Source organism: Lagenorhynchus albirostris, chromosome X, assembly GCF_949774975.1.
Source record: "Lagenorhynchus albirostris chromosome X, mLagAlb1.1, whole genome shotgun sequence".
Classification (NCBI taxonomy): Eukaryota; Metazoa; Chordata; class Mammalia; order Artiodactyla; family Delphinidae; genus Lagenorhynchus; species Lagenorhynchus albirostris.
In genome coordinates, this window is record NC_083116.1 from 17,201,358 (window position 1) to 17,345,536 (window position 144,179).

At 43.4% G+C, this 144,179-nt stretch overlaps 1 protein-coding gene and 1 non-coding gene across 2 annotated transcripts; both read left to right on the forward strand.

The window, feature by feature from the left end:
• Positions 1 to 551: 551 nt before the first annotated feature.
• GPC4 (glypican 4) lies at positions 552 to 109,540 on the forward strand. Its single transcript, XM_060136993.1, has 9 exons — positions 552 to 1,045; positions 72,465 to 72,623; positions 86,864 to 87,255; positions 99,723 to 99,888; positions 105,054 to 105,184; positions 105,278 to 105,424; positions 106,015 to 106,151; positions 106,813 to 106,988; positions 107,091 to 109,540. Exons 1-9 carry the CDS (start codon positions 886 to 888, stop codon positions 107,291 to 107,293), a joined length of 1,671 nt encoding a protein of 556 aa, XP_059992976.1. The 5' UTR covers positions 552 to 885; the 3' UTR covers positions 107,294 to 109,540.
• A 15,434-nt stretch (positions 109,541 to 124,974) lies between these two features.
• LOC132514213 (U6 spliceosomal RNA) lies at positions 124,975 to 125,077 on the forward strand. The gene has a single exon (XR_009538699.1). It is a non-coding gene; the product is annotated as a U6 spliceosomal RNA (small nuclear RNA).
• The last annotated feature ends 19,102 nt before the right edge of the window (positions 125,078 to 144,179 follow it).

Sequence of the window (144,179 nt, forward strand, 5' to 3'; positions counted from 1 at the left end):
TCGGACGTGGGTTTCAAGTCCCCAGCCTCTCGGTCCCCTGGGACTTGGGCCCTTCACCCCGGAGAAGTCAGCCTGTCCTCCCCGGGTTGGGGGCGGCGGGCAGGCTCCCCGCCTCCCAGGAGGAGGGAAGGAGGGAGGAGTCCCGCGGGGCGTGTCGCGCGAGGGCGTGTCGCGCGAGGGCGCGTTGCGCGCCCGGTGCGGGCCCCCTAGGAAGTGGATTTGGACGCTCCGGATCCAACCCCGCTTCCAGGTTTTCTCCCGTCCCGGCCCTGCTTGCTCCCGCCCGTCTCCGGCCCCCCCGCCGCCCGCCCCCTCCCCCTGAGTGCCGCCCGCTGGGCCAAGTTTGTCGAGCGTCGCCGCGCACGCCGGCCAGTCAATCAGCGGCAGAGCTGAAGAGGGCACAGCCGTGCGGCCGAGGGCAGAGCGAGCCGAGCCGAGCCGAGCTAACAGGGCGGACCAGCGCCGGGCAGCCCGAGCCGCGCGCCGCGAGCGCCCGCCGCCGCCCCTCACGCCCTCCTCGGCCCCCGCGGCGCCTGCCACCTTCCCCTCCTTCCCCGCGCCCCTGTCCCGCCTCCGGCCAGCCCGCCCCGATCGCTGCCCCCGCGGAGCCGGGAGGTCACCGGCCCGCGCCTCCGCTCCCCTGGGCCGCGCACCGCCTCCACGCCCTCCTCCTCCTCCCCGGGCTGGGCGCCTGGCACCGGGGACCGTTGCCTGACGCGCGAGGCCCAGCTCCACTTTTCGCCCCGCGTCTCCTCCTCCTGCTCTCCTCCTCCTCCTCCAACTCCCCTCGCCCTCAGACTCCGCTCGCGAGCCCCCGACTCCGCGCCCGCCCGCCACTTTCCGTCCCGCCCCGAAGGTGGGAGCGCGTCCGCCCCGGCCGGCACCATGGCACGGTTCGTCTTGCCCGCGCTGCTCTGCACCCTGGCCGCGCTCAGCGCCGCGCTGCTGGCTGCCGAGCTCAAATCGAAAAGTTGCTCGGAAGTGCGACGTCTCTACGTGTCCAAAGGCTTCGACAAGAACGATGCCCCCACGCACGAGATCAACGGTAGGTGGGAGCCCCCGGGAGGCGAGAGCAGAGACGGGAGAAGGGGCCGCAGAAGCCCCCTCGCCCCGCCGCCCCTCGCGCCGGACGCAGGTAGCCGAGACGGAGAAATGGGCAGGCGCGCCGGAGCGAGCCCCGACGCAGAGCGTTCGCTGCGGACGCCGGGGCCCCGGGTGCGCAGCAGGCGGAGGGGCGCCGCCGAGTTACCCGGCGGCACTCCCGCGCTCAGCTTGCTTCCCCCACCCCCCCCTGCCGCGGTCTCCCTGGTCCCAGGAAGCCCCAGAGGACTCTGGCCCGCAAAGTGCGTGTCACCGGCTCCCTCGCCTTTTCCGGGTTGAACTCCTTACTGGGCTCCCCGCTTTGTTGTGTGGGTGACGAGAGGTCGGGTAGGGTGGAGGTTGCCAGGTTCCGGGGGGCGCAAAACGTGGAACTTGATGTTTCATTGATGTTCTTTAAAAACCCACTCCCCGCCTCTCTTCCACCGCTGACACGGATTAGGAGTTTCAGTAGCTACAGCGGCTTTAAAAGTGGCCTTTAAAAAGCAAACGACTCTCCACTCCTCCAAACCCTGACTTTTGGGGACTCTCCTGCTTTCCGGAACGTGTTGGACGAGAAGGGTATTTCCCCCCCTTTTCTTTATTTCTCACCTCATTTTAAGGGTTAATTGCACTTTAAATTACAAATCTTTGAAAGGACTGATTACTGGAAGCCTGAATCTCAGTTGGGAGATGGTTATGCAAATAGAGACCGCTTAGCCTGTGAAAAAGTTCACCGGGTTTCGGCGCTGGGGGTGCGTGGGGTGTTTGTGAAAGCCCTTCTTGCAGCGCTGGGGAGGCAGCTTTGCGGCGGGTGCCCTTCGCCCCTCCTCGCCAGGCTGGCGGCGGTGGCCGGGCCGATCCCCTCTGGGTGGCACTCATTCGCAGAGGCCAACTGTTGCGCGCAGTCCCGCGGGCCGCGCTGGGGCCAGCGGCCGCGCAGGTAGCCTCTTCGCCCCGAGGGTTCGGAAAGAGCCACGAATCTAGCTGGCTGATGGCCAGCTTAACCTAACGGAGAAGTGAGCGATTCGAGCCCCGGGGGCCAAGCCTCCATTCCAAACCTTTCATGGAAGTGAGCAGAGCGCGCCTTTGCCTCGCGGTGTTGGTTACCCGGGTGGGGCGGGCAGGGGGCCGGCAGCCAGCAAAGGAAATACTGTAATTTCAACCAGGCGCTTCCAAAGGCTTAGGAAGACTTGGGGGTCATTTTTTGGGAAGGGCTATTAATAACCTTGGAGATTAAGTGCAGTCATCAATTACATAAAAATTACAAAGGAAGTTGAGGGAAGTTGCTGGGCACTTTTCTTGTGTGACCGGCATCTATCTAGAACTAGAACCTAAGAAATGGTTGGAGCAGCCTAGGACCCCACGCACCTTGGGAGTTATCAAGTACCTCGCACGTTACTGATGAGAGACTGTTTGCCCTTGAGCTGCTTGTTTTTTGGGGGGATCACGTCTGTCTTCACAGCGGTACGATTTTATTGGTTGTAGAGCCCTAAGAAGCCCTCTTTCTTTCCCCTCTCCCTTCCGCCCCGCTCGAAAAAGTAAAGTTGAGCCAGTAGCCACTGAAGCTTGGGGGCTCCACAGGTCAGACCTGGGGTCTTTGTGCCCTGCACGGTTTGGGCCCGGGGCCCAGTGGAGATGATTGGCGTGAAGGTTACAGTTGTCATTCCCACATTTTGAAGGGATAGATGCAGCGATGCACTTAATGGGAACGTGACAAGTTTTCATCTTCTGCTCATGCACAACAATATGTGCCTTTGAGGTGGACTGGAGGCGTTCGGGGAGTGGGCTGTGAAATTGTCCTCCCCACTTTCTCCAACTGTGTTCTGTGCAGGCTTGCAAGGGCAGGACATCTTCCCCCGCCAGCATCTCAGGAAAAATGAAGTTTGAAGGGTGCCCAAGGACAGTGCTAGGTGTTCCCTTTGATTGTCATGGTCCCCAGAAAACACCTGAGGAATGTTTTTGCATAAATATTTCTCTGAACATATTCCCCCTAAAGATAAGAGCGTTATTAGTGACCAGCAGCAGGAAATGGAAGCTAATGTGCTCACACCCAAAACATTTTATTCTTTTTGTCTTGTCCTTCATCTCCCTCCCAGGGCTGCTGCTTTTATTTCCCCTTTTGAATGACCTACTGGACTGCATTCTCCCAAGGAACAAAGGAAGTGCCTTTTTAGCTGGAATCCTTGGAAGACCACCAAGGACTTTAGCTCATGCAGTGCAATTTCGCACCACTTTCAACAATAACAAAAATGCATGACTGAATGGCTCAGAAATGTGGAGTGTTAGAGGCATTCATTTGAGTCTAGGACACTGTCACAACACAGACAGACCCAAGTAAATACCTTTAGACGGCCAGTATAGAAACGGGGTAATCTTTACCATCACCCTGGCCTCTCCAGCTGCATACATTGTCGTTGTCTTCCCTGGGCTCCACTCAGATAATTTTGGTCATTTGGGAGAGCATAGTCAACGTAGCGACTTGAATGAATTAGTTGCCAGGCACTTTCTTTGGTTGGGGGTGTGTGCGTATGTTTTCTTAAGTGCAAAAAGTCCAGGATTGTTTTCCAGGCAAAGGGTCACAGTGTCTGGGTGCCTAGCCCCAAGTTTAAGGTTTGATTCTTGATGGCCTTGCACTTGCCTTCTAGAGGTTTGAAGAGGTTTTGAGAATACTCTACATTCTTAAGGAACGTTTCAGTCTTTTTAGATTATAATTAAGATAATTTGATGTGCTCACAAGGGTGTCGGGGAGTACAGCATGCTGACAGGGCTCCGACCTAGGTCCTGCATTGCCTATCCACTTGACCCCTGAACTTAACCAAATAATGTGTAGCCCAGATGCCATGATCAAAAGGGATCTTTAACACAAAGGATGGGTTTTTGTTCAGCTTCAATGGGCATATCTTTTGGAGCACCTACTGTGTGCGATATTCTGTGCTTAGCATCATGGGGGCAGCAAGAAGGACGGGAGGGCCTCTGCCACCAGGACCTTCCCAGGTAATAGGGAGATAAGCCTTGCACACACACGATTGGAATACAACATGGTGTGCGATAAGGACCATATGAGTGGTACAGATGAGGAGAAAGGAGTACCCGGAGAGTTCAAGGGAGAAGGGATTTGGGACTAGGATATTAACTTACTAATGGTAGTTCAATAGTAAAAAAAAAAAAAATAGTATTTATAACAAGGAATTGTAAAATCTTACCATTCTCATTGCACCTCCTTCCATAAGAACAGGATAAAGGATATGCAACAATTGGCATTAATTACTAATCTAATCTTTGCTTGTAATTGTCTTGAAGAGTGAGGCAGTTGGTTAGAAACCTACTTCACCTTGCCAAAGGTCCCTTCCACAGTGACATCGAATGATACCAAGGAGAACTTTGCATCACAGGTGTGATTTGGGAGTTTTTATTTTCCTGTTCCCATTTACGCTCATGACCAGTGCACCTGTGAGTGTGCACGCATGCTCACATGTGTACCTCTGAGGGAATCACATAAGCTATGTTAGGATTACATGGGAAAACATGTGCTGGAGAAGTAGGAATACTTTCTCTTTTTTTTTCTTTTTCTTCTTCTTCTTTTTTTTTTTTGCGGGGCCTCTCACTGCTGTGGCCTCTCTCGTTGCGGAGCACAGGCTCCGGACGCGCAGGCTCAGCGGCCATGGCTCACGGGCCCAGCCACTCCGCGGCATGCGGGATCCTCCCGGACCGGGGCACGAACCCGCGTCCCCTGCATCGGCAGGTGGACTCTCAACCACTGCGCCACCAGGGAAGCCCCAGGAATACTTTCTGATACTGCGTTGATTATTCCATGTAAGACACACAGCATATGTCTTCAAGAATTGTATTCCCTCTTACCTACTTTAAGTAGATGAGTTGGATTTTGCAGAGAACTTGTGATTTTTCTCACCTGTCAGTACAGAAATTGTCCCAAGTAGTACAGGGACTATCTCCTGGACATGCTCAAAAAACAACTTGGTAAAAGTTCTGGCTTATGCAGCTCAATCTCTAGTTAGAACATACAAATATAAAATGTTTGATTCAGCATAATTACTATTTTCCTTTTTTGTTTGACTCACGTTGGGTTGCACGCAATTTCAGGATTAGCTGGAGAGTAGACCGAGGAATGAAAAAGGAAGGTTTTTTGTTGTCTCAGCAAGGGAAACATCAGTGATTATCTAAGTCAGTTGGGAAGGGGTCTGTGGCTCCCCAATAACATCTGTTTTAGCCCTGAGGTGGTTGCCATATATGTTCACCAAAAATGCATTTTGGCTTCAATGAAAAGATGAAAAGAGCTGGTGGCTATTAAGTGCTTTCCCTGGGCCTGGTCCTAAACAAGATTGTCTCATTTAAAGTCCACAGCAACCATATAAAATCAGAATGATGATTATATTCATCATCCCCATTTTACAGACAGACAGATTCAGAGGGATTTAGAAATCTATTCGCAGTCTTACAGCTAGTTAATGTTGGAGGTGGGATTTGAACCCTAGGTCTTATCTGACCCAAAGTATAGTCTATGCTGTGTTGTACAGATAATAAGAAAGTACCTTCCCAACTCCCATAGGGGGCTAGTCTTAGAAACATAAGCTATGAGAGGACCAGCAACTAACTGGTAAAAGACCATCATCACAGCACTATGCTGATGCTCTAGTAGAGAGATCCAGTCGTGTCCTTTGCAGGCAAAGTGTTGTACCCAGACAGAGACAATCTAATGTTAACAGTAGAAGGACTGTAAATTGTATTTCCTGGGTCATGGGGAGCCCACGATAGCTTCTGAGGAGGGGAATTTCGTTAGTCAGGCTGTTTCAGGAAGATAACTAGTGGCACTGCAGAGTTCAGGGTTGGGGAGGCAAGGGGAAGGCAGGGAGAGCTGTTGGGAGGCTGTTTTAAATAGTTCTTAACTGCCTCTTGTCTGTTACATCGGATCCGTGGTCTTTGCACACAGCTGTCTCGCTTCCTAGTTCATCGTCTTTGCAGGCACACGTGTGTCTTCTTGCCTCAACTGTAAGTAACCTGAGGACAGATGGCAGCTCCTGGCATTTTGTGTGCCCAATGGTACCAGGTGCGCGAGTGCGGTGCAGTATTTGTTAAACAGGTAGGGGGATGACAGATGATTGTATCGCCTTGTCTGGCAGGACACCGGTGCTATCATGGGATTATACTGCCTTGATGATAGATCATCATCCCATGGTCTCTTGCTCTCCTGGGAAGCTTTTGGGTCTAAACATTCTGAAGTGAAATAAATTTAGAGTAAGTCTCCTAGAAATGTTGTTATAACTTGGAGAATGTTTTTATTCTTTTGGGAGTGTACTCATCTTCACCACTTCATTAATAACCGAGTGTCATAGGCATTTTTCAGAAGCATTCGGAATTCTGTTTTTCTTTCCGCCTTGAGATATACTTCTTTTAAGAAACAAACAGTTGAGACTTGTGATGAGGCAATTTAGAACAAATGGAGAAGAGTAATTTAACACCTTAGATCCAGCATATAGAGCTGTCTGATGCACGTCAATTACCTTTAAAAAAATAAAATCTTAAATTTGTTGTTTTTACCAAGGTGAAGAACACAGGCTTAAGGAGATCAATAGTTTATATAAGCGGGGAATTCCCTGGCGGTCCAGTAGTTAGGGCTCCGCGCTTTCACCTCCTACGCCCTGGTCGGGGAACTAAGAACCCACAAGCCGTGTGGTGTGGCCAAAAAAAAAAAAAAAAGCAGACACTAAAATACGAACAGGTAAAAACTAGCATTTTCAATTCCACTTGGCTAAACATCTGTTGCTTACTATAGAGAACATGAAAGTGCAGAAAATTCATGAAGCAATTCCATCTTGGAGGTAATTTGAAATATATTTAAGTTCTGATGCATTTAATTCAGCAATCTGGTGGGAGAGAAAAATCAAAGCGCTCCATCAACCAGGTATTCAACCTTTGAAAAAGAAACTCTAACAAATGTTAGAAATTAGGAAAAACATTGAATGGAAGAGTTAAAAAAAAAGTCAATAACCTCCAGGAAGCCTGGAAACTGTGTAAAAACATCTTATTGGAAAAGCCCAGATAAATGTGTGCCAGACATCAAAAAGACCAGCTGCTTGGGGGAAGAAAAAAAGAACCCGGCATGACTAACTGGCAGAGTGAAAGAGGTGCTTCAGGGAAAAAGGCATCTTTCACAAAATGGAAAGTTTAAGCCAGCAGAAGAGGGAAGTCCACGAGGTATGGCAGGGCAGGTACAAACTAGAAATTAAGTGAGCTGAAAGAATCAGAGGTGAGCCTTGCCAGGGGTTTGAAAAAGGGCCCATGTGATGATAATGGTGAAAAGGGTGGGCTGAGTCCAGCCTCTTAGAGGAAAAGCAATATGGCTTCTTTAAGGGGCAGCCATGCCTGATTAACCTCCCAGAGATCTTTGAAAGAAGCAAGTGGGTGGATACAGGGAAACAGACCTAGTTTAGCTTGTCAAGAATTATGCAATGGGATTCCAAGACGGAGTATATTCAGAAAATGCATTTACTTTGGGATAGGTGAGGACATTGGGTTATTGAAAAGAGGAAATAATGGAGGAAGGGCGGGGGAAGAGGGAAGAAACCCCACTGTCCTAGGTGGAGTAGTTTACATGGAAAGGCCATGGTTTCTTGAAAAGAGCAGTTCTAGCCTAGCTCTGTGACAAATCAGTTGTCTGATACCTTTGGTGAGGTTCTTTCTCCTCGATTTGAAAAATGGGAGTGGGGTTGTTAGAATACTGGATTACATCAGTGATTCTCAACCCTGGCAACGCTTTAAAGCACCTGGAGAGCTTTTTTTTTAAAAAAAATAAATTTATTTATTTATTTATTTTTGGCTGTGTTGGGCCTTCGTTGCTGTGTGCGGGCTTAGTTGAGATGAGCCGGTGCTATTCTTCATTGCGGTGCACGGGCTTCTCATTGCGGTGGCTTCTCTTGTTGCGGAGCACGGGCTCTAGGCACATGGGCTTCAGTAGTTGTGGCGCATGGGCTTAGTTGCTCTGTGGCACGTGGGATCTTCCCGGACCAGGGATCGAACCCATGTCCCCTGCATTGGCAGGTGGATTCTTAACCACTGCGCCACCAGGGAAGCCCTTGGAGAGCTTTTAAAATCCACTAGTGCCTGGGCATCACCCCAGACCAATTAAATCATACTTTCTGGCAGTGGGGCTAGGTCTTGGTAACTTTTTAAAAGCTCCTCAGTGGCTCTAATGAGCGGCCATGGTTGAGAACCAGTGCCCTAGATGATCTGTGAGTTCCCTTCCATCTCTGAGATTCTGTGATTCTGAATTTTCCAATGAAATTCATCACAAAGTGTTATCTCAGAAGAGAGCTTTGATTTAGACCCAGTGCATGCTTGTTTCAATTTTGGCTAACTTGGATTTAAGAGGAATGTCTGGTTTATTTATTTAAAAATTTATTTGTTTTATTTATTTTTGGCTATGTTAGGTCTTCGTTGCTGCACGCGGGCTTTCTCTAGTTGCGGCGAGCGGAGACTACTCTTCAGTTGCGGGGCACGGTCTTCTCATTGCAGTGGCTTCTCGTTGCAGAGCACGGTCTCTAGGCACGCGGGCTTCAGTAGTTGTGGCTCGTGGGCTCTAGAGCACAGGCTCAGTAGTTGTGGCGTGGCGTGTGGGCTTAGTTGGTCCGCAGCATGTGGGATCTTCCCGGACCAGGGCTCAAACCTGTGTCCCCTGCATTGATTGGCAGGAGGATTCTTAACCACTGCGCCACCAGGGAAGTCCAGGAACATCTGTTAAACTTGGGAAAAATATTTTTTAATCAAGACGCAAGTATATGCCATAACCAGTGATGCTTTGCTGAGGGTGGAGAAATAAGACTAGGACATTGAGAGTACTTTGGAGAGAATTAGACAGGAATCCAGCCTTGCTGTTGTTTATTGATTGTCAGTGTGCTAGGTGATACTTCTTCCCCTCTCTTTATTGGTAAAATAAAAGAAATCTCTTTATCCCTTACTTTAATGTCCTCTTTGCCATGTGTTTATTCTCTTCAAGTATCTTATCAAGAAATAGAAGTACAGTAAATCCCTAGGCTTCTGGTCGGCACAACCATCCAGAACACAGCTGGGAATGTGGAAGTAAGCAGAAAAGCTAAATGATGGAAACAGCTGTCATAAAGCCCATGCATTCTACTTGGAGAAAAGGCCTTCAGAAATTTGTCATCCGCAATCATTGATTTTTTTTTTTTTCCGGTACGCGGGCCTCTCACTGTTGTGGCCTCTCCCGTTGCGGAGCACAGGCTCCGGACGCGCAGGCTCAGCGGCCATGGCTCACGGGCCCAGCCGCTCCGCGGCATGTGGGATCCTCCCGGACCGGGGCACGAACCCGTGTCCCCTGCATCGGCAGGCGGACCCCCAACCACTGCGCCACCAGGGAAGCCCCGCGATCATTGATTGAATAGCTCTTCTATCAAGAGCAGAGTGCTAGGTGCTGGGGATTCAAAGAGTTCCTTTAAAACCAGAATCAAGCTTTTTTGAGGCACTTACATTCGAATTAGGTAGATAGGGTTTAAATGTGGGAAGATAGAAAGTTTAGGTTACCTGGCTTCCCAGCACTACTTGCTACTCCTTACCTGATTAGGAGTAGCACGTAGTGCTGGTTGGGTTGTGGACCCATCAGAGGAAGGGATGGGTTTGGAGGCAGGCAACCACTGGACCGCCAGGGAAGTCCCTCAGGGCAGTATTAAATAATTGTATATTCTGATTTAAAAGTTCCGAAGGTTTTTTTTTTTCTTTTTCTGCACCATGTAGCTTGTGGGATCTTAGTTCCCCCACCAGGGATTGAACCTGGGCCCTCAACAGTGAAAGCGCAGAGTCTTAACCACTGGACCGCCAGGGAATTCCCAGAAAGTATATTTTAGAAAGAGTGGACATCTTCTAAATACAAAAAATTGCTCTTGAAAGCACATTACCTTTTTAGAGCACCTAGTTTCCCAACAGTGCTGGGTCAATAAGGAGTAAATTCTGTGTCACTTTGTCCTTTTCTGGAAAAAAAAGTATTTTAATATTAATACCACTGAGTATTACTAATTCAGTGGTTTACTCACTTCAGAGCTTTTGGTTGGTGATTTTGTTCCTCTGCACCTTGTCTTCTAATCCCCTTAGAATGTCAGATACTGCTGTTACCACCTGCTGTGCTCAGCTTGGGAAACTGACATGCTGACCTGAAGCCACTAAAGGCAAGAGTTGGTTTTGAGTTAGAGGTGACAGGTTTAAATATGTGAATATTGGTTTCCCTTTTATACATTTACCAAACTAAGTAAATGGATAATCATATTTAAAGAAACACTAGAAGTTAAGGACGGGAGTACTGTATTAAGAATGAGGACACATTTGAGGGTCCTTGTCTCTGATGAGGTGGCTGTTGGAACCTTTAAAGGAAAAGAAGCTGTTGCTGCCCGGTCACGGCCATGTAACTCCAGCTTTTATCACACTGCCCGGCACATGGTAGGTGTTAGAGAAATGTTTGTGGTTCACAAAGAAGTTCAAGCATGATTTGTGACTTTTGTATTCATTCTGGGAATGAATATTTCTATTCATCCATCCCTTTTAATTCAATTAACTTATTTTAAGCTATTTATTTGAAAATTTCTAATACGTTTAGTCCTAGATGCCTAAGTGAGAAAGAGAATCTTTTTTTTTTTTTTTTTTTACTTAGAATGTAGTGTTATTTCTCAGCTTGCTCAGAGGTGGGAGCTAAGTATTTCATGTGGTTTGTTTTAATCCTGGTAGACAAATGGTTGCTGCTTCTTACATTGTCTGTTCCAGACATTAATAGGAACTCTGCTGTACCTGCAGAGGTACTTCTAGAAAAAATAGCCTTTGCTCCTGTTCCTTTCTTTAGACTCTCAGCCAGGTGTTCGCGTCCCTCCCCTTCCCCAGGCAGTTCAGGTTGGGCCCCAGACAGGGTTGCCCTCTTTGTCTAGTCTAGCTCAAGGTCACCTGGTCCCCACTTCATCCCAGCCATCTTTTCACGCCAGTCCTTTCTCCTCCCAGCTACTTTGTCCGTTGGCTTTCGCAAGCCTCTTTAAGCCTGGCTTCTTTCTTGATGTTGGGCTTCTGTCTACAGGAGCAGACTGGGAAGTGGTTTCTTTTGGACTGCAGAGGTTTCCTTAGTTCTCCAAACCCTTGACGTCGGCATCCCAGCAAGCATCAAGCCGCAGAAAAAAATTTTCCCTTCGGTTATTGTTTCTATTCCACCAGCCGGGTTTGTCTCCGTTGAGTTTTCAGTCTGGTGTTTGGTTAGAGATGAAAACAAAGAACTGTGTCCTTGCAAACTGCAGTGTGAAGCATGTGGTTAACAGTTACTACTTGCAATGGTCCAGCCTGAGTGGGAGTATCATTTTTCTTGGCAGTCACTTCACAGAAAGTCCTGCTTCTTTGGTGCCAGAATAAGCAGTCATTGCATTCCTTACAATTTATAGTCAAATTATTATCTACTATTGTTAAAGTTGCCTTAATTATGGAATATTTCCCCATGCTAAGATTTTAAAAAGCAACGCAAGACAACTTTTCACTGGCGTACTTCAGAAATAGTCCTTAAAAATCACTCTCTGACTAGGATGTCAGAGGCTATGATGAGGAATAGTTTTTTGTTTTTATGGGGAGAATTTTTTTGTTTAAGGGGAGGAGTGCAGTGGGTTCACTTTAAACCGAATCCTAACTAACTGCCCCCAGCTGGCTGGTTGGTTAATATTCTGCCTTGTTTATTCCCAGTTTGGAAGTAACTTTCTTTTTCCCCTGCCTCTTCAGATCCCACAAGCCTGGATTCATTCTGGGAAGAAGGCTTTACTGGTGGGAGGTGGGTTGATCATTAAGCAGTGTGGCGATGGGAGAAGATGGTCTTGTGTCTTTCAGGTTGGAGGGCAAATGAAGAAATCAGAACCTTCCAAGATAAGAGACTGTTCGTTTTCTTGGGATCAGAACCAAGGTTTAGGTGACTGGGTGGGCAATGTTTCTGTTTAGATGCTCTCTCAGAATCTCTGCCTTTGAGCTCTGCTTTCAATATGGATCCAAGAATCTGTCCTCTTCTCTACCACCTCGGTAACTACTGTCCTGATCTCATCTCCCATCACCTCTTCCCTGGATGATCACAGCTGCCTCTGACGAGTCTCTCCGCTCTGGCTCTTGCTCCAGCCTCTTCCCCACCAGTGTGTTCCCAGCACATTAGCCAGTGTGATCCTATTCTGTTAAACCTCACTCTGACCTTATCACTTGTGCTCAAAGTGCTCCAGTGACTCCCATTGCCACCCAGACCGAAAGCCAGAAGCTTAGGAGGCCTTACAGGGTCTGCCTCTGGCCCCCTCCCATGCCAGCCTGCGCTTTTTATAATTTTCCCCCATATACTGGTCTGTCTTCCTCAGCAGGGCTGGCTCCCTCACAGGGTTCTGGGCTTTGCTTACCTCTCCCCTTCATGGAGGAGCCTTTCCTGACCTCCGTGTAAGCTAGAATGCCTCCCACAGACACTTTGTCCCTCTCCCCCACTGCTTTGTTCAGTTCTCACAATCTGACCTAAGGGCAGGGACTTTGCCTCTTTTACTCACTGCCCTACACCTAGTGTCTAGTGTGTTGCTTGCGCTCGGATGTTTCTTGAATGAATGCATGAGCGATTCCTCCTGGCAAGTAGCGTGCTCTTAACCGTCCGAAAGCTTTTTCCTGACTAAGAGCATCCTACTTGTGAGTGAGGCTACACATCTGACCCTCCATCTGCAGAAGGAGGGTGCCTAGGCCGAAGGTTCATTCAGCAACTGCTTTCGAGTACCTCTGAATTGATGGGGCATGTTGCTGGGCACTGAGGGTGAGGCAGCGACCAAGGAGGACACAGGCTTCGCATGCATGGCGTCACGGTCTAAACGGCGAGACACATATTGACTTGGTAATTCTCCAAATCGGTATTTAGTGACAGTTCTGATAACTACTCTGAAGGAGAAATAGTCTTGAGTGCATACTGCACATGACTGGAGTGGAGCACAGTGTGCTGGAACTTTCGACCCCCCATTTAGGCCCGTGGGGCTTTCCTCACTTCCTAGGAGATGTGCGTTTTACACCATCACAACCACCGCCCCTGCAACTTGAATGGCAGGGTCTGTTACTGCCAGTGGGTCCTGAGGCGAAGGCCGGAGTACTTGGAACAGCACAGGGGAGGTGGGCCTAAGTTAGCGAGGCTTACACGGAGCACTCTTCTCTGGTTTTATCTCTTGGCCGTCATTTTAGAGATGGGGCTTACGTGGGCACCAGAAAGTGCACGGTGAACTCTTGTGTCACCTTTGCACGGTTGTCTTCTGTTCTCGGGGTGCTCCGTGGAGGAACCACCAGGTACCATGAGTACTGAAGCCTCCAGGTTTCTGTGAAAGGTCAGCGTCCACTCTTAGCCCCACAGAGACCACAGAAATGCTAGTTTTTAGAAAATATTTTATTGAAGTATAGTTGATTTACAATGTTGTGTTTAATTTCTACTTTGCAGCAAAGTGATTCAGTTATACATATATATTCTTTTTCATATTCTTTTCCATTATGGTTTATCACAGGATACTGAATATAGTGCCCTGTGCTGTACAGTAGGACCTTGTTGTTTATCCTGTATATAATAGTTTGCATCTGCTAATCCCAAACTCCCAATCCTTCCCTCCCCCACCCCTCCCCCTTGGCAACCACAAGTCTGTTCTCTATATCTGTGAGACTGTTTTTGATTCGTAGGTATGTTCATTTGTGTCATATTTTAGATTCCACATGTAAGTGATATCATGTGGTATTTGTCTCTCTCTGTCTACTTACTTCACTTAGTATGATAATCTCTAGGTCCACCCATGTTTGCTGCAAATGGCATTATTTCCTTCTTTTTAATGGTTGACTAATATTCTGTGTATATAAATATGTATATGTATATATACATATGTGTATTATATATACACATGTGTATGTGTATATGTACATATATGTATGTATGTACACCACATCTTCTTTATCCATTCATTTGTCGAGGGACATTTAGGTTGTTTCCATGTCTTGGCTATTGTAAATGGTGCTGCTATGAACATTTAGACAGCGTGTATCTTTTCAAATTATACTTTTGTCTGTGTATATGCCCAGGAGTGGGATTGCAGGATCATATGGCAACTCTGTTTTTAGTTTAAGGAACCTCCGTACTGTTTTCCTTAGTGGCTGCACTAATTTACATTCCCACCAACAGTGCAGGAGGGTTCCCTTTTCTCTACATCCTCTCCCGCATTTATTATTTGTAGACTTTTAAATGATGGCCATTCTGACTGGTGTGCAGTGGTACCTCGTTGTTTTTGATTTGCATTTCTCTAGTAATTGAAATGCTAGTTTTTTTGACCAGTGAGTGGCTCAGCATGAAGCCCTCCGGCCCCTCAGTGACTATTCCAGTAGAATTCTGGGTCAGCAGAAATGGGCCAGATGCTCTTGCCAGTTGGTAGCAGGATTCCTTCCCTCTCCAAGCCTTTATGAATGGCAACCAAGTGTGCAGGTCTCCAAGACAGGGGGACCCTGGCTGTGCGGATGAGTGCAGAGGCTGGCCAGGGAGATAGGATTGTAAGGAAATGCAGCCCAAGTGATAAGTGTTCTAGCAGTTATCATCGGAACAGGATGGGAAGGAGCATTCCCTGCCGTACATTGAGCCCCTCAGAACAGGGTTGTCCCCATTTCAAGAAGGAGTGTATTTCAGAATTTTATTATATATATATTTTTAAATTGAAATAGGATTGATGGTTTTCAGAATTTTAGATGAGTACTCTGGATAAAAGTAGGGCCTTATTTTTGTTAGTATGTTCGGAAATTCCAAGCTCTAATGAGGAACCCTGAGGCTGAATTATGTATAGGCACCACCTTGCGTGCTTGACAGTTTTACCTACCAGTGCACAAATAGTCATGAGATCCCAGTATTCCCAGTGTTTCCCGGTTACAAACCAGTGGTTTTCACCATCTTCTAATCCAGACCCCCTCCTTTTACAGCAAGGACAGTCTGTATTGCAGTGATGAAGGCTGAAGCCCCAAGCTCTTGATTTAACGTAGTGAACTGGCTGTATCTGTAGTGAATGGGTGCGTATGTTTGTATGCAAGGGCCAAGTCTTGCGTAGATATGCAGATTAAGGTGTTCCCTATTTTATATATGGATTTAAATATGAAGATTTTGGCATATGCCCTACTTTAAATACAATAGGCTGGCACTATCAATATATAAAGATAAGTTGCCTGATTAAAAATAGAAATAAGCATTTTGTTTCTTGTTGTCCAGTCAAGCAAATGGTCCATATGCTATGAAGTACTCATGGTTTGGACTAAGATGTGTGGGTTCATGCTGGGGCAAACCAGTCCTTAGCTATCTAAACATAGCTTTAAGTTTAGGGAGAAGTGATTAATTGTCTCTGGTTTTATTTTTAAAACAGACACAGCATGGAGCATTTTTTCCAATAACCTCTTAGTGTTTCTCTTAGAGCCCAGAGATTTTCTTCGTTGCTCCGAAGCTCGAGAATGAAGTAAAATACAGTGAGATTCTGGGATAATGGAGGCTGAGGCTAAGCTTGTTTATCTCTGCTGGATCTGTAATAAAAGGGTTTCCTAGGCAAATGAATGGTGTAAATAAGATCTTAGGAGATGTTTGACACCTGCATAGGGGAAGCCAGGATCTCCGAACACCTCAGGAACAGCCATTTTAATTGAAACCATTGTGTTAATTACAAGTATCTCTCTGTTTATTGAAGTAGGGTCTCTAAGTTACTATGGTGGGAGAGTGGGAAGTCACTTTGGGTTTAAAAGTGATAAATCTGTGTTTCTTTAAAATATTGTATAATTCAACTCATATTCCCTCCAATTAGTCAAATTTATAGAAGGCATTTCTGTAATTGACCATAGCAACATGAGCAACTAGTGGCAGTTCTGCTGTTAGGGCAGGATATGTTTTCCTTCTTGAAGTCCCAGCAGCTGTTGTATCCTCAGAGTTTTCAGAAGGGAAAAACAACCCGAAAAATTGAGATGTGTTTTTCATGTGAGAGGAATGCAAGCTGATCACTAAGAATAAAGGGAAATGACTGCATTGGCGCAGTTATTAATTTCAGAAATGTCTTTGAATCTGTGCTATATGCCGGAGTGTTATGCCAATGCTTTGTGGCTTCCTGGGGTGACACTTAAGAAATGTAAGATTTAGATCCTGTATTTTGCCAAATACGAATTGCCTCAGTATTAAGTGTTTTTCTTAAAAATTGGTTGTAAAGGAATTTTTCACCATTTTCAAGTTACTTGATGTGTGATCAAACCTTAAATTTTCATAATAGTGTATATTTAGTAGTGTACGCTCTTGTGGAAGAAAGCAGAACCCCAACTGCAGACAGCTTCCAAGGGACCATTAAAATGTCCTTAAAGTATTTCACTTGTATAGTCATTCTTGGAAATGAAGGACAATTTTGATCCTTAATTTAAAAAAGGAAGAATAGGGCTTCCCTGGTGGCGCAGTGGTTGAGAATCCGCTGCTAATGCAGGGGACACGGGTTTGATCCCTGGTCCGGGAAGATCCCACATGCTGCGGAGCAGCTAAGCCCGTGCACCACAACTACTGAGCCCGCGTGCCACAACTACTGAAGCCTGCGCGCCTAGAGCCTGTGCTTTGCAACAAGCCCGCGCGCCTAGCGCCCGTATGTTGCCACCGCAATGAGTAGCCCCCGCTTACCACAACTAGAGAAAGCCCACACACAGCAACGAAGACCCAGTGCAGCCAAAAATGAATGAATGAATGAACTTATGTTAAAAAAAGGAGTTACTCCCTCTTAATTGGAGGGAATATTAAAAAGAAAAAAAAGGAAGAATAGGTACTTCCTTGGCCATCCAGTGGTTAGGACTCCAAGCTTCCACTGCAGGGGGCACGGGTTCGATTCCTGGTGGGGGAACAGATCCCACATGCTGTGTGGCACAGCCAAAATAACAAAACAAAACAAAACCCCAGGAAGAATAGCAGGACATTTTACTCCAGCTAAATGTAAAATATTGGAGATTTCTTCAAATACCACATCACTTCAGTACGTTTCTTGGTTGTATTGAATTCTGTCCACTGAAGTAGTTGACTTTTGTGCTTTTGTTCTTTTCTAAACAATTTATTGTAACCTTGACCAGGCCTTTCTCATCTCCTTTCTCTTCTCTTCCTTTCCTAATATTTGTTTTGTTTAATCAGTCAATATTGATACATTTTTTCCATTTTAAAAAAACAACCAAGAGGGACTTCCCTGGTGGTCCAGTGGCTGGGCCTTCAGCGCTCCCAATGCAGGGGGCCCAGGTCCAATACATGGTGGGGGAACTAGTTCCCGCATGCCATAACCAAAGATCCTGCATGCCGAAACCAAGACTCAGCGCAGCCATATAAATAAATATTTAAAAAAAAAACAAGAAGAAGAGGCTAACGTGATTTCATTAGCCCTCTAATTGCTTTATTAATGGAAACCTGTTGGTCCGTTCAAGAGCGAGGGTGCTGGTGACCGGTTCTTCAACCATATGTCTTTAATTTTTAAAAATCTGGCAGGGCCTGAAACTTTGAGAAGTCATGTCATTTTCTTCCAAGGTTTTAAAAATTTAACTGTAATATAAACCCTACCTACTTAAGATTATTTAATCCATATTCAGTAAGATTCCTACAATCATAGTGATCATCATTATTTTAGTTACAATAGATAGTATGTACTGAGCACTCATTATGGGTCTTTTTGGAAAGCATTATGTAGAGTAACCCATTTTATATAAACAAAATAAAAAGACACGATGGAAGGAGAAGGGAATGAGGAATTCTAAAAGCAAGGCTTATGCCAGTGAATGGGCTATGCCAGTAGGCTTTCCAGGTAGCATTTATCTGAGAAAAAGAAACCTGACAGTTCTTCAGGCAGGACACTTTCTTGTTGTTACTAAACCTGGAACGAATTTATTATATAGGTTTTTACGTAAAAGACATCAAACAGTGTAATAATCAGTGTCATCAATATGATGTCATTTATTGTACTGATCTCCCATAAAAACCCCAAGAAACAACATTTGAGAAATTCAGTCTGGCTTTCAGATCCATGGTATTATCTTCAGTCGAAAGAATTCACCTCTTCTACCTTTCTGGGTAACTGCTTCCTTTTTGTGTATGAATTCATATCTCTTGGTCTCTGAGTCAGAGCTCTCCTGTAACAACCCCATGATATCAGCAAGTACAGCCACCTGCAATGTCCAGAAAACCAGAAAGAGTTACATACCAGGGGACGTGAGAGCCTGTGGGCTGAAGCCACTTTAGATCTAGGGATTGAAACCATTTTGGGGAGCTGGACAGCATCTTTGATTCTTCAGCCATTTTTCTTCTCCCTGTCCTAACTCTGCTCTCAGGACTTTGTACCTGGCACTCAGAATTGTTAGAGTGTCATTTGGCCTCCAGAGATTGCTGTTTATGGTAGGTTACATATTTTCCAATTGAAAAGGTGATATAACAGTAATAATAATGAGTAACTTTTATATCCTTTGCACATCACAGCCCAATCCCTATTCACATGTACACGTTTCTGTGTGGCTTAAATTATAGTACTTGGTGTATCTGCTATTTTTCCAGTTTGATTGAGATATAGTTGGCATACAGCATAATGATGTGATTTACATATACCATGAAGTGATTATCACAAGTTTAGTTGAACATTCATCGTCTTGTATAGATAGAAAATTAAAAAAATAGAAAAAAATTTTTTTCTTGTGATGAGAACTCTTAGGATTTCCTCTTTTAACAACTTTCATATATAACATACAGCAGTGTTAATTCTATTGATCATGCTGTACATTACATCCCTAGTACTTATTTATCTTATAACTGGACATTTGTACCTTTTGACCACCTTCATCCAATTTCTCCTGTATCTGCTATTTTTAACATAACATGAAAAATGCTTCTGTAGTTCTGTCGAATTCAAATTTTCTAATAACTGTATGGTAGTCCCGGAAGTTGATGTACCAGAATCTATTGTACGTACCCCATACGGCTGTTTAGTTATTTCTGGTGGTTTGTAGACGTGTGTGTTGGGTTTTACATTGAGCACAACGATGATCATCTTCATCCCTATGTGTTTGGCTTCTGTTGAAGAACTTCCTTAAGTTAAATTTTATGTAAATCTGGTTTTTTTTTAATTTCAGAAAGCTTAAAAAAAAAAAGGAAACGTTCCCCTGGTGTCTCAAGCGTGCTGGCGGCACACTCCAGCCTCCTCTGTTCAGGTGTGCAGGGAAGAGAGAGGAGAGGAAATCTGAGGTTTAACCCAGGGACCTGGTCAGCTCTAAGAGTTCAGTTGTTTTTTCCAGCATTTCCCAGATGCACCCTCTCTCAGTTCTTGCCAGGAACCTACATGTACTTTGGTCCCTAAAAACCTAGTTCAGCAATAATCCCAGAAACAGCTCAAATGTTGGTTGGTGGGAGGGGGGATTAGACCTGAAGGCGAGTATGAATTAGCTGCTTGCAGGGCAATGCCTTTTTCTCTGGTTCTTCTGCCCTTTGATTGGAGGAGGGTTTCCCACATGTCTGTGTGTCCCACTTAAAACAAAACAAAGGGGAAAACCCCAAACAAAACCCTTCCTAAAAACATTTGTCATCTAAACAGAACTTCCTAGAAAGCAGTGTCATTTTTTCTCAAAGGAGGGGCTTGTAATAACCCTCCTTCTCACTCCTCTCCCAGTTTTTGACAATGAGAAGATTTTATGACTATTAGCAGTGAAATGGCTTAATTCAGCTTCTTATTCTCTATGGAAAATAACTTTGCTATGCCTAGTGTCTGTCTCTGGTCAAAGGGCGTTTCCTCTGTCATTGACTTCCACGGTTTGTCTGCTTTCAGCTTTGTGGACGGGAGGGTACAGTCTCGCCTTTTAAATTGTCCGCTTCATCTTTTATCTTTCAACAGGTCCTGGAAAGAAATCGTCCAACGGCTTCTTTCCAGTGTCAGTTTTTGAAAGATCCGTGGCTTGCTTTATTTTGACAGGTGGCTGGTGAAAGAGGTGCTTACAGGGTGGGGTAAAGGAGGAGGGGCATCTCAGTGCAGAGAGAGGAGAGAGGTTAGCTGCTGCTTCTGGGGCTTTCTGACACAGGGCGAGTGATTATTGTGCTCTTTCTCCTCAACGGGGCCTTGAGAGAGGAGTTGCCGACAAGGCCTCCAGTTGGAAGACAGCTGTACCCTTTTTAGGACCGTTTCGGGGTCTTTGCCTTTTACTGGGAGCAGAATTAGAATCTGGAGAGGATGCAACTGTGTAGATTAATTTCTGGTGATGGTGAACAGTAGTGATAAGTCATTCAAAAGCTAGGTGTCTTTATTTGGGGGAGCTGTAGCTTTGGATCAGCCCCAGAGGCCAGGCCAGCGTGCTATCTCCTTTGGTCTCAGCGACCCTGGTGTTCAGGGATATCTTCCAATAGTCCTGAGTTGCTTTTAGCCATGCTTGCGTTAGTTTATACTACTCCTGGGGATGGCAAATTGACTGTCGACTGCCTGCTGGATAAGTTAGTGCTTCTTTGTTATAACTGAAGCAACTCCCCAGGTCTTTTAACCTTTGGTTATTGGTAGCTTCCTGAGATTGTCACTTCTAGGGTTAATGGGCCTTTATGATGTCCTAAGAGTTAGAATACATATGTATCCCTTTACATCTTCTCTCCGGTACCAGACTGCCCTCTCTCCCCATCCCATTCTACCGCTGACTTTTCATCATTCCAGTTTCTATCTCCTGAGCCTTCAATTCAGGTTACGGCTTGTTTCATTTGCACAGCCCAGCATTATACAAGAATATTCCAGGTGGTTGGAAGAGAGGTAGGAGAGTGTTTTCTGATTCCCATCCCCCCCTAGGTTCGGGGACAGTTTTTTTTGGTGTTGTCGACTACAGTACATTTAACAGATTAAGCCCTGTTAATAATTAAGAACAAGATGTAAGGTTTAAACGGGTCCTAAGAATTAACCAGTAGAACAAGTGAAGCTAAGACAATACATAACTGAAAGGATTGGGGATCCAGGAGGCTCTTTTCCAGACCCTCTTTTCTTGCTCAAGCCCAATCCTGGCTTCCAAGTGGCCTCTTGGGGAGGAAACTGAGTGATCAGTAACGGTGAAAGCAGGGAGCAGAAATCGGTCCACATTGTCTTTTGTACTAGAACACTGTGGTAACAAAGGCCTCTTGGAAAGAGGGCCATCTGCTGAGGCAGGGAAAGCTTTCTGTCTGCCATGAAGGGGGATGCTTCTTGCATGGGGTTTTAGGAAATTCACTGTAAATTAGAGAGCCTTGATATTAAAGAAAGTGGCTCAGTGTCCTAAGTGAAGGCAGATGCTAGCAGTAACAGCAAATAATAATTAAAGTTTTTTTTAGGGAGGGGTTTCGAGAAACTTGACAATATGCATAGCTCTTAATTCCTTTTGCTGACCTTTTCAGAAGTTCTAAGCTACTTCACTATGCCGTTTGATTAGAATATTTACATTCGACTTTAAGCTGATTTGTTTGGTTTGGTTCGGTTTGGTTTTTCCCGTAAGCAGACACAAGCTGTAACATAAGCACGGAAACATATCACTGGCAGGCAGGAGAGAGCCTTCCTTGGATGGCCTGTGAGTCAGGAAGCCTGGGTTCTGCTCCCTGCTCGGCCCCTGACCAGCGGGCGTGATGGGCATTCAGTAAGTCATCATATCAGGGCCTGGTTCCTGGTGTTCATTAAAGGAGGGCGTTGCACTAGATTATCACTAAGATCCTTTCCAGCTCTGATATTCTGTATTTCACTGCAAATGTGTTGAGAGCTGATGAGATGATCTGGAAAGATGAGAGGAATAGAAGGAAAGCCCTTTCCTCATTGCATATGTATTCTCGAATACAATAAAACCTTGAAATGAGCAGTTCTGGGTAACTGAGCTTTCTGAATGGTTTTTGTCTCCTTCCTCGCTGTCAGCTGTCATTCTGTATCGCTGTCAGCATGCCGGCTTTTAGCAACTCCTGTCCCCCCTTCTTGGCTGCTTCCCTTGTGTTCTTAGAAACCGTAGCATTAGGCTTACCAGAACTCTGTGCCAAGTAAGTGGAGAGAAGCTGCTGGGAGGGCCTCGCCTATGACCCCAGCCCGTGGACTTCGGTTGATCAGAGCTTTTTGGGGCTTATTTTTAGTTTCCAGATAGGCCATGTGTCACTCTATCCCTGTTTGTCTCAGGCTAGACATTAGTGTAGTTAATAAGCACATTTCTTTTCTAAGCTAATTAGTCACAGTAGGTGGATGAGAGGAGGTGCGGAGGCACTGAGACCGGGAAGGGGCCGGGGACTCAGTGTGTATCCCAAGGTGTAGCCAGATGGCTAGACATGCATCAGAAGATGCCTCCTTTTGTAAAGGATCAGAAAAGTGGTTGGGAGTGAAGAGCTAGGCTAAGGAGCCGTGGCTTGGATTCTAAAGAGAAACCCGGCCCAGGCGGGCCTCTCTGCTTGAAGTAGGGTGCTGCCCGGGCCAGTGTGTGTATGTTTAGGATTCGCTTGTCTGCCTGGTGCCCGGAATGTTGCACTCGAGCTTCTGAAAAGCTACAGACACGCTGCTTGCTCCCTGTGACTCAGGACGTAGTCCCAGAGTGGGAACTTCAATCAAGCCAACCCTCCAGAAAGTTCCTCGGCAAGGCATTAACATCCCAATAGGCTTCCTTTTTCTGAATTTTCTTTCAGTGGTTCCTGCATGAGACAGCAGAAGTGAAATGATTCATCATTACGTTCAGAATAGTCTCTCTGGCCATGAGGCCAATAGCAGTACATAGCCCACAATCCAGGCGGATAAACCTTGCCAAGTAAAAGAAGCCAGACTACTCATTCGCCAAGAACAGCAGGACTGTCAGGTCCCCTCCCCACCAGCCGTGGCACACGTGTTCTTCCTTCTGCCTAAACTTGCCCCTGCCTACTTCTGCCCATTGAATATTCTGCGTCTCTCACAAACCTTTGCATTCATTTTCTCTGATACCCATGGTTGAACATCTCCCCTTCTTGCCCCTAGCATTTTGCTAGGAAGGAATAGATGGACGAATGAATGGACATTAGAATTAGAATGAACTATTCATTCACTTATTCTGTAAGCATTTATACAACATCTTCTATGTGCCCAACTAAGTGGCAGTTACTAGGGATATAAAAAGACAGATCGTGTCTCAGTCCTCAAGGAAATAATCCTCATCTCCTATTAAAATTGGCTATTGGTTTTATTACCTCTCCAGGTTTGGAAGCTCCTTGAAGTCAGGCATCCTGATGTCTTGCTCAGCTCTATAATCCCCCATCATGCCTCGCAACACAGTACAGGAGCTCCATAAGTGTTTATTAGCTTGATTTGAAAAACACTCAACTTTTGCCCATGAAAAAAAAAAGGGCATACATTCCCAAAAGCCCTTTCCAAAGTGTCGTCGTTGGCGTGGTGCTTTGATCTAACAACAGCAGGCGTGTTAGTCTTTGAAGCACACACTTCCCTCAGCATCAAGTGGACTAAAAACACAGTGGGTTAAGACCAGTCGCTGCCAGCCAGGTACAGGAAGGGTCTTCTTTTTACTGTGAAGCCTCCAAAATAAGGACTTCTGCCCACTTGTACTTCTGGATAAGTGCACGTTCCAGCCTGCCACCTATCTTGTTATGCCCAGAGTTGATAGAGTGCTTTTAGCTACAAATATGTGCATCTATTGAAAAGATTCGATGCCGTCTACTCAGCTGTAGAAAAGCCTAGCAGAAGAATTGTTTCAGGAAGAATAAGGCTTTTAGACCACACAGTGGTTGGAGTGTTGGAGAAAACAACTTCTAATTATCTAGTTCTCGAGTCTAGTGTGAAAATAATATAGCTAGGGATAATTTATTATGCTGAGTGTAAATGGGTGTTCAGAGTTAGAAATTGAAGAACTTACTGGGGGAATTCAAGTATTTAAGCCCTTTGATTCAACCATCAGCACTGCACTGAGAGTTAGGAAAATGAAGGGCTGCAACCTCACAGGTCCTACATATCATGTGATTAATTATCAACAAACCTTTCGAAGTATGATGATAAAATTAAATCCAGCTCTCATCTACAGGAAACCCTGCCTCTAGTACAAATTATAGACTTACTAGGTTTATCTAGCAAGGCCTGTCCTTTAAGTGCTATATAATTATTCCTAAACCTTTCAGGAAAGAATTTGAGAAATAATATTTTAAACCCATAAGATATAGTTCACTAACAAGTTGGAAATCTCATTTAGTCTTCTGTGCTTGCTGGCTGGCTTATTTACTTATTTATTTAAAATGTTCAAAAATTAACCTTTACTCCCCAGAAATGCTTCCAATTCTCTGCTGTTTCTACTCTGGCAGACAACTATAAATAACAAGGAATTAATATCACTACAAAATGCTTCAGGACAGTTATTCGCAGCATGTAATTGAAACCCACTGCTGTTTTCATGCCGCATGACTACAATAACAGAAAATACTGGGAGACCAAAGGAGAGACTCTCGGCTCACCCCAAGGATAACCGGACGCCTTCTCCCATAAAGCCACTTTGCCCTTGTGAACTGAGGCCGGTGTGTTATGGCCAAGTAAGATTTAGTGGACATCTGTGAAAACAGGCTCCTGTCAGGACACAGCTGATCAGCAGTCACAGTGAGGATTTGAACGGCCCATTGGCCCATAGCACAGGTATCCTTCTTCATGGGCTGCAGATCCCAACATCTGCTACCTCCAATGGGCTGGGTTGCGTGGTGGACCCCTCAGAGGGAGGGACTGAAGGCTTCTGGCTGCTGTCCCCCTCAAGTCTTCCCACAGAATCTGGTCTCTAATGGCCATAATTAGCTTGGGGTCCAGAAGCACTGGGTGTGAGTTTTTTTCTAAAATCAAATTCTAAAATCGAATTCTGCATAAAAGGAGCTCTCATCTCAAAAACATAAACTAAACGGACTAGAAACTGGAGGCGGGGGGTGGGGGGGAGTCCTTTGTACTCAGAGAATAGGTACTTTTACTTTAAGTGTGCCCGAGTGAATTAGGACTATTAATGCTTTCACAACTCTGCTAGTTATTGAGCCGGTCCTTAAAACAAGGGAGGCAAGGGGGGATCTGAATAGACAGATCTCTGACTTAACAGCCACTTCTCAGGTTGTTCTTTAGGCTCTGAGCATGTGCACCTGCCTCTCATTTCCATTCACGTCATTAAGAGCCGCATATCATGTGTAATACAGGACCATCAGCGTTCTTTATTGCTGTTCTTTGAAAGGGAATAAAATCATGTCCCTTTCATTCTCTCTGAAACACGACGTGTTAGAATTAAGGGCCCTGGTGCTTTGCCCAATTACTTTTCCAGATAAAGTTTCTTGATTAATGTGCCTAGAAGTAATTTTCATTTAAACAAGCAAATATGTATTCTTTGTTTAAACGTTTTCCAATTCCATTTGTGTCCCTGGTAGAGTCTTCTGAAGGAACTGCTTAGATTTAAAAACAAAACTAAACCAAACCAAACCAAAAAAACCCAAAGAACAAAAAATACCTCCCCAAACCAAATAAAATGGACGCCGGTGCCCTTAATGCTATTTCACAGCCACAAGGCCCCTGTATCAAAAAGCTGCTGCATAAAGAACCGGCATCAGTACCCTCAGCAAAGCTGAAACCCCAGTCCTATCCCTCTGCCAAACTACTATTATCAGTAGTTTAGGAATGTCCCTTAATTTTAGCGTTAGCTTAATAGCACATACACATAGATAAGCCATCCACAAATCAAACATGAATTTTGGCTCCCTTGCTTTTTGGGATGTAGGTGGGAACAGCAAAAGGAGCTCAGCAGTTAGATGACCTGTATTGTAACTAGTACAGAGGGCGTATTCTGGGATAAGCTTCAAGGAATCTTATCGATATATCAACTTCACAAGCATCTTGGAAGAGGATTTTATTTCTTCATTTTTCTGATCAGAAACCGAGCCTCAGTTTTTCTGACTGTAAAACAGGATACTACCTTTGACAAAAGAAAGTAATATATGGGAAGATGCTTCAAGAGCCGTATGAACCACGTGAGGCGGCATTATTAAGACAGCTACTTCTGTTCTGGTTATACATAGGTACTTTCAAGTAAAAATCAAAACCAAAGAGCCCAATCTTTTGACTGTTCCTGATGTTTAACAACAGAATTTTTTAGTGTTTCTGACGTTTCTTCGAAGACCACCTCGATTACAAACGTTTTTAGACTCCTTTTCCCCAACCTGCCACCCCATAAAAATTGATTTGTAAATGCCACTGCAGGTCACCCTGTTTGCGAGCAACACCGCATCCTTGAACGAAATGATCTACTACAAAGTCAAAAAGGACACGTTCCTGTGAGGCAGAGGCTGTGTTGCCCCTAAATACATTTTCTTTATTTACTCACAAGTTGGAAAGGTGCAGGGACTTGGTAAGGAAGTAGTACTAGGCTCTTGGAGTCATCAGTTACCTGTACTGAGATACATTTTGATATTTTTATGCCAACAGATGTGCATTCATTATGAGTCCTGGCTTAGGGTTCTCTGGCCCTGATCTGAGTCCCCTCTTGAGTTCAAAAGGGCTGCTGAGGGGATCCTGAAGGGCAGTGCCTCCCAGCAGGGCGTTACAGACTAGAGAGGGCAGGCCTTAGTTTTCAAGCTGGGTCCAGATACTCTTCCTGTTCTGTGGGGAGTGGGCGGCAGGTCAGAAAAGGGAATGCTGGCTAGTAAGAGATTTGCTGGGCGGGGGGGTGTCAGGGCTGTATGCATGTGCCTGAGATGTGACATCTGTGCTGGTAGCTTCTTAGGGTTCCTGGTTACTCTGAAGGTCTTTGCTGACACCCTTGGGGAGTGGTGTCTGACCTGGGACCTTTCGAGGTTCCTGCTTGTACACGTAGCCCAACGTCTGAAGCCTTCTGAAGCCTTCCGGAAACGCTTTACATGTGCCAAAGACAAGGCCCCCGAGTCTGCTTTTGGCCTGGGCTCTCCCTCCTACTCAGGTAATTGTGCATCCTTATGTAACCTTTCAAACTGAAGACTGAGACATTTATAGCAACCCTAAAGTTCCTCTCATCTCTTCTCACTTTCCCCTTTCAAAGTTTGAGCTTTGAGGTCCGGGGTGTGTGTGTGTGTGGGTTTTTAAGAAATGAGTTTAATTCACTGCAGATTTAACAACATCGTATGTATGGCCCTGCTCCCAGCTTCAGCTGAAGGACGTGGCTTTGTTTGACAGAGATCCTTGAGACTTATTAACTTTTAAAGAACAGATAGCACGATTCCTTCCAGGAAAAAAGAAAAAGATTGTATGGCTTCTTTTCATAAAGGAGTCAAAGTTGTCACAATTAGTTAGGGCTTTTTTATTTTGTGCATGGCCATTTGCTCTGGGTAGTGGGTTCCTATGGACACATTAAAGTGCAATTCTTTGTGCAATTTTAGTTCTCTGAAGAAACTTTTCACGTTGCATTATCACAATAATAAGCATAAATGTTTTTGAAAGGGCTTTTTAACTTTAAGAGCAACTCTTAATATTTTTTAATGGACTTTATTTTTTAGAGCACTTTTAGGTTCACAGCAAATTTGAGCAGAAAGTACAAAGAGTTCCCATGTACCCTGCGCCTCCCCACATGCACAGCCTCCCCTGCTATAAACATCCTGCACCAGAGTGGTGCATCTGTTACAGTCTGAGCCTACAGAGTTACATCAGTGACCCTACGTTATCACCCAGAGTCCACCCTTTACATTAGGATTCTCTCTTAGTGTGACACATTCTGTGGGTTTTTGACAAATGTATAATGACATGTATGCACCATTACAGTATCACACAGAATAGTGTCACTGCCCGAAAAATCCTCTGTGCTCTGCCTATTCATCCTTCCCTCTCTCCCTGCCCCCAACCCCTGGCCACCACTGATCTTTCTACTGTTTCCGTAGTTTTGCCTTTTCCAGAATGTCCTATAGTTGGCATCAGACAGTATGTAGTCTTTTCAGATTGGCTTCTTTCAGTTAGTAACATGCATTTAAGTTTCCTTCATGTCTGTTCATGGCTTGATAGCTCATTTCTTTTTAGCACTGAGTAATATTTCATTGTCTGGATGTACCACAGTTTATTTATCCATTCACCTACTGAAGGATATATTGGCTGCTTCCAGATTTTGGTAATTATGAATAAATCTATAAACATCTGTGTGCAGGTTTTTGAGTGGATATACTTTTCAGCTCCTTTGGATAAATGAGTATGTTTAGTTTTGTAAGGAACTTCCAAACTGCCTTCCAGAGTGGCTGTACCATTTTGCATTCCCCCCAGCAGTGAATGAGAGTTCCTGTTGTTCCACAGCCTCACCAGCATTTGGCGTTGTCAGTGTTTGGGATTTTAGCCATTCTAATAGGTGTGTAGTGGTATCTCATTATTGTTTTAATTTGCGATTCTCTAGTGATGATGTGGAACATTTTTTCAAATGCTTTTTTTTGCCATCTGCGTATCTTTGGTGAGATGCCTACTCAGGTCTTTGCCTCATGTTTTTAATCAGGTTGTTCATTTTCTTATTAATATTTTTTCATCCTATGACAGATGTTCATTTGTTCTCTTCTAACTGGCAGCTAGACAGTTTAATTTTGGTTACATATCTCACCTAAGATATGTAGGGTTTAAGGCAGATCATGCTTGGTATACGTTCCCCCGGGCTTGCTGAAGGATTCACTTTTATGAACATGACTCTGGTGAAAGGGCAGGTAAAATTAGTGATCAATTAAGTGTGCAGCTGCCAATTAACCTATTGAATGTATAAACCATGTCAGAAAATCCAGTTAGTTCTGCTATAACACAACGTATTCATTCCTAAAAGTCACTCTGCTATGTAAAATCATGCAGTGAAACCACAGGGCTTATTGGGAATATTGGGGTTAGGGTCCAACAATTAAAAAAAAAACAAACTTCACCAGTGGCACATTTTAAAAGCAGGAAACCTAAGAAAAACAATAGCCTACTTTTGCACATGCTAAAATGGTTAAGAAGTATATAAAAACTACAATAAATACGACACTTTACCTTAAAGAACACCTGAAGTTTGCTTGTGGTCATGGGGGTGGGGGGTGGTCAGAAGGGTTGCAGACTGTGAGTCCTGGAAGTGGTAGAAGGATGTTATCTGAAGTCAGATGGGAAGTTAATAAATGTGAATGGGTGTGACTCAACAGGTGAACTGGCAGAGCTGGTGGATGTTTGTGTGTTTATGTGTAGATTCCTACTTGGTTTGTTTCAGCTGGTTGGAGTCCTCTGCTTTTACCTAGTGTTTCTTGAAGATGAAGTCACCAGTGAGGGAACCACAAGTGAGCTGTGAAATTCACAATTATGCCCAAATTGCTTCCTGATTTATCAATGGCATTGGAAGAAATTTACATTTTCAAAATAAGCATTGTAGCCAAGTGGACTATAGTTAATATCCTTTGTTGATTTCTTGAGTGGCCGTGGGTAGTAGCTGCTCACATGTGACCTCCTTTGTCTGTGCTGCCCAGAAGTGCTCCTCTTGAGGGTCCACTGACCAGGGCTCTCATCACCAGTCAGCCCCTCCACAAGGGGCCTCTTGTGCTGCCTGGGAGGGCCGGTTAGCATGCGAAGAGTGACTTCTGGTTTTATATTGATGGGAGAATGCTGTGTTGAGACCTCTGGCTTACTCATAATTGCTGGTGTGGATGAGGCATTGGCCAGCAATGAGTGGCAAGAAGGCTTCCCTGGAGCTGGTCTAACTAAGGCTGGCTGTATATTTGAGCCCTCAAATGGACTGTCGTCCTAGAGTAATTAAAAGCATATTAGACTCTGGTCTTCTTTCCAGTCTCTGGCATGGATCTTAAGAGGACTGGATTCAGTTGTGTCTCTTTTCTGTGCACTTTTCCCCTGATGGATTAAAGAAACCATCTTTTACTAGGGAAACTTTCAATCATGTCAAAACCTCGTTTTCAAAGGGAAAACACCACCTTAGAGAGGAACTTATTTTCAAATATAGACATTCACATTGCATATAAGTATATAGACAAGTGCTCTAACAACAGCAGCAAGATGCTGCCCTTCTGTTCTGGAGAACAAATACATTATTTTCACTTTGGAGGGAGGGATTCTCCACAAAATACAGATGCTCTGCTCTGTGTGTATTATTTCCTATAATTCCCCTCACTAAGCATGCTTTGGCTCTATTATTCTTGGGAACCTTTGGGTTTTTCTGTAGATTGGCTGAGACAGATAGATCCTTAGCCTTAAAACTTCTTGCTATCTGGGAGCTACATCAAATTTATGGGGCTGCTGTGCTTGATTGGGAATGGGTCCTTGGAATTAGGAGCTGACATTGTAAAAAGGTTAAGGTTTTGTGAAGAAAACTCGGAACTGTCCCATCTCCGGGTCAAAGCCATCTAGTTTTCCTGGAGCCCCATATTTCTCTGTTACTGTTTCCTATTTAGGACCACTCTCTTATCTATGGAAACTCCACTGTTTCAGCACTGAGTTTCGTGTGTCACCTCCTTTCATTCTTGCAAAACATTGTAAAATTACTCCCCCTCCCCCATTTTCCACTTAAGGGAACTGAGACTTATCTAAGTCTCTTGCACAGGATCAAGCAGCATGCAATTTGAACCCAAGACTTTCTTTTTTTAACTCTTATTTTTTTTCATTGTGGTAGATTTCACATAGAAAATCTACCACTTTAACCCTTTTCTTTATTTTTTTTGGCTGTACCGCATGGCTTGTGGGATCTTAGTTCGCCAAGCACGGATCAAACCCGTGCCCTCAGCAGTGAAAGCGCGGAGTTCTAACCACTGGACCACCAGGGAATTCCCTATTTTAACCATTTTAAAGTGTACAGTTCAGTGGCATTTAGTACATTCCATAATATTGTTTAACAGCACTCTAATTCTAGAATATTTTCATGTCAAAAGTAAAATCCTGTACCTGTTAAGCCACCATTCTTCATCTGCTGCGCCCCCCCCCCCTCCCCGGCAATCATTAATCTGCTTTCTGTCTATAAGCATCTTGCCTATTCTGGTATTTCATATAGATGGAATCATACAGTATTGGACCTATTGTGCCTGGCTTCTTTTACTTAGCACGGTTTATCCCCATGGTTGCATCTATTGGCATTTTATTCTTTTTATGGCCGAATAATAGTCCATTGTATGGACATACCACGTTTTTAGTCCATTCCTCATTTGATGGATAGCCTGTGGGTTGTTTCTACCTTTTGGCTATTTCAGTAGTGCTACTATGAACATTCATGTACACGTTTTTGCCTGCAACACCTGTTTCAGTTTTCTTGAGTATATGCCTAGGAGTGGAGTTGCCGGGACATATGGTAATTCTGTGTTTCTTTTTTTTTTTTTTTGGCGGTACGTGGGCCTCTCACTGTTGTGGCCTCTCCCGTTGCGGAGCACAGGCTCCGGACACACAGGCTCACGGGCCCAGCCGCTCCGCGGCATGTGGGATCTTCCCGGACCACGGCACGAACCCGTGTCCCCTGCATCGGCAGGGGGACTCTCAACCACTGCGCCACCAGGGAAGCCCTGTGTTTCGTCTTTTGAGGAGGTGCCAAACTGTCTTCCACGGTGGCTGCACTATTTCACACCGCCATCAGCAGGTGTGAGGCGAACGCAGGTCTTTCTGACACCAGAGGCTGTGCTCATTTTCTTAGGCCATACCGTCTCCTAATAACTCCGCAAAGGCTCCAGCAGCCCCCTGCCAAGCCTCTCCTCCAGCCAACAACAGAAGCACGTTTCAGCATGTCTCGTGTTTCGAGGGGAAGTTGGTGGTAATACGACTTCGGCTTGGGGGAAAGAACAGGTGTTTGCAATTTGTCAGTGGCCATCTCCTCTTCCTCAGCGTCAGGTAGTGAAGAGGGTAGGCTCTAGAAGCAAATACTGTATGATTCCAATTCTAAGAAATAGCCAGAATAGGCAAATCCGTAGATAGTCGGGTCAGTGACTGCCTAGGACTTAGGCAGTGATAACTATGGTATGGAGTTTCTTTTTAGGGGTCATGAAAATGTTCTAACATTGGCTGTGGTGATGGTGCACTAAATATACTAAAAACTATCGTGTGGTATACAGTTCTTTTTTTTTTTTTTCTTTTTGGCCACACCGCGCGGCTTGTAGGATCTTAGTTCCCCAACCAGGGATTGAACCCAGGCCCCTGGCAGTGAGAGTGCAGAGTCCTAACCACTGGACCGCCGGGGAAGTCCCTGTGTGGTGTACTTTAAATGGGTGAATATTGTATGTCACTAAAGCGTTAAAAATCAATGTCGGCTCTAGAGTCTTACTGCTGCTTATTAGCTCTGACCTTGGACAAGTTCCTTAGTGACTTCTGCTCCAGGGTTCATATGTGTAAAAGATGGTAAAATAATAGGTTATACCTACCTCATAGAGTTGTGAAGATCAAAGGGGCTAATATAGATAATATAGTGCTTGGCATGGTGTCTGACACATGCTGGTAACTATTAATATTAGCATCATAAAATAGTTTTTGAAGATCCAACTGATAGATGGTGTTCATGATGGGACAGTGAAGACAGGAGTAGGTGGAATTCCTCTTACAATTTGAATTCTTAGTTCAACCCTGCTGCCGAGGGCAGTGAGTGATACAGGACAGCATAATGAGGCAATAATTCGGATAGTAATGGGAGATGAGGTCATGTGGCAGGGGGCGTTGGGTAGAGACCTAAGGGCTAGAAAAAGAATATTGGTGCTGATGTGGGAGAGGAAATTGTATTAAAAAGGCTGCTCTGCCCTTCACTGACAACAGATGTTGGGAGGTCTTGGGCTCTGGGCTCCAGGGTCTCTGACCCCCTTGAAATTCTCTCCGGTTTCTTTGGAGGTCATGATCCCACAGTTGGAGGAGTCCTGGTGTAGATTAGCTCCCTTGGATATGTTTTCCTCTCTCTTTGCCTAATGCCTCCCATACCCAGGAACTTGGAGGTAGGTGCTCATGCTAGCAAAGGAACCAGCAGCTTTTCTAGAGCAACGGAGGAAAAAGCTGGGATGGGATGGAAGGCAGGAGCCTAAAAGACAGGGATCTGTGAGTGAAAAGAAAGCAGAACAAAACGCCGAGCTGCTGCGCTGGTCCAGTTGCTCTCAGGCTGAAGGCCCTCCAGAGAGTCAAGCCCTTGTCTGTGTTCCAACTTGCAGCCTCCAGGCATGGGACGATGTCCCACTTGAGGGGCACACAAGAGCAAAGACAGCCTCCCTCCCCCCAGTATTTGAGGAGACAGACTCAAAGCAAACACATAAAGGGACTGAGGATCATGTCCAGAGAACATGCTCTCGAGTCCAATGGGCAGGCTGTAAACCGAGTGTGTAAAGTGCCTAGCGAGGCAATATGGTTAAAGGTTTAGGTTCACAGAGTGCTTTCCTGCCGTCTCTGCACTTCCTTTCCATAAGCCGGTGTCCTGCGTGGACTGATCGTGTTTTACGGCCGGGAACACCCTGGGCTATCGACCCGCTGAGTGATTTGTCACTGAGAGACTGTTCAGCGCTGGTGTCTGCTTCTGTGAGGGTATCTGTGCTGGATTCCATCATGGGGGTAGGGATGCCTCTGCCAGCCGAAGCCGCACACGCACACTCTGTGGCCTAGCGCATGCCTGGGCCATCGTGGCAGATATGGGGATATCCTTGCCAGGAGGCTGGCAAGTGTGAAATGCCATTGGCAAGGACCGGGGCCTGGAACGTGCAGCCCTGTTGCCCGGGGCAGGGGAGGGGGTGGTCGTGGGCAGCAGGAAGGGGCCTGGGCTCTGATGTGCAGCTTCTCCCTGCCTGCTCGCCCACCCCTCTTCAGCCTGCTGTCTGCCCATCAGCTGTGGGACTGCCAGCCTGAGCACGTGGGCTGCTCCTTGGCTTCGAGCCAGTGGCGAGCTGGGAACCTGTGACTTTGAGACTTGGCCCTTTTCAGTTCTCTTTGTTCAGAAAAAAGTTTCATCCTGGCTCTCTTCAGTGGCTGCCGAGGATTAGGAGAACCCCGGGGAGACTTGGCTATAGGACAGCTCTCAAAGCTGTGCTGGGAAATTTGAAGAGGGGCCATTTCTCTCTGTCTTATTTCAAGTGACATTCTTCTCTCCTTTCCTAAACGGGTTTTTACTGTTGCAAACCCTACAGCATAATCCCCTCGTGTACTTTTGTGATTCCGCAGCCATGGAGGGGATTAGACCAGTATCTGGACCAATAAAATATGGTAAGGACCGTTGAAATGGACAATAAGAAGGAAAGTTCAAATCTATGCGCTTGTTTTTAATGGTTGGACCAGTTAGAGCCTGTGCTTGTTTTCCTGGGTTAGCATTTCTCATTCTTTAAAAAAAAAAAAAAAAAGTCTGCTTTTCACTGCCTTGGAGGGAAAAAGAAAGAAGGGAGGCTTTGCTCCCCTGAACAGAACTTGAGAACCGGACAGCTAAACGGCCAAAGGCTATGGTATTCCCAAGTACAAGTGGGCCATTTTCCAGAATGTGTAACTGCTTGTACTTTCCCCAGTTTAATATTGTTAAGAAATGGAAATTGCCTCGGTTGTAAAGTGGTTTCGTATTAAACTTTCTTTTATTAGTGTCAATGGCTTTTAGCTTTTAAAAAATGCTATTTATTCCATGACTATGAATAAATTGTTTTTTGAGAATCTGATTATTAAAAGAGACAGATTTTTTCCATTTTCTGTACACTGCCCTTTGGTATATACGATAAGTGCCTCTATCCGTCTTGTTACCATGTTTCTTTTGGTATCTTGGGGAGGACTTAACTGTGAGCTGCTTCCATTAGAATTATTTCCTGGAGGACACATTAACAAATCAAAAAGCTGTAGATGACTACATATACACATACCCGGGTGCTTGGTTCGGTTTCTGTAATCCCACAATATACAAATGTTGGCAGAATTTCCATGATTGTATTAATCCTGTGAGCTACTTTGTCATGCATGCTAGCTGATATTTACAAATGGAGGTCTGAAATGGTCCGAAACTTTGAAGTTGCTTTATTGTGCAGTATGTGAAAGTGGAAGTGTTTATATTTCTTGTTTTAGACTATACTGGCCAACTGGGCAGCAAAAAAATACACAGTCTCCTAATAGGCTGCAACAATCTCGTAACAAACCTGAAGGTTCCTGGGGAGTTTTCACAGCCTAAACCAACAAGGTTTTGTCAAAGGTTTTGCCAAGGTCTTAAACCCTATGGATGGGTTTTCAATATCTGCTGTGAAATGTTGGTCCATTTCTATGTCATCCACATACCTGCTGAATGACTTTCTTAGTCAGTTTCTGTATTGTGAGCTCAGATGGAATACTGATAGCCCTGCTACAAGGAGCTCCTGGTTCTTTAAGGGCTCTGCTTGATTAATGGGAGAGGATTTGAGCATAATTAGGAATCACATTGCGTTTGAAGACTGGAAGTGGAAGCCCAAGAAGGGTCACTGATTTGTTCTCAAGGTCATAGAGTCAGACGGAGTCAGCCTGGCTTCCTCTCAACATGTGTAACAGACTGGATATAGGTTGCTTTTGCCCTTTCCCCCACTCTCCCTATTGGATACATTTTAAAGGTTTCTATAATCAAAGAAGGTCTCGGCTCACCCTGGCCATGCTCTTTGTGACTTTGCACATCTCTCTTTTCTTTCCTCCACCCACCTTCCACTGGTTGTCTGTTTCTTCCACTGGCCTTCTCCCTTCCTGTCCCTTTCATTTTATTGTTATTGTTGCCCTTCTGCAGAAAGTCTCTTGGTAGTGTTCATGTGTTTTAGAATAGCAGACGATATTCCAGGCACAAGTGAGTTACCCTTTGGTTTGTATAAAGAGTAGGCCTTCCTTTTTCCTTTGGTTGCTGCGGGGGGAGTGTTGGTTTTGGTCTCTCATGGACTGGAGTATTTCCCCCCTCCCCCAGCTCTATAAGGCATGCTATGAAACTTACCGTGTTAAGGTGTACAATTCAGTGGTTTGTAATATAGTCACAGAGTTGTGCAACCATCACTTAACAGTCTATTTTAGAACATTTTTGTCTCCCTCCCACAAAGAAACCCCTCTAGCAGTCAGTCTCCCCTTATCCCCCCCCACCCCGCCTCAGTCCTAGGCAACCACAAATCTGTTTTCTGTGTACAGAGTGGCATCCTGAGGGCCCAGTGTATGGTCCCTTCCCTGTGATAAGAGGAGCCGTGTGGCTGCTCGCTTCCCCACCTTGACAGTGGCCTTCCTGAGTTTTGCCCATTTTTCCTCACTAGCTTGACATATCACTAACTTCTTTAGTCCAGTAAGCTTGGAGATGAGTGTGCCCTGCACTCCAATTCCTATTCTACAGGTTCCGGGATAGGACCTTGGAGAGCCTCTGTGTTGAACTCCCTTTCTGATGTCTGACTTCCTGCAGCCTCGTTGTTTGTCAGATGCCCCTTGAACCCTGGTGATAGAAAAGCCCAAGACTGGAAGCCTGCTCAAGGCAGGGACTGTGAAACTCCAGCTCTGAGCCCAGTGCCTGCCTGTGGCATAGGAGATGCTCAGTATTCACTGAATGAGTGAGCTTACGCACTGATATTAATGAAGATTAAATTACGCTAGCATTTTGAGACATACCTGTCACTGTTAACTGAGTTCATTTATGCTGTTGTGTACGTGTGTGTTCTCTTTAAATAACCCAACTATGGAATCATTTTAAAAATAGCATGTAAAGCTGTTGTCAGAACAAATTCGGGATGTATCTCATTTTGTGTATTAATGAGACATATGCTTTCCTCTCAACCTTTTGTTTCTTGTGAGTTGGGTCCCTATCGAGGAGAAAACAACATGATGCTCTGTTTATTTTCAGGGGAAAAAAGGAGACGGTTTAGAGGACGTAGTAGGACTAATGCTATAGACATGAGTACTCCAGGTAGCTGCTTTGGTTCTTTTTAGCGTTTTTCTCATTTATATGAGGATGAGCATCTGGTAAGGAATGCTTTTACTTGCCATTGAGGACATGCCTGTCGTGCAGTCAGAAAACAAGTGGGAGTGAGACATTCTATCTGAGATATCTCTGATTGCCGGAACAGCGGGCTTGGTGTCAAAGTTGAGAAAGTGTCAATAAAACGTTAATGGGGAGACTCCAGGAGTTCAGGGCATTTTGAAGCTCAGCACGTATTCACATCCCTCTGGTATCAGTGAAGATTCCAAAGTGAAACCTGTAGGGTCATTTGGTTTTAATGTTGTCCCGCAATAGGATATTAAAAGCCACACACTAAGGAGCGCAATATTGAAAATTGCTTTGAACTTGCAAAGCTTGCTATCTCAACTGTCCCAGCAACTTTCAAAATGTGATAAGCAGGAATGCAGCAGTTCCAAAGACATGTGCTTGCTCTTAAGCAAACGCCTCAAATGCTCTTAATTTGTACCAGAGACCTTATCAAAGGCCTTGGCAAAACTTCCCGTTTGGCAGTTACGAGAATTAGTTGAGCTTAACCTCTGAGGCGTGGGGTAGGGGTTGGGGAATGAGCATTTCATGCTACTTTCTCGTTGTCAAGGCAGGTGGACCATGGACGAGTGGAAAAGGAATTGGGAAGCAAAGGGGAGGGAATTTGAGAGGATCCTCTTTTCCGAGCTGCCACAACTTTCCCTCCAAGACCACTGTCCCCACCGGGCACAGTAACCTATTAGTAATAACGTTAACCCCATCAGTGAAAACTTGGCTTTGTGTTAAGCTTTGGATGTTGGCGCTCCCACCCTCAGGCCCCATTTAGCCATGATACTGCTAGGAATAAAGCCTTTTTAAAGAAATTGTTTGTTCATTCTTACTAAGGACTTTTTAACAGTCCAGAAGACAAATTCCGCGTTAGGAAAATAAGTGATGCCTATCTGGCTGTCTGTGACCTTGAAGTAATGACTGGCTTTCCTAGAATTAGGATCTGTATTGCTTGAGAAGCTTTTATTATTTTATTTTTAATAGATCTTTATTGGAGTATAATTGCTTTACAATGGTGTGTTAGTTTCTGCTTTATAACAAAGTGAATCAGTTATACATATACATATGTCCCCATATCTCCTCCCTCTTGCGTCTCCCTCCCACCCTCCCTATCCCTCCCCTCTAGGTGGCCACAAAGCACTGAGCTGATCTCCCTGTGCTATGCAGCTGCTTCCCACTAGCTATCTGTTTTACATTTGGTAGCGTATATATGTCCATGCCACTCTCTCACATCGTCCCAGCTTACCCTTCCCCCTCCCCGTGTCCTCAAGTCAATTGTGAAGCTTCTAAGTAGATGGTAGAAGAGTGGGTCAGAAGAATATTTTCAGAGATGCAAAGTATCTACAACTTTGTAGATACAATCGTCAGCAACCAGAATTTTGAAATAATTCCATCTTCCTCAGGAAAGATGAAGGGATAGTGTTTATCAGTAAATGGAGACCACAGCTGTTTTTCTCTAACATATGGCAGGGGGATAAAAATCTTTTACTATATTTTGGCATTTAGGAAAATGTTATAATTTGGTTTTTTTGGAGTGGTGTGTGTGTGTGTGTGTGTGTGTGTGTGTGTGAGTTAGCGAGCGTGTGTGTGTGACACATTCCCCTTTATACCATGTGTCTCGATTTTTAATCATTTCCAGAAAATGTAAGAAACGGAAAGAATTCTGAAGGAACTAGTAAGTAGGTGTTCATATTGAACCAGAAACTGCATTTAATGGTGTTTTCTCCGTGAACATCTAAGAGTAGTTGTCAGTAGTCCTGAAGCTGACTGGCTGGGGGTATCTTTACACGTAGGGTTAGATGACTCTGGAGAGAGGGGTCCCGAGGGTTAAGCTTGGGAGCGGGTCAGGAGATTTCATTCTAGAAAATGAACACCCGCATGTTATGATTACCCTTAATTTATACCCTTGGGGCCTCCTTACAAAACAAAAAAACATTCTGGAGTTGAAAAGCAAAATTTGGGCTTCATGGAGCCTCCTTCGAGCTGTTGAGCCAGGGTCTGGGTGGAGCCGCTTGGTGTTGGGATAGGGGGCCACACTCATTGCTATGAAATTACCTGTAGCCCTTTGGGCTCAATTTTAGAATGACTTTTAGAATGTCCTGGAAAGTAAAGTACTTACCTTGGGGCCTCGGTTTCTGTGAATTGCCTCTCTCTGTGAGAAACCTTGTAACTCATATACTGGCCTAAGGTTTGTTAGATTTATATTGATCAGTTTGGAAAAAGAGAAATCAACTCAAGCATTTTTTTTTTTTCTGTGAAAGAAATCCTATGTCCATTAAGGACAAGCTTCGTGTATAAAGATAGCTTTATTTATATTTAGAAATGATAGCTGCAGGCTTTTTAAAACATTAATTAATTAATTTGTTTTTATTTTTGACTGTGTTGGGTCTTCGTTCCTGTGCGCAGGCTTTCTCTAGTTGCGGCGAGCGGGGGCTACTCTTCGTTTCAGTGCGCGGGCTTCTCATTGTCGTGGCTTCACTTGTTGCGGAGCACGGGCTCTAGGCGCGAGGGCTTCAGTAGTTGTGGCTCACGGGCTCTAGAGTGCAGGCTCAGTAGTTGTGGCACACAGGCTTAATTGTTCAGCGGCACGTGGGATCTTCCTGGACCAGGGCTCGAACCCCTGTCCCCTGCATTGGCAGGCGGATTCTCAACCACTGCACCACCAGGGAAGCCCTAGCTGCAGGCTTTTCTTTGATGAGTTTGTTTAGATTCCAAAACCTGAGCATGTTTCAGCATTGGGGAAGGGAGGCTACTGACACTTCCCCCAAAAGACAAAGTGATTTGAGTAAAGCAAAAGAGTTGGTAGTAATATGTACACACATATTGTGTGTATGTGAGTTTTTAGTCCTGAAACTAAAAGTAATTTAAAATAACGAACACTGTGTTTCAACGGACTGTGTATTTGCCTTAAAAATATCACTATCACTGAGTATGAGTTGCTTCTTAGTGATTTGTAGTTCTGCCCTGTCTCATTTAGGCCTAGAAGTCAAGAAAAAAGTAGACTTTTAATTAATAGTTTTAAAATTTGCCGTAGTTTCCAATTATGTTTATATTTGAACAGGAAGAAGGCTTAGGACTTTAAGAAAAGTGATGCTCATAAAACACACTGAAGGGGAACTTACTTGAAGACTGGTTTCATATATGTGTACACACACACACACACACACACATACACAGAGCAGTAAATTGGGAAGCCACAACAGCTTGATGAATTTTTCAAATATTTTAGGAAAGGTTTCAGAGCACTCATGAAACAAAAGCATTAAGGACTGCTTGTCATAGCTAATAAAGTTTCCTTGGATCTCACTTGATTTTTCTGCTTCACTTCACAAGGTAATTGAAACTTCCTTTTTACTTTGAGCTCCCCCCTCCCCCCAAGAGCTACAGTCTTAAAAGAACATCTCTTTTGGTTAGCAATTCTATGGAATTTTTCTGAATGTAGGACTAGGTCTTAAATAGTTACAGAGCTAGTGGTCTTTCAGTCCTTGGCAGGGAAATTAGTAAAATCTCTAAGTGGCTTCTGGCGGCTGAATAACATCCAAAGAGGAAAAAATGGCTTATTACAGCTGGAGCATTTAAAGCATCTCTTGGGTAAGACTGGAAATTTGATCCAGGTCGAAAAGTAGAGATGATGGAACTGTCCCCCTGGAACAACGAAGGTATGAAAATAGGAATCTCCAATCGTCAAAAATCCCCGAAGAACTTAGGTATAGGAACTATGAATTGATGCAGATGAGTCCAAATGATGAGGTTTCCCAGTGATCCACGTCTGCTTGTTTGCTTCTTTATGTCAAGTGGTTCTCTAGAAAAATGCTTTTCTCCATCAAATAAACCAACCTGGAACTCTTAACCAGCTCTTGCAAAATAGCTTCTTCCTCCCTCCCTTCCACCCATGGTTGGTTTTGGGTTGACAGTAAAAGACAAAACAGATTGTTGACTTTACCAGAAAATTTGGGGGACAGATTTTGCTGCTGTGGCTGCCGCTGAGGTGAACAAAAACCTCAGATTGCATGTCCCGTATTCTCAGGGCAAAAGCACTTATTTTGGGAGCGATGTGGGTGGGTTTTGAGGCGCTCTTCTGTTTTTGTTTTAAAGCGTTTGGTAAGAAGACACTTAACTTTGAAATTTTATTTTCATATGTACTGGCTTGAGAGCCCTGACCTCCCACCTCCGCTCAATCCACCTTGTCAGCTTTCATTTTTAACTAAGTAATCAACTAGTTGACATAACTTGCTTATTTTAAAAGCAATCATATGGGAGTAATTTGGCCTCTTTTTTTTTTATCAAGTCGAGTGTTAATTATTTTGATCTGCCTCTTGAATGGTGGGTTGTTAATAGTAATATTAGTCACAGCTGGGCTGTGAGTGCTTGAGTCCAGATTCTTGGTTGACTGTTTCATAGGTCACTAAACAATTTTCTGATGAAAATGATTTATTTAAAGCCTAATTCTTGACCTCTGTCTTCCCCCAGTGCCTTAGGATAATTAAATGCTCAGTACTGTACCTCTAACTAGTTACTTGCCATTCGAGAATTCCTCATTTCAATGTTCATATCATATTCAGAAAGAATTATGTGTCCTGGAAGGAAAGCTTTGTAAATACTGGGGTGTTTAATTCAATTTAAATTCATTTTGAAGAGACTAGTACCATGGGTTGAGTGACTGCATTATAACTCACTGTGCAAACGAAGGATTTGAAAAATATTTTGACGTTCTTGACTAGGTTTCATGTCATTCTTTATCAAGTGCATCATAATATATTAGGTTTATTTGCTTAGCTCACACTGTCTAATGTGTACAAGTTTAATATCATTTAAGACAGACTCTGGTTATCTCATATAAGTGACAATGGTTCTGTGAGAACTATAGCTTCACAGAAATATAAGAAAAACAGGAACTAGGGTCAGAGGCCCGCCAGGGTATGAAAGGATCATAACCTTTCTCAGAGAAGGCAAACTTGACTGATATGCTAGTTTTTATAGAGCACTTTATTACATGAAGGAATGTAGTAACAGGACTGAAAGCAAACATATAGCAGTAATAAAGATTAAATCCATTGTATGTCCTGCTTTGGGGGGAGATAAAAGGATGTGGTTTTATATAAAATTACTTAATTATAAGTAGGATAAAAATGTCCTGGTTTTGCATATCAAAAAGGTACAGCTCTTCCTCAACTTACAATAAGTCAAAAATGCATTTAATGCACCTAACCTACAGAGCATCATAGCTTAGCCTAGCCTACCATAAACTTGCTCCGAACACTTACATTAGCTTACAGCTGGGCAAAGTCATCTAACACAAAGCCTATCTTATGATAAAGTGTTAAAAATCTCATGTAATTTATTTATTTATTTTGCGGTACGCGGGCCTCTCACTGTTGTGGCCTCTCCCGCTGCGGAGCACAGGCTCCGGACGCGCAGGCTCAGCGGCCATGGCTCACGGGCCCAGCCGCTCCGCGGCATGTGGGATCTTCCCGGACCGGGGCACGAACCCGTGTCCCCTGCATCTGCAGGCGGACTCTCAACCACTGCGCCACCAGGGAAGCCCTCATGTAATTTATTGAATACTGTCCTGAAGGTGGAAAACAGAATGGTCGTTTGGGTACAGAATGGTTGTAAATTTATCGATGATTTTTCCTCGTGAATGCGTGGCTGTCGCTGCCCCAGCATCACCAGAGTCTCCTACCACATACCCCTATAGCCCAGGAAAAGATTGACATTCAAAATTCGAAGTGCGGTTTCTATTGATTGTGAATCACTTTCGCACTTTCCTAAAGTCGAAAAATCATAAGTTGAACCTTTGTTAAGTCAGGGACCGTCTGTACTGTATTTTATGACGTGTTGCATGTATACGTTTATGTATAAGTAGGATTTACACTTGGATATATGAACAAAATCAAGAAGCCAGGTCAAAGTCTAAAGATGTGTCATCCTTGTATCCCTTTATATTGAAGTAATGTCAGTATTTTCTTAGATGATAAAATTACCATGCTCTTAAAAATATTGAGCGTGAAGCTCTAAGTGAATCCACAGTCTTTTAGATGGTAAGTCATGAGAGTACAAAAGACGTCGAAAGGTGATTAATTTTATTAACAGAGCTTTTGTGAAATGAAAACATCCCCTTAGACCTTGGTGTGGAGGAGGGAAAGAAGGCGGTGTTTTCAGCTTGGACATTGGGAGTTCTGTAAAATATGCTCCCTCGCCGGCCCCGGGGTGTCTTGTTCAGGGAGGCCTGCATCGTTATCGAAGGGCCTCGATTGGCCATGCAGATAATTGGGATTAAATTAAGACTTCATACGCTGCCAGGAAAAATAATAGCATATCCATTTCATCTCCAGTACGGTTTCAAGATGATTCACAGTTGGAAGATAGATGGCATGGACTTGAACCACTATGCATTTTATTTTACCCTTTTATTTGAAAATCTCAGCAAATAGATACTTTACTTGAAATATTATAGGTGAGGGAGGGGCTCATTGTTCCAGTTCGCCCAGCACAGTCCAGGTTCTCAACCTGTCGTCCCAGCATAATTGTTAATACCGCCTCCTTTCACTCTCAAACGTGTCCTGGGGTGGACTGTAATTTACGGTCACCCTAAGGACAGGAATCGGTACATTCACAAAAAGAACTCGATAATTAAATATGATTTAAAAGAGTCTTGCTCCAAAAAAATGGGTACGTGAACTTGCAAATATTTGCTAGATGTGAGTTAGCCTGAGTTAGCAGCAGGTTGATGTCCTGGAGGAGCAGGTTCTGTGTATGTTGGAAGAGCACTTTTCAAAGACGCAAGAAAGCCATCTAGACGGTGTCTAAAAAGAATCACTTAGAATAGAATTGAGGCCTATTCCGATGGCACTCCAGGGCCCCCATTATGAACAGCCCCTCTCCTGACCCTGGCTGCGCACGCAGGCACAGTAAGAGTGGGGGCTCAGGACTCGCACGCGCTGGGAGGAGTTTTGTGGGCTCTCAAGTATCTGCTTCCCTCCACAGGCTTCTGCCTGAGAGTTGGATGCAGTATATGCACCTGCCTTCCTCCAGGGCCTGCCAGTGTTTTTGTTTTTGAAATCACCGATAAAGACAATCTTTTCTTTTGTGAACCTCTTTCCAGGGAACAACAAAGAGCAGCCAAGAAGCGAGCTTTACTGTTTTATTTGTGCATTTTTTTAAACTGCTTACAGTGCTATAGGGCGAAACTATGAATTATGGTTTTGTGCCTGGTGATCAAATCTCCCCAGCCTAGGGAACACCATAATACCCAAGTTGGATAGAAATGTCCAAATAGTGCAGAAGAGGTGTTTTCGAATCAGATTTATGTGTTTATTATTATGACGTGGTTTAGTGAACTTGGAGCAGGGTGATTGATTCCCAGGCTATATGGGATGACCTTGGATAAGTCACTTAATCCCTCTGTGCTTTAGGTCCCTTTTCTACTTTTCCAGGCTTAACAAAGCTACGGAAATACTCTTCTGGGGTTAAAGGAGTGAATTGCTTGCTTACAGGAGACACATTCACTCACCCACCCTTGTGTCTCGCTTGCTAAAACAGGAGAGGTCACGGAGGGCTTGACAAGCGCCTTCAGCTCTAACCCTTGCCCCGAGCAGGATGAGATTCAGAATGCATAGAGTTCCCGGACAGGAATGTGCAACCTAAGTGTAGCAGGAGGTAAGAAGGCCTGGAACTGGCCCGCCCACAGGCCTGCAGGACTATTTTTAGTTCTGGGGCACTAGGGTGGGTCAACTCCTTTTCCAGGGCAGTGTTTTAAACTGGAGCCATGAGTGGCAGGCCCCTCTGGGGAAGCTTTAAATTGGGCCAGGATCGGGTCCCAGTCCATCCCTGGCTGATGATAAGAAAACTGAGTTATTTGGGCAACAGTGGATAGGGCAGTTACATGTTACTTACCAGGAGAATATCTCAGTTGAGAAAACTGGATTACCTTGGAGCAGTTGGGAAGTGCTTCTTTTCGCCATCTGGTTCAGAGAGACCATGACAGAGGGAATAGGGCAAAGTAGCAAGGATAGAACACGTGGCTCCCCATGTTTTGAAAGTACCTTAGCTCATAAGGCCAGACTCGGACCACCTCCGCCTGCTTTCCATGGAGCCCTGTGCCCTTGGAGTTCATTGTCAGAGAGCTTCACGTGTGCACCTTTATGGTCATGGGAACAAGTTATGTTAATCTTGCTGACTTTCAGTTTCAGTGGTGATTAGAACACTTATTTCTTAGGATTTTCTTACCTTAATCAATTGCAAGTGATTTTTCTTGGATTCTTTTAAATGAAAAATTAAATAGAGAAAGACCATAGTACATTAGACTTGGGGCTAGCGTACAGGGGAAACTGAGACCCCCAAAGGTTAAGTACTTTGCTTGGATACAATTTATGAAGTTGGTCCTAGGGACTTACCTCTGTCGTGCTAGGCTGGCACTGGGAGTAGGTTAGGCTGGCAGTGGCCATGGGAAGAATGTTTTGCTTTAGTTTATTACCGTTTAATTCATTGCTGCTTTTCAGTCCTTTACCCTTTGATAGAATCAGAATCATATTCTGTTTGTCGGTGGTATAAGTTTAAAATTGATTTCCAAAGGATAAGTCTGCAAAGTCCGTTTATTTCTGTAGAAATGTCCCCCCATTAGCCTTGGCAGGCCTCCAGCCTTGCAGACGTAATGGACCGAAAACTCTGCTGGTTGCCAGCTTTTGGCATTCATACACTGGAACGTACCAACTGGACCATCCCACAGAGGTAGACGTAACTGTAGTCTCATAACTTACAAAAATACAGCTACTCTATTTGGCCTGCTACTAAATGTAGAATGTAGAAGTTGCTGTTGAACACAGAGAGGCAGGGTTGGGGAAGAGAAAGTACACTGCAGAAGGAATCCGAAATGATCCGATCTTCCTAAGAACGTCTAAGGACCTCCGTTGACTAAGAAATGAGAGGTTTGGTCTGAAGGCCCTTTCCAGCCTTCCTATTCATCCAAGTATTTACTGAGAACAACTCAACCAGGTACTGCAGCTCTGAGGACGCTCAGGTGAATAAAAGAAACCATTGGCTGCTAGAGGAGCACCCAGTCTAGGAGCTCATTCGGGGGGCCAGTGCTCCTTAGCTCTGCCCTCCACAGGAGGTCCCTGGGTGCCCCTGAGGAACAGAATCATGGGAGCATAGTAAGATCTTAGAGCTCCTATGAATGTTGGAGCTAGAGCGGGGGTCAGAAGTCATTTAACAGATGAGGTCACTGACACCCAGAGAGGTGTCACATCACCTGTCATACTTGACCCACATCACCAAGCTGGCTTGTGGCAGAGTCAGTTTGAGGACCAAGGCTTCTTATCTTCTTCATCATTGCTCTTTTAAAAAATCAATCAACCTATCTATCTATCTATCTATCTATCTATCTATCTATCCATCTATCTATCTATGGCTGCATTGGGTCTTCGTTGCTGCACCCAGCCTTCCTCTAGTTGCAGCGAGCAGGGGCTACTCTTCGTTGCAGTGTGTGGGCTTCTCATTGCGTGGCTTCTCTTGTTGTGGAGCACGGGCTCTAGGTGCGCGGGCGTTAGTAGTTGTGGCACTTGGGCTCAGTAGTTGTGGCTCGCGGGCTCTAGAGCACAGGTTCAGTAGTTGTGGCACATGGGTTTAGTTGCTCCGTGGCATGTGGGATCTTCCTGGACCAGGGCTCAAACCCATGTCCCCTGCATTGGCAGGCGGGTTCTTAACCACCGCGCCACCAGGGAAATCCTTCATCATTGCTCTTTAAATGATACTGTGGTACTCTTTCTCTCTCTCTCTCTTTGGGCTTAACAGAATATTGGTTTGGTGTCATCCATGGTGACCATTTTTTGCTGAGTACAGAGTGAGAATGGTTCACCATCCTTTCCTAAATCATTTTGATCATTTGTCTCTGGTGCACCAGCTCACTGGCTGCGTTCTCTGAGGGACGCGCAGTAGTGCTAAGGGTAGGCTGCAGTGGATCCCAACCTTTTGTAGTCTGAGAAAACCATAGTGCGTTCTGTAAGTGGGGCAGTATTCAGTGTGCAGAAAGTACTTGGCAGACCTGTAAATCCATAGATGTTTGGCAATATCGCTAAGACCCACAGGTTGAGAACCACTGAACTGAACCATTGAAAACACGTGTGTGCGCCTTCATGTAATGATAACATTTGGAGCTTTGGTCTTGGAACTTGATGTTATGATCTGAAATGCTTTTAAACTTGAGTCATCTCAGTGCATACGTGATCTATGCCTTCATTACATTCTTTTGACCTGAAATGCATGAAGCTGATAAGGACTTGAGAAGGCCGTTCTGATGGCATGTAAACACTTGGACTGATAAATGTCCTGCTATAGTATTATATCCTCGCTGTCCAGCTCTTGAGGGATTGCTTATTAACATTTTATCAGCCAATCATTTGCCATTTCTGATCTTACTGTCTAAAACGTGTGCCCTCTAACCTAACATCTAGTACAGGATGTTGCTCCGTCTTTTTGCAGAGAAAAGCATGTGAAACAGCTGCAAGTATTTAGGAAAGATGAGTAATGCAGAAAATAGTGCATGTTTGCAGGTTTTAACAGGGTTGTTTCCTTTTCTAACAAAAAATAAATGAGAAAAATCACAGCCTGTAGGTTTGGAAGACCTCAGACAATAAAATCATTCTGACTTTCGTTTATGAAATGGGGCTGGAAATTCTTCAGACTTTCTTGTTCTTGAAGAGATTTCCCTGTCAATGTTGGTATTCAGCATCAGAATAAAAATGGAATAATTTGAGTATGGTAGAGCAGTAAGTCAGAGGGTCTTCTGGGAACAGATCTCAAATCCAGCAGGCTCTCAAATAGATGGTTTGACATGGAAGCTTGGTAGGATGTTGTCATAACTGGGATGGAATGGAAATGGGTAGGGGTGGGTTGGTGGAATAATGCATACTAGACCCCGAGCTCCTTTAGGGCAGAGAGTGTGATCATTTTTTATCCTCATCACCTGGCACAATACTTGAGTGACTAGAGACAGAAAACTGGTGGAGATATAGGTAGAGCAAGCGTGGTAGTGGTGAAAGACTAACGAAATTGGGATTAAAAAGCACAAGTTTTAAAAATTAGGTGGAAACCACAGGGTGTGTCTACAGGCAGCCACCAAAACTATAGTTGAAATAGAATGAAACATTAAAACCAAATTGGGGGAGGTTGTAAAAAATTACTTACTTGGCTTTGGGGCTAAAATTCTGCAGCTGTCATCAGGGAGAATGCTCTGCCCGGCAGCCTGAGTAATGAATAAAAAGAATTTTCAGAAGAAAATAAATCAACAAGCTCTGTGACTGGCCAATTGCGGCCTCCCACCATCTTTGACAAGAATGACATTTTACCCACCCAAGCCGTTCTCCTAAAACGAATTGATAACGTTTGCATTAGTAGGATCTCTTGTTAGAGAATGAGACTGTCTTAAATTTCTTACTGAGTTTTCAGCTGTGTTAGAAACAGTGGCTATTCTTAGATTTTCAACAGCATTCATATCTGGATATCTTTGGGATAGTTTGTTGTGTTCTGACCTGGAAAGTTGATTATGTTTTCCTTTTACTATTTCTGAAAGATGTAATTCACCTGAGAGTTATTAAAGTTATCTGATTCTTATTTACTATTTCATTCCAGTTTTACAGTTGTGTGTGTGTATTTGAAGTTCTGAATGCCCTGGCTAAATTTTAGGATGAAAACAGGAAGTAGTGACTATATTTAAGTGTTTTCTTAGTTGAGGGATTAAAACCCATGTTTTCGAGTTTGTTTTGTTTTGGCCATCACTCCCAATTTAAATGGCGTTGTTGTTTTCTGGTGGCCAGGGGAGCTTGTGGAGACCAATAACTTGTGTTAAGCTTGTATGCGAGGTCATTTCAGATGAGATTCTTAACTGTAAAACGTCTATGGATGGCATTCAACATACTTTTTGGCCTGACTGAGTAATTCCACTCCTAGGTACATACCTAAGAGAATTGAAACCCTTTGGGCAGAAAAAAGAAAAACAAAACTGTAAATTTGGGGATTACTGAGATTTTAGTGCTGTAAAACTGGTTTCCTATTAATGTTTGTATCCAGTATCAAAATAAAAATCTGATACTATAATAAATAATGTAAGTATGTTTGTCACAACATTATCCACAGTTGTCACAAGGTGGAAACAACCTAAGTGTCCATCAACAGATGAATGGATGAACAGAGTACAGGCCTACATCGTTTTATTGTGCTTCACTTTATCGCACTTCACAGATATTGCCTGGTTTTGTTTTGTTTTATTAAACAAATTGAAGGTTTGTGGCAATCCTGCATGTTCATGTCTCTGTCAAATTTTGGTAATTCTCACTATATTTCAGACTTTCATTATATTTGTTATGGTGGTCTGTGATCAGTGGTCTTTGGCGTTACTATCGTAATTGTTTTGGCATTTTTAATAATAAAGCATTTTAAAATTAAGGTCCGTACTAAAGAAGGCATGTAAAATTAAGGCATAGTATAGTGTAAACATAACATTTGTATGCACCAGGAAAGCAGAAAATTCACGTGACTTGCTTTGTTGTGATATTCACTTCATTGTGGTGGTCTGGAACCAGACCTGCAATATTTCTGAGGTATACCCCTAAGGTATAGCCATACAATGAAATATTATACAGCCACAAAGAAGAATGAAGCAGTGGTACATGCTACAACACAGATGAACCTTGAAAACGTTATGGTTTGTGAGAAGAGCCAGTACAGAGAGACTATATATTGTATGATTCCTTTTATATGAAATGTCCAGAAGAGACAAATCCATAGAACCAGACAGTAGATTACTGGTTGCCTTGGGCTGATGTGTGTGTGCAGTTGGAGGGGAGAGAATGATGGTGACTACTAATATGTATGAAATTGCTTTTGGGGGTGAGGAAAATGTTTTGGAATTAGATAGTGGCGATGGTTGCAAAACTCTAAACATACGAAAACCCACTGTATTGTACACTTTAAGTGGGCAAAGTGTATGGTATGTGAATTATATTAGGATTTTTAGAAGTTGCAGGGTGGGAGTGGAAAGCAGCATGTTAGCATCGTTTCCGATGTCCAGTTCTCAAATGGCTAATGTCGGGGCTCACCTGACTGATGGGATGGAAGAATTACAAGCTGGACCACAGGAGACCCGGGTTCTAGCCCTAACCAGATAAGCTGATACTGTCCCACCTTGGACAAGTTCATCCACATTTGCAGGGGACTTCATTTCCCATTCTGTAGACTGAGGAAATGTGATCTCAAGATCATAAGTCCCTTCCAGTTCTTAGTTGTTGGAAACTTTGATGGCATTTACTTACGTGCAACCTTATTTCACTGTTCTCCATCCCCAGAGAATGAAGGGTCATGTTGGGAGTTGAGCCGTGGGAAAAATAGCGTATCCTTTTCATAATAAAAGGATTGAGGGTATCTGGGGAAGGGGGGAAGAAAAGGAGCTTGCTTAGTCACTTTGGGCTGCTATAACAAAAATATCATAGATTGGGTGACTTAACAGCGATGTATCTCTCACAGCTCTGGAGGCTGTGGAGTCCAAGATCAAGGTGTCAGCAGAGTCAGTGTCTGGTGGGAGCCTCTGGGGTCTCTTTTGTAAGGTCCCTAATCCCATTCACGAGGGCTCCACCCTCGGGACCAAAGGCTCCACCTCCGGATACCGTGACAATGGGGATTAGGTTTCAACATATGAGTTTGGGGGGTGGAGGTATACAAACATTCAGTCTATAGCAGAGCTATATGTTTAAAAAACAAATCTGATTTCTCAGACTATTGGGTGAGGGAATGCATGTGGGGTTAATTCCTATTACTGATCCAGGCCGGGCCTTGACAATGATTTACCCAGGCACCCTTTGGCCTCTCTGCCATGGAAATCCCAGCTCTCCTCATGCCTCAGCTTTCTGTCAGAACCGAAATCCATCACCACCATTTGTTTTACCAAAAGTAACATCGTCTCTGCCCTGCCCTCCCCTTCTGCCCATAGCCTGGCTCGCCTGACCTGACTTACCTGTTCTTTGTGGTGGGAGACAGCTCTGCAATGGGTGGGAGGTGGAGGGGGTCCAGATCCACCGCAGCACCCATTCATCATCGCTCTGAGAGGAAGCAAGGAGTTTACAAGCTTTTAGTGAAAAGTCATCGTTGTGTAGGTTTTCCGGAAATATTGTGTGAGCCATCACAGAGGGCTGTTTTCAGGACATCCCTCACAGAGGATGTTTGTTCGTTCCCCCCAGAAATGCTGGCAGTGTGTAAGCTTTTCATCCCTTATTGGCAAGGCATCAGTCTGGTGCTTTTAGTGTCTGATCCTGCTAAAGAAGTAGGAAATGTTAAGAGGGCCTTGTTCTAAAGAAGTGATCTCTGAATATCAGTGCTAAGCACCATCTATGAGCACACACATGTCCATTTATGAAATGCCCTATGACACTGGGAGCCATGATGGTTTTATATCAAAGTTCAGTCTCCAAATCGGGTCCATTTAAAATTGTAAACCCGTTCTAACTCGTATTGTGTTTATGTTACACATAGGGTGCAGATGTGGCATTTGGTACACTGGCACTTTTAGAATGAGAAGTAGTGAGCTACTGTTTTCTCCTGCTTCTTTCTTCCCTTCTCTGTCCTTTTCCTTCAAGGTTTTTGTTTCCATTATCATGTGTAATTTGTTTGGGGGGGTCTTTTCCTTACTGAGCGTCCTGCCTTGTCACTTGTTCTCTTTTGTGAGAGATGAGCAATTTTTGCATTGGGGTACTCTAAAATGAATGAATGATAGAATTCATGCAATTTGGTGTTCCAGAAACTTTGGTTATTTTGGCCTTTGATATTACCCAGGCTTTCTAACAGTTTATTTCCCCGGAGCACTTCAGACAGCTATGGTGTTCTTCTGGCGTGCGCAGTGGCTTATTCTAAGGCATATGGTTTGAGGAATGGCTCTCCTTAAGCATCTTATTTTTGCTTTCTTCTTGGATGTTCCAGATCTGTTTCCTTCACTAAGACCTAGTTGTCTTGAGAGAAATTAAGAATGGTCTGAAGTGCAGACAGCAGAGTCTCTCTTCCCAAGTAGGAAAATATGTGTTTGTAGAAATAAACAAGCCCATTCTGAGAAATAAATTTATTTTCATGTTTACTTAACTTTTTTCTTTTAAATCTTTTAGGATTAACATTTTTGGTAATATGAATCAGCTGTTTGAAGCCCTTTGAAAGAAAAAACAGCATCATGACCTGGGTCAGCTCTCTGGTCAGTTGTGTCTCTGGCAAGGACACCACACTCAGGTGGAAGGACAAAGAATGTTCTTTTTTGGAACAAAATCTAAGGATCTAAATGTATACAAAACAGACCAGTTTTCGTTAATAAATCACTCCATTGATCTCTCTCTGAATACATCTAGAACTTTCGTGAAGCTCTTGAGTTGTAACCTCGGACCACTGTTGACCTTACACTTGTGGCAGTCAAATATTATGTGTTAGTTGTCTTGCTTCATCTGAAAAGGAAATATTTGGAGTAACAGATTTTTCTAGATAACTGTTCTTTTACACATCAAACAAACTTTTAAAGATGTTCTAAACATCTCAGTGAAAATATTTCTGAAATATTTATTCTCCTGCCTAATTACACAGAACGATAAAACCATAACTAATTAAAGAAGACCCAGGGTCAGCAGGGAAATCATATAATAAATGATACTCTAACTCAGTAATGTCCTTAGGGGTTTTTGAAGTATGAGGAGCTATTTGCCCCTAAGCTAAATGGCCCTAGAAGGTTCTGCCTGTGTTGCTTCTGCCTCCGTTTTCAGCTGTCACTTGAGCTGTCCTTGATTTGGGTTCACTCTTCGTCGTTTTTCACCCAGGGCAGAACTGAAGGTCTAGAAATCAGACAACAGAGTTGGTCAAATATGCAACTGGAATATTTGTGTGCAAAATAAAGGCGGCGTCCCAGAGGGTGGCTCCAATATTCTGCAGTAAATTTCACAGACTTTGACTGTTTCTGTTTTCCTCTTTTTGTTGTTGTTAAACCTCAACTTCCCTTGCTCATTGGGTTGTCTCAGAGGTTGAGGCAATGTGTGAGCGATTGCTATGCTTCTAGGGTTGTTTACTGAATGAGTGTACTATATCGGTAGTCCATAAAAAATACTTTTAAAACCTCTCCATACGTGTAATTAAAAAAAGTAATATTGCCATCTTTCCACCCCAAACCTTAATTTATTTTCCTTCGTCTCCTCCAGCTCCCTGAACTTCTTTTTATCTAACTCGGAATTTTACTTATCTCCTTCGTATCTTTTAAGGTTCAGCGCCAGCACCCAGGAGCACAGGTGCATGGTAATGCTTTCTGTTATGTTTTTAGCACCCTCCGTAACTTGTATATTCAGGGTCCCCTTTATTCAAATGCATATTCTCCTTGCCTCACCAACCCCACAAGCTCTAGTTTATTAGATGAACGGGATTTTTCTCCTTTGCCAAAATATTTGGTGTTCTGTCTCCTCCCAGGCTTTATTTTTGTAAATATGCACTGATTTCACCTTTATTGTAAAGTCGGCCGGCCTACTTGATATGGAGATGAGTCTTACCGGTTTCTACTTCCCAGGGTCCCCTCTGGAACCCTTCTTATGAATAGGAATCGCGTTGACAAGCACCAACCTCTTGGGCACAGTGGCTGTTTGTAATGACGGCCGACACATGTTGGCCAAAACAATTTCACCCTTGAGTGACTTCAAAACTGGCTGGTGGATACCATCTGGTCCCAGTGATTTATCTACTCCTGGTTTGTGATTAGATGCAGAGCATCGTGTTTACCGCTATTTGATCTAGTACCTCTGACCTGCTGAGTTCAGTGTTCTGGTTTGGGAATGCGAATCTCTTTCCAAGACAAAGAGTTCATTCAGTCTCTTGAGCATCTCCTTTTTAGCCTGTGACTGTGATTAAGTGGGTCCTCGGATGCTCTAACTGGCTTCCTCTCTTACTCTGTTGGCTTTGCGATCTCTTGCAAGTGGCTCCTGCCTAATTTTTATTTTGTGTCTAACCTTCTATGCCTTTGGGGCTTTTCTCCGTACCCAGTCTGGGACTAGCTTTTTATTTCATCGATGATACCTTTACTTCTTTTTACTCTGGCCTTTGAGCCATGATGAAGGTTCTCTTCTCTCTCTCTCCAGCCCTCTCCTCAAAATCTAAGTGCTTGGGAGCACTTACTCTGAAGTAACAATAAGGAAAGGTCCCCCCTCCCAACCCCGTATTTTCAAGCCAGTCTCCAGGCATCTCTCTTGTTGTTTACTTTTTGAACCCTTTTTTTCTCTCCCTCAGTAATGCCTGGTTTTGTCATAGCTTCTTACTTTAAAATGGGCCATGTAATTCTGAACTTTTCTTTTCCTCTCCCATGGCGTTGTTGAATTTCATAGTGCTGGGATCCCCACTACACACTGTTTATCCAGTTCCTCGGTGCCTAACTAACTTCTATATACTACTCAGGACCAAGGCCAGGGTATCTCAGGCCCCCGTCCTCCCCTCCCTCCCTGCACACCCCCACCCTATGGAAACATTTGTTCAGGAAGCACTTTTCATCTTTCCAAACCCTGCCTTCACATCCTGGCAGGTGAGTATTATGTTGATGAGTTTTCCTTTTCTCACTCATGTCTGTAAATTATATGCACAATTGTGAAGGGGAAATGCAGGGAAATGTATGGCCCCAGTCTAAAACCTAGTAGAGAAAGACCTATTTGACAGAAATATTAAAGAAATAAAGAGAATAAAAGGAGGTGATCAGATGATAAACTGACAGATGCTCTGAGGTCGATATACTCTCATCAGCAACATCAAAAAATCAGCACTTAAATGCATCACAATTGTGCAGGGCAGCTGTCATTTCCATCTTTGTTCTCCCTTTCTTTGATGTGATAGGGAACAAACTCCCTTCATCTGGGGGTCAGTGTTTTTGTTTGTTTTTATTTGATACACATTTATCCTTAGATACTCTAAATTTCTGAATCATCCACCTTTACTTTATAGAGCAGAGTGGTCTTTCAACAAAGTGATTGGCTATTAAGAACTGATCATTTGTCAGGATAGTGCAGTTAACATAGTATGTACTCTAGGCACATGTATTTTTTTAAAAAGTAAGTTGCATATTTAAGTAAGTAAATAGGAGTGTCTTATTTCAGTCTTTTGTATTCATGAGTGCAGGAGTTCTAGAATGCAAATGATTCATAGTTTATTTGTAGAAATACTTGGATGTTGATGCAAAGTTGATTCCTCAAAATATTAGGCTGGGCTATGTGAAACTGTTGATATTTCACCCTTTTGACCTGAAATAATGGCAACTTCATATGAATCAACCTTTATTATTTTATTTTTTTGGTTAATCTCCAACTTTATAACAGAGCCATTTCAAAACTAAAGAAAAGATCCTCTAGTCTGTAATCCCAAAGTGATATTGCTATAGCCTGAAGTTTTACCAAGGGACAGTTTTGTGTTTGGGCTAAATAAAGCTAAATTGCTGGTTATTTCTGTAATTTTTAGAAGCAATGCTTCTTAAGACTACTAATAATAGTAGTAATAATCACAACAGGAAAACAACACTCTTCCCTTGATTAAATATAGCTGAGCCCTGAAGCATAGAAAGGACCTCCCTTCTGAGGAATATACAGCCATTCCTCGGGATTGGGGTGGGGGGTTGGTTCCAGGACCCCGCCCCCGCAGGCATACCAAAATCCATAGATGCTCAAGTCCCTTATATGACCTAGTACATCGTTCCATATGCTTTGAATCATCTCTAGATTACTTATAATACCTCATACAATGTAAATGTTATGTAAGTGGTTGCTGGTACATGACAAATTCAAGTTTTGCCTTTTGGGACTTTTCTGGAATTTTATTTTATTTATTTTTAAAAATACTTACCTAATTTATTTCTTTGGCTGCGCTGGGTCTTAGTTGCGGCATGCGGGATCTTTTTTTTAGTTGCGGCATGTGGGGTCTAGTTCCCTGACCAGGGATTGAACCCGGGCCCCCTGCATTGGGAGCACGGAGTCTTAACTACTGGACCACCAGGGAAGTCCCTAGAATTTAAAAAAAATACATATTTTCTATTCACGGTTGGTCGAATCCACAGATGTGGAACCTGTGGATACAGAGAGATGTCTGTATAGCATCTTTTGATGTCAATATTTATAATAATAGCTACTATTGAGTGAGGCCCTATATAGTTTAATGCTTATATTGTATATATATTATATATAGTTTGACACTTATATAGTTTAATGCTTTCAACGATAACGCTTTCAACGAATCTATGAAGTAGGTTCTGTTTTTGTCCCTGTTCTACAAAAGAAGTGGTCTAGAAGTAAAGAGATCAACCCAAAGTTGCACAATTAGTAAGCGACAGAATTCAGTGCAAACTCAGGTCTGTGTAACTCCAAAGCCTTGATTCCTTCCGTATAACATGGTGCCTTCCTGCCTCAAAGACTCAGAGCAAGTACTGTGTGTAGGAAGCTTTTCAGTTTCCTTCGTTTGAGTTTCCTGCTTGTTGCGACTTTACTCATTTGTTTTGTAATGAACTGGTCTGACTGAGGAACCTTGGTGATGGGGAATAAAATAAGCTGAAGCTCTAGGTTCATTCAGAGCCTGATCCTTCCTGTTCCAAGTTGCTGTTCACTGTGAGATGAAAAGAAGCTTGAGTTCTGTATGCTATTCCCGGGCTACCACATTTGTCAACACTATTATAAGAGTTTTAGCCAATAATGCATCATGTTTTTTTTTAAAACATAGGCTCATTATTTTTTTTTCCATAGGCTCATTTTGTAATAATCCCTTAGATAATTTCTGTTTACATTTGTGCCCACAGATCATGGTAGCACAGAGGTTCATCTCACAATAATGGAACAATGCCTTTTTATAAGAGGATACCCACCGTTTACCCATACCCACTCAGTCATCAGGCCAAATGGAAACCCAGAAAGTCAGACTTGTGTCACTGAGCACCTCTTGGCGTGTATGTTTATGAAACTTTGAGATTGAGCTGTGGTTCTTTTCCAAGCTTACTTAATTATGGTCTCAGAATCATATTCTATGATTGAACTTATCTTACCATAGTAGGGTTAAACTTCGATATGATTAGTTGGTCTTTTTGTATTGGGCTGTATCCATTGTAATATATTCAACCTAGAAACGCCCATGGGCAAAAACATAAGTATTTTTTTCAGATCACCCGGTCGAACTCATTCTAACTTAAGCTGTTCATTTGCAAAACCAGGGCTTATAATGCTGGACATTCAGCTTTTGGAATGGCCTTTCCCTACTACATTGAAACTGATTCCAGAATGTGATTGAAAATCTTTCACCATGGTAATGCATATGCTTCTGTAACATTGGCTCTTATTTGGGATCATGCCACCTTTGCATGAGGATTAAAAAGTTGAGTACATTTACTACTTCAACCATTCCACCTCAGAGTTAAAACATAAGATTAGGTAGATGTTTTTTAAAAATGTGACCTTGCACGGTTTATGATCCTATGAAAGGCAAAGAGGACAAAGTAAGCTATTCTCCGTTCTTTCATATTTCTAGTTACCAATGCTCATTGAAGTACAATAAAATGTTTACTAATTCAAACAGGTAAGCACAGCACCGCCCAGTGTTATTTTTAAAACAAGACAGACATTTAGTGTCGCTTGTTGTTTGTTCTCATCCTCCAAGACAGTTTAAAAAATTGCCTCTCGTGGGTTACTGTGGGATCTGGAAAGACTAGGAGCTTGGGCAAAATATAGATGTGTGTGTCTGCAAGGAGAAAGTTACTTTAGTTTTTACTTTCCTTTGAAGTACCTTTAAGTATATTCTTAAAATACATCCTAAACCACATACCATTATTCATTTTTCACATAGGATAAAACATCTTCAAGGAGAGGAGCCGAAAACAAGTATATTAAAGTGACTTATTCTTTTCTGGCAAAAAGTCCTGGTATGAAATTGGGTCCTTGAATTTTCCAAAGGAGGCTGTATTTACTGCCCTTCTTTTCTAAGAAGGGCCATTTTAATAATTTTTGCTCTCACATCAAAGGCTTCACAGTAATTATAGTCAATAATTGCAGTAGCAATGCTGTGTGCCATCTGCAGGCTCTGTGTAGTGGAAACTGGATAGAAAACCGTGTCCCTCTGCTTGATGGGAGTTACCGTGAACTTGAGGCCCTGGTGCCAGATTGCCACTAGCATCAGCTTTAGGTGGCCCTGCCACTACTCGGCCCTGGGTCTCATACCAGCGTCCTTTTCTTGCCCTTTCCCTGGGCCCATTTCTCTTCAGTTCTTTCTCTCTCCCTCCCCTACCCCTGCAGCCGGAACCTCCCCATCCCCCATGGTTGTTGCTCATCCTAAATTCGCTGATGGGTCTTGATGCAGACTCACATTCCCAGACTGGAGGAGTAATTGGAACTTCTTTGGGATCAGATATTTGACCAAATCAGTTGCTTTACGAGTAGTTGGCCCATGACCCAAAAGATTTATGGAAAGCAATTGGATATTGAAATAATGAAACAGGTACTTACTCTCCCATTGCTCCAGGCCTTTGAAAGCTGTCTGATGTTTGGAATTTGTGAACATGAGGCCTCCAGACTATCTCCTGGCCAGACTCTGATGCTCTGGTACTTCTCTTAGGTCCTGTGACAGACACCATTCTATAGTGATTCCAGTGTCAGCCCTATGGCAGCAAGCTTCCTGTCTTCTTCGAGGCTCAAAGCAGAATGGCCTCTCTCCTTTCATCCCCACCCAAAGCAAAACACGGGAACACGCAACCCCTTTATTCTTAGTTTTCTGACGGTTCTGCAGGAAACAGGGCCAGGGTACCTCTGATGCACTAGTTGCTTTCTGGAACATTCATATCTATCTCTGTGGCTCTGGGGTGACTAAGAGGACTCTGATCTGGCCAGCCTATATCTGAGGATGGTCAGGAATTAAATAGGCCAGTGGGGGCTTGAATGCAGAGCGAACGACTGGTTTCTCTCTTTTCCTCGTCACTTGTTGGCAAGGTCAATCACTTTTCCATCTTCTTCTGTAACGAAGTAAATTTTTTTGTGTGTCATAAATAAGTAATCACATTAATCTGTTTAGTGCCCAAGATCTGCCCTTATTTTTCCCTTCTCTTAAACCAGAGGAAAATGGTAGATGGCTGGCATGACAGCCCAGCCGAAGAATTTCCTAATTGATACCTTACATTTAACTTTAAGTACCTTTTTTTTTTTTTTTTTTTTTTTTGTGGTACGCGGGCCTCTCACTGTTGCGGCCTCTCCCGTTGCGGAGCACAGGCTCCGGACGCGCAGGCTCAGCGGCCATGGCTCACGGGCCCAGCCGCTCCGCGGCATGTGGGATCCTCCCGGACCGGGGCACGAACCCGTGTCCCCTGCATCGGCAGGCGGACTCTCAACCGCTGCGCCACCAGGGGAGCCCTAAGTACCTTTTCATCAGTTTCAGAGCCCAGAACAAACAGGGATTATTCCTAGCATGGTAGAGAGGAATTATGAAGTCTCTCAATTCCTTTGCTCTTTGGTTTGTCAGTCACTCGAGGGCATAGAAGCTCCTCTCCTCTGACCTCAGCTGCAGGAGTTGGATGGGGTGTCACGCCAGTGATTTATTGACTATTGGAATATAAGGTTCGGGAAGCTCATCATCGAGGGACCAGATTTAGATCTAGAGACGTTTAAAAAATTGAAGCATGAACATCGTCTGAGAGATGGCATTTTAAAATTAATTTGCGTGTTCAGTGACCTGATTTGTCAAGCCAAATAAGTAAAGCATTTGTGTGAAGTTTTTCCTTTGTGGATTTTGCTTTATTGACCAAGAAAGGCAGCGGAACTAGATGCCCAAGGAATTTGCTCATTGCAAGATTTTGCTTTGAGTCCAAGCTAGTACCTTCTGTTAGTTTTGGATGACTCAAAAAATGGCCACGGCATATCTGGCAACGTATAGATTATATTTGAGTAGATGAATCTCTCCCAGTTTGTCCAAAGGCACCTCCTAAGGCACATCTGTTGATGCCCCCAGTGTAAGAAGCATGGGCTGGGTGGATTTGCCTGGGATAGTGTCCCCTCTCCTGTCTTTCGAACTTGAGTTGTTTCTAGATGAGATCAGAAGACCTCAGAGATCTTTGGTCGGGGGAGGGTGGAGGAGTGGCGTGATTCAGAATATAAACATTAAGAGGGAGAGAGAAGCAGCCTATAGAGCAACAATAAAATCCACTTCTGTTCATCTTGTAATTTTCAAGAGGGTGGAGACCAAGCCTTTTGCCTTTTCTGCACCGAGGAATGGCATGTAGCACGTAAGAGGCACTGGGTAAATACTGCATTAAGCCCAACAATTTTTTGTGTGTTGTCAAATTGGGCCAAAGGTTAGTTTGGGAGAAGTGAACCAATACTTTGATACAGAGTTGGAGAAAATTAGTTAAATAATCTCTTGAGGTGGAATGGTTGAAGTAGTAAATGTACTCAATTTTTTAATCCTCATGAACAAATCAAATGTAATTAATCAACAGGTCTGATCCTAAAGGAGAGAGTCTGAAAGGTGAGATTGGGGAATTGAATGGCGCCAAGGAGACGGTCATTAGAATAAATAGGGAGATGGCCATTAAAATAAATGCCAGTCAGACCTGGGATGCCTCACTTATAAAGGCAAGCAGGTAGAATGTATAATAGAGAATGGGAACACTGGAAAGTTAAACAAACTTAATCTTCTAGGAAGGGCAACATCATTTCTATAAGTGGAATCTGTGCTTGATTAATGACCTTGTGTTTTTCAAGGGACTAAAGCATATGTGGACAGAGGGAAACCAGTGAATGTGATCTATCTGGGCTTTCAAAAAGCTCTTCGTGGGATTGCACAGCAAGCCAAGGAAACTTAAAATAACTGGCATCACCACAGAATTGTGGGGCTATTTCATCCAATACTATGATTGGCTTTGAGGCAGGAAGCAAAGGGTTAGCGATAAATAAGTCAAGCCTCTGTATAGCCACATTAACAGTGGCATTCTCTCCAAAATTAAGATGGAGACAGATTTTGCTTGAAACTCTTGTAAGTGGCCTAAAAGAGGAAATGTACGTTGAAAACTTTACTTTTGGCAACAAAAATGGGACTGAATTCTAGGGTGTCTGCCCCAAGGGTGGCAGGCCCAAGTGTTAGGATACTAGATAATGGTGAAGAGGAGCTTTTTCGAGGGTTGGGGAAACTCAGCCTTGCAAAATGAGGGCTCTGCCTTTCCTCCATCTGCCTGCGCTAAGGTTGCATAACACTTTTATCTCATGCTATAAAAATTAACCCCTGTTCAACTGTGGCCCATGTCCATGGGAAGGGAGACTAATTAAATTAAGAGTCCTTAAATGCAAATCTGTATTAGAGTCAGCTGTAACTTACTGTGACCTTTAACAAGAATTTTGTGCAAGTGGGTTTTAATTAAGTACAGACTTTGAAAAAGTAACTTTTCTTTCCCCTTCGCCATTTCATTGATACCTGGCTAGAATTTTAAAGAATGGTTCATGTGGCTTGAAATCTGTTGTTAGAGAATCATTTTTCTTTACGTGAGGCAGTGAGCTTTGTTATCACTTAGGGTAAAGGCATTCTAAGTAGCCATTTGGAAAAATATCTGTGGGAGAATTCCTAATGAATGACTATGTTGTTATTTAGGTATATTTTTCCTAGAAAGTAGATTTATTAAAAACCTATTCTCACACTGTATTCTGGAGGGAGGAATTTTAGGTATGTCATGAAAGGGGGAGTAAAGAGAAGTTAAGGAGGGTTTTTATTTTTCTAGTTACCCAAGCTGAAAAAAGGCATAAAAAAAGAGAAAACAATGTTAAAAATGTTCATGACCCCCACGACCCGTGACACGCATATAAAACGAAAGGCATTAATTAATGTTTGTATTAGCGCCTCCCCACCCACCTACTGCATTTTCTCCTACACTTGGAATAGACTTGGTACCCAGCTGTTGACCCTTTCCAATCTTGCTGTGAAACCTAAATGGCTGTGGCAGGTTATCTTAGAATGGGGCTCCTCGGGGTTTCTTTAGAGATGATTAGGAGATAATCAGGAAAATCGCTCCCTGTTGGAAGTCTGGTGTTCCGTCAGACCCCTGGGAGAGGGGGACAGGAGTGTCTCCAGTGTTTTTCTGAGGATGCCTTCCTCCTGCACTTTCTCTGAGGTCTGATGTGGTTGCCCGCAGGAGACTGCTCACGGGATCATTGTAAGAGTGTACGCTAGGGGTGCAGAGAAAGGACAAGATGCTGGGGGCCAGCATCCCTCCCATTCCAGGAATCCCCGTGACCCTCTGAGCCTGGTCTCTTCACTGTCTTAGAGATGGCCCTCACGAGGCCTCGCTCTACCAGTAATTAGGACGCTTGGCTTGGGTACATAGGTTCCAGAAAGAAGTACCGTTGGGCACCAAAGAAAAAAAATGTCCTAGCCAGTGGTGTTTCCTCGCTAGGCTACATTTTATTTGTAGCTGAATTTGAAACAGGCGTATTTGGACTCGGGCATTCTGTTAAATGACGAGCTCAATGGAGATCGTAAACTAGTAAACTCAAATGATGCTACTCCAGGTATGTGCACCTGAATCACTGACAGGAAAGATCTTCATTATTTGTAAAACAAGTAACAGAGCTCCTTCTTTTCCTGCTTGCCCCTGTCGGGGGCCCCGCCCCCAAGTCACCAACACATTTCCGGGAGCCTTTTATTAGCTTAGGTAGTATTTACTGGATCCTCAGAATTGTTGAAGAGATTTGGGTTAATCGCCAGTATTATTATTCCTGTTGAGTCCTGGACCTGGACGAAGTGGTTGGAAATGTGCAGAATAGATGCAGTTGCTCTACGTGCTCTAAAGTGATGGTAACATAAGGTCAGAGTATGCATTTCAGGTCATTCACTCAGTTTGGTTGATGTGCCTTTCTTCAGTGAACCTTTGGTACAGTTAAAATGGAGATTGAAGATTGTCAGATAAAAACTTTGGTTCATAATTTGCTTATCAGTATAAAGCAATAAAAAGCCCTGCTTGATTTCTATCTCAGGTGGATTTTAAAGCTGTTGCAAGCTCACTGAAATGAAGTGTGGGGTTTGAAAGTAGCAGCCCTAACTCTTCCAACTACACTTAAACGAAGTATTCTTAGGAAAATATAATAGAACTGATTTTTGAAATGTATGTGTTTCTGATTGGCCTTCTAGCCTACCTTGCAGGATTAGTGGACCTAAAAATAATCAGTAGCAAAGCCCTCCAGAGCTGTATTTCGGAAAGGTTTTGCAAAATGCTAACTGGCTGCATTTCCCCTACTGATTGGTAGGTGATCTCAAATCATACATCTCCATAATGACTGTAATTTATGTGCTTTATTATTACGGTTTAGGTCAAAAGGCTTCAGGCTTTGGATGTGCATAGCACATTACATGCAGTCATTTCACTGCTGTTTTGCAAGGGAGGAAGGATGGATTAATGTATACATTCCCTCATCCCCCTGGGATTATTAAAAACCTTTAGAGATTTTCTTTCTTTGTTCCCATGAAGCAGAGCATTGTATATTCCTCCTGGGGTTCTTAGATAGCTTGGAGGGGATGGAGTTATACAGCAACCTGCATTTTAGCTCATTTTGTGGCTACATGAATTTAGATCTAGAAAGTGAACAGAAACTATTTTGGTAACTCTTTAGACCAACGGCAAGGAATTGTTTTACCTTCAGAACAAATAAAAATTAGGAAAAGAGTAAAGTAGCAATCGAGGGATTAGGAAAATTACTGCAGCAAGTAATAGTTTGATGTTGCTCCCAATATTAGAATTACATCAAGTGTTTGATGTAATACTGATGAAAGCCCCCCCCCCCAACGTATTGATCCTTTTTACTTTGAAAACTGAAGCTTGCTTTTTTTTTTTAAGTTTAATTTTTTTTTTTTTTGGTCTGCGTTGGTTCTTCGTTGCTGCTTGGGCTTTCTCTAGTTGCGGCCAGCAGGGTCTTCTCATTGTGGTGGCTTCTCGTTGCAGAGTACGGGCTCTAGGCACTCGGGCTTCAGTAGTTGTGGCTCGCGGGCTCAGAAGTTGTGGCTCGTGGGCTCTAGAGCGCAGGCTCAGTAGTGTGGCACACGGGCTTAGTTGCTCCGGGGCATGTGGGATCTTCCCGGACCAGGGCTTGAACCCATGTCCCCTGCATTGGCAGGCGGATTCTTAACCACTGCGCCACCAGGGAAATCCAAAGCTTGCTTTTTAAAAAAAAAGAAAAAATAAAATTTATCTTAGAAGGGTTAGATTTACAGAATTTGCGAGGATAGCCCAGAGGTTTCCTATATCCCAAACCCAGTTTCCCCTATTATTAACACCTTACATTTCTGTGGTACATTGTCACAATTGATAAACCAATATTGATGCATTATTGTTAACTAAAGTCTATATCTTATTCCGATTTCCTTAGCTTTTTTTTTTACTAACAGTTTCATTGACGTATGATTCATATCCCAAACAAGTCACCCATTTAAAGTATACAGTGGCTTTTAATATACTCACAGAATTGTGCATTTATCACCAAAATCAATTTTAGAACAGTTTCATTATCCCAGAAAGAAAGCTCATACCTTTTAGCTGTAACCCCTCCCTTACTTCCCATCCCCCTGCCCACCACCCTCCCCTCTCAGCCCCAGGCACCCACTAATCCACCTTCTGTCTCTATAGATTGACCAAGGCTGGACATTTCATGTAAATGGTATCATACAATATGTGGACTTTTGTGAGTGGCTCCTTACTTAACATAGTATTTTCCAGATTTCACCATGTTGGAACACGTTTCAGAAGTTCATTCCTTCTTATGGCTGAATAACATTTCATTGTTCAGATACACCTCATTTTGTTTATCCATCCATTGTTGGACATTTGGCTATTTTGAATAATGCTGCTGTGAACATTTGCATGTAAGTTTTGGTGTGATTTCCTTCATTTTCCCCTAATGTCTTTTTCTGTTCCAGGATCCCAGCCAGGGTACCACATTATGTCTCGTCATCATGTCTCCTTAGGCTCCCAAGGCTTTTCTTTTGAAGGCCCTTTAAATAAATGTCTGTACTTACTTGTCATCAGTTCCCCATCACTTATGCATGCCACTGAACTCCTAATTGATAATGCTGTCTTTTCTGGCTATCTTTATTCTCCTAAATTCTGCCTCCAATAAGAAATTTCCCTGAAGTAGCTGGAAGAAAGAAGGTGCTGCTCTCCTGGCCCCTCTGCCTCTCCTAGTACAAGTCATCAGAAAAGTCTCTTTCTGGAGAACTTCATTCAGTAGCTTATCAGTATAATAGATGCTCTTCATTTTTGTCTTGGTTTTGTAATTGCACTGTATTCATAATGCTTCCTTCTTTACAAAGGGCTTCTTTAAGAGCCTATAGTGAATCATGTAGAGCTGGGACTCAAACCCATATTTCTTGCTCCCCAGATCAGTCTTCTTCTCCCCAGACTACCATTAGACCTACAGAATAAAAGACACAGATAGTATCAAGTATTTGGAATCTTTTTCAATTCACTTCTTTAAAACCCCTTGTCAAGAGCTAAGTATCCATAAACTTCACCAAGGAGGTAAAAGAATTATATGCTCAGAACTACAAAACATTAATAAACGCATCGAAGATGATTCAAAGAAATAGAAAGATGTCCCATGCTCTTGGATTGGAAGAATTATATTGTTAAAATGGCCATATATCCAAAGCAATCTACAGATTTAATGCAATCCCTATCAAATTACCCATGACATTTTCCATAGAACTAGAACAAATAATCCTAAAATTTATATGGAACCATAAAAGACCCAGAATTGCCAAAGCAATCCTGAGGAAAAAGAACAAAGCTGGAGGCATAACCCTACCAGACTTTAAACAATACTACAAAGCTACGGTAATCAAAACAGCATGGTGTTGGCACAAAAACAGACATGCAGATCAATGGAACAGACTAGAGAGCCCAGAAATAAACCCACACACCTATGGACAATTAATCTTCGACAAAGGAAGCAAGAATACACAATGGGGAAAATACATTCTCTTCAGCAAGTGGTGTTGGGAAAGTTGGACAACCACATGCAAATCAAAGCTAGAACACAGCCTCACACCATACACAAAAATAAACTCAAAATGATGAGACACCATAAAATTCCTAGAAGAGAACAGCAAAACATTGTCTGACATAAATCGTACCAATGTTTTCTTAGGTCAGTCTCCCACGGCAACAGAAATAAAAGCAAAAATAAACAAATGGAGCCTAATGACACTTAAAAGCTTTTGCACAGCAAAGGAAACCATAAACAGGATGAAAAGACTGGGAGATAATATTTGCAAATGATGCAACCAACAAAGGCTTAATTTCCAAAATATAAAAACAGGTCCTACAATTTAATAACAAAACCAAACAACCCAATTAAAAATAGGCAGAAGACCTAAATAGACATTTCTCCTAAGAAGACATACAGATGGCCAGCAGGCACATGAAAAGCTGCTCATCATATCTAATTATTAGAGAAATGCAAATGAAAACTACAACGAGGTACCACCTCATACCAGTCAGAATGGCCATCATTAAAAAGTCTACAAATAATAAATGCTGGAGATGGTGTGGAGAAAAGGAAACTCTCCTGCACTATTGGTGGGAATGTAAATTGGTGCAGCCACTATGGCAAACAGTATGGAGGTGCCTCAAAGAACTAAAAATAGAGTTTCCATGTGATCCAGCAATCCCACACCTGGGCATATATCCAGAAAAAGACGAAAACTCTAATTCAAAAAGATACCTGCACCGCAGTGTTCATTGCAGCACTATTTACAATAGACCAGACATGGAAGAAATTCAAGTGTCCATCAACAGACGACTGGCTTAAGAAGATGTGGTGGATATAGATAATGGACTGTTACTCAGCCATTAAAAAGAATGAAATAATGCCATTTGCAGCAAACATGGATGGGCCTAGAGATTATCATACTAAGCGAAGTAAAGTAAGAAAGAGGATAAATACCATATGATATCACTTATATGTAGAATCTAAAAGATGACACAAATGAACCTATTTGTGAAACAAAAACAGACTCACAGATGTGGAGAACAAACTTGTGGTTGCCAAGGGGGAAGGAAGGATTGGGAGTTTGGGATTAGCAGATGCAAACTATTATATATATAGAATGGATAAACAACAAGGTCCTACTCTATAGCACAGGGAACTATATATTCAATATCCTGTGATAAACCATAATGGAAAAGAATATGAAAATATATATATATGTGTGTGTGTGTGTGTGTGTGCATATATATATATATTATATATATATATATATATATATAAACTGAGTCACTGCTGTACAGCAGAAACTAAACACAACATTGTAAATCAACTCTACTTCAAGAAAATAAAATTTTAAAAAACACACACAAAAAAGGAGCTAAGTTTTCTCCAAATCCCTTTCTGTATGAAAGGCCATCGCAAAATCGAATCTCTTACATTGGCAGTTTTCCTAAGCGCTTTCCAGTCTGTTATTCTCAAATGTCCCTCACTGCAGCCCCCACCCTTAGGGTGCAGTTTGTGTGTCTCTTCTTTACCAAAGGCATTTGGTTGCATTTTTGGTAAAATGAGTTGGGCTACGGAGAATGTTTCCTGTCCAAATCGTGCTGGTGCAGGCATGCCTGGGTTTTCTGCATTGTCCCATAAAACTTTCTGGCTGCTGTTTCCTCCATTTAGGACTCTGGAGGAGTAATCCTGAAGACATTTACTTTATATCCTACAGGTATAGAAAGCTGACACCCTAGTGGTAACTACAAGTCTTCCTCTATCATCATCTCCCCCAAAATGTGTGAGAATCTGAGAGACATTCTCTTGGCTTCTACTTGGACTTCAAAATGAAGTTACAGATAAATTGGGAGATTGGGATTGACATATATACACTAATATGTATAAAATGGATAATTAATAAGAACCTGCTGTATAAAAAACCAAAGTACATGTATGCTTTAATAAACGTAAAATGTGGAAATATTACTGAAAAATATATTGGGTATAGTGGTGTATCAGGGAGCATCTTATTATAAAATATGTTAATAATGTCCCTTTACTCGTCTTTTACATGACAGTGACAGAAAATGTCCTGTTATGTAAAAAAGACATGAATCTGGATGTTATTTTAAATGCATCTTCAATAAAATATGAAACTAAGCTGAAAAAAAAATGAAGTTACAGTTAGAAGTAGTTACGTTGATAGTAAATAGGCTGGCCTGAGAATGTAACCACCATTTATAACATTTTCTATGGGCAGGTGGGTTATGAGTAACTGGAAATAAATGGACATTATCTGCACCCCATCTGTACATCACAGCCAGCCTTTGGTGAGAGGAAGAAATGAAATAAAATGAGAAAGCACAGTTCTACAGATTGCCCGCCGCAGAGCCCTGTTAAAGGATGGACTAGATTCCTCATAGTCAATGCCTGCTTCTTTAACTATTGAGTTGAAGTGCTTCAAAAAAAAAAGGAACCAATCCACACACTCAGCAGGATTGAGTAGTAATTTATTGTGATTGTCTTTGTTCAGCTTTGAAAAACGAAGGCATTGATATTAAGACTAAAGGGAAATTACACAGAGCTGGTGTGACTGAAAAAAGTTTGGCTCTTTCGAGTGATTTTTTTGTTTTTAATGCCACAGAGTTAAGCTTTAAAAGCACGCTTCATTGACTCTCATCCAAGCCTCCGAGGACAAGGCTAAGGGACCTTTTTTCTTTTGAGGGCCACTGACCCACAAAGAAAAACCCTAATCGAGGGCCATGTACAAAAAGCAACTTAATTTAGGTGCTTTCTTAGAAATCCATAAAGCCTTCAATTCACCTGCTTTTAAAATTAAGAACAGGGAACTCTCAACAAGTATAACAAACAAAAAAGTCCTTCGGTTTCACATTATGTGCAGTTAGAAGAGGTGGAGTGTGGTGAGAGAGAACAGGATGAGCAGAGTGAAAAGAGAGTGGAAAGCAGACAGAAGAGGGCCATGGAGAAGAACACAGAAGGTCCCGGAAGCAGGAGGTTGAGTTAGCGAAATAGAGGAGGCAAATGATGGTTGTAGATCAACCCACTGTTGACTCAAACCATTGGATGAACTTCGATTCCCGGTTCTCCTGTGGCTCTAATGCTTCAGCCTTTCAAACTAGAATTCTTCAGGAAGGGTATGTATCAGAATCCTCTAGGGCCACCCCGCCCCCCTTTTTTAAATGCATGAGCTCACCGCTTCCCCTGCAGTGGCTGTCATCTTCCTGTCCCACATTGGATCCTGTCGTCCCTGTGCTCAACGCTTTCAGCCTAAAGAACAAATTGTGACATCCTTCTTAAATAAGAAGTATACAGGATCACCAGGTTGAGAGGTGATCTGCAGAGAAAAAAAGCATGTCTCATTCAGACACAGCATTTTAGAAGCAGTCTCCAACAGGCAAAATGGAATGTCTTTCCATTAATACGTACGCCCTGGCTTTTAATCATAGAAATCATTTTTGGTGTTACAGTAGAAATATTCAGGTTTTAAAAATCAAATGAGTTGCTCCAGTTCTTAGTACAGTGCAGAGCTGTAGTTGCATTTTCAGATGCACTTGTCCCCTTTTCCTTCCTAGTAACTTCTCATCAGCGGAAACTGGTTATGGCACTGAATCCCCACTGGCCCATGTGTGGCTTGGGATTTAATTCATAAGTGTGTCTTGGACAGGGCCTTTGGCAAGAATGCCAGATTACATTTTCAAGGAATGCTTTTTAGAAACAGACAGAATACGTGGTGTATGCAAGGCTCAAATGGGCAAAAGTGGCCCGTTGGTGTGGCTTGTTTGCACTCAGGGGAAGATGACTTTGCCAGCAGAAACATTACCCAGGTATCTACCCCGTTGTCACCCTTTCCACAAGGCAAGCCTTTACCATTAGACAGAGTCTTCCTGTAAAGATCTTATCTGTATCATGGAAGTGGACTCTTTTTCCTTAGTTTTTGCCAAAACAAATAAATGTGCTTCAGTGTTCAGATATCAGCAGGTCTCCCGAAGGTCCTGCTGAGGGCCCCTGGTGGGTAGGTGGTGGGTGGAGTGCACGGGCCTTTTGTTTAGCTGCTGGCTAGTTCAGTCGGTCACCAGTAAAACTTTAATTGCTGTGACCCATTTTTGAAGGGTGTTTGTTCAGTGCCCAAATTTAAAACTCTTAACATCTAGCACCTTCTTATATGTAGAAGAGTATTCTTTCCTTTTGTCTCTTCGAATTTTCTGGCTTTAGGTTCTGTGTGTGTGTCTGTGCGTATGTGCATTGGAGGTGCAAAGAAGGGTGCTTTTTTCCTTGGTCATAGATGCCTATTTTGATAAGATCCAATGAATGACCCTTTCGTTTATTGTATGTGTGAACCATGTTAAGATTAGGTGAAGATAGATTCGCTTCCAGACTCTGAACTATTTTGCCTTGGAAATTTAGTGCATTACCACAATCGAATCTTTGCAGGGGCTTGAAAACCAGCCTGTGATTAATTTTAGCCTGTGAAAATCTTAAAAAAGTAGCTGCTCTCTTATTATAATTCATGTACCTAGTTCTGTATGTCCTAAGTTCTCATTGTGAGCATTTCAGTTAATTTTCTTCGTGGTGTGTGAGAGTGATACGGATTCTTTAATACAGCTACATCAAGTACTGTACTAGTTGGGGGTCCTTTGTATTACTTTATGTATTAAGATTGTGTTTGGGGAGATCCTCAACCCTGAAACCAGGAGACAACTGGATATCTCTTTGTTCATTAGGTGTCCCAGTACCAAAGGCCTGTTGTGAACGTGTTAATCCAGTCAAGAGGCAGTTTTGGTTTTGGTTGTAACAAGGTGTTTCCAGAAAACTAAGCTTCTTCCACTAATGAGATCTAAGATGTTCGGCAACCTCACAGCTGCTCTAAACTCCTTCACATTCTTCCCTGTGCCTCCCCCCACCCCCACCGCCTTTGTTAGAATTATCGGTTGACCAAGGGTTTCAAAAATGCCAAATGAAGCATTGAGCAGTTTCTGGATGAGGAAGTTATTTGAAGAATGTTTCCCTTCTCCCCTTCTTTAAAAGTCCTTTAATGCTGCATAGCCATTTTTGTCTGGCAATAACACTCTCCCTACTTTTGAATTGCCAGGAAGGAAGAACGATCAGGAATATATCTGATTATGTAATTATTTGCATCTGTGCAGTTGACGGTACTAGTGTTCGTCAAATAAATTGCCAACACCATGTTATTTGAAATCCACCCCCTCCGCAAAACTACTTTGGTATCTGTCCGAAGTGAAGGCTTATTTCCTCTAAGCGCCCACAGCCAAGAAGCAGCGATGGCCGTCGGCTCCTGGCCCAGTCCATGTCCATGATTAGTGTTGTTAAAAAGATTTTGCTCTTCATTCCTCCTCCCTTGATTTATTATACACGCTTACCATTGATAGGTTCATATGTCTTCAGTATACGCCTTCCTGAGTTCCTGAGACCTTAGGTCTTTTCAGACCCCTTTTGTCTGTCATGGAACATGAACTGCAGTAATAGAAGGAACAGTGAAGGTGAATTGGTATTGTATTGGTATGACTAATGTGATAGTACCTGGTGGGGTTAGTTTTGAGTGACGCCGTATCTCTTGGTCATTATGAGGGAGAGGCGTGGTCTGTTCAAAGCACAATTTTTGGTCTTTGACAGAGGAGGAACAGGGCAGAAGCTCTCCAAACTCTCAGGTCCAAACCACAAACAGAATGCCGTTGGTGTAGGGGAGGCAGATGGTCTGCATGTCTTTGACATTTTCTTGGCCCTTAGGGCTACCTAAAGGCGACATTTACTGGAAGCCATTCATCTGTATTTGGACAAGTGGCTACACCGCACACGATCATAAAGGTCAATATTATAGTGTCTAACATCTGTACAGAAGATGCTGGACAAGAAAATCTTAAAACCAAGAATCATTTAACGTCCCCCTTTGTGACTTACCATCGACTCAAATCCCAGCGTGGACTCCATTCCTTCCTCTTGGCTGACAGCTCCTTGAAATGCACTCATCCCTTCGCTTTGTTCGCCACATCAATTGCTTATATATTTGCTCAGCTTTTGGTTGTTGTCACATATTTTACAAATCATTCTTCATTAACGGTACCCTCTCTTGCAGTGTAAACTCTCAAAGCTAGAACAACTATGTCTCATTTGCGTGACTTGCACAGTATGTAGCATAAAATCTCGAAGAATTTATGCGAGCCTTCCGTTCATATTGAATGATACTCTCTTTACTGGCCACACCGATTTTTCCTGTATGATAACAATCTTCCTGATTGGAAAGTTCTTTTGCCTTTTGGAGATGGCTTCATCATCTTATTTTTCCGAGAAGGAAATCAATATTTTCAGTATAATGAAACTTTTTAGATAACGCATAATGCCCGGGCCTTTGCAGGAACATCACGGAGAGAAATGAAGCCAAGCGTGTGCACCTAAATCAAACTCTTCCGTTTTGGACTTGATGAATGATGACGGAGATTGATTGTCCTACATTTTATCTTCCAGGTGATCATTTGAAGATTTGTCCCCAGGGTTATACCTGCTGCTCCCAAGAGATGGAGGAGAAGTACAGCCTGCAAAGTAAGGATGATTTCAAAAGCGTGGTCAGTGAGCAGTGCAATCATTTGCAAGCTGTCTTTGCGTCCCGTTACAAGAAGTTTGATGGTATGTATTGGAACTTTGGTCTACGTAAGTGTAGATATTTGCTTTGTTCTTGAATTCTTTTTTTTTCTTTTTGCCATGCGGCTAGCAGGATCTTAGTTCCCTGACCAGAGATTGAACCTGGGCCACAGCAGTGAAAGCGCTGAGTCCTAACCACTGGACCGCCAGGGAACTCCCTTGAATTCATCTTATACCTTTTAGTCAAATCAGATCTACGAGCTGCCAGTGAAGTTCGTACAGTTGCTTTTCCCAAGTGCCTTTCTTCTCTCAGTGTTCAAGTTTTCTCCCAAGAGGCTCTCCTGGCTGGACCCCAGGGGCAAGTTAGCCTTACAGCTTTATTGTAGAATCCTTCCAGATACACTAGAATCTGTACGGTATGGTAGCCATTATGGAAATATGGTCACAAGGAGCCAAAAAAGAGATTAAAGTAGTTTAATTTAAATGCTTTCATTTATTTTCTTGGGTGAACACACAATAGTGTTGTTGACACAAGTCACTAAAGAAAAATCTTCCTAATAAAAAGCAGGCATCTGAAAACTTAGTCAAAATAACCACAGAGATTCTGCAGATGCTGGACTTCAAATTAAATTTCAAAATGGATCCCTCAAAGCCACCTAGAATTCCTAGAAGCCCCGTAGAACACAGGATTAATGCTCGTGCGGCAGTGACCACGCGGCAGTGACCCAGAGGTAGCTCCTGGGCTCCAGTCTTCATTAAGTTCACCACCATCCCCGGCCTCATTTTAGCTGAAGCTTTGGTCAATCCACGTTAGAGCCACAAGAAAACCTATTTCAGTCCCCTGTGCCAAACACAGATTTTCACATGCGCACCTTCTTTTCAGAGTGAAGAAATAGACAATCTGAGCCAGAAGAGAGGCACTTCAATCGTATCTGAAGCAATGTAATAGATGACAGACTTTCAAAATGAAAGTATGGGGTCCAAACACCTCAGGATTCCTTTCTCTGGTGCTGTTCACTCAGTTTGCAGGTCGTTATGAAGTAGATTTAATTTTAATAGGGATGATTTCCTTTGTACCTGTTGTAAAGGCCGTTCTAATTACATAGTACCTTTGAAGCATGCTTTTCCTGACATTCTGTGGTGAAGAAGTACAAGGCAAATTTTTGAGACGTGAAATGTCTTTGAGCATTTCTGCAAAGGGCTCATTACCATGGTGAGAAGTGGGATTAAATTAGATTTGATCTAGCTGATAAGGCAGCTCCCAGCTAAAGAACAGGTTGTATTTCAAATGTTGCCTTTGAGATTCGTTATTTGAAACTGATAACTGATTTAATAAGTGTTAGTCGGTTCCCAGGCTGGACGACAAAAGCATATTTTTATATATATATATATGTTTTTTATAAATTTATTTATTTTTATTATTTTATTTGTGGCTGCGTTGGGTCTTCGTTGCTGCGCGCGGGCTTTTCTCTGCTTGCGGCGAGAGTAGGCTACCTGCTCTTTGTTGCGGTGCACGGGCTTCTTGCAGTGGCTTCTCTTGTTGTGGAACACGGGCTCTAGGCGCACGGGCTTCAGTAGTTGCGGCACGTGGGCTCAGTAGTTGCGGCTCGCGGGCTCTAGAGTGCAGGCTCAGTAGTTGTGGCATGCGGGCTTAGTTGCTCCGCGGCATGTGGGATCTTCCCGGACCAGGGATCGAACCCGTGTCCCCTGCATTGGCAGGTGGATTCTTAACCACTGTGCCACCAGGGAAGCCCCGACAAAAGCATATTTAATTTGTAATGTAGTTGAACTAAAGCTTTCCAGGTAGTGTACCATTTATTGTGCCCATTTCCCCCAATGCTTTGTATGTGGAGTTGTGTTTAGTCTTTATCTCCTTTCCCTGGATGGATGGAAATAATTTATGTATCCATATATCCTGTTTATTATTCTATAATCCCCAATGCACAGGCTGTTAAGTATGTTAACACCACGTGAAGATGAGTGTTATTGGCAAAAGACATCTTAGACCACCTCTGTCTCTTGGTCACTAAGTTATCAGTATGATTATTGAAAAGAATGGTATTCTCTTGACTATGGCGTTTCTCATTCAAGACAGTAACTGAAGCAATTCCTTTTCCTTTGAGGAGAAAACTTAGAGAGATAATCAGACAGTCATCTTTGAAAACTTGAGATGCTGATATTTAAAAATTACCACTTGGGGGTTTAATAATGGGACTTAGAAGGGAAAATTCCTGCTCTTGAGAAATGGCTAGCGTGTCAGTAGCAAGATACAGTGGAGATGAGGCAGTTTCCAACCTCCAAGGTCACTGCCTCCAAATCACCCCATTTCTTCTTAGACGTGTCTCCTCCAGGTGTGGAGTGCACAGACATTTAGTGACTTCTCTTCCCGGTGGGCCTGGTAGTTTCACTATTCTTTCCCCTTCTCACTCCCCATGGTTTTATAGCATTACTCATGTGATTCCAGTGTGTACTTTTTAAAAAGCCACACAGAGAAATTTTATCAGTAAGTATTAACATGTTTTTTTAAAAAAGGACAGAAAGGGGCTTCCCTGTTGTTGCAGTGCTTAAGAACCTGCCTGCCAATGCAGGGGACACGGGTTTGAGCCCTGGTCCGGGAAGATCGCACATGCTGCGGAGCAACTGAGCCCGTGCGCCACAGCTACTGAAGCCCGTGCGCCTAGAGCCCGTGCTCCGCTGCAAGAGAAGCCACTGCAATGAGAAGCCCGCACACCACAACCAAGAGTAGCCCCCAATCGCCACAACTAGAGAAAGCCCGCGTGCAGCAAAGAAGACCCAGTGCAGCCAAAAAATAAAATTAAAAAAAGGTGGGGGCTTCCCTGGTGGCGCAGTGGTTGAGAGTCCGCCTGCCGATGCAGGGGACACGGGTTCGTGCCCCGGTCTGGGAAGATCCCACATGCCGCGGAGTGGCTGGGCCCATGAGCCATGGCCGCTGAGCCTGCGCGTCCGGAGCCTGTGCTCTGCAACGGGAGAGGCCACAACAGTGCGAGGCCCGCGTACCGAGAGAGGGAGAAAAAAAAAGGACAGAAAAAGTTTCTCTTGCCCTTCCCTACCAGCCTTCACCTCCAATAAATGTGTTTAACGCTGTTTCTTTATCAGTTTCAAAACTGCCCATGAAAAATGACGATGAAACCCCAGTTTGTTTCTTCTGACTTCAAATTAGACTATGGCACAGACAATAAAGGTAGGGAGCATAGATTTAAATTTTTTTGAAGGAGTTGTAGCCTCAATGTGTTTGGCCTGGAGACCAGAACAGAGCTGGGATACTTTGCATATTTCCTCCAAGCTAGGCTTTCCGAGACAATTAACTGCTTTTATATGGTGAAATCTCAGTTGATTGGTATCCAACAAACCGTAATCCTCAAGTGGGTGCTGCATTTATTGATTGATTTTTTTTAACATCTTTATTGGAGTATAATCGCTTCACAATGGTGTGTTAGTTTCTGCTTTACAACAAAGCGAATCAGTTATACATATACATATGTTCCTATATCTCTTCCCTCTTGCGTCTCCCTCCCTCCCACCCTCCCTATCCCACCCCTCCAGGCGGTCACAAAGCAGGGAGCTGATCTCCCTGTGCTATGCGGCTGCTTCCCACTAGCTATCTACCTTACATTTGGTAGTGTATATATGTCCATGCCTCTCTCGCTTTGTCACAGCTTACCCTTCCCCCTCCCCATATCCTCAAGTCCATTTTTAAGGTTGGCAATTATGACCTGCCAATACTCCACAAGGCCTAAAGACGATGTTGAGTGAAATTGTGTAGGGGCTATGGTGACTCTTAGAAATTCAAGAGTAGAGTGCTTTGGTCAAAGAATTGTCTAAGCTTTTATAAAAGTCAAACCCTGGGTTACTGATGTGAATGGAAGGGAGGAAGTTTGGCAGAGTAACAAGATGGCGACTGGAGAACCAAAATGGGGCAGCAAGGTGGCATAAGGAAGGCTGGGGATAAGTACTGAGGAAATAGCGGAGGACACGTGGGAACATAGGAGGTCAAAGTACTTCAGAGGAGCATCTTTTGCCATCTCCAAGCTTACAGTATAACTTCTTTTTTTTTTTTTTTTTTTTTTTTGCGGTACGCGGGCCTCTCACCACTGTGGCCTCTCCCGTTGCGGAGCACAGGCTCCGGACGCGCAGGCTCAGCGGCCATGTCTCACGGGCCCAGCCGCTCCGCGGCATGTGGGATCTTCCCGGACCGGGGCATGAACCCGTGTCCCCTGCATCGGCAGGCGGACTCTCAACCACTGCGCCACCAGGGAAGCCCTACGGTATAACGTTGAAGTGGTGATCCTGAGCTCAGGCAACTTCATCTGTCATCAAAACTTCAGTCATGTTTATGAGATACCACTTCTTTCTAAGGCAGGAACAAGGTTTTTTTTTTTTTTTTTTTTTTTTTAAATAAACTTTCAAATAAAAATAAGGTTTCGAGGCTTTTAGGGAATTAGCCTTCTTTCACCAGAAAGCATCCCATTATCATTCTGCCTCCATGAGCTCTGGTCAGTCTGAGCGCTAGCGTTGGCATTTTGGAGTCAGTCCACTTATCTCTAAGGTCCTTTTTTGTTCTACACGTGTAATTTTCTATTGTTTGTACCTCTGAAGAGAATATACAGTGTATAAACCAGTTTTTAAGTTGTAAACTCTGTGCACGTGTGTGTTTTCAGACCTGGCTGAAGTACAGAAGAACTTCCTTAGGCAGCACCTCCCCCCCCCCCCCAGTTCTCAGATTTCCCATATTTTAAACCTGCGCCTCTGAGTTTAAGGACTCACCTCTTTATTTTCTTACACGTTAATCTTCTTCATCTAATCTTTGACTTAGAATATTCAATATCAGAAATCGACTATCCTGGGCTAGAGACAAGAGTCAGAAAACTTTAATGACAGAGCTAGCTGCTCCCCCTGTTGGCCAGTTTTGGGAATTTTTCTTTTTTTTGAAGTAGAACTGCTAATTAACATAGCTGAATCGGTTGTCTCATGAATATGCTAATCAGATACTCCGTTCAGGGCACTTTGAAAGAATTGCTTGGCAAAAGGAATAGAAATAATAGAAGTGCGGCATAATCCGTGTTTGGGGACCACAACATAAAAACCCGCCCCCAAATGTCGCATTTTGTGAGAGACTAGTTGTTTTTCAAAGAATCAGAGCGAAATCAAACAACCCAAATAGATTAAGATTAGAGCTGCCATGTTAAATATATTTCAGAATTACATAGTAAAAATGATGTTAACAACTACAAAGATAGATTATTGCTTGCAAACTCGCCGAATCAAATTATTTGCTAGGTGTTTTTGCATGGTGTAAAAGAAATTTTCAGAAAATAGTGACGTTGTCTGATGCTAGCCCATTGGGAATACTACTTTCATTTGCCATTGTAGGAGCAAATGTAGCAACTTTGCCCAGGAGGCAGAGCCCTCCCGGTTGTCAGCCTGTTTCTGCTGTGAACCCACTGTGACCTGGGGCAATTAACTGGTCTCAGTTTTCCCATCCATAAAATCAAGGGGTTGAGCTGGATGCTCTCTAAAGACCCTTTCAATTCTACAAATTCTGTGAATCTTCTCAACATGTGACTAGACCAGCTGCTTCAGTGAAAGGTCTTACAAGATGTTAATTAGGCGTCTGCATGGTCCCCTCTATTTTCCTCCTATCATTTCTTAACCCTCCGCTACTTTCACTGGGTCTTTGAAAACCCTCCCATGAGCCTTGAAGCTTGTTAACTCGAATAATAGTAGAAATGTTCTGAATTAGCTTAAAACGCACATAAAAGAAATAATTGTCCCATCTATCTGAAGAGTGCTTCATGTCCTGCCTTTGTGAAATGATAGAAAACAAGGGGGCTGGAGAGCTTAGGGGAAAGGGTGGCCACTCTTCATATTGAGCCAAATTTCTGTTTTAATCAGTGACTAAAAGTTTTCATGGTTCATCCTGGCCATTACCTCATTAGGCCAGTAGGCTCAGCAGTGTCGGAGACGCAGCAAGTTGAAGGCATTTGAATTCCCATGCCCATGAAAGACAAATACAGCCAACTAAGCTTCATGGCTTTTGGCTAAGCTGAAGTTTTTGGAATTTTCCTGACCCCTGACTGCAAGTATTTTTCAACTGCACGGTTTTCTTATTGTCCTTTGCACGGCCATCCTGACTTCGTACAGACCTCCCGGGTCTTTAGTTTAAGTCTTCGACATCCTCAAGATAAATGTGTCATAGAAATGTGTGACGTACATACAACATACGGCTGTTTTTTAATCCTTACCTCAGATTTCATTCATTAAGATGTCTTTTTAAAATTTGTTGCTTTTTTAAATCTCTGCTGTAGTGCGGCAATCAGGGTGCGTAGCCACGAAAGTACAGAAAAAGACATGAGGCCTCTGACCTTCCTGCAAACGCAGTGTTCCTTCCAGATCATACTATGGGTGTTTGATTTGGTTGGAAAGCACTGCTACTCTGTGCTTTACAATTCTATTTTTCTTCTTCTTTTTTTTTTCTTTCCATGCAAAAGAGACTAAAACACTGGGTAATTTTGCTAATTCTTTGATAATCTCTGTGAAACGCGATGAGAAGGAGCCGCTGCCAGCTTACTGGAATCAAATCAAGAGCTCAGATAAAACACACACTTTTCTGTATTGACAAAGGTTTTCTGCCTTTTGAGTTGTTATCTCAGGTGTGGCCAGTTGTGGCTCTGGCATTGGCCGTCTCATTGAAAATGCTTGCGCAGCTTCCAGGGAGCCCTGAGCACACTCTCTTTGGGCCTCTGCTATTAGCTGTGGCTTCCTAAAGAAGGCGTGGTGTCAGCAAGAAGCAGCCGATCTGTTTGGAGGCGAGTAAATAAATACACAGAAGAGCTTCAGCCGAATTGCTTTTATCTATTTTTTGGTTCATTGTACTTTGAGCCTGGGAGTTGAGAGCCTTGTTGATCATCTCTGCTCACCCTTTTTCCATGCGTCTGTCTGTCCCAGCAAAGAAAAGGGCTTATTTGATCTAGCAGTGACTCTGACTGAGAGAATTCCCAAGCCAGTCAGGCCTTTCTTGTTCATTGTCCTGGCCCATCTCTATTGCGCGCAAAGCACGTGGTCTCTCTCTCTCTCTTTCTCTCCCTCCCCTCCCCCTCCCCCTCCCCCCATTCCCTCAAGAATCTGAAGCTCTTCACAATAGAGAAGACTGGAGCAGGGAATGCTACATGGGCATACCTTTTCTGGAGGTCAGTTTGGCAGTGTACCAGAGGTTTCAAATAGCTTCATTCATACCCTTTGACTCAGTAACTGTACTTCTAGGTTTTGATCTCAAGGAAAGAAAGATCTGCATACAGATTTATGTACAAGAATGTTCATCACAGTATTACTTGGAATAATGAAAAATAGGAAATTATCCTAAATGTCCCATAATGATTACATTATGATCAGTTCGTATGGTGTCACAGTATGCAGTTGTTAAAACTGATGTTTCCGAAGGTTTTTTAATCGCATCGGAACTGCTAACCATACAGTGTTCCATGAGAACAGGGTATAAATACAGGATGACCTCAAGCATGTGACAATACATACCTTCATAGAAAAAGCAGGAAAGAAATTCAATAAACCATTGTTGTTCTCTTAATGGTGGGATTATGGGAATTTTTGTTTTTTCATACCTTGCCATATTTTTCAAATTGCCGCAATTTGAAAGGAATACTTTATAGGAAAAAACGGTATTTTTAAACGAAAAATGTAAACTGCTTTGGTGGTGTTTTGCCATGTTTGGTTTTTTTTTTTTTTTTCAGTATTACAGTGCTCACTGTAGACAGTTTGGAAGAAGCAGAAAAACATGTGTCGAAGGCTCCAGCATTTAAGTCGGATGAATAGAATAAAGGGAAATAAGTCATTTTTGAAAGCATGAGATAGATTACTTTTCCTATTAGATTACTTTTCCTATTGTGTCGCTGCAAAATTGGGGTGAACTAAATTGAGAAACATTGAAAAAAACCACGCCGATTCTCTAACACCCATCCAACACCACTGTACGCACCTCGTCTTTCTTTGGTCAGTTAGACAACGTATATACATACATACAAATCAGAATCATCGCCGATTGTGCTATTTTGCGTCCTGAGTTTTCTCTTGATATTAGATCATGAGCAGATAGACTGTATTATGAGGTTTGTGTATGAGGTCATATAATAGGTCCACGTGGAGGTTAGTATATGGAGCACTTGGAACACTGCTTCAGCCTTGGAGCATTCTTTTCTTCTTCTTCTGTTTTTTTTGGCTGACCACGCAGCGTTTGGGATCTTAGTTCCCAGATTAGGGATAGAACCCATGCCCCCTGAGGTGGAAGCGTGGAGTCTGAACCACTGGACCACCAGGAAAGTCTCCTCAGAGCTTTCTTAAACATGCCCTCATGAGCCCTTCTCAGTGAGAAGGAATCCGGCTGTGCTAAAGAGACTTGGCTAGCTGGTGCTGGGAGTACCATTGCTAGAAATGGAATGTGGTCCCGGGGAAGGGACCTTACCGTACTGACTGTGTGTCCCTGGCCAAGTTAGCCCGGAGAGAGAATTAGCATTCAAAATGCATTAACTACTAAAAGTAACCTTGGGAAGAAAGGGCTGCTCCTACAGTGGCAGGGTCCTCCAGCCCCCTTTCATATGCTAACAGCCCCTAATAAGGGCCTCAGCTGGCAATGGCCTTCTCCTCCTAGGAGAAGACCATTGTTGAGCTACAGCTGTTGATTGTTAGTCAAGTACCCATGCTTTTAGTACACCGTGCCCTCCCTAGCAGGCACTCCTGAGGAAAGTGCCTGTTAGAAACTTAACACAGACTTGACCAAAAAAGCAAGACAGAGGAGGAGATAGTCTTTGGTTTCAGTCAGTAAAATTCTTGCTTAATTTCCTTTTTTTTCCCCCCTTCCATTTGTAGGTGCTTATGTTAGCTGTTCTTCATCAAGTACTTGATTTTGGGTGAAAGAATGGATGGCTATAACTCTGATTTTTCTTAACAGTGTGAGAAGTATGATTTGTAGCATGTACCAGGAGAGTTCTTTCTTAGGAATTTTGTGGATGTGGTAACTTACTGTTGGCACGCCACACCAGGGCTGTGAAATACAGCCTTTACATTAAAGAGGAAATTAATCCTTATATGTAAAAGGCAGCTTCCTAATAATATAAATACAAGGGGGTAATTTATAGCACCAAGCAAATGGATTGAATAGAAAGGGCTTCCAGTCTCTTCAGATCACAGGTTAATTCTAGAATGCATTCTAGCACATTAATCAATAGCCAATCGATTGTTTATAAAGTAGTAGCTAATGGCATTTAATAGCAGAACTGAGGGTCTTTTGACCTGTTTCAAGAATTTTGAATGTTTATTTGATGCAAGACAAGTGGCGGGGGGATAGAAGTTCCAGAAGTACGTGATGTTCTTCTTTTTGTAAAAGACAGGATATTTACATAGAAAACTTTTATATGGAAAGGTTTTGCCTTTTCTCTCTAGTAGTTTTTCCCATGTTAAATTGGTACTACTGACATTAAGAATAATCAGATGTTAGAGCCGGAAAACACTCCCAATCTCCCAGTCTCCTAGCTCAACCGTTGCATTGAGGTGCTTCTGGTACGATGCAGATGAAATATATATGGGGAGGGTGGGGCATTGACCTGCCGCTTAATTCTCCGTTTTCCTTTCCCTGATTCTTTGCCTCGATCTTTTTGTATATACGCGTGCTGTGCATGATACGCTGTGTTGTAATATCATGTAAAATCTCTCTTCCCTGGATTTCTTCATCCCGTGTTTTTCACTCAGGAGTTGCTCCACCCTCGTAGATGTCTGGGATGTTTCACAGAATTGGAAGCTAGAGCCATTAAGCATTTCCTTTGGCTGAATTGTTCCCAGTTTTATAAGGCCTTGGGTCTTCTTAACCATTCTCCAGCAGCTTTGACTTAATTTATATTCCCCCCAGATGGCTAATATTTGACTCTGCCAAGAAAGATAAAAACCAGCCTTGAAAGGTTTTTTTTTCTTTTTCAATAATTGTAGATAAAAAGAAACTCTGAAGGTGACAGTAACATTATTTCACATATTATGTATAGTGTCCACTCACTGAGCAGCTATTGTGTGCTAGCCATTATCGATATGAGGTGAGCAGTAATAGCCCCTAATTTTATGGAAGAAGAAGCAGCAGAGGCTCAGAGAGTTTAGATCTTCTGTCCCGTCAAGGTCACACAGCTCATAAATGAGAGGGCCCATGCTTTTCCTACTGTGTCCTACTGCTTTAGATCCTAGCACATTAAAGTGTTTATTTCCATTCCTATGTTGTGGTCATTCATGAGCCCTAGGCGTAGCAGTTGTTTCATCCTTGGAACATAAATCCTTAAGCCCCCAAACTGAAAATTGAAGGAGAAATAAACCCTGCTCACAGACACCATATTTAAAATGCTTATAAACTGTCTCCTCTCTCACTCTCCTTTCAGACTCTCCGAGCAGCATTTTTCATGAATACAAGCATTTGCTGCAAGGGAGATCTGAATTCCAGTTAAGTCAGCTTCTGATCCTGGTGGAACTCTGGTTTACACTGGTCCTGGCTGGTTCTCTCTTAGCCACCAAGTGTCTTATAATTGGCTTCAGGCATAATGTTTACAATGGGATGATTGCTCGTTGTCTCAGACCTGCACAGTTTTTCTTCAGCAGTTAAGATCTGATTCTGAGTTCTAAATAATGGGGGGGGGGAAGTGGAGATGAGCTTTGCAGCAATGAATGAAGTTGCTCTTGGTGGCTGGGGACCAGGTCCTGAATGTCTAATTTGTGTACTATCCCCCATTGTAGAAGGAAATGTGGGAAGAAAGGTGGGGAGGTGGGGAGGTTAAGGAATCTACAAGAACATATGAGAGCGGCTAGTTTGATAGGAGAAATAGATGTAAAAGTTTTTTCCCCCTTTTTTCTTACAGCAAATTATTACGCTTTGATATTGTACCTAATTGGTATGGATTTTAGAATTTAAATTATGTCTGCCATCCTTAAAAGATCTCTTTGAGACAAAAAGCATAGGTAGAATAGTCCCATTTACCAGGACCAGTAAGACCACGTCTAAGGAGAAATGACTTTGGGTCTTTTGGTTCGCTTGACTTTTGTTCTGTTGACTTTGCAGGTGAAATAGATGAATATTAAAAAAAAAAAAAACTTGCTGTATGAAATGAAAGATTAAGGATTTTATAGATAGTTTAAAAGTCTCTGGTGCCTCCATGAAACCATGCGTGGAACGTGGCGGGTATAGTAAAGGTGAATTGGATGGAGAAAATTCATCTTTCTAGAAATTTTCATTACGGTCTCTTTGGGCAGGAAGGTTAAGATGCATGGCAAAGCTGTGTGCTTTGATTTGAGCCCATACCAACCACTTAGTACATAGTTGTCAAATTACATAGCTATTTGGAGAGATCAAATTAGCAGATTTTAACTCCTTATATCAGTTTTGTAGAATTTCTATATATAATCCACTCAGTGGAATTATATTTGCAACTTATACGGCCACCCTAAAGAATCTTTTAAAATGTGAAGGAAAGGAAATCAATTTTCTGAATGATTAAATGAATTAGAGTTTAATATGTATACAGCACCAAACTAAACTCTGAAAATATAAGCTAACACCACACACACACACACACACACACACACACACAACCTTCCTAGCAGAATTTGAGTCCCAGGAAATAAAGTAATGTCCATTGTGGTATTGGACAGAGGGCATGCTGGGTTAGAATCAGTCCTGTTCTTCGTTGGATCATTGCTCTTGTACTTTGAAGTAGCTGTATTATATATAACTACACCGACCCATAGGCTGTTGACCTGAATGAGGATCTCTAAGAATGTTTTGTTTTTTCCATAAAATGTTCAGTGTCTTAGCGTTTCTTTGACCTGGAACACTTTTAAGCCTAAAAAAATAGTGACATTTCATAGTGTTTTTCAGTTAAAAGTGAGCTCGACATGCCACTCTGCCCCAACCCTTAAAACCAGCATTCATTAGAAATGCAAGTGAGTATTCAGAATTACTTATTTAATGAGTCATGAAAGCACAAGTCAAATAATTCTCAGCATCCTGTTTCTACACTAAATGATGTGTGCCAATTTTATGAGCAATATAGTAAAAATCCAATCTAAGGAAGGACCTATGGTTGCCTTTGGAATGTGCTCTTTTGGATGGTGAAATATTAGTAGCACTGGATTGACACAGGCTTCCATGCTGATCTCAATAACCAGGCTTTATTTTTCCAGTATGTGAAAGCCAGCACCACTTGGCAAGGACACTAGTGATTCAAGGACGGTACGGGAAGTGGACCAGATGACATTTAAGGTCTTTTCTCGCCCTAAGATTCCACAACTTTGAAGTCTAGAAAAGTGCTGCCTGCATCTCGACTCTTAGTTGAGAGATACTTCCACACAAGAAAATTCATCCCCAAAACCTCTTTAAGAAATGACACCCAAGAATGCAACAAAAAATTTTAAACCCAGTTTATTGGAAATATATTTTCCTCTAATTAAAACATTACCCTTACCCTGAATGCTCCACGTTCAGCACAGTTGCCAGGTTGGTGCTGATTGCTAGTGAGAGGCAAAATGGGAGAAGTTTCATTGGCTAGAGTCTTGCTTCTCAAAGTTTGGGGTATAGCAGAGTGCCAGATGGCTGGGTCCCACCCTCCAGAGTTTCTGATCCAGTAGGTTTAAGGTGGGGTCCAAGAACTTGTGTCCCAGTGGTGATGGTGTGTGCCCATGGAAGCACACTCGAGAACCACTTGGGGTTTGGAGAGAATCAGAGGCCTTCCCGGCTACCTGATTTGAGTAACTCTTTTCATTATCATTCCCCTAGCTCCTTATGTACTTTCTGGCCTCCTTCCAGGGAGAGAACTTTGGTAAAAATGCCAGGCTGTGCAGTTGTAATGGGGATTTCCCTTTCTCTCGCTGAAGAAAACCCAGGAAATAAAAGGCAAACGGTAGAGAATGGTTTTGTAGCGCTATTGCATTTTGAGAAGATCACTTAATGTTTTGGCTTTGAAGGAGTTGTCTTCTTTTCCTTTCTGTTCCATCTTCAATTGGAGGCAGCTTCTTTCTTGATGTGGTCCTTATATTTTGCTTTGGTATTTATTACATTTCCTGCTTATAAACTTGATACCATGAGGTGTTTATTTTTATACCAGACATAGAGTCTTTAAGAATGATTAATGTTGCAGATAAACTGTTAGCTCCTCTCTTCAGGGAACCCCCTGAGAAAAGCTTCAGGAGAAATTAATTTGACATTTGTATTTAAGAGATTAAAGTCTTTAACCTTTAGGCTGTGGGGGTATGCGGTGCCCAAAAAGTAAATCTGAAAAAACCCCAAAAAACACAGGTATTCTTTTTTTTCCCAGTTATTTTTCCGTGTTATCTTAATCTCATGGTTTTACTGTATGAATCCTTTAGCAGCCCGAGGTCACCTTGCATATCCCAGTTTATACTAATGTCACAGGGAACACCTGAGAAGTTCTTTTCCTGCTTATGTGTGCTGTTTCATTCTGTTTCTTCGCCTCAAGCATTTCCCAGGCAGTTTTCTTATATGTCATGTAGATGTAAGGAGGAGAAAAGGAAAAAATAATCATGTCTAAGTAAACAGCATGTCTTGAAAACACCTGTCCTGGTGTCAGGTTACAATGAGGAGGCATTATCCACTTTGGTTTAGATTCTTTTTTTTTTTTTTTTTTTTTTGCGGTACGCGGGCCTCTCACCGTTGCGGCCTCTCCCGCTGCGGAGCACAGGCTCCAGACGCGCAGGCTCAGCGGCCATGGCTCACGGACCCAGCCGCTCCGCGGCATGTGGGATCTTCCTGGACCGGGGCACGAACCCGTGTCCCCTGCATCGGCAGGCGGACTCTCAACCACTGCGCCACTAGGGAAGCCCTGGTTTAGATTCTTATAGTAAAAAGTTCTAGGAAACCTCATGTTTTAGACTTTATGTATCCATTTTTATCCAGTTCTTTATTTACCTTGTGACTAAATAAGAAGAAGGAGGGAGGCAGGGAGTCCTGAGAATTTGTCCGTTTAAAGTTTCATTTTTTTCCCTCTTAGACATAGACACACGTGACTTTGTGACACAGGTTTCCTTTCATTGACAAACGATCAGAGATGCCAAATCCCCCCAAAGAAATCCACCTTATATACAAGCATGTTTTCCAATTTAATTTCAGGATTTTTTTTCCAGTTTTCAGAATTACCTGAAAAGCAAGCACTCTGTTATTGAATTACTGAGAACTCTTTCTTTTTTCCTTTCTTTTTTGGTTTTGTTTTTAGAATTCTTCAAAGAACTACTTGAAAATGCGGAGAAATCGCTGAATGACATGTTTGTGAAGACATATGGTCACTTGTACATGCAAAATTCCGAGCTATTTAAAGATCTCTTCGAAGAGTTGAAGCGCTACTATGTGGCAGGAAGTGTGAACCTGGAAGAAATGCTGAATGACTTCTGGGCCCGCCTCCTGGAGCGGATGTTCCGCCTAGTGAACTCCCAGTACCACTTCACAGACGACTATCTGGAGTGCGTGAGCAAGTACACGGAGCAGCTGAAGCCCTTTGGAGATGTCCCTCGGAAACTGAAGCTCCAGGTCACTCGTGCATTTGTAGCAGCCCGCACTTTTGCTCAGGGCTTAGCAGTTGCAAGAGATGTAGTGAGCAAAGTCTCGGTGGTAAGCGCTGTTTGCATTCTGTGTTATTGTTTCCTTTTGTTTCACAGTAAAAGAAAGTTTGGGACATGTGGAAAAATAAGTCAGTAGAATTCCATCGTCTCAATAGCAATCGTCTTTTTCTTCTGTTCTTTTTTCATCTTTCTCTCCCCTCTTCTCTCCTACACTTCGTCCTGATACATGTGCATCATGTGGCTATAAACAATACGGCGATGAACATCTTCATGTATCAACATCATTCTTTCCTGTGGTTTCTTTGGTAACTATTCTTAGAAGCAGGATACGTGTTCACTTTGGAACCTTAATTTTAAAAATGGATTTAGGGACTACCCTGGCCATCCAGTGGTTAAGACTCCATGCTTCCACTGCAGGGTTTGGTTCCTGGTCCTGGTTTGGTTCCTGGTTTGATTCCTGGTCCTGGAACTAAGATCCCACGTGCTGTGAAGCCAGAAAAACCAAAAAAACTTTCAAAAAATGGATTTAATACCTCCATATTCTTTTCAGCTCTTATTCTGCTTCTCCTTCAGAGAAAGAAACATATACAGATAGACTCCACATTTGGTTGTTTTGAGTGACTATGTTTGAGCCTGCTAGTTACAGTCTAGAAAAGAATTTCACATCCATTACTATACGTTTCCTTGTTATAAGGTATACTCAGAGCCCTTTAGAAGACAGACCTTTCTATGACAATTAATGTGGACCACCTGCTCTTGACTTAATGGCTTTGTTTATAGAATTACCAGAAAAGAGAATGGAATTGTACTAGCAGGAAAAAGCAAATGAAATGAGCCACATTTTCCTCATTTGTAAATTAGAGGAATTGGACCAGACCAGTAGTTTTCAGACTGTTCTTTGGAGCCAGCTAAGGAGGTACCTCAGGGGCCTCCTTGAGGAGAGATAAGGGAGACACAGGGTTCTTCTAGTGGACGAGACTCTGCATCTGTGCCTTTCTCTCCTGGCTGCACCAGGGAAGCTTTGCTTTCCTCAGTTGTATGTAGTAGGGGTTTGAACATGATTTCAAGGGGGAAAAGATTCTATGGCCCCTTCACTCCCCCCACCCCCCAAAAAAGATGAAATTTGAAAACCTTTTGAAGGCCTTTGCACCTCTCCCCTCTGTGACTCAACGCCAGTGAAGAAATAGAATATTCTGGAGCAAAGTTATCTTTGCAGGACTGATCTTAGTGCTGTTACCTTTAGGCCCTCAAAGGAAAAGCCAAATTTTAGCCCATTTGGTTGTTTTGAGGACTGGAGGACTGGTCAAAATACAAACTAGACAGTGATGCTAACAGTAAAATATAAATCCAGTGGCTTCTTAGAGTTCATTCAGATTTAGGGTAGCCATATAATTTATTGTCCAAACCAGGAGGTGCTTAAAAACAATTATGCCCAGATAACATGGGCAGACCAGGATTCATGGTCCCCCTAGCGAGGAATCTTACATTTACCAGAGTGAAGATAAAGAATTGTGTATTTTAAAAATTAGGTGCTTATTGGCTGTCTCACTGGGAGATGTTAGTATTAGTTTGTTGGTTGCATTCCATTATTACAGTTGTGTGTGTGTGTTCCCATTTCCCAGCCATAAGCCATCAGGAAACAATTCATTACAGTACGTTTTTGTTCACTCCTTTTCCTCCTGATATTTTCATCATAAATTGCAAAAAAATAAAACAAAAAAAAATTGTTGGGGCATATGAGGGGTGGGTGGGAGCAAGTAGGGAGATGGTGGGTATAATTAAAGGAATAGTCGGAATCCTGAACTGCTGCCCCCACCTCTGCAACCATTATTAATCTTGGAGATGCTCGTGTCAGAGTCCCTAAACAATGCACAGTTAATCCAGATCGAAGTTAATCACATTGTAGTTCCCCTAACACATCTGCTCTCCTTCAGCAATTCCTCGCATTTATCCTCAGCTGAATAGGCAGAAAGGTGCTGCTGTGGTTTTCTTTTTCTTTTTTTGGTGGCGGGGGCGGGGGAGCTGCATTGGGACTTCGCCAATGCGCGCGGGCTTTCTCTAGTTGCGGCGAGCGGGGGCTACTGTTCGTTGCAGTGCACGGGCTTCTCATTGCGGTGGCTTCTTTGTTGCGGAGCACATGCTCTAGGTGCACAGGCTTCAGTAGTTGCGGCGCACTGGTTCAGCAGTTGTGGCTCGCAGGCTGTAGGGTGCAGGCTCAGTAGTTGTGGTGCACGGGCTTCGTTGCTCCGTGGCACGTGGGATCTTCCCGGACCAGGGATCAAACCCATGTCCCCTGAATTGGCAGGCGGATTCTTAACCGCTGCGCCACCAGGGATGTCCATGCATGCCGTGTGGTTTTGAACGTCTATGTGCGTGTGCATGTGTGTGCCAAAGAGAAAAGCAAGGACTAGAACGCCCTTTGCAAGTGTCTGAAAGTGGTTTCTTTACATTAACCATCCCCCCTCTGAGTTGATTCCTGGGAAAAAGGACCAGGCTGACACAAGCCTGCCACGGTGTTAGCCTCCCTTAGCCCCGTTGGGGCCCCTTTAGAGAACTGAGATTCCAGACCCCTAACTTGAGGGGGAAGGTGGTGGTCGAACCAAGGAAGCAGGTTAAAAGATTGAGGGCTAGAAGTCTAGTCCACATTATGCCACCTCCCAGGGTAAATAAACACTCGAGGCTTCCCAGTATCGCATTCTTCTTGACATGGTTCCCAGAATTAACTGAGAACCAATAAGATTGGTTCACCACCAATAAGATTGGTGGCAAATCAATAAGATTGACTGTTCACCCTTACTTACCTGTGCAATAAAGAGTATGTGACCCATAAGGAAATAATCACAATTTCCAGTGTTGCTTTTGGTATGAATTTTTTTTTTTTTTTTTTGCGGTACGCGGGCCTCTCACTGTTGCGGCCTCTCCCGTTGCGGAGCACAGGCTCCGGACGCGCAGGCTCAGCGGCCATGGCTCACGGGCCCAGCCGCTCCGCGGCATGTGGGATCTTCCCGGACCAGGGCAGGAACCCGTGTCCCCTGCATCGGCAGGCGGACTCTCAACCACTGCGTCACCAGGGAAGCCCTGGTATGAATTTTTTTAAAGCAAGAAAGAAATTTCTGTGTACCTTAGTTTTGTCAAGTTGTTTGAGAAAGTTAATTTCCAAATATGACCCTAAATTTTTGGAGAATTGATCCCTATTCTATATTCATTGTATTCTCATGTCTGCCTAAGAGTTGTTTGCATCGTTATATGAGAATACAATGAATACAAGCTATAGGGCTCAATTTACTTTCAGTAAAACATTACTTGCCAATTGTTTAGTGGAAAATACTGTTATGACTTAAATTTTTTTTATTATAGCTGATTTACAATGTTGTGTTAGTTTCTCGTGTACAGTTTCTCGTTACACACACCCACACACACACTTTTTCATATTCTTTTCCATTATGGTTTATCACAGGATTTGAATATAGTTCCCTGTGCTCTACAGTAGGACCTTGTTATTTATCTATATTACATATAGTAGTGTGTATCTTTTAATCCCAAACCCCTAATTTATCCCTCCCCCACCCCGTTCCCCTTTGGTAACCATAATTTTGTTTTCTATGTCTGTGAGTCTGTTTCTGCTTTGTAAATAAGTTCATTTGTGTCATCTTTTAGATTACATATAAAAGTGCTATCATATGGTATTTGTCTTTCTCTGTCTGACATACTTGACTTAATATGATAATCTCTAGGTCCATCCATGTTGCTCTAAATGGCATTATTTCATTCTCTTTTTATGGCTGAGTAGTGTTCCATTGTATATACGTACCACATGTTCTTAAGCCATTTGTCTGTTGATGGACATTTAGGTTGCTTCCATGTCCTGGCTATTGTAAATAGTGCTGCTATGAACATTGGGGTGCCTGTATCTTTTTGAATTAGAATGTTTTTCTGGATGTATGCCCAGGAGTGGGATTTTTGGATCATATGGTAACTATTTTTAGGTTGTTTTTTTTTTTTTTGACGAACCTCCATACTGTTTTCAATAGTGGCTGCACTAATTTACATTCCCACCAACAGTGTAGGAGGGTTCCCTTTTCTCCACACCCCCTCCAGCATTTTTTATTTGTAGACTTTCTAATGATGGCCATTCTGACTTGTGTGAGGTGATGCCTCATTGTAGTTTTGATTTGCATTTCTCTAATAATTAGTGATGTTGAGCATCTTTTCATGTGCCTATTGGCCATCTGTATATCCTTTTTGGAGAAATATGACTATTTTAAATGTTGTGTTTGTAATTGATAACTTTAAAAAATAATGTTTTGCTTTACCACTGAGCATCTTCTTGACTTAAGGACTGACTTGAAATCGAACCCTTCCACTAGGTTGAGTTATATCTAAATTACATAAAAATAAGACACTCAAGCATCAAATCAGTTTCTAAAGATGCCAAAGCACAAATTATGTAAAAATCTATCATCAGTGTAATGTTTCTTTTTAGAAGGCTGGAAAGGAATACTTGCACATTTGAAAAAATATTCATAACATTCGTTTTTGGAGTATGAGTACCAGCTCAACAGAGATTTTAATTTAAGGTATAGTGGTATGGGGAAGACAGTAAATGATCTGGCTATGAAAAGCATATTTCAAATTGAACATGTTGAAAATAATCTACATTTGATTGAGAAAAATTAGTAAGCTCTAACAGTGTGGGGACCCAAGCAATGTTTTTTCATGTAGGAACTGTTGTCCAAATGTAGTTGACGGGTGGAACTGGAGCAACCCAAGAAATACATTCCTTCTTTTGGTGTCCAGTAGAATTAATTACCTTGGGCCTGAAAAAGACCCTTCAGGGTGGAGAACCTCACCCACTTCATCTACAAAGAAGGCTTTAAAGTCAACTATGAAAACCATTGTGGTCTTGGGACTAGTTATGCATACTTAACTCAGAGATGTTCACACTTTCTTTTCATGAGCAGATGCCCTGCTTCTCCAGTTTACTTTTGCAACAAAAGGGTTGCTGTTATTTGCTGAGCAATGATTTGATTATCACTAAACCTTTTAAAGGCTATTAGCACCAGCAAGCTTAACTGACTTCAGGAGAAACTCGCCTCTTACTTGAAGTATGCTTGCCTTGCTTCAGTTTTTCTGGGCGCAGACATCCAGTGATTTCAGCTTACTCCATTGAGCTTTGCAATTCAAACTTCAGAAAAGTCCCTTTAATTAGGAACAGATGGTTCACGAATACCCTGGTGCTACACATCTTTGTATTACTTATTCCATCTTTTCTTGTCATGGTTCATGATACATTTCTTATTTACCTGCTAGCAGCAGCAGTTTTGCCTGGAAGGGTGAAGTCTGTTGTGGTCTTTCAAAAATGCACAAGTGGTTACATGCACCGTGAAAATTAATAGCTCCTATGCCAAAGAGAGTTGCATTCTCATGGTTTCAATTAACACTGACATAATGGGGCTGTGTCTATACCCCAACCCCAAACTCCGGGGACTGTAATTAGAAATCGGTGCCTTAGCCTTGTGATGTCTAAATGACTGTCCTGCCTTGAAAACGATTTCCATTGATTCCCCCTTCATTGTTGTCTATTCGCAATGCCCCGACACCTACAAGAGTACTACACAAATTAGCTTACCATTTCCCCAAATCATTATGTCTATTTTTAAAAATGAGCAATACAAAAAGCTTTTAAGTGTAGATATGTATTCAACATTTAATATTCTTTTTCACACACAACCTTAAAGACTAGAATTGCAAAGAGGAAGGTGGGATATATATATATATGTATGTATGTATATATATATTCTATACACTATAATACATACAGGGGTGGAGACATGGGGAAGGTAGGGGTGTGGGAAATGTCAAGGACTGAATACTCTCAAAACAATAATAGAGCCCTCTACAAGGGGGCGGATACAATGATGCTTCAACTTATCATAACTGAGTCTAATTTAAAACACAAGACTTATTTTCAAGCATTTATGCAGTTTCAGCTACAGTGTGGCTCCAAATATTCCTGAATGAATCCTAGCTTATTTTATATGTTTTGTTATGTGTTTAAAATCCTATAGTCAGGGACATAGGAGAATCTCCACCTTCTTTCTTAGCACGTTTGTGTATTGAAATCAAACCGAGTTGGGAAGTTGTTGAATAAACCCTTCACATCTCACAGCATGTTTGGGTTCCCTATCTTTTTCTTTTTTTTTTTTTCTTTTTAAAATTTTCTTTATTTCAGGCTGTGTTGCGTCTTCATTGCTGTGCGCAGGCTTTCTCCGGTTGCGGCGAGCGGTGGCCTCTCTTGTTGAAGAGCACGGGCTCTAGGCGCATGGGTTTCAGTAGTTGTGGCACACAGGCTCAGTAGTTGTGGCTCACAGGCTCTAGAGCACAGCCTCAGTAGTTGTGGTGCACGGGCTTAGTTGCTCTGCGGCATGTGGGATCTTCCCAGACCAGGGATCGAACCTGTGTCCCCTGCATTGGCAGGTGGATTCTTAACCACTGCACCACCAGGGAAGTCCCCTATCTCTTTCTTTGATAGTCCCCCTATCTCTTTCTTTGACCATAATTTGGGGAACGATTTCCTGTTATTTTTGTTGGGTGCTTATGTTACCAAGAACAGATAAAAATCTAGACCCTTTCTGTTTGTTTGGTACTATTGGCAGTGCAGGGGAAAAATGTTGTAGTGAATATATGTTAGGAACTGGAAGAAACTAGAAGGAAATGTGTTTCTAACTTGAGTGCCGCATGTTGACTGCCATCACTGTCTAATGTGGCTGAAGGCTCATTCTGAATTACTGAAATGAGATCCAGGCTGTGTGAAGAGTTCTGTTCCAGGATTTCTCTTTTTTCAGGCGGCTTGCAGTAGTTTTTAATGTGGTGTTTGGAAAATGCAGGTTATTTGGTAGAAAGTCCCAATCTATATTAAGAGAGTCTTTGCAGAGAAAAGGACTTTTCTGCAAAGGCATTTTATAGCAGAAATGGAGTGCAGATGTCACGTTAAATGTATACCCTGAGGAACGCAGGAATGAGTATTTTTAAAAGAGTCTTAATAAGTTAAAAAGGAAATGAGGACCCCTCCCCCTCCACTGACTTTTACCATGAAACATAGACTAGCTCCTAAGATCTAAATTCTTTGTTACCTTACCATTTAGAAACACCTTAGTCAGTCTTGAAGGATTTCATAAGGCTTGGAAGTTGACTATTAATGTATTGTCATTATGCTCAATAACTCAGATTGATTTTGATTTGAGTTAATAAAGGAATATCGAGTCCAGATGATGTTCCCTTTCTATCATACTGGTCCCCCAAAGTAAACAAATCAAGCCATCTCATTCTTCTGTAATTAATGTCAAAACCTTTCCCTTATATAAATAATATGCCACGTTCTAGTAGAAACTGATCATCTCTGCTACATTTAGCTGCAAGTTTTTCAAACTGTTAAAACTTTGGCAAAATATATAGTTTCCTGTTTTGTTCCAGTAACCTCTTTTCTCTTCGTGTCCAGCAGTGTTTACTTGAGCTTTTGAGTTGTGTCTACCTCTGGTGAATATTTTTTTTTCTCATCCCTGTAGCATGGGTTTCAGTACTTGTGGCACATAGGCTCAGTAGTTGTGGCTACTGAGTGCATAAGTCATTATTAAAAATTATTAAAATTATTATTAAAAATTATTTAAAAATCCGTCATCTCATCCATAGTTGTCCAGTCAGATATCGTTCCATGTAGAACAGTTGCATCCTAACTTGCCCATCAACATAAAAACTGATTCATTTGGTCAATAAATTTGAAACCTGCAAATTCTCACTAGAAAATATCCAACCCCAGAGCTGAGGTATTCACTGTGTGTGGATACCCTATGTTAGATCTGCGAGCTATGCAGGAGGACCAGCCCCATGTGCTGCCCTTAAGGTTCCGATAGTCTGGCACTCAAAAGATATACATCAAGGAAATTTGTCCTAGGACAAAACTGCCCCATTTCAAATCTTGGCCATCTACTGGAAGATGTTGTGTTTGTCCCTTAATCTCTTTAGGCCTCTGTTTCCTCATCTGTGAAACAAAATAATAATACTCATCTCCTATGATTATGTTGAAGCTTAAATGATTTAATACATATAAAGTACTTAGAACGGAGCCTGGCACATAGTAAGTACTCTATATCGTATAAAGCAATAAAGTCCAATAAAAGCTATCAGTAGAAAATTAATTCTGACATCGAACAGAATATTTTTCTCTTCAGTATTAACATCGTGACCTTCATGATCATGAAACCATAGAAACTGAATAAGCATTTTCTGTCTGAGACCATTAACCCATTCTTTATGTCAGGGGTTCAAAGGAGGAAGGGAAGTGTGTACAGTTTTCCTTTTCCTGTTTTTTCTAAATATCATTTTGAGAAATACTTTTGAATTGCTAAGTGAGGTCCGAAAAATCTGACTTTTATAAAAGCAACCATAATTAACCCCTACCAGACTCCTCCCCCAGCCCCAAGGATTCTGGAAGTCACATCTGGGCTCCACAGACCCTTCTAAATGAAAGGAAAACATATCAAACATTAGTCAAGACCTGTGACCCAAAGGAATAATCAGATTGATCATTTTAAGTGGCACGGCATGCCATAGAGAATCAGTACGTAAGTGAGGATTAAAGCAAGATCTTAGAATATGGTTGCCCATTTTGTTAATCCCCATGTGGCATGATCTACCACTGAGTCTTGGGTCTTCTGGTATAAATTATTTCAGTAACTAAGTTATTTGAGGACTTGAGAGAAGTGATTGATTTTGAGTGTTACAAGGGAGTAGAATGTGAGTGAAGTTGAATTTATATTCAAAATTATTAAATCCCCAGAACACAGTATGACTTCGTCTACTATTATATCTGCTTTCGGGTGAAAGGTTTGCCCCTGGCACGGTGGAGAGACCATTGAGAGCTTGTAATGGAGTACCCTTGAGGGCCTGGTATATCATGACATGACAGCGAGAGCCATCACTGGATCAAGGAGATGCTAGATTTTACCAGAAACTCCACAGGAGAATTTAAATTGAAGTGCTGTATACTATTAGGCTGTTTCTTCCCAGTGCAATAGTATTCCTTTGGCTTGTTGACCAACCTACATTGCTCTTTCCCGAGAAGCCATAGACGATTCCAAAAGAGAGACAGCCATTTTGTTTGCCCACTGGGGTAGTCCAGAGTCAGAAAGGAGAGCTGGGCCTTAGTACTCTGTGTTCACCATCCTGAACTTGGTCAGGTCAGTGAGAATGGGGACCCAAGACCTGGGGGGGTAGTCTCATCACATCTTCTGGGGGAGTGAGCATTGCAGGGGACCCCTATTTCTTTAGTTCTCATGACTGTTTTAAAAGCCTTTGTCTTTCTACTTTATCCCACACAAGGGGTTTATTTCCCAGGTTCTGAATTCCCTTCATGTAAAAAACACTGCATGGTAGTCTGATCAGTGGTTGTGAGACGAAAGACAGATTTTCTCTAACTTTGGTATTTCATATGTCCTTTCTCATCCCAGTTTTCTTATAACTTCCCCGGTTCTGGTATTATTTAGTGTTTCCATAGCATGTTATTGCTGAGTTCCTTGTGATCATTTTTAGTAGTTACACAACAAATCATGTGCAGAACATGAGCCCGTACTTAGCCAAAGAATGAAATGGAAAAACTCCGCCAAACCCAGCTTCATAATCTTCCTTTAATAAAACTCTACTGTGTCATTTGGTTTGGTCTCTCTTTTAAAACTTGAGGCTCCAGCAACCTATTTTAGGATACTCCTGTAAGGCCTACTGCATAAATGATTTGACTTACAGTTGAACCAAGGATGTAGTGAACCCCGTCGTAGAGTTAAAAAAGAGAAAGAAAGGGAAAGGACTTCTTTGGCCAAAAGTGTTTCTTGAGCACAATTGTGGAGTTTAAAATTTTTGCTTATTTCCAAAAGGTCTACACCATTTGGAAATTTCTTTGTGTTTTCTAGGACAGGTCCCATAGTCTAGAAATTCCTACTTGCCTTGCTACCTAATCACAAATGCATTCCAGAATAATCCCTGGCACATAGTAGGTGCTCAGTAACTGCTTGTTGACATGTTCACTTTTTACATTGTTTTCTCGCACGAGTCATTGTTTCCTGATAAGCATCATAATAAAAAAATGCCATGCACTAACCTGGTTTTCACAGGCATTTTCATAATAACTCTTTACCTCTCCAGAATCCAGCCATTTTGGCAATCTCACCAATGTGGAACCTAATTTAAGATAAAGCAGAAAACTACCGATGCTTAAGATTCGAGTTTCATAAATTCAGTTTAAAGAGGCAGGGACACATGACATATGTGGGCAGTCGTTTCAGTGTTTGCTAAGGTGCAGTGTTAGAGTCATATGCAGTGAGGTGGCTGCCCACAAGTCAGTTATTCTCTTTGGCTTTGGTTTTCTCATCCCTCAAATGTGAGAGCTGTACTCAGTGATCTCTAGGGCCCCTTCCAACTTCTATGAATGTCTGGCCACCTCCTCTCTCCAGGCCTGTTTGTTCCTCTGTCCAGTGAGGGGGTGGGAAAGTATCAAAGTCCTAACTCTCTGTGACTTCAAAGGCATGCTCTTGTTGCTGTCCAGGAAACCTAGCTATCCAGATTGGCTATTCCTCCAGGGCATTGTTTAGCCAAGATTTTACTGTACGTTAATACATAGTTAAAAGGACTAATTTACTGCCTAGGAAAACATTTGGCACTGGTTAAAACTGTGGAAAAGTCCTAATTGTTCGCAGGGAACCCTGACTTCGGTGTATACAACTACCGTCCTGTTGGATGTACCTCCCCCTTTTAGGCTAGAGTTCTGTTTGAGATAAGAGGGTGTGTGTGTGTACATCAGATAGGCGCCTAACAGTGTGAAGTTTTTCTTCTGATGGTGCTAATCTCCCATTCCTGTCCCTAAGGCTACTGTTGATAAGTGGTATCCAAAGTTACGCTCCGGAGCAGGTGAAGTGCACTGCTGGACTGCCCTGCGTCCCAGCATCTGTTCCCTGCGGTGGTATCTGCTTTCAGAAGTCTCTGTTTGCAGAGCTGGTTGGTACTGATAGAGAGGAATGCACTAATCCTCTGATATTGACTCCAAAAGGGGAGGGTGGCGCAGAGAGAATGACAACACAGGAACTCTTGGGGAGCTGCCAGCTTGTGATCCTGGCCATGATCCTTTCTAAGCATTGATGGAAATGAGTGACAGGATGGGATCGGCTCTTCTATGCCCAAGACAATTGCACCCTATAGAAGTGCAATTGAAAGGCCAAACAATTGAAGAAAGATGAAACCAAGTCTCATTTCTCTATAGAGGACGCCTAACCCAATCCGTCTTCGGTGCCACCTTCATCCTTGCCTCTTCCTTTGCTCATGAACTTTCAGTAGCTCCCTGTGTCCTGCCATATGGTGTCTTGATTTCTGCTTGGTTTTCAATCCCCTTTACTGTCCGGTCACATACACAGCCCTTCCTGTACTCAGCCAACCTTATTTCCCATAATTCCTCAACCCCGTTCTAAGATTCCACGGTCTGCTCAGTACCATGTATGCTTTTGCTCATTTCATTCTTCCTAACTGCGATGTTCTCCCTTCATTTGATCATTGAAATCCAACCCCTTCTGATTAGCGGATGCAAACTATTATATGTAGGATGGATAAACAACAGGATCCTATTGTACAGCACAGGGAACTATATTCAATGTCCTGTGATAAATCATAATGGAAAAGAGTAGGAAAAAGAGTATAAATATGAGTCACTTTGCTGTACAGCAGAAATTAAACACAACATTGTAAACCAACTCTACTTCAATAAAAATTTTAAAAATAAATCCACCCCCTTCTTCAGAATTTAACTGAAGTCCCACCTCTTCATCGAGTGTTCCCTGAGCACTCTATGCTATACTGCTCCCAAGCCTTGGACGGCCTTCACAGAACCCCAGGTTCAAATTTATTCACATTCTTCCCTGTAGGATACATTAATTTTGTCTTCTGTGCAGCTATTGGCACAGAAGGGAGTACACACGAAGTACCCTTCTAAACGACTGGGGGCTTACGTGTGAAAGGGCAGTCTTGTAGTCAATGTGTCTGAAGAGAAGATGTGCTTGAGTTCCAGTCTGGGAAGGCAAACACGGTGATGGGAGAGGCCACAGCTGGCCATGGATGGCGGGCAGGTAAAGACCACCTCTGCTACTGCGTCTTACGGCGATCCTGGAAATTTATTCGTAAAAGGACTTTGAAATCGTTGAGCCGTTTAAAATGAGTGCGAGTAGCTGAGTCTGTGTGTGATATGCAACTTTGTTGTTTAAGGTAATTCAGTGTTCATCCCTACCTCCACCTTCTTCCCAGCATATCCCTTTTCTTTATCTAATTTTGCTCTTCAGGAAGCAAGCCAGGCCTGCTAAATGTGACCCATCACGACTCATTCTTAAGGGAAATTCATGGCCAAGCCTTCAAAGTCAACTTGATAGACTTGCAATTGCTGTGTCTGTCTTTGCCCCACCGTTGTCTTTTTCTTCTCCCAATTAGGTAAATCCCACAGCCCAGTGTACCCATGCCCTGTTGAAGATGATCTACTGCTCCCACTGCCAAGGTCTCGTGACTGTGAAACCCTGTTACAACTACTGCTCCAACATCATGAGAGGTTGTTTGGCCAACCAAGGGGATCTTGATTTCGAGTGGAACAATTTCATAGGTGAGCAGGCGATTAAGGTATTTCTGTTGCTATTGATTGCTAAGCTTCTGCCACAAGGAATGTTTTATTTATTTTTTAATTAAAAAAAATTTATTTTTTGGCCACGCCACGTGGCTTGCGGGATCTTAGTTCCCCGACCAGGGATTGAACCCAGGCCCTGGCAATGAAAGCGCAGAGTCCTAACCACCGGACCGCCAGGGAATTCCCTAAGGAATGTTTTAATTGTCAGTGATGAAATTTCTGTTCGTTATGTAGTGTTTGCCAGAGTTCTAACTGTACTCAGAGTTCACACCACTCTACAGGTAAATGTTCCCTTGAACTAATGGTGGCATTTCCAAAGACATTAGACAGACATTAGACGCAGCGAATACCAACTTTTAATAACAAGAAAGTGATTTTTTGACATTTTCCCCCTAAAGGTCAGTTTTAGTTCTGCATCATAGGCTGGTATCCATGTAAATGCTGGAGTACAGCCATCACTGAGCTGTGAAAGCGGCTTTTCAAATGTTATATCTGTTACATTGCAACCAAATCTTCTGCAAACGGCCAGATACCCATTGGGTATTTGGATCAGGTGCAATCTGATTGTGGAAATGTAAGGGTTATGTTTCTGTAGAGATTTAACAATCACAGACTGCTCTGGTGAGAATGGAAGGACTTTTGTCCTGATAATTTTAGAGGTCAGTGTTCTCGTCTACACCTAAAACTTAGAAAACCATTACTGGGAACCCAGACACCAATGGAAGTAAAGTGGCCTGTTTCTAAGAATGTTAATTATGTGGGAAGGGACAAATTATGGATGATTGAAATATCCAGTCATCGACTCCCTCGATGCCTGCTTAATGCATATGGGAATCCCGGAATGTTAGTCGCAGTTGTTGAAGCTGCTAGTGGTGGTGGGGCTTCACCCACGTACTATCAGCACCCCAAAACAAACTCAGGTTTTTCTCCCATACCCAGCCACATTTACGTAATTGTAGAATTTGAGTGTCTTTGTAAGCACCTATTTTTCACTTACTTGTCCACATCATGGGAACATGTACGCAATTTGCTGAGGGTTTTTTGGGGGAGGGGAATGCGGGGATTGGAGCCGGGGAATGCTGTTTAGTCTGCATGAGAGCTGATTACCATATTAACTCTGAAAGTGCATCAATAAATTGGCTCCAACAGATTCTTGAGAACACTGACACAAGGGAAAAAAAAAAAGATGTGAATATCAAACGCTTCAGCACAATTGTAGCCTAAATAGCTCAAAGCTAGAAGACCTGAAAAAAATCTTCCACACACAGAAAAGCCGAATCCCATGAAAGGGAAGGCATAAGACCAGTCAACACACACACGCACAAATGGCCCATCATGCCCAGAAAGAAGCCATGGGAGAAATTGTTGCTGGAAAATATTTCCCATGGAAATAAAAGCCCATGGCATTTCTAGATCTAAAGTTGAAAAGTTTTTTCTTCCTCTCTTTTTTAATCCCACTCTCACCCCCACCCCAAATGTCAAGTTTGCAGCTCACTTTTGCTAAATTCATTTTTAAAAAACAAGATGGTTTGCCTTTTCGCTTTCCCCTGTAACATCTAATGCACTAGTTGTCTGGGCAGAGCTGTAGCGTTTGCTATACAGTAGCAACAGTGTCTGGTGACAATGATCTAGTTTGGGTAACTTTTCTACAGGCATATCAGGAATGAGGTACACTATTCTGTTCTTCTAATGTGTCTGACAGAAACCATAACTCAGAAACTCGTCTTAAAATACAAATTCTTCTACATATTTTTTCCAAGAGTCTGCAGGTCCATATTAAAACCATACTCTGGCTTGCTTAATTAACGTCTTCAACCAGGTACTCTAAATCAAGGAGGACTTCCCTTGCTGCCACTATTCTCGCTGTGTGTTTTACAAATTACATTTGTTATCTTTGATGAAACAAAAATTCAACCCAAGTGGAAATTGGTAGGATTTCAGAATCAATTTTCTTCAGTTAATTTTAAGTGATACTTTCTGGAGGGAGGAGGAATATAATTATATCTAAGCTTCATTTTTTTTTTCCTAAGCTTCATTTTTAATGGGTGTTTTATTATTTATTTCTAATAAGCTGATATAAAAGGCCAGGAGTAATAGACATTGTTAATCTCCAGTGCTTTTTCTTGGATTTTCACAAGGGTTTAATTTGCTCTGTGGTTATAGAATTCAGTCCCAATTTACATACCTTTACTATAAGTTCTTTTTTTTTTCTTTGCAAGGAATTTCCCCCCCTTAAAATGACTGCAGTTAATGAATGGGCAAGGGATTTTTTCCCCACTTCTTTACATCAGATGTTGGGGTTAAGTCGGGAAACTGCCTTTTGTTCATCCAGTCGGGTCGCGAGGCTGAAGATTGGGTTTCTGATTATAGGCGGCACAGTGCAAGAGGAATCGCTTTCCCTAGTGAGAAGGGGCTGCTTTGTTGCCTGGGTGGCGGGGGGCGTGTCCTGAGCGCTAAACTCCTGCAGTTGGACTAGACCCTTTGAAGAGACCAAGGATGAGTTTTCCAACTCTGCCTTCTTGCTGCCGAGCCCTCGTGTCCCTCTCTTGAACTGTACCTATTAAACTGTCGTCCAGCTTTATCAAGGTGGATCCGAATAGTCAAAACACCTTGGACTTGGCTTCGTAAGAGGTTGGTTACAGGAAACCTTCTTTTTGAAAAATACTCCCACCACCACCACCACCACGAAAGTCAGTTTCTGGGAAATCATAAATTACGGGTAGGTGCAACTTGCTGTCCGTCGCATACTGCCGTCGTGGTAACATTCATCTGGCTCCTAGCCACCCTTATGAACGTCCCATGTTTGCTGCCACTGGGAATTTAGTATGAGGGGGTCGGGATTGCCGGCTGGGACGTCAGCCAGTTCCTGGCAAGAGGCAGGAGCCGGTCAGATAACCCCGCAAAGGGAGACCTGCAGCCTAGATCCATCAGAAGCAACAACACCGGACCAGCCATCGTGGGACTCCTCTTGGGGCTTCTCATCAGGGCCGTCCGCTTCTATGGAGGCGCCCACTGGATAGCCAGGCAGGACTTGCCCTGGGGCTGAGGGGCGGCTTTGGCTCTGGGTTGCAGCCTCCAGGCGGACCACAGCCTCACTCGCATTGGACACGCAACGCCATGGCAGCAGCGCGACAAGGGCCCGGCCCCTCTCCCTTCCCAGGGCCTTGTGCACAGCCGGCAGGCCTGGAGTTGACAAAGACACCAAACAGCCAGAAGAATTGGGGTTTATGTTCCCTTTCACAAACACATGAACACGTTCACGATCTGGCCTTTCCTTGCCACTAGGGGAATAAGTAGTGATGAGGTGCGCCGTTTCCTTCCTGTTGAAACCTCTGTGTTTGAGATGTTTATGGTCTGTCCCTTCATAATATTTTTCTCTGGAGCCAGCAACTCCTTCTCGGCTCTGAAGGCATGTGCTCTCTGGACGTGGCAGCCCTGATGCTTCGACAGTGATGAACACGTTTAGGTTGTGCGCCACTTGTTTACGAAAGTCCCCTTTTGCTAGCACATCAAACGCATTTTTCCTCTCCTCGAGCACAATGGTATATTCATGCTGGCAGCCTTTCCTTAGAGGTTGGAAGTGTCAGTTTATTGGCGCTTGCCACAATGCAACCTGAAACTTCATTTGTTATGACTTTCAAAAATATTGCATTGCACGGGCATCTATTCGTGGTTTGTGACATCGGAACTGTAGTTGAAAGAAATGAGCCCGTGCTTTAAAATGATGGGTTGCATTTGTTCTCGGGGGAAGGTGAAAGGTCGCTGACCAGATTTGGGTTCACTGATCTGCTGATGCCAGAACTCCTTTCCATCAGCGAGCTCGGGTAGAAGTTCAGCTGTGGCCTGCGCTTTGAGAGAGACACACCATCTTCTAGAAACTCGCCCTTCTTTCTGGCAGCTGTCCTTGGACTACCTGAAGGCTGTGGAGAATGTGAGCCTAACTCTCCTTTAAGGGGAAAGAACAAGTTTAAAAGTTCACTGCGTGTCATGAATGAGGCATCCTTTTTCTCATTTGGAGACTACCTTTCCAATTTCTTCTAATTTTACACAATAAGTATCAGGGAAAAATACTAAATCGCATAATCCCAAGAACCATGGATGACAAGAAAACCCATACAGTGCTTTTCATTTAAGAGATTCAATGTGTCCTAAAAAATTCTAGACTCCTCCAAAATGAAAAAGTGATTTCCAGAGTAATTAGTGAAGACTCGTATTGTGAACACATGGATTTTCTGTCTTGGGTTGTCTTTTCATTTGAATAAAAAGAGGTACAGGGCTTCCCTGGTGGCGCAGTGGTTGAGAGTCCGCCTGCCGATGCAGGGGACGTGGGTTCGTGCCCCGGTCCGGGAGGATCCCACATGCCACGGAGAGGCTGGGCCCGTGAGCCATGGCCGCTGAGCCTGCGCGTCCGGAGCCTGTGCTCCGCAACGGGAGAGGCCCGCGTACCACAAAAAAAAAAAAAAAAAAAAGGTACATGTTTTTGCTTTAAAATAACTCAAGGCCCTTGTATTTGAAATGGGAAGTTTATCTTAATACAAAAATTGCATTTCTCAAAATGTCATTATTTGAAAGGTCATTAGAGTTCCTAGGAGCACTTTCATTTGTATTTTCTAACTGCGCACTCAAGGATCTGAAAGGGTTTCATTTAAAAAATGAAAGAAAAGAATTGATATGCCAGGATTCGAACTGATTTATGTTTTTGACTCTTGTAAATGGAACATGCAATGAGAAGATCCGTGGAGGTCTCTGGGAGAACGGGAATGTTATTCTGCTTCCAGCCTTAGGTTTGTCAGCTGGGAGCTAGCTCAGAGCCGTTCAACGACAGCCACTGACACATGGAGGGATGAATAATCAGTGTGTTAGAAGGTTCCCGATTGGGTTTCCTTGCTGTGGAATAAAGCCTTCGTCTGGTCACTTCACACTCTAGAGAGCTAGTGGTACATACTGACTGAATGAAGTTCTGTGTCATAGAAATAGATCTAAAAGCATGAATTAATGATGATCATGCCTCCCCCTCCCCCCCAGCACCCCCCCCACCCCACCCAAGGGAATCAAAGACAGTAAAGTAATCAGACTGATCACTCAAGGCCAAGCTAATGATTTCCTTTGTATGCTGTATTGTTCTGCCCCAAACCTCATGTTAGATGCTATGCTGATGGTGGCCGAGAGGTTAGAGGGTCCTTTCAACATTGAATCGGTCATGGATCCCATCGATGTGAAGATTTCGGATGCTATTATGAACATGCAGGAGAACAGCGTGCAGGTGTCTCAGAAGGTAAGGAAGGCCGGGTCCTGGAAAGGAGAGGACGGGGCCCGCTCCAGCCTGCGATGTCACTTCCATCACGTGACCACACTTATGCCAATACAGGTTTTCCAGGGATGTGGACCCCCTAAGCCTCTCCCAGCTGGTCGGATTTCCCGTTCCATCTCTGAAAGTGCCTTCAGTGCCCGGTTCAGACCCTTTCACCCCGAGGAGCGCCCAACCACAGCAGCTGGTACTAGTTTGGACCGACTGGTGAGCACTTTGGCAGGAATGGCCGTGTTTAATGACAAAGAACTGAAAACATTTGCCCCAAATGCATCTTTATTTGGGACGCTTCCAACTGTTGGGTCTTTTCAAGTGAAAGTTTTCCCACAACTTTGCACAGGGATGTCAGTGAATCTGCCTCTTTGATTCCCTAGCTCAGAAATTTCATCCGTAGGCTAACAAATGGGGTGTGCCGAGGCATATCTGAACACCTGCCTTTTGTTTCACAGTGTGGGTAACACATAGGTTGGATCCTGAGTTGTAAAAGCCCGCGAGAAGAGACTGTGTCGTATCAGTGTATCTCCGGGGTGTGAGACCCGGTGGGCCTCAGATGGCGGTTCTAATGGAGAGCGAGAATGGACGGTGGATCTAGGCACTAGGCAACATTGTTTTCACAGAGCTTCTATTTCACCTGTTAATTCTTTGGGTGATTTTATACATTTTACATATCAGTGTGATCTGCATTTTTCTCTTCCACTACGGAGAGACTCTGAGATACTTTACAGTGATGAAAAGGGCACATGTGGAGGTGGTTTTGGGGTTTTACAGAGGTCTCTTTTTCTCTCTTTTTTAATGAGGTTACTGATGTCAAGGAGAAACTGAAGCAGGCCAAGAAGTTCTGGTCCTCTCTTCCTAGTAACGTCTGCAACGATGAGAGGATGGCTGCAGGAAACGGCAATGAGGATGACTGCTGGAATGGAAAAGGCAAAAGCAGGTTAGCCTCCATCGAACGGGTGTGCAATCTCTCCCTTCCTAGATGCCCGGAGACCTTTCAGAGAAGGTTTGCTCAGTTGTTTAGTCGAGGCAGCATGAAGCATTTCACAAGTAGGTGGCAACAACATGGAAGGCTTCTAGACATTCTTAGGAATTGGCTCTGCTGTAGAAGTGTCAGGAAGGCCCCCAGCTACTTGCAAAGAGTTCTGGGTCAAAGGTTTGTGACAGTGGTTATAAGCTGGTGTTACAGCTGCAATGAGGGATTGAGCGGTTTTAATAGTGTCATTATTTTTAATGTTTTATACCTGTGGTCCTGTGCTCGATGGCCTGGCCTCATGAAGTACCAGTTCTCCAAGGGTCTCATTCTCTTACTTGACGATGCTCTGTGTCCCTCCCCTACATACTCAGTAAGTTAGACAAGTACCCACTTCACTCTGACCCACCAACCTCCACGAAATGGGTAGTTTTCAAAAAGGTCACAGTCAGATTGGAGAAACATAATGTATACCCAGGAAAAGGAGAGATTCAAGTTATTCGAAAGGCAAGCACTTGCATTTCATTGCACTCCGTGGAAAATGCTAGAACCTAGGCAGGAATCTTTGACTGTCTTCTGTAACTTTTTGTTTTACTGATCATGTGAATGGGGTCATTCCTCATTGCAGGTACCTGTTTGCAGTGACAGGAAACGGATTAGCCAACCAGGGCAATAATCCGGAGGTCCAGGTTGACACCAGCAAACCGGACATACTGATCCTTCGTCAAATCATGGCTCTTCGAGTTATGACCAGTAAAATGAAGAATGCTTATAATGGGAATGATGTGGACTTCTTTGATATCAGTAAGCATTTGTGCTTCTAAAGGACAAATTGTTATAAACCTTGTGATGAGAAGCAGCAGAGTGAAATCTCTATTCCATTGTTTTTTTTTTTTTCAAAAATAGGTGATGAGAGCAGTGGAGAAGGAAGTGGAAGCGGATGTGAGTATCAGCAGTGCCCTTCGGAGTTTGAGTATAACGCAACTGACCACTCTGGGAAGAGCGTCAGCGATAAAGCCAGCAGCGCTGGGGTCCCCACTGGGGCCCGGCCCTACCTCCTCACTGTCTTCTGCATCTTGTCCCTGGTTATGCAGGGAGAATGGAGATAATTCTCAACCTTAGAGAAGAAGTGTTCATCATCAAAAAGGCACCGGTTATCACTTTTATACCATCCTAGTGACTTTGCTTTTTAAATGAATGGACAACAATGTACAGTTTTTACTATGTGGCCACTGGTTTAAAAGATGCTGACTTTGTTTTTTCATTCAGTTTTGCGGGAAAAGGGAATTTGTACGTAAGGTCGGTCCTGATTCCTCAGAATCATGTTAAATGTGGCTAACAGTGTAGGTACAGAACTGTAGTTAGTTGTGCATTTGTGATTTTTATCACTCTGTCTGTTTGTTTTTTTTTGTTTTTGTTCTGTTTGTTTGTGGGTTTTTTTTTTCTTCTTCAATACGGTCTCACCTTGTTTCTTACAAGAAAACCAGGGTCCTTTCTTGGCATGTAACATGTACGTATCTCTGAAATATTAAATAGCTGTACAGAAGCAGGTTTTATTTATCATGTTACCTTATTAAAAGAAAAAGCCCAACAAGCAGTAAAATTGCCATTTATCCCTGTTGTTTTTAGTTGCCTTATCTGGAGAGAAGAGGAGGTCATTTTAAAAATGTTTGTTAAGTTAGGACAGAATGTGAAGGCGCAAGGGGGCTTCTGAGTCACTTGTCAGGTTGTATTCAAACATCAGTACAAGAAGAAGGTTATACTTCATTTATAGCTGGTGACTGGAAGAGACTGCAGACTACCCATTTTGGTTGAGTTGGATTGTATAAACTAAGATCACAGGTCCATTTCTTGAAGCCGCTTAAAGTGTAGTCCATCTAGAAGATTCCTGTTGCATTCTCCCTCGAAAGATATAAGGCATGCAGGATATCGTAGTTATCACCTGTTCACACTTAGTTTGGGGGTGGGTTTGGTTTGGTTTGGTTTTTTTAATCCAGGCAAGTGAGCACGCCCACCGTTTGCTGGTCTTCATGTCCACACTTGACCCTCCTTGAATTGATATCCCAACAATCTCATTTGGTCCTTCTTGTTGCAGATTTCAACCCCGGTCATATAGAGGGAGCTGTCTGGGGGCTAGCCAGAACTGGGGTACAGCCTGGGCTCAGGGAGTAACTATCAACACTCAAGCAAAGTTTTCGTCCGAGCAGGTGTATTTGTGTTTGTTTTTGGATCCCAGGGTTGTTTTTTTTTTTTAAAAGAGATTTAAGATGTCTTATTTGAGTCTTTTTCTCTCCCAGCCCCGTCTGATCGGAAAGGCAAGGGTCTTGCCATGCATGGTTCACAGCTGTGTGCTACCCTATCAGGCAAGCAGCCCACTTGGGGAGATCTGAGCGTCCAGATTGTTTTTCATGTGTTGTCAGGATTTGGCCGGGGGCGGGGAAGGAGTCGGAGTAGGTAGAGCTGAGAAGACCACATCTTAGTGATGACCTTTAGCCGCTCGGGTGAACGGGCAAAGGCCATTATCTCTTGTCCCAGGCCAAAGAGTAAGTAAGCACTGCCTTGGCCCCTTTGGAGCCCTTTCTTTCCTTGAGTCCTTACCAAATGACAGCCCATAAAACTATGAGAATGTAACAAAACCATGTTAAAAAGAGTTCCCAGAAGTCTTCAGAAAGAATCACGCTCTGCAAGTCTCTTCCTGCTTTAGACAGCCATTAAGATCCCAACCAATTCCACGGAAGCTGAAACCCACAGAGAGGTTGTTTGTGTTATTGTTTAATCTTCAGTTGTAAGAGTAATTCTCTATTTTTATATTGAAACATAATTACTTGATAGCTCAGGGTCTACATTTCCTTCAACTTTTTACACCAAATTCTGTAGAATGGACAAAATGGAATATTGGGGGCTGTTGTCAACAGAGGCTTAATTTTATTAGAAGTAGCCAGTTATTTATTAAAGCATGATGTTAATAAAATAGGCATATTCTGGCTGGTGTGTATAAGTGTTTTGTTCTTTTATTTTTTAAACAAATCACAGAAGACATAAAATTGAAAAGGCGCTCCATTTATGTATGAGGAAAAATTGATTGTAAATAGCTAAGCTGCCTTGTGAGAACTTGGAAAATGTGCTGATACTTAGTAACTACCTCAGTTGTGAGGAATTTCCTTTTTAGCTTAGACTGCTATTATTTTTACTTGGTAGAAATGAATCTGGTCTCCAAAATGTGGCTCAAAGAGTTATCCCCATAGACTTTGTTAGATTGTTTTTTAATTTAAAACCTTGAACTCTGCCCAGCTGTTTTCTTTCAGTCAAGTTCTCGAAACCAATAACATTTTCCGAATTAAATATTCTTGAAGGTTCTTCTGGAGTCTAACTGATTTGTTTTCTTTCTTTGCATTTTTTTTCCTGTTACTCTGTTATTATTTAAATTGTCTCTTGCTTTTGAACTTGAATATGAAATAAACAAATCCTAGACTTTTCCACTCAGGTCTGACTGGATAACTCTTGGCTTCTAACCAGCTGGCAGGCTCACACCCCCACACCCTCCCCAAAACAGGAATAAAGGCAAGTTGAATATTTTAAAACCTAGGAGTTTAGCATATGAGGTAGAAAAAAACTTTGTGAGGAGACCTTACTTTTCCAAAGTCTCAGTTAATAGCACGTGAAGGGTTCGTGCTTTACAAAGTCGTTTCTCATCTGTACCTTAAGAAACAACATTTTACGACACTTAGATTTGTACTTTATTTCAAAAAGTCAGTAATTAGCACCTATGATTTTGATAAAACCATACAAACAATTGACTTAAATTTTTGAACTTTAGTTCCTGAGTGTTAGAAACCTAACAGTTTGCGGGTAATTTTTTACGAAAATTAACAGTTAAATTTTTGAAGTAAAATGTATCATGTGATGACAGAACCAGAATAAAAATAGGTATAGATGGTGCTACACAAAATTCTACTTGCCCTTTTGTGTTGGCAGACTATGTCCATTTGCATAGCTAAAAGGTAGTATGTTAATAACTACTACAGGAAGCCTCTGTGTGTGTGTGTGTGTGTGTGTGTGTGCGCGCACACACTCACTCTCAAGCAAATACCAGACTACCAAATACAACTTTCTTTTTTGAAATAAAAAAGCACTGAGAAGTTTCTTCCAACTTAAAGCTTAGTGGGAAAAATGTAATTCGGCATTCCGTGATACATTACACTTTAAAAGTTCAGTTTCCACTTTTAAACTCCTTATTATTTGCTTGTAAAAATCCTTTTTATATATGTGCAAAATGCCTGAAAGATAACCTGGTAATATAGGAGTTTTGAGTCCATCAGTAAGGCAAATGCCATATAATATTTATTTGTCTAATTTAGTTTTTACGTAGGTAATATATAGACAGGGTTTAAAAACCAAAACACGTACTATAAAGGTGCAAAGCGCACGTTTCTGTCCTGTTCCTGCATCTATCTGCCCAGTTACCTCCCACACATTAGATAAACTTATTAATTGAAGTTCCTTTATACAAATAGAAGCAAATATGAATAGATTTTTCTTTTTTGCCTCTTTACATGAAAGGTAGCATATTATACCCAATCATCTCATATTTTTAAGATTAACTTTAAAAAGTATTGAGAGGAGGAAGAGGGGTCCCTAAAGATAATGGATTCCTGTTCTAAAGGCATGGCTTCTCCGTGCTACCACAGTTTGGATTTTTACTGCATTTTGGCCCAGATTAATCTAGGTAATTTTTCAAGAAACAAACATGGAATTGACGAGGAGCAGTTGGGCGTTGTAGTGCTATCATCCTGGAGTGCACAATTAGGATGCTGCCTGTGGTTCATTAAGCTTCATTTTTGGCGCTTTATTTCCATATCATCACCAGTGAAGAAGACATTGGCAAGAGCGATTGGGAAGATCCTCTTAGAACACAGCACATTAATACCACTCTTAATGCTTGGAAATGGTTCAGAAATGAAATGTGCTCTGGAATCGACTCATATTTAAGAGAATGAAGTACTCTTAATGTTTCCTCACGCCCAAATGCCTGGAAGCACCATCAGCTGCCACACAGGATGGAGGTGAGGGTGTTAGGAAAATGTGTAACTAGATCGTCTGGGTTACTGCGTGATTTATCTGTCCGGCGGTAGAGGAATCATTAGGATATGCAAATGTCCACATTCAGTTTTCATGTAAGATTAAAGTTTTACTCATCAATGTTTGAAGTGATTTCTAAATTCGGAATTAATCAGTAAAAACTACAGAAATCCATTTCTCAGCATGAGTGTCCATGTGCGGAATTAAATGCCCATTTTACTCTACTTTTGACATTTAAATGTTGGGAATTCTGAAAAAATAATACGGGATCATTGTAAAGAATAAGGTTTTCATGTGTCAATCCTGTCAGGTTAAAGCTGATGAAAGGTGACAGGTGTGGTTAAAGAATTGAAAAAACAGCACATGTGTGTTGACCCAACATGCTTTTCTAAAGGTCTTATGGACTTTGATCAAAGTTCTCTGCACTTGTGTTTCTTAGCAGACAGAGTTGGAAGTCCTGTGTGTTTGTGTGTGTATACACACAATCATATCTACACACAGAGGTGTATTTGTGTATTTTCAAACACTTAATCCCAGTTAGACTCTACCCAGTTAGACTATCCCAGTCACTTATGGGCTACCCTGCTGGTAGTGGTGTGTGTTTGGGAAATGCACACTATATTAATAATAGCCTAAGGGAAACACAATTTGGAAGGTAGGTCTCCTGCCAAGAAAAAAATATATACACACATGCACATATAAAATGCATTCCAGATAGAACTTCTTAGATTTACCACTGCCTGGGATTTGCTTTTCTGCATCACCACTGACAGCCTCAAGCTGCCTGTAACCCACTGTTCTTGGTGGCTCACGGCATGGGCAGTTGGTGCCAGGTTGGCCAGAAAGAAATAATCATGGTCAGTGGGTGATTTTCTGAACATGCAGTAGGATCTCAATCCTCTTTCACTACATTTGCCCTTCAAGGTCTTTAGTGCCCCTGCCCTCATGTCTCTCAAGTGTAAGGAAAAATTGTTGTTATTCTGTTGGAGTTCTGAGTACTTTGGAACGAGCTCTGGCAGCAGCAAGGAACAGTTATTTGGGCTTGTTTACTGTAAAAGGGAAAGCAGTTCCTTGCCGTTAATTCACCTGTAACCTCTCGACTGAGCAGCGAGGTGGGATGAACCTGTGTGCCTGGCACAAAGCTGGGCCACGGCAATGATCTCACACGATCCGGCAGAGTAGAAATCCCTCCATTCTGCAGATGTGTCAAATGACTGGAAGAAGCTGGGTAACTTGTCCAAGGGGTGACAGGTAAGAAATGCAAGAACCAGGTCTGGAACCGAGGTTGGTCTGCCACAAAAGCCTGTTTATCTCAAGTGGTATTTTTCCTCTGATTACCCTCTTCCCCTTATTCCACCTCCCTGAATCATCAGGAAGGGGGACGGGGCTTGTCAGGCTTGCTGCACGTAGAGCTCTCCTGGTCCTGTGGAAGGGCCAGGGTAAGGGTCATGGCAGACACTGGTTGACTTGGCTGACCCGAGATCAGGGCAAGGAGTCCAGGACCACCTGGAGACAAATCTTGATGATGCCGAGGTTTTCTAACCGCAGTGGCAGTGGCTCTTTGCTCGGCCCGATTTCAAAACAGAAAGAGCTCGGATGATAGTGCAAGGGACCATGTGGTCTCTACTTGCTGGTTCTTGAAGAACTGGGATTAAGTCAAGTGAACCTGTCTGTCCTCTGCAGGACAGCCTCACATGACCCTGTGTGAATGGGCTCTGGGGGTGCCCGGACAGCTGCCTTGATCTGTTGAGAAGAATACCATGGTTTACGTTGGGAACATTCACACCTGCTTAATCAGCCGGAGCTTTGTGAGGACAGATGGGATAAATGGGGCCCAGTGAATAGTATCTGGGCTTCTTAAAGAGCCCTTGACAAGATTCCACCTTGCAAGTTACACCTGGGTCAGAGATTGGACACAAAGATCCGAGATAACAGGAGCTGCTCTAGCCTGGGGAGTGTAACAATAGGTTCCTCCTGCTGGGCTGGTCTCAGTTCATCTTAGAAAGGACAACATCTGAAGACAAAATGTGTGCTTTAGGGTCAAGAGAGTTTGACTTGCCATTTCCTGCCTCGGACAAGGGGGCGGAGGGGAGAGAACCCTGGAGCTTTTGTTGGTTGTTTCCTGAACATATGTCCTAGCATGCCCATCAGACAGTATGTGCTAGAAAAATTTGCAAGGTCCTTGACTAGAGGTATTCAGACCTTGTTACAAGGTCCAGAGAGACGTAATTTAAGATCGGCAGGGACTGAGGACTCTGCCTCCAAATGAAAGGCAAGTGTTGGCCTCACTAGTCTGAGGAGAATCACACCTCTAGAATCGGGAGTTGTGGGAAGGGTGAATTTCTATAACTAAAGTTTAGCCAACTGCCTTCTTAGAATGTGTAGATGGTCCCTTTTGAACAAAGAGGGTTTCTTCCCTTACTCAGTGAGTAGTGAGTTATGTAACTGGATAAACCAAAGATGCTGTGCGCTGATGATGAAAGAAATCCCTGGATCCAAGAGGTGGATCAGAGCGGTATGGGGGAGGAAGGCAGCGTCCGAGGTTGCTGTGAGGGACTGGTGTTCTGCAACTTGCCCCTTGGGCCACTGGCCTCCACACAAGTCAGGGCTGGCTGGATCCTTTTGTGCCTCACATTGTGTGATTTGTCTGCTAAGTTCCCATTTGGAGAAATGTACAAGCAAACGAATTTGCACGTCCTTGTCATATTGAAACAGACTCCAAAGATGAACTACCTAGAGAGGCCAGCTATTGGTGAGCAGAGGTCTCTAATGGCTCTGGATATGTGGGCCTCCAACATCACATGGGATTTGGGGCAGTAATCTGATCTATGACACGTCTGGCCTTGGTTTCTGCACGGGAGGACGAGGGAGGATGGGAGGACGAGGGAGCATGTAAGTCAGATGGGGTCCTTATCGTCAGGAAGCCACTGGGGAGAAACGGGGATGTGGGACTAACTGGTCTGGGGATGGTAGTGTGATAGGTATGCGTAGTGAGGCGGCAGAAAGGAAATGTGCGTAAAACGCAGAGGCGATGCGTTTGCTAGTATGGGACTAGGGAAGCGGGTGCGGGGTCAATACGAAGCTCTCAAAAGCCAGGCAAGGGAATTGAAAATTCAAGGGGGGCATAAGCTAACGCAAATAATTGAATAGGATTTGACCTGATGCCCAGGGTGTATAAAGAAGATGAACTAAGTATGGGGTCGTCCTTGGGTTTGACAACGTGCTCAACACTACTCTACAGCCTAAAGGCTCAGCTCCCTTCATAGCCCCGTACACTCTAGCCTCTCCCAGATGATCTTGACTTGGAACTTACTGGTGAAGACAACCCAGTTCCACCCAAGGAGTACTTTTTGGACATCCAGACTCAGAATGCAGTCAGACACATTAAAAGCGCTCCTCCTGGCCTCCCAGCCCATCACACCCTTGCATGCCAGCCATGCACACGCACACATCTCCATTTCTTTGGGCACTGCTTCCAGCTCACCTGCATGCCTCTGCCCACACAGGCCCTCCAGAGCTCCAAGGCATCTTGGGCCACACCCTTCTGCTCTGGCCTCCTGGCTCTGCAGAGAAACACAGAGAAGGATCCTTGGAGTCTGGTTCCCCAGACACCGTCCTGCAGGGACCTTGGGATTGCAAGGGAGTGGGGAAACCTCTGCAAGCATTAGACGGCCAGCTTGAGGGATGAACGGGCCAAATAACCATCAGGTTAAGGAGAATCCCTGCCTGCTTGCCTCCTGCCGTCCCAGGTGGCTTGTGTCATTTTGCCCCTTGGGTGATCACAGTTTGAAAACTGCAAAGCTTGACTTCTTGCTGGGCTTTTCTCTTTTAGACTTCAGGAGCTGGGAAACAGGTTGGGGCCTGGACAGGAAGGAGCTCCAGCTGCAGGGACTCCAAGATCGTGGCCCCATCTGCCCTCTGGGCGCCCTCTCTGTGGGCTGGGAACTGTCCACATTTAGAATGGAGCTAGCCTGGACGCCGACTATTGCCGAGTGATAGCAGGAAAGCTGCATTTACATCAAAGACTGAGGTTTTCTAGAAAATGAGCAGATGGGAGTGTGAAACCTGCTTCTTGCTGGCAAGAAAATATTCTAACTCTCTAATGATGACATATTCTGATTTGAGGGTTCAAAACAGGAGAAGCTCCAAAGGGTCCCTTTACCCCTCCACCCTGACCTTTCACTGTTCTCCATCCCTAAAATACACCTCTTTCTACTCTTCTCTACCAGAGCCCCTAGAGGAGAATTCCACACACTAAGCCTTTTACCCAGGAGGCAGGCAAGCAGGACACTCGGGCGAGCACCTCTTCAGCCTCTTGACCACCCATCCCCATCCCACCTCTCTCCACCATTCTCCCACATTTCCCGCCAGACTCTGAGTTCCTGGGGAGTTGCCATCTGCTTTGTAAAGAAAGGTTTTTCTCTCCGGGTCACATAAGGAAGCTGCACCGGCTCCTCTGATTCCAGAGTTGCCAGGGAGAAAGGAGAAAGCTATGCAGAAGTGTTTCCCAGGATCAAATTCCCATCTGTATCTCCCCAAAGAATCCAAAGTGGTCTTGGAAGACCATTATTGGAGTGAGCGGGTGATTCTGAGTAATCCCCTTGTCTGTTTTTCCTGTAATCTTCTGGCCCAGACCACATGGATTAAAAGAGTGGTTTCGCCACATCTCTATAAGACATTGAGAGGACGAGATCCGATCGAAGATTGTGGTATCAGTTAAGACGCTCGTGGCTACAGTTAGGATAAATCCAACTCAAAATGATTTAAACAACAAGGGATTTATCATCTCACATAACAAGACGCTGCAATGTAGGGAAGCTCCAGGGATGGTTGCGCCTCAACGTCATTATGAAGGATCCAGAACCTTTCCATCTTTCAACTTTGCCAACTTCAGCATGTTGGATAGCTTTGCTCATGGTTGAAAGATGGTTGTAAAACTTCAATAAAGCTGAAAAAAAAAAGATAGCTGTCACAGTTATAGTAATAATACATCTTCACACGCAACTTCCTGCTGGTAGCAATGAGACTCTTTTTTTATTCTCAAGTCTCCTTTGAAGAGCTAATACCCTCGTCCAGCAGACATCCCCTCACCTCTCATTGCCTAGAATCAGCTCACATGCCCTGAGCTGTTGAGTATGAAGGCTAACCGAGATTCATGCCCTGGTCGGAGGCCAGTTTTACCTGAAAGATGTGGGTACAGGGAGGGGGATGAACACTACCCTGAATAAATTAGGGGATGATCGGCAAGGAAGAAGGGAGGAACATCTATTGGGTAGGTGAACAACTGGGTTGACTACACCTGTGCACTACCAGAGGGCAACACCAGTAGGCCTATAGGGCACTCTTGCTGCATCTGGGGTGGGGAAGTGCATTAGGCATCAGCAACTTTGGCGGGGATAGACAGCTTCATTGAGATTCAGGGATTCCAGAATGTAGAGCTACAAAGAAAGAAATTCATCACCTTCTGGACGTACCAGCTCAACTCAATTCCCACGGTCTCTTCAAGGACATCCAGGTCAATCTTGAATCTTTAGTGATTGGTTGTCCTCTACAGTAGTCCTGCCAAGTGGTTGCCCAAACACTGCTTGAACACCTCCAGTGGCAGGGATCTTACCACTTAACAAGCCATGTTATCTCTAGGGAGCTCTAAATATTAGAAAACGTTTTCTGCCGACTCCAAAGTGTCCACACATGTACTGTTTGCTCAGTGATTAGGTGACAGAGCCTTTGAAGTTGCTTGCTGTCAGTGTTTACTGGAAATGGAAGTTTTCAGATGTTTCTAACTAAAATTTCCTTGCAACTTCATATGTGTTGCCAAGAGATACTTAAAAAAATAAACAACCAAATAACTCTGGGAAATTTTTGGCTTGTCTTCATTAAGATCTGTAAATATTTTTCATAATTCAAACCCATTTTGGGTTTGACTGGTTTAAATTTTAACAAGAGATTAGACCATAGCATATCCTAATAACTAACATTTTGGGGGAAAATGTTTTAAGGAAATGCATTGCAGTATTAGCTTTGAAAGTAGTCATTGTATGTGAGTCCCACATTGCTCCTTCCCAGGTTAGATTGGAGCAGCCTAGCTGAACTGGTTGTCCCTGTGGGAAGAGGAGATCATTTCCCTTGGCGCCACCTTCATGCAGTGTAGGGTGGTGTATTTGCTGTGTTCACGTGAATCCAGATGAATGGGGAATAACAATGGCTCCCGCCTTGGCCATGACAGTTCAAGGGCTTGGTAGCATTGATTGCTGGGCTGCAGTGGGTAGGGGTTGGGGACAATGTCCCAGGGAGAGTCTAGGGTAGAGATTAAGGGACCTTTTGTCCCCCAGTGACTGTTCTTCTCTGACTACATGGATCACCACTGCCTAACCAGACCAAAAGTAGTTGTCCAGGCTCACCAGAATAATGGATTCTAGTCAATTGTTCTCGAATCTCAGTATGATGCTATGGAAAGATTTTCTCTATGTCCAGCTGGGAAGACTGCCCATAAATATGCTTGCATTGTCAGAGACATGATATCACATTTTTTTGAACTGAAGTATAGTTGACGTACTGTAATATTATGTTACAGGTGTACAATATAGTGGTTTACAATTTTTTAAAGTTATACTCCATTTATAGTTATTATAAAATATTGGCTATATTCCCCATGTTGTGCAATATATACTTGTAGCTTATTTTATACCTAATAGTTTGTACCTCTTTATCCCCTACCTGTTTTTTGCCCCTCCCCCCTTCCTCACCCCACTGGTCACTAGTGTGTTCTCTATATCTGTGAGTCTTCTTCTTTTTTATTATATTCACTAGTTTGTAGTATTTTTCAGATCTCACATATAAGTGAGATACAGTATTTGTCTTTCTCTGTCTGACTTATTTCACTTAGCATAATGCCCTCCCAGTCCATCCATGTTGCTGCGAATGGCAAAATTCCATTATTTTTCATGGCTTAGTAGTATTCCACTATGTGTGTGTGTGTGTGTGTGTGTGTGTGTGTGTGTGTGTGTGTGTACCACATCTTTATCCAGTCATCTGTTGATGGACACTTAGGTTGTTTCCATGTCTTGGCTATTGTAAATAATGCTGCTATGAACATTGGGTTGCATGTATCTTTTCAAATTAGAGTTGATTCCATCTATAATGTTACCCCCTCTTTTCACCATCCTCCTGATTCATGTTCCTTCCCTCCACCACCAACTCTGAAGCCACTATCCTTGCAGCAGCCCTACTCCTCCCTTTTGGATTTGGTTTTGGCTTTGTGGAAATACGGTTAAGGCAGATTCATTCTTCTCTAACAGTGGCCAAGAGTCTGACATAGCCTGTGGAACCAACCTTCAGAAGATTGTTCCCAATTCCCAATAGTCATACTTGGCCATTCTTCTCCTTTAACAGATGTGCCCTCATTTTTCCAGTGGTGTCTCCTGTTCCCTCAAGAGGTCAGCTACTCACTGCTCCTGTTACTCGGTAGGGAGTGTTGTCCCAGCCTGTGGCACACTTGGAGTGTCCCCCCGACTTTGGGGCACATCTCCTGACTCTGAAGATGGATATAATTTTTTGAATAGCCAAAAGTTGGTAAAGGCCAAGTCTGATGCACTGGACACAGCGTTCTGTCACTAACCAGATCCTTCTGCATATTATATAGATGCCAAGGAAGCCAGGTTCTCGTGGGGTGCCCTCAGTCTCAAGGTAAGTAATTTTGCTCGAAAATGAGATGTGATTATGAAAGGAGAGAGATTTTCTCGCTCGACTCAGAAGTGGGTTCCGAAGGCAGGCCACGTGAACAGTGCTTCACATCTGTACTTGGGAGGAGGAAGCAGCATGCTTGGAACTTCAAGTCCTGCTCTGTCGTTAAAAGTCACCGATTTCATGACTGCATGGACTCATGGTGGGCTGGTGTGAGGCTGCATCAGGAGGTCCTATCAGCTTGGTGGTCTTATCCAGCTTCCTTCAACATTGGCCTTTGTCATCTTGTCACCCATGACCTGCTTCTCCAGCAGTCATCGCTGGTGTGATCAGTGCTCAGACCCATCGGAACCTCAATCTCTCACAGACAAATTCTGAAACTGGAAAAAAAAACTAAGGAAGGCCGGGTTTGTCCCAGGCCCCCTCAGCCTCCCAGGTAGCAGTCTCTTCCTACCCTAGAGACTCGGATGGTGTGCTTTCCCTCCTGGAGCATCTGCAGTTTGACAGGGAGCAACGTCTTCAGCCGAAGCAATGACATCATCATTGAGGGATTTGAGGAGAGGGCGGTGCGGAAGGGCAGGGCGTGGGAGGCTGCTTCCAAGTTTCCCAAATCACTCATTAGCTCCGAAAAACACCAGCCACTGGACTGTTTCACATCCTCCAGAGAACGTGCCACCAAGATGGTCTCCAGAACCTTGTCACGACTGGCCAAGAGGAAGATGGTTTCCATTTAGTCTATACTTTCGGCTGCTTCCCCGAGGGAAGGCCGGGCCCATCCTACTCACTGTTTTTATAACAGGCAGGAGCCTGTCCGGCGATGCGGCCAAACTTGTCGGGTGGCTACGTGGATTGCAGATAAGCTGAGTGACGACTCAGGGTGGAAGGCACCATGAGTGGATGCCAGCCAGACCACCACGGCGCAGGCAAGCTGATTATACAGGCGGATCCCTACTCTGGAGAGGGCTGGGCTGTTGGGGAACTGGAGGCTGGTTCAGCAGTCCACCTAATTTGAGACCTAAGTAAAAATGTGTGTTTGGTAATGGAGACGCTCATATTGAAAACAGGTGGTGTTTGGGTTTTTGCCTACTCTCGAAAATGGATTGTCTGAGGCCCACAGTGCTTTTCTGGCTCCAAAGTCTCAGCCCGTTGTGGGTTTGGAGCTCCGCTAAGGATGAGGCCTGCTTGAACCTCTGTTCTGAAGGGGGCTCCTTGAAGGTCAACAAGGATATGGGGTTGTCGTTGAGTTGCAGACCTTGCCTCACAATGAAGAGCAGGGGAAAAAATGAAGGCTGCTGGTCCAAGGCATCATGTAAGCACATGGGAGAGAGAAAGCTGCAGCTGACATGCTAGTACGAGGCATAACATATACAGAAAATGACAAAAGTAGAAGGTAACGCAACTGCCAACCAAGCAGTACGGACTCGGGTTTTCCAGACTGTTCTCTCAAAGCTTACTATAGTGCATTGGAGGTATTTCAGAAGTAGGGTTGATTCGTTGGTGCATTCCTTGATGCGTTTATTTATTCATTCCATAAACTTCTTCCATGGAGAGAGGGGTCAGTGTGTGTGTGTGTGTGTGTGTGTGTGTGTGTGTGTGTGTGTGTGTGTAAGTGAGGGCTCCTGGTTATTATTTAAATAATGCATTTCCTTTCTTTGCTCTCCGCAAATCACACCCTCATCTTCATCCTGTAGTGTGCTTATTTTCAAGTGCAGTCAAGAATAAGTCAGAAAGTGATCTGTCCAAGTGCTGCTACCTAGAAACGGAAAGTAGATTCCATCTGTACGCCCAGTCATCCGTAATAGCCTCTACTGCATGTCATCTCTTTTTTTTTTTTTTTTGCGGTACGCGGGCCTCTCACTGATGTGGCCTCTCCCGTTGCGGAGCACAGGCTCCGGACGCACAGGCTCAGCGGCCATGGCTCACGGGCCCAGCCTCTCCGTGGCATGTGGGATCCTCCCGGACCGGGGCACGAACCCGTGTCCCCTGCATCGGCAGGTGGACTCTCAACCACTGCGCCACCAGGGAAGCCCTATCACCAGGGAAGCCCTATCATTTTTTTAAAGAGAAACAACACCCACCATTGTATATTGGTTACAACCAGTCAACGTAGGGCTTAATTGGAGTTTTTGTGGGTTGGCGCAGTTGGTGTGCTGGTCCTATGTATGTGGACGTAGAGCTCAGACAGGTTGAAAGGGGGGCATAGTGGGATGCCTGCCACCACCAACCCACTCTGCAAACTGTCTTTGGATCAGAAGAACCGCTATGTGTAGGTAATGCTTCAGTGTTTGAATGGGACTTCTAAAGTTTCGACCTGCTCTACAGGTCAGTGTTTTAAAGACAACTCAATGGATTACATTAGTTCTACACAGTTGGGAAAGGGTAGCCAAGGGCTTGAGCGTGGCCCTTATTGTTAACATCACTTTTGATTGTGGCTTATATTAAAAGACTATGAATACCCCCCCAAAAAAATGAAAAGAAAAAAAACTACAAATACAATGAATAAATTTACTGTGAGATTTTCAATATGTTGGGCCACATTTGGCCATCTGTGGAATTACTGGGAAAATTACCTGCAAGATTTTACGTAGTTACTGGTCTCAAATACTTACTGGAATGCAACAAATACAGAATCATCGACATATACAAATCCTGATGAATTTGCAGGTGGGTATCTGCAGGGTGTTCAGCAGCGAGCTAGGTGATTCTCTGAATTCAGTTCCCGAACTAGGAAGTTCAACCTTAGTACTTTGTTTCATGTGAAAATATGGGCAAACTTGGTCTGGCTTTCTGATTCCCATAGAAATGCCCTGGAGAACACTCTTGCACTGTTGGTGGGAATGTAAATTGATACAGCCACTATGGAGAACAGTATGGAGGTTCCTTAAAAAACTACAAATAGAACTACCATACGACCCAGCAATCCCACTACTGGGCATATACCCTGAGAAAAGCATAATTCAAAAACAGTCATGTACCAAAATGTTCATTGCAGCTCTACTTACAATAGCCAGGTCATGGAAGCAACCTAAATGTCCATCAACAGATGAATGGATAAAGAAGATGTGGCACATATATACAATGGAATATTAGCCATAAAAAGAAACGAAGTTGAGTTATTTGTAGTGAGGTAGATGGACATAGAGACTGTCATACAGAGTGAAGTAAGTCAGAAAGAGAAAAACAAATACCGTATGCTAACAGAGGTATATGGAATCTAAAAAAAAATGGTTCTGAAGAACCTAGGTCAGGATAGGAATAAAGACGCAGACGTAGAGAATGGACTTGAGGACACGGGGAGGGGGAAGGGTAAGCTGGGACGAAGTGAGAGAGTGGCATGGACATATATACACTACAAAACATAAAATAGATAGCTAGTGGGAAGCAGCCGCATAGCCCAGGGAGATCAGCTGGGTACTTTGTGACCACCTAGAGGGGTGGGATAGGGAGGGTGGGAGGGAGGGAGATGCAAGAGGGAAGAGATATGGGAACATATGTATATGTATAGCTGACTCACTTTGTTATAAAGCAGAAACTAACACACCATTGTAAAGCAATTATACTCCAATAAAGATGTTAAAAAATAAAATAAATAAAAGTAAAAATAAAAAAAAAGATGCCCTGGAGCCTTTCCGCCTCTGCAGTCTGTGGGTCTGAGCCTCACGTTGGACAGCACGGCAGTGTAGCCAAAGGGGATCTGAGACTGGAGGCCATTTGGTTTATGCCCATTTGGGCATCTTAAACCCTCATGAAACTGAATGGGTCTTTTTAATTTTGTTGCTGAGTTAGTGGGGTAATTGCTTCAAATTCCATTTTGTTCTGGCTGGGGCCTCATGCTCTTGTTTTTGTCTCTTGAGGACTGTACTTGATCTTCTCACTTGAATACTGTAACTGTGCTGTCTGCAGTGTCCCTAGGGGGCGCACTCTTTGGCCATGTTCTCTGATAACTGGTGAATGATGAAGAGGTCCTGCTCGTTTTCAGTGACTAAATGGAACGGGAGTGTAGAGCTTTGATCCCGGTCATGAATCTTTCAATGAACTCTCCTGTGAAGCCCCCCAAACTGTTCCTGGAGGACACCTCCTTGTTAAGGAGACACCACAGATCTGAAGGTAGTCTGCCCTGGATGTGACCAGAGGGAGGAAAAATGGCGTGGGAGGTACTTCATATACCCTTTGGGGAGATTTCTCTCTGCATATATGTGTGTGTAAAAATATACATTGTGATTTTGCTTTCTGTAGCATGAACTCAGCAAAGTTAACCTAATTAATGAATTAGAGACCATTCGAAACCTTTTCTGGTTTCTTTATGCTATGCTGAAATCCACATATAATTAGCCATTCATTTTTAAATCCAGAAGAAATTATTCATATGTGTAGGTGAAAATGTTGAGAAATAAAGAGGGAAGGGAGAGGGTAGGAAAAGATCATGTACAGGCGCAGTACACGTGTTTCAAATTTTTTTTTTCCTGAGACTCTGAAAAGAGAAATGAAGTTTTGCATTTACCAAGTCTATTAGGTTTTCTGATTTCAGAACAGGATAAACTGGGTTTTTCCTTCCCAGTTGTAAGCTAGAATTGAAATTCAGGCCAACTTCGTCTTATTGGACTTAGAAAGTATTTTCCAGGCAGAGTATATTAAGGCACAACTTTTCTCGTAACTGATCAGTATATACAAAAATGTTTGAACAAATGCCTTCTTCATTCCATGGAAAATAAGGTTCTGATAAGATACAGGAATAAAAATATAACCACCTGTTCAATAAAGAGTTCCATTGGGGAGAGAGAGGCAAGGAGAATCTGTGTGTTCCTGTGTCCTCAGCCCAAGGACTTTCCTAGTCCGAATGACCTAAGTTACTAAAAGAAAAGTGGGTGAGTCCCAACCAATATATTCATAAAGTTTGCTGCTTTCTTAGAAGTTGCAACCTAGCGTCGGGCAATGCTCCTTGGGCATTTTTCATGGGCTAGTTTGCGAAAGTCAAGTGAAGGAATTGTTTGAATCTTCTTTGACAAGTGCTGTGTGGGCCAAAGCTTCAAGGAGATTTATCAAAGTCATTGAAGCAGCTTCTGCAACAGAGGAGGGATGTAATATCTAAGTTGTGTAAACCTAGGCCATTCGGGCTGGGAGGCAGCTGAGGGTGAGGCTGTTTTAGCGGAGCCAGCATTTCGAATTCACTCTTCCCTTATCCTCCTTGGCCTACCTTCTCAGTAATGGATTTGTCAGCGACAGGATTGACCTAACCAATTTCCTAACAGCAACGCCTTGTTGTCGAGCAAACAATTAGAGTAAGAATGTTGAGATTTGTGCTCAAATTGTATTTTGTTACACCGACTTCCTTCAGACCTCAAGTGAGTATGGTATGGAGAGCTTTAACATGAAATGATCTCTATGAAGAATTTCATTTTCCCAGGATCTTTGAATGAAATGGATACTGATCCGCTATTGTTTTCTCCCAGGGCTTACCTGGAGGGAGAACAGAGGGGCTATAGAAGTGTGTGCTCCTCTCTTTCTTTGGGGGAGAGATCAGGCAGATAAGAGCGAGGGATCTTCAACCAGCAGGGACTCCCCTTCAGAGCAGGAATGTGAACAGGTCAATTCTTCCAGCTCTTGATGGGTTTGGGTTAGGAGTTTGTGTGTATTTACACGTATAGAATTGGACATGCTAGCCCTGTCAGCTTGGGCTCATAAACAAATACGATCAAGGGACTCTCTTTACCTGATCTTTCTTTGACAAAGAATGTACATCCGCACAGGGCTGGAGGGTCCCACTCTTCCCTGCAGCCCGATGCAGCCATCAATCGATTCCCTGCGTAGCGGTAATGTACCAGGTGCAAACCTCCTTAAATGTTATCATCCAGCCCACATTTCGCCATTTTGTTGATGAGACTATCGTGGAAGACAATACAGTTTAGAACACACAGAGGATCAGCAGAGCTTAGAACGTGCAGGTAAGGAAGAATACTTATTGGACCAGAAAGTCTGGAGCAGGGGCTTCACTGTTTTGTAAGTGAGGAAGGAATTAAAAGTCAGCATTAGGTGCTGGCTTCCAATATACTAAAATTGGAACGATATAGAGAAGATTATCATGGCCCCTGTGCAAGGATGACACCCAAATTCGTGAAGCGTTCCATATTTTTTTTTTTTATAAATTTATTTATTTATTTGGCTGCATAGGGTCTTCGTCGCTGCGCGCGGGCTTTCTCTAGTTGCGGCGAGGGGGGCCACTCCTCGTTGTGTTGCGTGGGCTTCTCATTGCGGTGGCCTCTCCCGCTGCAGAGCACTGCTCTAGGTGAACGGGCTCAGTAGTTGTGGCTCGCGGGCTCCAGAGCGCAGGCTCAGCAGCCGTGGCACACGGGCCCAGTTGCCCCGTGGCACGTGAGATCCTCCCAGACCAGGGCCCGAACCCATGTCCCCCGCATTGGCAGGCGGATTTTTAACCACTGTGCCACCAGGGAAGCCCGCGTTCCATATTTTTGAATGGACTTGAGGACACGGGGAGGGGGAAGGGTAAGCTGGGACGAAGTGAGAGAGTGGCATGGACATATCTACACTACCAAACGTAGGGTGGATAGCTAGTGGGAAGCAGCCGCATGGCACAGGGAGATCAGCTCGGTGCTTTGTGACCACCTAGAAGGGGGGGGATAGGGAGGGTGGGAGGGAGACGCAAGAGGGAGGGGATATGGGGATACATGTATACGTATAGCTGCTTCACTTTGTTATAAAGCGGAAACTAACACACCATTGTAAAGCAATTATACTCCGATAAAGATGTTAAAAAAACCCAAAAAGTCAGCATCAGAAACCCACTCTAAGCTATTCTAGGTTGTTGGTTTTATTTTTGTTTGAGAACACTGTTGCAAAATATGACCCATGCTGTAGGTTCAGTCATTCTCAGTACTTTCCACGATCTTCGTGATGTCCTGTATTTAACACCTCCTGCAGGTGTTGTTATAGAAGGAGCACCGTGGCCTTCCTGCTTCCCGTCATCAAACATCGCTCTTTGACTGGAGCTGCTCAGAGGTTTCCTCTTTAACATTTTCAAGCCCAATAGTGTGTGGGTTCCACATTCTTTTCTAAATATGCAAAAGCCACCTGTTTGAAAATGTGGTCCAGAATATGGCTGGGGCTCAGTGTCGGGCTCGCTGCTTTGCAGTTTCCGGAATCCACCCATATGTGTGTCTATATTTAGCTGCCACCATCAACATTTTCCATCTCTTACATGTTTAGCCAACTTTTGTGTGGGCTGTTGCTTTGACCTTGCAGCGAAATTCTAAGCGTGTATGGGACCAAAATAAATAATGAAAAGATCATCTGTTCACCGCAGCCAGGCATACTAGAGAGACGAACAGCTCCTCTCAATGGCTTTGGGTGGCTGAGCGTCTTGTACCGGCAACTTGGGTTTTTGCCCCTCGGCAGAGACGCTCCCTCACAGATGCACGGCAGGGCCCCATCCACTCTGGGAGGGGTGCAGGCGATGTAATGGGGACTGGTCATAGATGCCTGGACCACAGCATTCTAGAAAAAGCCCAACCTTCCACCTGCTTGAGTGGGACAGAGACTGGCAACAGAGGCTATTTCTGGGAGATCCAGAAGGGGAAGGAAATCACATGGCGTAGATTGTTCTTGTTTAATAATTTCCTCCATAAAACTTGCTTCAAATGAACAGCCAGGACAGAGTAGCGAGGAGATGTGACAAAAGTTGAGCCTTTGAGGGCAGGGATTATGCTGAGAAGGGACTGAGGAAAACCCCATGACGACGCAATTGTCAGCTCATTTCCTTTGCTCTGCACAGGATGGTCATATGTCAGCACCTGGTGCACTAGCCCCTGTTAAAGGAGCAGAGTGGGACGGCGTGTCATAGAACAAGCCCTGGATGGTCAACTCCACGAGGGAGGGGCCCAGATCTGTCTTGTTCAGGCACTTATTCGAGAGCAATGCCTAGAACAATGCCTGACATGGAGTAGGAGATCAAGAATTTTTCGTTTAAATCCATGACAATACGTAGTATCATAATGTAGTTTAAAGAACGAAACAAGAAAAAAAATTAATAAATTCACTGGTCTCCTTTGAGGATGTTAGGTAACTAAATCATCTGAAAAATGGTGAGTAGAAAGAAAGAATCAAGCATTTATCTTCCTTTCCTACGTAAACCATACCCCAGGGGAACCAAATATATTATGAGGCGAAGATTCATTTTACTGCAAGCATTCCAGCTAATAAATGAAGAGAGACTGACAGAATTTTGGGGTGTCAAGACTTTGCATCCACTAATAAATCAATGAGTCCGGGCCTTGATCATCGGTCGCATTAACATCCTGCGAAGAGTGACAAGCAGACAATGCGTGCTTCCTGATGACCTACATGCCACCATTTATGAAGGAATAGGCCAAAAGAATAGAATCTGAACCTGATCAAGCTTCTAATTCTAACTTCCAATTGACAGGAAATCTAGGGAACGAAGCAGTATGTTGCCATGAGTAAAACCCAGACTGTGGGAAACTGGAAAAGACAAACGCTAAAGGAAAACAGGAGAGAAAGAGAGAGAGGAAAGGGGGACCTGAGAGATTTTCAAAGGCTTAAGAAATGTATTGATTAATTGCAATGAATGAATTGATCCTGATTTGAACAAATAAATTGTTTTAAATTGTTTTTAAGGGAATTCCCTAGCAGTCCGGTGGTTAGGACTTGGCGCTTTCACTGCTGAGGGCTCGGGTTCGATCCCTGGTTGGGGAGCTAAGATCCTACAAGCAGAGTGGCACGGCCAGAAAGAAAGAAAGAAAGAAAAAGAAAAGACAATATAAATCAAATGTTTCTTAAAAGAGAGAAATATTTGTTGATGGATGAACGGTGGCAAGTTGAAGGGGAAGGCTGCAGCTTGACAAGCTCGTCTGTGCTCAGGGACTAGCCCAAGCCACGGGGTAGCGGGACTAATTTTAGTTCCCACCTGCTGGTGGAAACAGGGCTCTGAAGATTCTGCCAGGCTTGATTGGAATTATGCTCCATTTCAAAGCTGTAAAAAGTAGATGAGAAGCTTCGAGCGAGCAGAGACCACATCTACCTTATTCAGTGTCTTCCAAGTGCCTAGGAGCCATGCGAGGCACACAGTAAATGCTCTGATGTGTTTGCTGAGCTCGGAGAGCTGAATTCCCATCCCACCTGTGCCACTAACTTGCTGTGAGATAGCTAGGCAAGTTATTGCTCCTTCTCTGGGCTTCTGTTTCTTCACACCTACAAAGAAGGAACTGGGCCTATTGCTAGCGAAAACCCCTTCCACTTCACATATTCTGTGATTACAGAAGAAGCACTTCATTTCCCAGAAATGTGACCGAGCTTAGCCCTAGATCAATCTGTGGGAATTATTTCAGTGCCACGAACACCATGACACTTCCTGCATTACACCAGCAAACGTCCTCCTTGACCACGGGAGAAAGACCACTGCTTTTGTCCAATGGTTGTGCACTCATGGGACTTGAGTTTTCTTGTGAGTTTCCAGTTTGCTTTATGTTCACAGGAAAGGGGCCATATTGACCCAGAAGCATTTCAGTTTGTCTCCCCACAGGGAGCCAGCTGAGTGAAGGTCAAAGGCCCACCTGCTCGGGTGGTGTGAGCTGTCTAGAGCTCATTAAACCAAAGGGCGGCCCTTCAGAGTTTCCAGAACTGCTGAACAGCCGAGCAGGTTCTTTCTGACTCACGGAGCATGCTCACACAAGTTTCCTTATGTAAGTCCGACTCTGTACCCAGAAGCAGCTCTCTGGGTCTCCAGGCAAAGGAACTCCCAAGGAAGAGTGAGGACCACAAAGGCCTGAATGGAGGGCTGGAAACAACTTCAATTCCTCCCCCACCTCATCCTGCAACCAGGCCCCAGCTCCCAGCTCCTGTTTATTCATGGCCTGAGAGCTGGGGGGAGGGCCAGTGATCTGAGCACTCTCCTCTAGGGAATAAAGCCACCCTTCAGTGATGGTGGTTTAACTGCCGCCCACGCGGAGGCTTATTCAAGGATTGGAGGCTTATTCAAGGGCATTTATCAAATCAACCAGATACAAATGTTTGTAACTTCCAAGGGTTCTGTCCCAGGACGTGTTGTGTTGTGGGATCCCGCTGCACCGAGGCTGGCAAAGGCTGCAGCCTGGTGAGTGGCTCCGAGCTGGACACTGTTGGAAGTTAGAACTGTTAGTCTAAAAGGGAATATTAAGGTGGAAAAAGGCGTCAACAAGAGGCAGCCAATACTAGACAATGGACTTGAGGATACAGGGACGGGGAAGGGTAAGCTGGGACAAAGTGAGAGAGTGGCATGGACATATATACACTACCAAACGTAAAATAGATAGCTAGTGGGAAGCAGCCGCATAGCACAGGGAGATCAGCTCGGTGCTTTGTGACCGCCTGGAGGGGTGGGATAGGGAGGGTGGGAGGGAGGGAGACGTAAGAGGGAGGAGATACGGGAACATATGTATATGTATAACTGATTCACTTTGTTATAAAGCAGAAACTAACACACCATTGTAAAGCAATTATACTCCAATAAAGATGTTAAAAAAAAAAAAGAGGCAGCCAAGTTCATTGGAGACCTCATCCAGGGTGAGGAGAGAGAAAATGTGAAATTTGCTCATAAGCGATCCATCCCGACTTACTCCACTGATGGGGTGTAATTTCGATAAGGGTTACCATCTAGTTTGGTGATGGCGCAGCCCATGATTTTCTGAACTGTGCTGGTTCCAGATTGATTTCTTACCTCACTTGCTTATTTATCATTTGGTTTCTACCCCCATCCACTTCCCTTGAAGGATTGGAGGCGGCTTTCTTCCCTAGTGAATTTTCAAAGCAGGACCATTTTGAAAGACCTTTTTACACTGCTAGCTGCGGCAGGCTGCCGGGCTGCAGGGGGCAGGCCGGCCCCCAGTTCTGGTTACTGAACCATTCAATACGCCAAGTATTTATGGGGCACCTGTGTGCATAGTTCTCTGGGGCTACAAAAGAGAAAGAAAAGCTGTTTCTGTCCTTTCTACTTGGCCCAATCCACTCCCAGGGCCTCGGGAACTCTAAGGGGTGGGGAGCAAAGGTGAGAACCTCAGAACAAAAGGGCCATGTGGCAATTAGGAACTCAGGAGCCTCCTATAGAAACCGAAAGATGGCCGGGCCCTTTTAGACATCACCACCCATGCTTCCCAAACTGAGGTCCGCAGACCCCTAGGGCTCCAGGGCCGTGTGCTGTCGATGGCGTGGGACTTGAAACCACCGGAGAAAACGTATGTCTTCTTACTTAAAGATAGCGATTAGAAAGTGGAGGCAGGGAGAGAATTCTTTTTTCCTTTTAGACCTGTTATTTTTATATTCAAACAAGCACATAAGCATTCATAAACTGAAAACATGAGATTTCAAAGAAACCCCCTGCTTCTGGCAGCCTGCTTCAGATTATGCTCTGAAGCAGCCTGCCCCCCGCCCCCTGCTTCGGTGGGACTTGAATTGAGTGATATTTCTGTGGGACATTTTAAGGGGCTCTAAGACTTATGACTGTGCAAGCTGGTAGAATATGCGCCACATGGGTAATTTCAAACTTCTAGTAGCCACGCTCAAAAGATAAAAGGAACAGATGAACTTGATTCTGGCAATAGAGTTGCTTTAACCTGATATACCCCCAATATTATCATCTCAACCTGTAATCAATATTTTAAAAATTAGCGAGATAGTTTACATCCTTTTTTTTCATACTAAGTCTCCGAAACCTGGTGTGTGTTTTCCACTAACCACACAACTCAGTAAAGACCAGCCACCTCCCCAGTGTTCAATAGCCACGCGTCACCAGTGGCAACTTTACTGGACTGTGCAGGCCTCACCTGCTCATTTTATAAATGACGAAATAGGGCCAGGCCTGGAAGTTACACTTTCTGGTCTCTGCTTCCTAAACTTCCCGCAAAACTTTGTATTCTTATCCCAGATGTTTACTCTTCTCTTCCTTTAGGGTGTGACTGTCCTCTTACTTGGGGAGGCAGCAGACAGACAGACAGACGCGCGCACACACACAGAGACATACACACACACAGACACACACAAAGTATTTGCTCACATGCTTTGCATTTTGCTTTCCACACTGCCTTCCTAGCCCCACACAAACGAAAATGTTCTCTCCTGTGGCCGGCTGCCCCCGGGTCCAGGCTTCCAGACTAGCAAGGGAGATGCTCCACCCCCAGGTCAGAAGTTCATGGGTGCCAATGGGTTCACGTGCGAAACCTCCATCCCCACCCTGGCTCACTCCACACATACTCCCGTATTTTCAAAGAGGCCTTCTGGACATCGGCTCCTTAACCTCACTTTGACTGTGGGAAATTTTACACACTAGGGCTGCAGTCTTTCAGGGTGGAGTGGGTCAACGCTTTTCCAGGAGACTGCATAGTCATTGTTCCAATAAATGAAAAAATCCAGTGACGGTAAAGAGCAGAAGGAAACTCACCCACGATCCCTCTCCCCAAACATAAGCACTGCTCGTAGTATTTCCTTCCTGCATGGGGCCTTTTGATGGGCCTGGGACACTTATTAGGAGGGCCAGCTGGGACTGGGACCACGGTGGCCTTAACCTTCTCTCAGTGTGTTTCCCACAGCTCGGGCCGCTTGCAAGGGCTTCCTAAGGAAGGGGAGCCCTCCCAGCCCCTTCCCACACGCATCCCCTCCTGACAGACAGGAACTAGCAATGAGACTGACCCTCTCCGTCCCCAGCGCAGCCTCAAGCTGTCAGTCGTGCACACAGGAGCCCAAGCAGCCTGTGGAGGTTCCTTGACCCCATTGGCCCCGGGCTGACCTCCTGCCAGAGCGGAGGAGCCCGACTGCCAAGAATGCAGTGGAATCCCGCTGAGGCTGGAGCCGAGGCCCGCGAAAATGCGCGGAATGCCATTTGTTCAGACACACTGGCCTTTGCACAGAAAAGCTCTTTGGGCTTCAACAAAGGTAGGACACATTGTTTCAAGACTAAGGGTCTTATCCAAGTTCACTTCACTCGTCTCAAAAGGAGGACGCCAGCTCATTAAAAACAGAGCAAAGCAGCGGTGCTGCAGAGATGACTTGAACTTGACAAAGTTCCCACCCTGTCTCAATTTTGAGACTGATGTCAGATCTCATGTTAAAAAGAAAAACCAAAAAGAAAAAAAAGGCCCTTGGGCTGTTCACAGAATGGGTATTCTTATAAGGATAATTCCACTGTGATTTACAGTGTAAGGAAAAGATTTAGAAATTACTATTATTTAGAAAATGATTTTTTTAAATTTAAAAATTTTCATTAGGATTAATTTTCATTAACTTGAGGGGATTCCATTTTGGTGGCAGGGCGGGTGTGTGCTGGTGAGAGGCACGTGGTAAAGTAACATCAGAACTAGACGGGGGCTGCCTAACCTTTTCCTAATACTTTCCAGTTGACACACCTTTTTTTAAAAAAGTCATTTTTCCACATAATTAAATAAAGTGTGACCTTCAAGGTAACCAAACAGGTACGGGCTGTTATCATGGTGAGATGAAGAAACTGAGGCAGGCCACCAGGAGATGAAGGGACTAGCTCATGCCGAAAGGCTAATCCAGTAAAAATACCGTTAGTAATACAATCATCAAATATCATATGATATTGCTTATATGTGAAATCTAAAAAAAGGGGTACAAATGAACTTATTACAAAACAGAAGTAGAGTCATGGATGTAGAAAACAAACTTATGGTTACCGGGGGATATGGGGCGGGGAGGGATAAATTGGGAGATTGGGGTTGACATATACACGCTACTATATATAAAATAGGTAACTAATAAGAACCTACTGTATAGCACAGGGAACTCTACTCAATACTCTGTAATGGCCTATATGGGGAAAGGATCTAAAAAAAAAAGAGTGCATATATGTATATGTATAACTGATTCACTTTGCTGTACACCTGAAACTAACACAACATTGTAAATCAACTATACTCCAATAAAATTTTTTTTAAAATACAATCATCATCATCATCATCATCATCCTACCAATAACATCTGACATATATACTGCTTCCTTCATGCCAGTTACTGTTGTAAGGGTTTTGAACATATTTCCTCTTTACACTAAACATAGTCCTATGGAAGAAGGTACATATCATTGTTATTCTTCCCAGTTTATAAATGAGGAAACTGCAGCACAGGGATAGTCAGTACCTAGCCTACAGTCACACAGCTAGTATGTGTCACAGCCCATATTTGAACCTAGACCTCTCCAGCCCCTAATCCTGGCTCCTATCACCTTTTCTCCTTCGCAGAGTGGAAAGAGCATTTGATAAATATGGAAACTGGTCCATTGCAGCTCTGTCATGTTTGACCCCAATACGCACTTCCTTCTTTCAGCAGTTATCGAGTGACCACTATATGTATGGTTCTGTGTGTGTGGTATAGGGGACATGGTTGGGGGGCAGAGGTGAGAGAGAAGAGATCTTCAAGAAATTTACTTATTTACTTATTATAAATTTATTTATTCGTTGTTCCTGTCCTCACTGTGTTTATGCTCCCGGGTGGCAGACAAATGTGTAAACATCTAGTGAGGTGGAATGCAAAGGGGTTCAAGGGGGGTGCTGGTAATCTATAGGGGGACCCAATGCCTCAGCAACAAGGCAGGGACATGGGACAATGTGACTAGAGCAAGGCCAGGGGAGAGCAGGAAGCTCCATGTGACTGGAACCTAGGATGTGGGGAGGCTTGAAACACTGAAAGGTGAGTCCAGAAAGGCAATTTAAGGGCCAGATGCTTGAATGGAATGCTGAAGAGCTGAACTTTTATCCCTTGGGTGATGGGGAACCACTGAATGATTTTGAGGAGGAGGATCAGAGAAGGACATGACTTGCTATGCTTTTTGGCCTCACAGCTTGCAGGATCTTACTTCACTGACCAGGGATCAAACCCACGCCCCCTGCAGTGGAATCACGGAGTCTTAACCACTGGACCTCCAGAGAAGTCGCTGACTTGCTATGCTTTTTGAGGAAGAGTACACGAGAGGCTGGGGGAAAGCACCTTCACTGGGAATGCTGAAAGAAGATCCTGAGTTCCAAGTGGAACGAGAGACATCAGATGATACTTCCTATCAATACAGCATGCACCTCTGTCCACCACCTCTGAGATTCCTGTTTAGAGGAGTAAAATCATGGCAATGATCTATTAACTTACTTCTTAGAAAGAAACGAACAGGACCTGTTGGAGGGCATTCCAGCCTACTCATGAGAGATACCTACTTTATCAGTTTCCTAATGTTACTGTTAACAACTTACCACAAAGGCAGTGGCTTGAAACAACACGGATTTATGATCCTAAGGTTCTGGAGGACAGAATTCCTAAAATCAAGGAATCGGCAAGTCTGTGTTCCTTTGGGAGACTTTACCAGAAAATCGATTTCCTTCCCTTTTCCAGCTTCTAGAGGCTGCCGGCATGTCTTAGTGGATGATGCCTTCCTCCACCTTCAAAGCCAAAATCCCAGCATTTTCAAATCTCTCTGACCTCTGCTTCCATTGTCATATCTTCTTCTCTGACTCTGAGCCTCCTGCCTCTCTTTCGTAATGTCTTTGTAATGACGATGGGTCTACCTTGATGATCTAGAATCATCTCTCCAACTCAGTTGTGATCCTTAACTTCATTACATCTGCAAAGTCCCTTTTGCCATGTAGGATAACAGGCTCTGGGGGTTAGGCTGTGGGCATCTTTGGAGTGGGCATGATGTAGCCTGCCATGCCTAAACTCCTTTAAATAATCTATTTCTTAAGCACCTTAGAGAAAAATGGATGTCCATCAACTGTAACTATTTATGTTTTCTTCCTGGTACTTGAGGAAACTCTGGTGGAGACACCATATGGGTCAGTAGTGGAACGCTCCATGGCTGTCCCCTACCACTCACAGAGGACCCTGACAACAAGACATGGTCACTGACCTCAGAAATGAGCCACTTGGGCATGGACATATATACACTACCAAATGTAAAACAGATAGCTAGTGGGAAGCAGCCGCATAGCCCAGGGAGATCAGCTTGGTACTTTGTGACCACCTAGAGGGATGGGATAGGGAGGGTGGGAGGGAGATGCAAGAGGGAAGAGATATGGGGATATATGTATATGTATAGCTGATTCACTTTGTTATACAGCAGAAACTAACACACCATTGTAAAGCAATTATACTCCAATAAAGATGTTAAAAATAAATAAATAAATTCAATAAGAAACATAAAAAAAAATCTCAGGAATTCTGAGCTACCTCTGAAGGCTGAGGAAGAAATTGGTATCAGGGTGGGCAACTAGCTGAGTCTTCCACAGTTTAAAACAAAATGAAGAAAGAGCAGTAGAAGCGTATTATGAGATAGAGAAGCAGACAGATGAAACGGCTAAGGATGTAAAATGGTGGTTTCTGGGAAGTGGGAATTGGGATGGGGAAAAGCAGTTTGGGGTTTTGCTCTCCTGAAAGCCTTGCGTCATTTGACCTTTAAAATTAGGTATATACATCACTTAGATTTTTTTTTAAAGCTGCTTTTGAAATGGGTATGGGGCGAAGGGCATGCAAATACTGCAGATGGCAATATAAACTTGTACAAGCTTGCCGAATGGCAGCTGGGTAATACGGATCAAAACTTTTCATGTGTGGAACATTCAGTCCAGCATTTCCACTCCTGGAATTTATTCTAAGGAAGTAATTGGACAGCCAGTGCTTTGATTATAAAATAGAAAAATTGGAAACTATCTACGTGCCTTGATTTGAACAAGTGATGGCTCATCCACACAGTGCAATTCTATGCCGATGCTTTAAACGACGGATTTCATACCTATCAGATGGTCAAAACTTGTGAAAGCCTGAGGGACTTCCCTGGTGGCGCAGTGCTTAAGAATCCACCTGCCAATGCAAGGGACACAGGTTCGTGCCCTGGTCTGGGAAGATCCCACATGCCCTGGAGCAACTAAGCCTGTGCGCCACAACTACTGAGCCTGCGCTCTAGAGCCCGCGCGCCTAGAGCCCCAGCTCTGCAACAAGAGAAGCCACCAGAATGAGAACCGAGAGCCCCAGCTCCGCAACAAGAGAAGCCACCAGAAGGAGAAGACCGCGCACAGCAACGAAGACCCAATGCAGCCAGAAATAATTAAATTTATTTTTTTAAATAAATTGTAAAAGCCTGAAAACAGCAGGAGTTGCTCAGCATGTGAAAAACAACGTAATGTTGATATAGTGCTGGCGAGTGTACCCTGCTACAATCTTTTTGGACGGAAAAGCAAAAATTGGCATTAGAGAAATGAAAAGTGAAATACACACTTTGATCAATTTTTCTCATAGGGAGTCTAAAATGGTATGACTACTTAGGAAGAAAAACACCACTACTTAGTAAAACGGAAGGTAAATCGAAGGCCATTGTCCCCGTACCACTAGGTGGGACGTGTAAGAACATCTCTCATAGTGTTCAGAGGGCCTGAGGCTGCATGCACTCAACCCGAATGTCTATCAACAGAAAACGGAAATACAGCAGTCCGTGATGAGCCGAAAGACACACCAAACAGCAGCACCCAAAGTAACGCGAGAACATCTGCGGGGTTTGCAAACATTACATTTTGCGGAAGACAACAGAAAACCGAAGAACGAATTCACCTATGTACATAACCTTCCACGTGAAGAAAACGACCTTACACGGAGAAACAGACTCGGGAGATTTAAAACCATGAAAACCAGTACTAACACCGCGAGAAATGCACCTCCCGGAGCCTAGGTGAAACCCGCAGCGCTTTTCTCAGGCTTTTACTTAATTCCAGTTTCACCGGGTCGCGGTTGCGGCTCGCGGAGTGCTTCCGGGTGGCTAACGAGTCCTTTGCTCCCCAGGCAGTAGACCCACACAGAAATACCTTCGTAAATAAAGCCAAACGAAACCACAATGAACCCTGAGTCTATGCACCGAGAGTAACACGGCTGACGAGCTCATCGAACAACAAGCTTTCTCGATAAGTCTATTTTTTTCACACACATATCAGCCCTGCTTATTTTCGCAAGGCCTCCAAAAATTAGAAGCTCGGTGTTGCTTTGACTCCTCAGCAGGCGAATCTTCCGAAAACAACAGAAGATTTACACATGCTGAGGAGGGGGGGCCTATGTCTGACAGCCTCGGAAGACAATGCCAGGGAGATTGACCCCACTTGTACAGTGAGGGTGAACGTAAGCTCGGGTCAAGAGCTTGCAACACTTCTTTCCAGTGAAGTGACTGAAGTCTCATTCTTTGAAATAATAGCTTTAAAGGAAAACTATGGCTTTCATTTGAACATATATCGCATTTCATTCTGGTTATGCAAATGAACGCTGAGTCCCCGCCCCCGAGATTCACGCCCAACGTGGGCCGAAGCCCGCTTCCGGTGGCGTTTACCCGCTTCCGGTGGCGTTTACCCGGGACCCTGACTACACGTCTTCTGCTTCTCAAGGCTCTGAGTGTGACTTCTTTGGGGTAAAGGATTTTGTTGACTGCTTAAGAAAACGTCAGAGCTCTGCATTTGACACGAGAGACGGTTCACAACAGAATATCAAATGAAAGGTAAAAGACAACTACGAAACTATATTTAATATTAGACTTTTTCTTCCAAAAAGAGATGTCTGTGTGTGCATTGGGCATGTATATGCACAGAAGAGTGCTTACACCAAAATTATGCTTATGCTAAAATATGACTGGCCGTTATGCCTTTTGTTAACTCTTTATTTTTGTCTGTGTTTTCAGAAATTTCTGTGCTTGACATATGGAGAAAAAATAAGGAAATCAACAAAAAGATTTCATAATAAGCAAATATAAAGGAATTACAAGAAAAGAATAATAAGCACAGTAGAAATAAAGACAAAGAATCAAGGAAGCCAAAATGAGTTTTAAACCATTTTTATTGGACTATAGTTGATGTACAATATTGTGTTAGTTTCAGGGGTACAGCAAAGTGAGTCAGTTATACGTATATATATATATCCACTCCTTTTTAGATTCCTTTCCCATATAGGCCATGACAGAGTATGGAGTAGAGGGCCCTGTGCTATACATTAGGTCTTTATTAGTTGCCTGTTTTATATATAGAAGTGTGTATATGTCCATCGCAATCTGCCAGTTCAGCCCCCGCAAATGATTTAATTTTTTTTAAAGATTTCATCAAGGAAAAGAAGAAGGCGCGAATAACACTAGGAATGAGATATGGGATATAAACAAAGATACAAAAGTGCGGCCCACCAGGCTGGCTCCACATCCAGTATCATTCCTCTCCTTCCTCCCTACTGAGTGTCTGCATGATAAGGGGCAGCAACGGGAGGTCATAGGTCAAAACTTCCTTACAAGTATTGGAAGATACAGTCGAGACCATCTTCTAGAAAATAGAGCCAAACAGGAGGTAGAAAGATGGGAGCGAAAAGACAAAAACTAGGGGTTCGTTCCAGGATGTACTACATCTAACTAAAGGAAGTCCAGAAAGCGAAAACAAAATGGAACGGAGAAAGTTAAGAAAGAATTAGGGTGCAAAATAGAGAGTTAGTGGGAAGCAGCCGCATAGCCCAGGGAGATCAGCTTGGTGCTTTGTGACCACCTAGAGGGGTGGGATAGGGAGGGTGGGAGGGAGATGCAAGAGGGAGGGGATATGGGTATGTATGTATACATATAGCTGATTCACTTTGTTATACAACAGAAACTAACAGACCATTATAAAGCAATTATACTCCAATAAAGATGTTAAAAAAAAAAAGAAATGAGCCACTTGGGGCCCATGAGCTCAAAATTATGAATGTAAGAATTAAGGGTGGGGACTTCCCTGGCGGTCCAGTGGTTAAGACTCCACACTCCCAATGCAGGGGGCATGGGTTCGATCCCTGGTCGGGGAACTAAGATCCCACATACCGCACAGCACAGCCAAAAAAAAAAAGAAAAGTGAAATCACTTAGGAAAAAAAAAAAGATTAAAGGGAACCACAAAAGAGCTTAATTCAAAGACTTTCCCTGAGCTGCTTTTTTTTTTTTTTGGCCAGGGACTGTGCTAGGTGCTCGGGATGTAATCATGAATAAGGCTTGGCCCTGCCCTCCAGATGCTCACACTCGCGTGGGGAAGGCAGACAGTTTAACAATGCAGTATCATGTGACAAATGTCCCCATGGCTGCATGGCCTCCAGAAGGCTGAAGCATCCGTGAAACCCTTGGGGAGGCCTGGAGGTGCTAAGCTGACCCAATAAAAGGAGGAACTAATAAAGAGCTACATACATTGAGACTTTTCAAATTCACCTAAGCACTTTACATATGTGAACTTATTTCATCCTCATCAATATCATTATGCCCATACTACAGATGAGAAAACCGAGGCACAGAGAAGTTAAGTGACTTGTCCAAGCTCACAGAACTGGCAAGTGGCAGACCTGGAATCCAGCCAGACTGGCTTCAAAGAACATGATTTTAACCACAGTGTTATAATGGCTTCCTACGTGAAGATGCTATGTTTGGGTTGGTTCCCAGAGGGCTGGGATTACTGAGGTAAATCTCCAGACCAAAGTAGAGCTGCCCCCTGACCTCAGAGTCCCTGGAAAGTTTGTTCTCAAAAACCACATTGCAAGGTAGCCTGGGAGATGGTATTCCCCCATCAGCCCTGGAGGTGTCAGAGGCAGCAAGGTGTTCGCAGGGTTCCTGTGAGCAATTCAGCTGCATTGTAGCCCACTGGGAATGTTAGGTCTTGGAACTTGGCTGGCTTTGTCACCTAGCCCCTCGGAAACTCTGGAACTGCAAACTGGTTTTCTTGTTTCATCTAACAAAGACCAAATAGAAAAGGTAAATGAGATGGAGAAAAGAAAAATTCACTGTATCTCTGCTTTTAGCACTCTGTGTGAACACTTCCCCTCTTGTTAGGGGGGTTAATTAAGAGTTGACTAGATACATATCTTGACTATATGCTGGAGTCTCTAATTGAAACCCCATCCATTTGAATTTCACACAAGCGTTGAGTTAAAGCTTCTTTTGCCCTGGCTATGAATAAATGGTTTTCTGGGCAAATTCATGGTGTAAACTCGAATGCCTGGATGAATTAAAGAGAATAAATGTCTCAGCCTCCCTCAAACACTGCAGGTGTGTACACTGACAAAAAAATAATATGCTGATTAAAAATCATTCTTCCTCATTCAGTGGATCCTGCAAGGAGTTCCATGTAATCGTTTTGTTGGGCTGAACCTCATAACTGTTTGAAAATAATGTTGGAACCAGCTTGTGGGGTCTGGCACACCCCACCTCTGCTTTGGATCGCTCTGTGTATGCAGAGAATAAGTTACAGGGCTTCAGCATTCCTTGACATTTAATTTAGTTGTTTCATCAGCTGTTTTCAAAGGGACCTTTAAAAGACTTCTTCCCCCACCCCCACCCATTTCACGGCATTATTTGAGCTAAGTGTGTTTTTTTAAATAAATTTATTTATTTATTATTTTTGGCTGCGTTGGATCTTCGTTGCTGTGCACAGGCTTTTCTCTGGTTGTGGCGAGTGGGGTCTACTCTTCGTTGCGGTGCGTGGGCTTCTCATTGAGGTGGCTTCTCTTTGTTGCCGAGCGTGGGCTCTAGGCGCGCGGGCTCAGTAGTTGTGGCGTGCTGGCTCTAGAGTGCAGGCTCAGTAGTTGTGGTGCACGGGCTTAGTTGCTCTGCGGCATGTAGGATCTTACCAGACCAGGGCTCGAACCCATGTCCCCTGCATTGGCAGGAGGACTCTTAACCACTGCGCCACCAGGGAGGTCCAAGTATGTTTTGAATATATTACAGCCAAGCCTCTGGAAATAAAGTGAAAGGTTTTGAATGATGTGGTCTCTGGGGCCTAGACTGGCCTTCCCCCAGACAAATACCTACTGGTGTTTGGAGTCAGCCGCCCAATGGCCACTCCTTCTCTGATTGCCCAGGAGGAATGGGCCGCCCCTCTGCCCCTCCCGTGTGACTTCTCCCACAGCCCCACCGCCCAGCACATGCTTTGTGTACCTCTCTGTCTCCATCAGACTCTTTTTTTTTGACATCTTTATTGGAGTATAATTGCTTTACAATGGTGTGTTAGTTTCTGCTTTATAACAAAGTGAATCAGTTATACATATGTTCCCATATCTCTTCCCTCCTGCGTCTCCCTCCCCCCCACCCTCCCTATCCCACCCCTCTAGGTGGTCACAAAGCACCGAGCTGATCTCCCTGTGCTATGCGGCTGCTTCCCACTAGCTATCTATTTTACGTTTGGTAGTGTATATATGTCCATGCCACTCTCTCACTTTGTCACAGCTTACCGTTCCCCCTCCCCATATTCTCAGGTCCATTCTCTAGTAGGTCTGTGTCTTTATTCCCATCATACCCCTAGGTTCTTCATGACATTTTTTTTCTTAGATTACATATATATGTGTTAGCACACGGTATTTGTTTTTCTCTTTCTGACTTACTTCACTCTGTATGACAGACTCTAGGTCTATCCACCTCATTACAAATAGCTCAATTTCGTTTCTTTTTATGGCTGAGTAATATTCCATTGTATATATGTGCCACATCTTCTTTATCCATTCATCTGATGACGGACAATTAGGTTGTTTCCATCTCTGGGCTATTGTAAATAGAGCTGCGATGAACATTTTGGTACATGACTCTTTTTGAATTATGGTTTTCTCAGGATATATGCCCAGTAGTGGGATTGCTGGGTCATATGGTAGTTCTATTTGTAGTTTTTTAAGGAACCTCCATACTGTTCTCCATAGTGGCTGTACCAATTCACATTCCCACCAGCAGTGCAAGAGTGTTCCCTTTTCTCCACACCCTCTCCAGCATTTATTGTTTCTAGATTTTTTGATGATGGCCATTCTGACTGGTGTGAGATGATATCTCATTGTAGTTTTGATTTGCATTTCTCTAATGATTAATGATGTTGAGCATCCTTTCATGTGTTTGTTGGCAGTCTGTATATCTTCTTTGGAGAAATGTCTATTTAGGTCTTCTGCCCATTTTTGGATTGGGTTGTTTGTTTTTTTGTTATTGAGCTGCATGAGCTGCTTATAAATTTTGGAGATTAATCCTTTGTCAGTTGCTTCATTTGCAAATATTTTCTCCCATTCTGAGGGTTGTCTTTTGGTCTTGTTTATGGTTTACTTTGCTGTGCAAAAGCTTTTAAGTTTCATTAGGTCCCATTTGTTTATTTTTGTTTTTATTTCCATTTCCTAGGAGGTGGGTCAAAAAGGATCTTGCTGTGATTTATGTCATACAGTGTTCTGCCTATGTTATCCTCTAAGAGTTTTATAGTGTCTGGCCTTACATTTAGGTCTTTAATCCATTTTGAGCTTCTTTTTATGTATGGTGTTTGTGATTTGCGTATATTGAAGAATCCTTGCATTCCTGGAATAAACCCCACTTGATCATGGTGTATGATCCTTTTAATGTGCTGTTGGATTCTGTTTGCTAGTATTTTGTTGAGGATTTTTGCATCTATGTTCATCAGTGATATTGGCCTGTGGTTTTCTTTCTTTGTGACATCTTTGTCTGGTTTTGGTATCAGGGTGATGGTAGCCTCGTAGAATGAGTTTGGGAGTGTTCCCCCCCTCTGCTATATTTTGGAAGAGTTTGAGAAGGATAGGTGTTAGCTCTTCTCTAAATGCTTGATAGAATTCGCCTGTGAAGCCATCTGGTCCTGCGCTTTTGTTTGTTGGAAGTTTTATTTTTTAGACAGCATTAAAAAATTAATTAATTTATTTATTTTTGGCTGCGTTGGGTCTTCGTTTCTGTGTGAGGGCTTTCTCCAGGTGTTAACCTTATGGGGATTCCCTTGTGTGTTATTTGTTGTTTTTCCCTTGCTGCTTTTAATATGTTTTCTTTGTATTTAATTTTTGATTAGAGATAGTAACCCCAACTGTAAGATAATTTCTGATTACGGTAAATGCTATGAAAGAAATAAAAGGATCATGTGATGACATGGCCTAGAGGTTGGAGGGTTCTTGAATTGGTCATGGAAGGTTTCAAGGAGCCATTCATGTGGTGTGTAAATGTTTGTTGAATGAATAAGTAAATGAAATAATGACAGATGAACAAATAGAAGTAAGTTGGTTTCTGGTATGAATATATGTTTATCATTCCATAGTGTATGTAGCTCTGTATAGCTATAGTTGTCTATAGAGACTTGTCTCCTAAGGATAGATCATGGGCTGGGTAAGACCAGAAGTCCCCAGGTTAGATGCCACTCTAACTCAAGAAGGAGCCTAGGGGAATCAACTGTGAAGACCAGGATTTTTGCTATGAGCTTTGAAGCTCATAGGCTGATGCCCTTTTCCTTAGGGGAGGGTTTGAGAGATGAGGTACCACGAGCTTAGTCTGTATCAAGTCACCTGCCCACCACCACCTGGCACAGGCAATTACAGGATGTGTACCTGCAGGGAAGGTTGAACTGGGAAAGAAGGGTGAGTTGAAGGGTACACGAGCAGCTGGGGTGGCATCAGACCTTCTCAGAACTGGCCCATCACTGGAGATCACGGTCTCACCTCCCTCTCTATCTAAGGCTCACAAAGAGCGAGAAAGCCCCTAATAAGCCTCAATTCCTTCCCTCACTGGGAGGGAGACAGATAGAAACAGCAGCTCTGTCAGGAAGGTGGGGAACTGGGGGAGCCATTGGAAGCAGAGCTGATGTCAGAGCCAGAGACACTGTCCTCAGTGGCACCGTTGCCTTTTTTTTTAATAACAAAGGATGTAATCTTTTATTTTTTTTTAAGATTTAATTTTATTTATTTTGGGCTGTGGCTTCTCTTGTTGCGGAGCACGGGCTCTAGGTGCGTAGGTTTCAGTAGTTGTGGCTCGCGGGCTCAGTAGTTGTGGCTCGTGGGCTCTAGAGCGCAGGCTCAGTAGTTGTGGCGCACGGGCTTAGTTGCTCTGCAGTATGTGGGATCTTCCTGGACCAGGGCTCGAACCCGTGTCCCCTGCATTGGCAGGCGGATTCTTAACCACTGCGCCACCAGGGAAGTCCCCACCATTGCCTTTTTAGTGCTGTGCTCATAGGAGTGGCTACAGACTTTGGGTGGCCAAGCCAGAGAATATCCTGTGGCTTTACCCCTAGAAGAGTGACAGTAGGAACTTTTGGCCAGAGATGAGACTCACGTGTTAAGATTTTGTGTAACAGCACTCATGGGGATTTGGCCGGGTTTTCATGAATCGCTAACCTGACAGGGAATTCCTGTATTTCTCTTTGGATCCTAAATGGAAGTTCCATGTCCATGGAGATAGATATATATATTCTCTGAAAGT

Excerpts from the sequence above, each read along its gene's own strand:
- GPC4 (XM_060136993.1), top strand. The coding sequence starts at position 886 with ATGGCACGGTTCGTCTTGCCCGCGCTGCTCTGCACCCTGGCCGCGCTC. Across the intron at positions 1,046-72,464 it reads CCCCACGCACGAGATCAACG|GTGATCATTTGAAGATTTGT; the intron begins GTAGGTGGGAGC and ends TTTATCTTCCAG. Across the intron at positions 105,425-106,014 it reads GTACTAGTTTGGACCGACTG|GTTACTGATGTCAAGGAGAA; the intron begins GTGAGCACTTTG and ends TTTTTTAATGAG.